Source organism: Amblyomma maculatum, unplaced genomic scaffold, assembly GCF_055883805.1.
Source record: "Amblyomma maculatum isolate TAMU_Amacu unplaced genomic scaffold, ASM5588380v1 scaffold_23, whole genome shotgun sequence".
In the NCBI taxonomy this organism is placed as follows: Eukaryota; Metazoa; Arthropoda; class Arachnida; order Ixodida; family Ixodidae; genus Amblyomma; species Amblyomma maculatum.
In genome coordinates, this window is record NW_028146748.1 from 1475531 (window position 1) to 1619709 (window position 144179).

At 46.7% G+C, this 144179-nt stretch overlaps 2 pseudogenes; both read left to right on the top strand.

Moving 5' to 3' along the window:
* Positions 1-6230: 6230 nt before the first annotated feature.
* On the top strand, positions 6231-9235 carry LOC146171072 (uncharacterized; annotated as a pseudogene).
* Positions 9236-11513: 2278 nt separating this feature from the next.
* On the top strand, positions 11514-101432 carry LOC146171073 (uncharacterized; annotated as a pseudogene).
* The last annotated feature ends 42747 nt before the right edge of the window (positions 101433-144179 follow it).

A 144179-nucleotide genomic window follows, 5' to 3' on the forward strand; every position in this document is an offset into this window, starting at 1 on the left:
AAGCAGATTGGATTCTTAGCAGCATTGTTACTTGTTACACGTGCGTTCCACCCCTGTATACATGAACTCGGCAGAATTGGGTCAAGTACGTCTGTCGAGTGAAAAATCAATTGGTGGGTTCATGTATACACAGTCGGGTCGAGTAAAATAGGCGGCGGAGCGGGTCGAGTTAACTCGCTTGCAGGGGGTAGGTTAATTCGTTTGACCAGCTTATCTAAAGGCATGTAGACGCTGTCCAGTCAGGGAGTCTAGTTATGGGGAACTCTGGGATGTGAAAAAGCCTCTGGAGCGGCGACGAGCGTCACTCGAAATGAATGCTTTTTAGCGCTCATCAACGATAAAAAATAATCGAAGCTCTCGATAGTAAAAGGCAATGGGATCAAATACGAGTAAGAACTTGCACAATAACTTCGAATCTCGATGCTACGCTCTGCTACGATACTTACTCGCTAGAAAGCGAGTTCATGAAGACATAGCCGGGTCGAGAATGATGACCTTGCTTACTCAACGCTGATTCAACCCGGTGCTGTCGAGTCCATGTACACAGGGCTATTGTACTTGTAATTTTAGGTGAACTCTCAGTTCGTGTATTGCACATTAAATTTGAGCGATATTGGTGCTTTTTTGCGCATGTGCTGTTTTGTTCTGCAAACAATACTATTTCTCCAGACACAATCTTATTCTTAATTTGAATACAAAATATTGTCCATTTTTGAAAAAAAATAATATTTGTGAGGCTGTTAAGAAATTTGATTTTGAAATATATTCACAAAATAGCAATATTTTATAGATACTGAAATATAAAATGTGTGCGAAACAGCTCTTCAGCTAAGGATTAAACTGGTTTTTCAAGGAACTTGCGATAGGGTGAAAGTGAAAAATCACTGTCATGCTAGATGTATCGTTTTTTATGATCCCATAGTCACATCAAGCATTGTATTTTAAGGTGTGCTTAAGCAATGGAAATAATATTTGGCCTCAGATATTCAGGCAGATTACTATTCTCTATACCAACAACTATAATGAATTGGTTTGAAGAAATCAGATGCCCGAGCACCACACCTGGTTCCAGGACATAAAATCACCCATGTATGCCTAACTGAATATAATCTTGCACGTGGAAGGTTGCCGAAGGTATGGCCATATGATTAGCTGTGATGAGGGAAAATGCATACCTGGTAGGCTGCTAGCTGATAAGGAAGTACGATATCATTGTACTCAGATCTAGCATAACATTTTCCTGCCTATGCAAAGTAAATTTCTAGTATGTGCTCAATTGCTCATTGCAGGCTGACTGTAATAATTTTAGCTGAACAAGCATGCACTGTATCATTACTAGAACTTCTTGCTGGGCTTGCTCGTATTTATTTATTATAAACTGGAGGCGCCGAAACAATGCACGCACACAAGAAAAGAATGGGACAGAGTTCCACTCACAACTGATTTATTGTGCAGAACAAAGTACCTATATCTCACTGCCGGCACATGCGCAAGGAACACATTCAGTTACATCACATTCAGCATCATGTAGTTTAAGATAAGCTGTGTTCAAGAAATGCTTTCTCAGAGAAAGAGGCTGTGGTATGAGGCATGGGCTTCTTGAACATATCCTAAACTACATGATGCTGAATCGGTTCCTTGCGCATATGCTGGCAGTGACATATATGTGTACTTTATTCTGCACAATAAATCAGTTGTGAATGGCGCTCTGTCCCGTTCTTCTTTTCTTGTTTGTGGGCATGTTGTTCTGGTGTCTTTAATTTATAATGAGCACTGTATAAAAACTACTCCTTGGTACATTACAAGTAAGGCAATTGTTTATAGTAGAATGCAGCAAGCAATTAAGCTGTGAAAACTAAAAAGCTGAACTTGAAATGGTACGGTTATCTTGATAATATTATATGCGTACACATCCTTGTGAATATCTGCGATGTACACATTTCCCTCAGTAAGCTGATTGAATATAGCTTGAGTGATTCTGTCAGGGCAATTATTTCTTTATTCTGGCCGCAGTAATGTATGCGTGCCTGTAACTGGTGTACTGCAGAAAAATATTCTTTAATGTGTTCTTTAATATCATCCAGTTTCGCATGCTTAGTAATCCATATTGTCTATTGCAGGAATGTTCAAGAATGTTTTAAAAATTGAAAGTTCTGGAGCCTGAACCGTCATATTTTCAGGAACTGTAATCCTAAATGAACAGTAAGCATCCACCTGAAGTTATCGGTTTGCCGGAAGCAAGTTTTTCCTTCCAAATATCTTTCTTTTGTGTCTGGATTGGATATTATTTTGCATATATGTTTATCATCCCTAAGTCATAAGATGCTACATGCCCTTGCAGGCCCAGAAACCTGTCGCAAAGTGCTCTAAAAGAAGAATGTGTGGCAATAGGCCTTCAATATATACAGTAGAACCCCTTTATAGTAAAGCCACTGAGGCCAGCGAAAATATTTACTATATCATGGTCTTTACTGTATCAGTGGTCTGTACTGACATGGTCCTGAAAGTGCTGTCTATTAGTTGAATAGGCACTTACTGAACACGTCTTGTTGCTTAATGAAAAAAAAAACCTAAATACCTTCCATCTCGCTTTTATCATCTCTTTGTGTGATTTTTTCATTATAAAACTTTTCTACATCTTGTGGAAGTACCTCTGAAGCTTGAAGACTTGATTATTAATGCAACCAAGTTCGATTTCATGTAAAAACTAAAGCCTTGCATGAAAATGGTGTTCCTTTTTGCTCTTTCCGTCTTTTAAAGGCAGTAAATGATAAATTCGCATGGCACTCAAGTGCTGTAAGGCCTTACTCGCTGCACCCCCACTTTCTGCCACCACTGCCTCATGATTTGTACTGCACATTGCAGTGAATGTTGACCCATTTCTTTCCCTTCCCTATTTCTTGCTGCCCTTTTACTCCTTTACTTTCTGAATGGAACACGCCGCCTCCTTGCTATGTTTGTAGACAGCTTTACTTTTTTCTTCTTCGCGCTGCCCGCTTTCCCTGACTGCTCCAAGGCTTTTGTAAAGTAGGCTTCTTCTGACTGCTGCTGCGGCTAGTAGTAAAGCCACCTAAACGAACACTCTGGGTTATTGTTCTGTTTTCAAATACAAAAAGTCTTGGCCTCGCGACTCTAGGTAGTGCGCGGGAGTCGTCGCCATGGCCAGAAGCACTTTAACTGATTTTTACCAAAACATCTTTACTACAAAGGGGGAAAATGTGCAGTTGCCTATGGAAGATGAACTGGGACTTCAGTTTCAGTTATATCAGAGGTTTTACTATAGCGGGGTTCTGTTTTTTGTACTCAATCGTATAGAGCACCCAGACTTCATATGTGTTTGGATAAGTGTTGAGAAGGTGAGTTTAGATCTTATGGTGATATATGCTTGTCTTCTGTGCAGATGTCATTTGTAAGACCCACGGGCCAATCTCCTCAACAGACTGTTCCTGAATGGTTGTTTCCTGCGGGGTGCCCAGCTTACTACCTGGGCCATGCGCTTCCCCCGCCCAGTCATCCTCAGCACTTGATCCATTGACCCTTCACTGCCAAATATCATGCTCAACATAGTCCACTGCCATTTTCCATCCATGGTGGACACTGCCCTGGAGTGCACCCATGCTCAGCCTCCTATTCCTGCAACACCTCTCGCACTACAAGGCTATAGTGCATCAACCCTGCTCAACATGTCCAGCCCCTTCCATCATGACCAATGCACACTGCACCCCATCACCTCTACCTGCACTACCTGGTCATGTGCTGCTTAGTGCCCTGTTTCCAATTACACCTACCAGCCTCTCCCATATTAAACCTGTACCCAATGCCTCCTGCACTGAATTTGGCCCTCTGATGTCCTTGTGGCATGTACATGTATATGAGCTCTCAATAAAATGTTTTCGGAAAATATTTTGCTTGCCTTATTTAATTACATGCTTTTTATGGCTCCTTAGGGAGATGACATGCAAGGTGGTATTGGAAAATGACTGCATAAGAGAACTACAATTATCAGAGTGACAGTTAAGCAAATGGCAGCAGTAAGGGCAAGGGTGAAATAACTGCATGGCTAAAAGTGGCTTAACAGTGGCAGTGCCAATGCCTCGTTAGCCATTGAATACTAGTGGCATGCCAATACGTGACACTAGCGGCACGGCCAGCTGATAGCCTATGTTGGCAGTGCCAAGACTGGTGCAATGTTGGCATATAAGCCGGACCAATATATAAAAATGTAGTAATTTCTCAAAAAGCCAGTGTTACGCCAATGTCGGTACCAATTTTTGTCGACGTTGGGCCGGGGTTGGTGCGATGTTGGTGTGCTGCCTGGTAGAATGCACATGAGGTTTACGAAAATTGCATTTCTTGTCAAATTTTTTTTTTACCCTCGCTTCTGCTTGCAGCAGCATAGGTGCCCTCATTCAATAATGTAGAATGCATATGAGGTTTACGAAATTTGCATTTCTTGTCAAATTTATTTTTTACCCTCGCTTCTGCGTGCAGCAGCATAGGTGCCCTTGTTCAATAATGTAGAATGCACATGAGATTTACGAAAATTGAATTTCTTGTCAAATTTCTTTTTTACCCTCGCTTCAGCTTGCAGCAGCATAGGTGCCCTCATTCAATAATGTAGAATGCACATGAGGTTTACGAAAATTGCATTTCTTGTCACATTTATTTTTTACCCTCGCTTCTGCTTGCAGCAGCACATGAGGTTTACGAAAATTGCATTTCTTGTCAAATTTATTTTTTACCCTCGCTTCAGCTTGCAGCAGCATAGGTGCCCTCATTCAATAATGTAGAATGCACATGAGGTTTACGAAAATTGCATTTCTTGTCACATTTATTTTTTACCCTCGCTTCTGCTTGCAGCAGCACATGAGGTTTACGAAAATTGCATTTCTTGTCAAATTTATTTTTTACCCTCGCTTCTGCTTGCAGCAGCACGTGAGGTTTACGAAAATTGCATTTCTTGTCACATTTATTTTTTACCCTCGCTTCTGCTTGCAGCAGCACATGAGGTTTACGAAAATTGAATTTCTTGTCAAATTTCTTTTTTACCCTCGCTTCAGCTTGCAGCAGCATAGGTGCCCTCATTCAATAATGTAGAATGCACATGTGGTTTACGAAAATTGCATTTCTTGTCACATTTATTTTTTACCCTCGCTTCTGCTTGCAGCAGCACATGAGGTTTACGAAAATTGCATTTCTTGTCAAATTTATTTTTTACCCTCGCTTCTGCGTGCAGCAGCATAGGTGCCCTTGTTCAGTAATGTAGAATGCACATGAGATTTACGAAAATTGAATTTCTTGTCAAATTTCTTTTTTACCCTCGCTTCTGCCTGCAGCAGCATAGGTGCCCTCGTTCAATAATGTAGAATGCACATGAGGTTTACGAAAATTGCATTTCTTGTCAAATTTATTTTTTACCCTTGCTTCTGCTTGCAGCAGCATAGGTGCCCTCATTCAATAATGTAGAATGCACATGAGATTTACGAAAATTGCATTTCTTGTCAAATTTATTTTTTACCCTCGCTTCTGTTGCAGCAGCACATGTGGTTTACGAAAATTGCATTTCTTGTCAAATTTATTTTTTATCCTCGCTTCTGCGTGCAGCAGCATAGCTGGCCTCGTTCAATGATGTAGAATGCACATGAGGTTTACGAAAATTGCATTTCTTGTCAAATTTATTTTTTACCGTCGCTTCAGCTTGCAGCAGCATAGGTGCCCTCATTCAATTATGTAGAATGCACATGAGGTTTACGAAAAATGCATTTCTTGTCATATTTATTTTTTACCCTCGCTTCTGCTTCCAGCAGCATAGGTGCCCTCGTTCAGTAATGTAGAATGCACATGAGGTTTACGAAAATTGCAATTCTTGTCAAATTTATTTTTTACCCTCGCTTCTACTTGCAGCAGCACATGAGGTTTACGAAAATTGCATTTCTTGTCAAATTTATTTTTTACCCTCGCTTCTGCTTGCAGCAGCATAGGTGCCCTCATTCAGTAATGTAGAATGCACATGAGGTTTACGAAAATTGCATTTCTTGTCAAATTTATTTTTTACCCTCGCTTCTGCTTGCAGCAGCATAGGTGCCCTCGTACAATAATGTTCTGTTTTACTCCTAACATTGTTTTACGGGAAACATGCATCACTGCAGATGATTGACAGCCCGAAATCAAAAGCATCAAAATGCCCGCCGCCACAACCTACTCCTAGTGATACCAGCTGTGACGTCACAATGACTGATTACTGGGAAGACCTTGGAATTCAGGAGTCTTTGCCAGATCTTGCTGTTCAAAGGGACTTCAGCTGCCAGACAGCGCAGCACGGAGGCATACCTGAAGAAAAGTTGTGTCTGTAGACCACTTTATAAAATCTGTTCAGGTGCTTGGCGACCACCGTTGTCCTCGTTCTAAGGGAGGGCGCTTTGAGTATCAAGAGGAACGAAGGATTGGCATGTGGTCAGAGTTCAAATTCCGGTGCAATGGATGTCACGAGCTCAGAAGAGTGACTACAGACTATTGCGGAGCCAATGCCGCTCACAGAGAAGACGGCTGTTGGCATAAACGATGCTGCTGTATGGGCATTCACGAGCATCGGATCTGGCCACTCGCATCTGGAGGAGGCAATATCTCTCATGGAGATTCCTGCCATGGGCAAGGGAACGTTCCTGCGTCGAGAGGAGGCACTTGGAAAGGTTTGAGCATGTTGCCAAATTCTGTTTCTATGCGAATTTTTATGTGTAGTCTGGAATGTTTCCTTGTGTGCACTTGCTTCCCGCCCTTTTTGTTCTTGCTTACTTTATACATCAGTTGCATAGCCTACATGTCAGTTCCCTGCACAGCATATATTCCTGCAGAGTGGCGGCAAAGACTTGTTTTGGGTAATAGTTGGTAGCAGCGCTGAAACGTCGCGGGCAGAGTTATATAGCCACACTCCTCGCCCATTCGTCTCGGCAATTCCTCCCCCCCCCCTCTTGTGCACACTGTCGAGCCGCTATTACCCTATTTTAAATCTCCTTATTTATAAATATACTTTCTCACCCCCAACACACACACACACACACGCACACACACACACACACACACACACACACACACACACACACACACACACACACACACACACACACACACACACACACACACACACACACACACACACACACACACACACACACACACACACACACACACACACACACACACACACACACACACACACACACACACACACACACACACACACACACACACACACACACACACACACACACACACACACACACACACACACACACACACACACACACACACACACACACACACACACACACACACACACACACACACACACACACACACACACACACACACACACACACACACATGAGAAACAGACAGGCGGGTGTAACTTTGGACCTTTTGCAAACTCTGGAAGTCAGCTTCTTTGAGCAGAAAAAATCTTCCACGGCGTCTCAACCGGTGTTGGTTTTGAGGTCAGAAATAGCGCTCAACATTGAAAACCTACAAAGCCTGAATAATGTCGCGCCACCTTACGTCACGGTGCCACAGTAAAGGGATTAGGTACAACTCTGCCAATCCACTGATTCTGTTGAATTGTGAAACGCAGCCCTACAACCCGCCACACGGCAACGGAGTACAAGGCATAGAATAGCAGAAAACAGAGCTGCACACAAGGTTTAGACGGCCATCTTGACGAAAAAGCGTTTGCTGTACAAGAAAGCTGCATTTTGAAGCTTTGCATAGGAAATGAACAGAAATGAATATAACATGAAGGAAATTATTTGAAGGAATATCAAAAAGAGATGAAGTACTATAAATTATTTCAAAAGTTGCGATTGAAATGGCCGAAGTCTAGATGGATAATGTATGTTTCAGGCTGTATACAGCATTCGTTTGAACTGAACATATGGGCCCACGTTGAGTACGCGACTCTTACTAAGGCTTTGTTCCAATGCACGAGTCCACTCAATCGGTATTAGCGCAAACAATGTACAGGGCCATGGGCGCAGATCCTGCATGCATACTTTGAATATCAGTACACCCTACATGAACAGAAGTTGTATTTATCTTGCGCATTTTATTTTTAGAACGTGTTGGCTCCTTTTTCTTTCTTTTTTTTCTGTCACTTCTTATTAGGAATTGTCGAAGCTCCTTGAAGCCTCCGAAAATCCCCGCTCATGTTATTTTCGCTATCTCATATTCTGGGTGCAACTATAGTTTTTTTTTTCTTCACGAAAGAGTGGGAAAGCGACGTTCGTGAATCCAGTTATTATTTTGACATGGTTTGACATTTTTTGCTTACGAACTCATTTGTTCGTACATGCAGCTAAGCTAAGGGGCGTTACATTTATTTACAGTTTATCGTGCATACAATAGTGAAAAGCTGAATTTTGAAGGACAATGTCGTCAGACGTTTCTTTAGGGCATACTCGTTTCTATGTGCTAAGCAAAATACATTGTTTGCACTTGCAAGTGGCGAAGCAACTTTGAATCTGTTGGGAACAGTAACAGCTTCACGTATGCTCTATTTTCTTTCAGCAATGGAAAGATGTGCTCCTGGGTCTAATGATCGAAGCTGGCAAGGAGCAAAAGCGGCTGGCCCAAGAAGCTTGTGATTTCTTTGAGGATGACTGCACCCCAAACATCCCAGTGGCAGTTGATGGTGGCTGGTCCCACATGAGCCATGGCCACCGGTATTCTGCAAATTCTGGCGTGGCCGTCATCATCGGTAAACGCACAAAAAGGCTCCTCTACTTAGGTGTGAGGAATAAGCTGTGCAGCACTTGCGAGTTCTATTCCAGGAAAAACGTAGTGGCAAAAGAGCGCACCTGCTACAGAAACTGAGATCAAAGCTCAGGAGCCATGGAGGCGGATGTCCTAGTTGAATGATTTCAGCGAAGCATGGAGATGCACGGCGTTCAATACCGCACCTTTATAGGCGACGGAGACTCATCTGTATACCACCAGATTCAATCGAAGGTTAGCTACGGCCGTTTTGTCCGAAAGCGCGAATGTGCAAACCATGTGGTGAAGTGCTACACTTCCCGTCTGTATGCTATTGCCAAGGAGAGCAAAGGTGGCCAGCCCATGCTATCGGGTCCGAGAATAAGGCGGATAAAGAACGGGGCACGCAAGGCTGTCAGTCACTATGCCGAATTGCTGCGATAATGTCCAGGTGATGTAAGAAAGCTTGTTCCAGATTTAGCCGCTGACCTGAGAAACGGTCCAAAACACGTGTTTGGGTGCCATGTTGGCTGTAGAAGTTACTTCTGTGACCGAAGCAAGGGAGAAAACTTATTCGAGACGCTCCCTGTCATGCTGAGAACAAAGATAATGACTGCTGCCAACAGCATTTCGGAGAAGGTTGACCGTCTCATCACTGACGATACAAGCAACCTTGCTGAAGCCCTCATGTCTCTTGTTGAGGAGCTTTGTGGTGGCAAGCAGGTTAACCGATGCCAGAAGGGCTCCTATGAGCATCGTTGCCAAACTGCTGGGCTAAGCTTCCAGTTGGGGCCTCAGTGGCACGGAAAAACTAGCAAAGCAATAAGTTGCAAGAGTCCCGGTGCTGTCTACAAGAAGTATGCCGGCAGGAAAGTGGCTGAAAAAGACAAAAGATTGCCGCGAAAAAGGCGACTTTTTGACAGCCAGCATAACCAGAGGGTCCGTGCCGATAGTATCTCATCACCTCACTATGGGGCAAACTTTATGAAGCCGGACCTGCCGCCTGAACAGTTTGCTGAGAGATCAGAAGCACAACTGAAAGACCTCCAGGTTGATAAGGACGGCTGTGCACGAATTGAGGCGCAAACACGTGGGCAGGCAGACAGTTCAAATTGGTTCGAGGAAAGAAGGCTTCGCCTTACTGCTTCTAATTTCCACGCTGTCTGCATAAGAAAGGAATCAACACCCTGTGATGCACTGGTCAAGATGATTCTCGATCCAAAGAGCTTCACAAATTCTGCCACGCAACACGGTAAGCAGCATGAGAGCGTTGCACTCCAGTTGTATGCAACCGAAATGAAAAGAGATGTTCAACCGTGTGGGCTCTTTGTTGACCTTGAGTATGGATTTCTGGCAGCTTCTCCTGATGGTATAGTTGGCGACGACCGAATCGTGGAGGTCAAACGCCCCTTCACTGCAAAGGATGACCAACCCCTGGAAGCGGCACGGAAGTTCGCAGACAAGAAGCAAAAAGACGGAGATCCAGTGCTGAAACGGTCACACAGGTATTTTTACCAAGTGCAAGGCCAGCTTCATGTTACCAGAAGGGATGTCTGTGACTTTGTGGTGTACACAACGAAAGGGATGCATGTGCAAGACGTACACAGAGACGACACTTTCTGGACAAAAAAAAAATGGAAGCATTTCTGATTCGTTTTTATAAGGACTGCATTCTTCCAGAAATTGTAGACTCCCGCCTCGCTCGCTCCATGGACGTGCGCCGCCCGGAATGGAACAGGAGGGCCATTGAGGCCAGGGAAAAAGCTAACAAGAGAGGAAGAAGTACGATGTCGCATGAAGGACCTAAGGCTGACGACAAGGCCTAAACATTATACGTTGGCGTGTCGGCTGCCGTGTTCATGGGAAGCCGAAACATGTAGACTCCGCGACCAAGAGGTTGACTGATTGAAGGAGCTGGCCGAGCGGAACGGAAGCAGCGGTCGGCAGCCCTGACGCTTTGCAAGAACTTGAAGCAGATCTCCAGGAGGCCGACCGGCAGATGGAGTCAGCGAAAAAGACTAAGGAAGAGGCCATGCGGGCACACGGACAGTAAACTAAAGCCCAAGCCAAGGCGTTCAGCATGGAACTGGAGACGCTGAAGACCAGGCACGAAAGGGAAATGAAGAGCTTGGAAGAGAGGTTGTTGGCCGAGGGTGAGCGCAAGGAGCGGGAGCTGCTGGAGCGATTGTTACCGGCAATCAAGGTGGCTCGTGTGATTTGAGAGGGAGCTGCGGGAATGGCTCAAGAAGCAACAGCTACGGCGTGGTATGGGCGGCCACCTCGCACAGGAGGACGGTTCCTCCACTTCAGATGGGGAGCACTTGCAGCAGCTCACCGAGATCAACACTCGGCGGGGCAGATGTGTACCTGGAGAGCGAAGCGTCCAAAAAATCGATATGCCATGGCGAAGTCTGGGATAGCAGTTTTGGTTTTTATCCTCGTGGTCATAGGGAAGGTCTCATGTGCTTACATAGACCTGGAACTCAGTGGACACACCGAGATGAAAGAACCTACTCTGGATGTTGGCAAGTCCAAGCTGGCGTCTGAGGTACATGAGTCCACGAAAACCGAAGGCATCGAGGGAGAGACCAAGGCTGGAGAGGACAGCATGTGGTGAGAGTGACCAGTTAGATCAGTCCATGAAAGTGGAGACCAAGGATGAGGGCTCGTCATCGAGCAAGGAGGGTGAATAGGAGAACGAGAGCAAGCCCAAGAAGCCGAAGGTCGAGCCGGACACGGCGTCTACGCTAACAGAGGTGGACATTGAGGCCATGGGAGTCATCGTCCAGCGGAACGTCTTCGTGCTCATTCGGTCCTACTTTGACCAGGTGGTCAACAACGCACGCGGCCCACTCATCAACTTCGATGCGCTGTGCTGTAAGCACTGCGTAAAACTGGAACCTGACTACCCTCGCGCGGCCTCCGCACACTGGAGAGAGCGGCCGTTACCGTGGGATGGTATCACGAGAAAAAATTTTGAGCTTTGAGTGGTCTCCACGGTCTTATTGGACTGCGTTTTTGTTTTGGTGATTTTCGATTTGTGTGTTGGTGTGGCCTTGTGTGTTATCTTATCGTCCATTGCCTGTGCAGTATGTGTTTTCGTGTTTGTGTGTGGTCGGACACAGTGAGTTCCCTGTCCCTCTTCCCCTCCCCCCCTCTCCGGTGGAAATATGTTACGGTATTGATGAAGACGAAGCGCGGTGCTAGCGCGGGTGGGGGGGGGGGATCGCGTGGATAGATAGAAGACAAGGATGGAGCCGGTGTTCGGGAGTGACTGTCTCCGTGGCTGCGTCTGTGTGAGTCAACGCCGTATGCGTCTATTTACCGAGTGTAATCCCTGCACCGTAACAATATACACCGTTTCAGAATAAAGCCCCTCTATGCTTCGAACTTTTTTTGTCATCTTGTCTGGTTGTTTTCATTCAGGATCACACCTCCTGGCTAAAATAGCGACACATGCTAACTACCCTTGTTCATGTCAAATAAGCAGAGAGAGTTCTGTACCACAGCATGCTGATAAGCAAGCATATGCTGTACCTTGTGATCAGCTTGATGTGATATCGCTGAGCGAAGTGTATCCAACTTCTTGTTACACTGCTTCCCATTTTTTGACATTTCTACCGCACTTGCTTTGTTCTGGGAGGTCCCCCCGACAGTCTTGTACTACGGGACCTCCTGTACAACTCTTACTGTATACATTTTTGTTGCATGTATGTATGAGATAAACTTGAAACAAATAAACTCTCAATCCAACTCTGTTATTTGCAGCGTCGAGATTAGGAGCTAAATCTGCCTTGTCAGCAGGGGACCTATTACAGCGCAGTAAACCTGTTCTGTGGACAGGCACCGACCTAATTTTCGTACCGACTTCAATAAACGCTTGTATCACTGCCTCTGTTGTTGCAGTTTATTTAAAACTTGCTGGGAAACATGTCGCCCCATTGTGTACTGAACGTGTCATCTAGCTACTTACTCAGCAAGATATAATCGTGCCGGAGGCATTGAAATTTTTTTTTCTGTACTCTCTGCCACTTCACTGTTACAGATAAAATGTTTCGACAGTCTGCCAAGTACAACTTAGCAGCACTTCAGCTATGGCATGTCTTCACTGGGACCCCGTCTTTTTCGTGCAGATCCTGCTTCTGGCCCCTGTACTGCCTTTATGCGCTGCCAGCGAATTGAATGCCGAGGAAGCCAGCTTACCACCCCAGAGTGACAGTTTCCCGGACAAGTTCTGCCAGGTGAATAGCGGATCAAGCTTCGTCAAGGAACAGCACATGCTGCAACGTCAGTGCCCCGTGCCCTCGGAGCTCTCGCTGCCCCCCAGTGTGCGCATGTCCCCAGAACGGCTTTTCGTCATCTTGTCACCAATGGCGCTCCATGCGCCGCATAAAAACTGCTCTCCGCCGGTCATCCCTTCCAGTGGGCTTGGCAGCACTTCAGCTATGGCATGTCTTCACTGGGACCCCGTCTTTTTCGTGCAGATCCTGCTTCTGGCCCCTGTACTGCCTTTATGCGCTGCCAGCGAATTGAATGCCGAGGAAGCCAGCTTACCACCCCAGAGTGACAGTTTCCCGGACAAGTTCTGCCAGGTGAATAGCGGATCAAGCTTCGTCAAGGAACAGCACATGCTGCAACGTCAGTGCCCCGTGCCCTCGGAGCTCTCGCTGCCCCCCAGTGTGCGCATGTCCCCAGAACGGCTTTTCGTCATCTTGTCACCAATGGCGCTCCATGCGCCGCATAAAAACTGCTCTCCGCCGGTCATCCCTTCCAGTGGGCTTGGCAGCACTTCAGCTATGGCATGTCTTCACTGGGACCCCGTCTTTTTCGTGCAGGTAAAAAAACATTGCACCCTATTTGCGCGGCCGACCAGCCACCGTGCCTTGCTAGTGCTGCCGAGCCCACATTGTTGTTTTGCGATTGCTTTGGACTGCGGTCGCATTCTTTTCAATGTACTATTGCAATCTGGTGATATTGAAGAAAACCCCGGTCCCAATACCCGCTCTAGTGCTACTAACGAGGCATCTCCTACACAATCATCTGTTTCTGGAGGTTGCCGCGAACTAATTGTAGCCCTCGATGAGTTAAAATCTGGTCAGTCAACTTTGTTAAATGAAATAAGATCCATAAAAGTACAACTTGCAGAGAACGATAAAAAGTTCACAGATATACAAGAAAGGTTAACAAAAATTGAAAAGGAATGTAACGCATTCCATCAATTCAAAGAAAGTGTCAACGTTGTCCAAGAGCTCTCTGCGAGCAACTCAGAGCAGATTGCCGCTTTGACAAGCCGCCTTGACGACGCCGAGGATAGGGCGCGCCGACAAAATCTGGTGTTTTTCGGGCTGACGGACGCCGTAGGCGAAACATGGGCGCAGTCCGAAAAAAAGGTCACCGAATTTTGCTCCACGCAGTTGAAAATCACTATCCAGCCACGCGATATCGAACGTGCGCACAGGCTGGGTCAGTATCAAGACGACAGCAACAGACCTGTAATCGTCAGGTTTTCCCACTTCAAAGATAAGGAGTCAGTTCTTGGGGTAGCCAAAGACTGCAAGGGATCTGGCGTTAGCATCTCCGAAGATTTCTGCCCTCGAACTCGCTCCGCCCGAAAACACCTTCTACAATTTGCAAAATCCCAAAATGCTACCTACAAACTCCGGCACGATGTCTTAAAAATTGGAGACAAAGCTTATAAGTTTTATCATAAAAGCCAGAAAGTATTAGAACGTTTACCATAGCAAACCGTATTAGCTCAACCTCAGTACTGTGGCTACATCTCTTTTCTTTTTACTAACGTCCGAAGCCTCTTGCCGAAAAGTGATGCACTAAACAGCCTTATCAGCACATCCCACGCAAACTTAATAGTGCTAACAGAAACCTGGTTGAACTCATCCAATAACGACTCCGAAGTTGAATCCTGCTTTCCAGATTTCGACATTTTTAGATGCGACCGCTTCAACCGGAGAGGCGACGGCGTCCTTATAGGTGCTCATCCTACGCTGCTGTGCACTCGTGTCCGAATAAATTCTCCGCTGGAAATTCTTTTCATTAAATGCAATGCCGCGCATCCACATTTAATCATCGGTGTTTGCTACCGCCCCCCAGACACAACCAATACTTTTGTTCCCGAGTTTCACGACGCCCTGCATGCTGTAACGTCCCAATTCCCAAACGCGCCCATCCTCATGTTTGGTGACTTCAATTTTCCGTCAATTATCTGGTCCGATCTCGCAGCTACAACCTCGAAGCAAACCATTGAAAGTCATTTCGTTCACACGTGTTTAACATTTGGATTATCACAAATGGTCAATTCACCAACTAGAAGCACCGCGAGCGTTTCTAACATACTTGATCTCATATTAACATCGCATCCCGATAATCTCTCTTCCCTCAGTTATCTTGACGCCGTTAACGACCACATAGTAATCCACGGAACATTTAACTGCATGCGCGAACGTCCGAACGCTAGAACTAAAAAAATATCATTATACGACAAAGGTGATTACATATCTATCAACACTGAGCTCGAAGAATTCTGCGACATATTCCTTTCTGAGTTTAAAGAACGTTCAGTTGATGTAAACTGGTCAATGCTTAAAACTAAAATGCAGTACCTAATCAAAAAGTACATACCTGTGAAGATTATTCGCGACCGTCCTTTATCACCCTGGTTTACATCATCTCTTAAACGATTGAAAAACAAAACAAAACGACACTTCAGAGCGGCAAAATCTACTAACACCCCATGTGCATGGCAGAAGTATCATTCTACATTAAAACTTTTTCGCTCGCTCCTAGTAAAGTCTAAACGATTATTCTTTTCATCGACACTACCTTTATTAATCCGCAACAACCCTAAACAGTTCTGGAGGATTATTAACCCAAAACGTTCAAATACACGCGTCTCCTTAACTAACGAGTCAGGCATTCCTTTATCTGATGGCGACATTGCTGAGGCCCTCAATCGTACTTTCAGTGCGGTTTTCACTCGAGAGACTAACGCAAACCTCCCTCCCTTTTCCATTTTAACTCATCCGAACATGACGGACATCACATTTACACCTCATGGCATAGCAAAAATTATCGACTCTTTGAAGCTCACATCATCGTCAGGAGTTGACGGAATCAACACAAAGGTTTTGAAGAACACCAAGCATATAACTAGCATAATCCTAACACATATTTTTCAGCAGTCTTTATCATCTGGCACAGTCCCTCAAGACTGGAAAGTGGGCAAGATCGTTCCAGTTCCTAAGAAGGGCTCAGGTAACACTTTTCGCCCCATTTCTCTCACAAGCGTATGTTCTAAAATCATGGAACACGTTATTTACTCACATGTCGTCAACTTCCTAACATCCATCAAATTTTTCCATCCCAATCAGCACGGTTTTCAGAAAGGCCTTTCTTGTGACACGCAACTTGCATTGTTTTTAAACGACATTAGTTCCAACTTAGACCTTAATATTCCTACTGATGCACTCTTCTTAGATTTCGAAAAAGCATTTGACAAGGTTCCCCACAAACGACTATTACTAAAACTGTCAAGAATTAACTTAAATGCATCTGTATTTAATTGGATCGAAGATTTCCTTACTAACCGCTCCCAGTTTGTTCTCGCTAACGATTACTCTTCCAGCCTCACCCCTGTTCTCTCCGGTGTACCCCAAGGTACCGTACTTGGTCCTCTTCTTTTCCTTATTTATATTAATGACCTACCCAACTCCATCTCTTCTAATATCCGCCTTTTTGCCGATGACTGTGTCATTTACCGTCCCATACATAACCCTAATGATAATTTGGCTCTTCAGGCCGATCTGGCAAAAGTCGAGGAATGGTGTCGAAATTGGTTAATGACCCTAAATGTTAACAAAACGGCCCTAATTACCTTCCACAGACGCCAACACTATTCTTCGTACAACTACTTACTAAACGGAACCACTATCTCCTCGGTATCCTTTTTGAAATATTTAGGTGTCACAATTTCCAGTGATCTTACATGGCATTCTCACGTTACATCCGTCACTAACGATGCTAACCGCACACTTGGCTTTCTTCGGCGTAACCTAGCTCAGGCACCCTCTTCTGTTAAACATCTAGCTTATGTAACCCTTGTAAGGCCCAAATTGGAGTACGCATGCGCATTGTGGGACCCGCATCTTCAAAACTTGATATCTACCATTGAATTAACACAAAACCGTGCAGCTAGATTTATCTTCTCTGACTATTCTCGTAATACTAGCGCCACTAATCTAAAAGCTAATGCCGGTCTCCCAAGCTTGCAAGCACGCCGTAAAATATCCAGACTCTGTTTATTTCATAAATTTTATCATGCCTTATCATCTAGCACAGCAGTCATCATGCCGATTCATCGAACATCCAGTCGCATCAGCCACACCTTTGCTGTTTATCCGCCACATGCCCGAACGACAACGCACCTCAACTCATTTTTTGTAAGGACAGCCATCGACTGGAACGATCTTCCCGCTGACATCGTCGCTCACTCTAACCCAAGCCATTTCAGAACCGCCATTGAAAACTTTTTTTGTTAAATACTGTCAAGCCTACCCCTCATGTAAAACCCCGTACTCCTGGGGTCTTTGAGGTATTGGAAATAAATAAATAAAAAAACCTGAACATGCACAAGCATGCCTCTTCAACCTTCCTACTGAAGTTCCGATATAGCGCAAGCAGTGCAGGCTCGAAAGAAAAGGAGCAAAAATGATATATTGGGTGACCGAAGATAATCACCAGCGTTTCAGTCGTTTTTTTTATTTTTTTTTCGGAATGTTGTGTTCAGGTGATGATAGTAAAGGTAACGTGCCGCAGTAGCTGCCGGGGATGTTTTCGGTGAATGGGCAAGTAGGAAACAGCCATGTGAAGCTTCTTCAATACAAAAATGTAATGTTGAATCGGGTTTTGCCACTGCGTTTCCGTCATCCCCTTCACTAAAATCGAAAAGAAAAAAAAAACGATGAGGCTCAACGCTGCTGAACCGAATGTCGAGCTTTAGCTCAGATGAGAGAAACCACTGTAATCAAGAGTTCGACGAAATGCAGTTGATCAGGTGGTGGCATAAAAAAATATACAGGGTCACTGACCAAGTCAAAGTTTCATGAAAACGTACCAACGTTTCGGAACCCCTTCAGCTTCTTTGTTCACAATGGATAAATCAGACAAAACGCATTCGTTTATATCTTCTTCAAATACTTTGACTTGATCAGTGGCCCTACATATATTTTTTTTTTATGAGAGAAAACACTGAATTGGTTTCCCGTTTGATGCTTTTATTTGCGCTTATATTTTTATTTTATACGCGCATGATGTCCAGTCCTCTTCCCAGCTAATTCCGCTTCGTGAAGGGGGATATATCGCGGATTGTCCGAAGCATTACGGCGTCTACGGTAAACCGTTGATGCATTCGGCAGGGAAGCTGGTTCGGCGTTCAATTTACTATATTGCTATACCTGCCTAGCATCACCCGCTACCGCGCTTTGCCGCTGCGGCCGGGGGCGTGGAGCATTCGGTCTAGTTTGCCCGGGCACAATGAAGACGGCGATGTTTACGATTCTTAGAAAAACGCGCCACTCGCGCAAGTGAGCAACAGAGCTAACGCTCTAAAAGCCCGTCGGCAGACAGAGCGTTTCAAAAAGAATGGGGCCCTTATCTCGAGTAAGGCAGATACCGTGTCACCCAGGCGTCCACTCACCCACCGTCTCAAAGCCCAATTTGTTGACTTTATATCTGAACCTTGTTTTGAAACAAATCGACTTCCTGTGCTCTGAAAGGTGTCCGACCATGTTCCCAAAGCTGACATAGAAGCATGCGAGAATTTCGAAGCACACAAAGAACGTGCTCCCGTTTGACCACATGAAGCAAAACCACTGTACTGCATTGGTATGGAAAAAATCACAAATTATAGCACATGCCAAATCTGACAGAACGCGATCTGATGATGCGTCTAATCGTTTGGCATTTGCAGGAAAACATTTGGTAAGCATGGGCGCTCTTGCATGGAGTAAACGTTGGACTCTGATTATTATGTTGCAAATGTGTGAACGTACAAGTAAGTGCCACATCACGAAATTATTTACTACCAACACATGAAGCCGAAAGGCGTGCTCAACACTAAAGTATACTTGTTGCATACGTGTGTGTGCCCTGTGAAATGAGTACAATAAAGTCAGGCTCCATGGCTAATAATGAACAGTAGTCCACCCAATATATTGGTTCAGAAAGCGTATGCATCATCACGGGTAGCTGCAGTAGGACAGGTCAGCGTCTTGCATAGCATGCTACTTTTCACATCAGATTTCAGTGTCGAGTGAAATGCTGCAGGAGAAAAATGTTTCTAGGAGACTGATTGTTAAAATTTTGTTCTGACTGAAAATACTGTGTTCCTTTAATTGCACACGCACGCGCGCACACACACACACACACACACACACACACACACACACACACACACACACACACACACACACACACACACACACACACACACACACACACACACACACACACACACACACACACACACACACACACACACACACACACACACACACACACACACACACACACACACACACACACACACACACACACACACACACACACACACACACACACACACACACACACACACACACACACACACACACACACACACACACACACACACACACACACACACACACACACACACACACACACACACACACACACACACACACACACACACACACACACACACACACACACACACACACACACACACACACACACACACACACACACACACACACACACACACACACACACACACACACACACACACACACACACACACACACACACACACACACACACACACACACACACACACACACACACACACACACACACACACACACACACACACACACACACACACACACACACACACACACACACACACACACACACACACACACACACACACACACACACACACACACACACACACACACACACACACACACACACACACACACACACACACACACACACACACACACACACACACACACACACACACACACACACACACACACACACACACACACACACACACACACACACACACACACACACACACACACACACACACACACACACACACACACACACACACACACACACACACACACACACACACACACACACACACACACACACACACAAACACGCCCGCGCGCGCGCGAGCGAATAAATAAAATGAGGACTCTGTGGAGCATCCAATTGGGAGTGGGGAAGTGGCCGCCATAAGCGCCTACAAAACTGTCCCCGTTAGGTCCTTTCTTCTGGCAACATTCCTTTACAACCACCTCTCCCCTTCCCCCATTTCCCACATAGTTTAGTGTGAATACGCCTCCTCAGTGCCTAAGAGAACATGAATACATGTCGGCCTCCTGCACGATACACATCCTCTTGGTGAATTTCACATCTATTTCGAAATATCGATTCATCTCAAAATGAAAAAATTAGCACTAATTCACTTATTTGCACATTGTAACTTAACAGCTCTAGTTTCCAAGATTGGGCAAGCACGAACAAAAAATAAACAAGGGCGACTGTTGACTGAAATTCAGCTAATTATAGCCACATTATCATATTTGTAATCACGTTTGATAAAGAAAATGTCTGTTGACCGCAAGAGCTGGCAGCTCCCACTCCAGTCAAGGAGTGTTCCGATCCCTACTATATCTATGGCATCAACAATAGGGAGGTTTAGAATATGGTACACCTACCGCTTAGGGGGACAGGGTAATAGCGCGGGTGACACTAGGAGCACAATTCTCTATTATAGTGCGCACGCTCCGCTATTACTCTATCCCACTAACGGATAGGGTCACCGTATTCTAAAGCTCGCTAATGATCACTCGATTGCATAGCCCAAAAGACGAGGATCAAAAGAACACAAGACAGGCGCCGAATTCAACTAAGGTTCATTGACGAAGTCTGCAGAAATAATGCCATTCGCTTTTCCTTTTCACTCGTACTAAGATTGCACTGTGCAATCATGTTGACACCCTGTTTTGTGTTCAGTCAAGCTAGCCTACTGCAGTCCAGCCCAACCCCCTCACGCTCGGCGGGTAGGAGCAATCAGGTTCGTGGCTCTACAGCAAAAACTATACTTCGTCTCACAAGATATCTGCAGCCCTGGGAAAGGCAGAGGAGCTCTTTCAATTGTGCTCATAAGTGCCTCTCGCCCGTGCGCACTCTAATAGAGAATTGTGCTCCTACTGTCACGCCGCCAATAAGAGGGGGCGAGAGGCCCTTAGGAGCACAATTGCCTATTGTACGTCTGATCCTGGTTGGACCGGCTGGGGTGCCTCTGCCTTTGACTGTGCGGCAAACATCTGGTGAGACGAAGTATAGGCAAGAGGGGGAAGGCTCTTGTCCCCTTGTCGGGGTGCGTATTGTTCGGAGTAGTGGTGCGGTGGGGGGAAGAGGGGAGTTCAATGGGGCAGTCCATGCTGCGCAGGACTGGGACAAAAGCCCTCCCCTTCTCTGCCTGGACACTGCTGTGGAGCCACCAAAACATTTGAAAGTCCGCGCAGCAACACAAGAAAAGGGTTCAGGCAGCGCAAGTCGAGAGGGCTGGGTGGCTGGGTACTCAGTTCCTCAGTCATGGATTAGGGGGGTAGCCTGGTGGCAGAATCTGAACTACTTCCAAGATGGCGACCGTGGAACCGCCACCTTAATGGCCTGCACATGAACGCTTGGAGCTCGCGGTCGCTGGTCGCGTTGTCTTGATTGTCGTAGGCCAAATTGCTTGAGCTGTCTGAAACTCAACCACATGTCTAAGCAAGCACTCGGCTCCCGTCTGAAGAGACCAGGTCAAAAGAAAATTGCCATCGTTGTCCGAGAAAAGCCCACACTCAAGACGCTCAGGACCCATGTATGCCTAGAAAACCAAACGTGCCGCTTTACATAGTCACATATATACAAGCGCACGAAAAAAAAAAAAGAACCTGAGTATGAATTTGGATACATGGTGAGGAGCCCCTAGGACCTCTTAGAAAAAGCGGCTAAGCGCGTCCGCATTCCCATTGAACTTCCCCTTTTTGTATCTTATTTCAAAATTGTACTGCTGTAAAATCAAGCTCCACCTCTGAAGGCGACTGTTCTTTGATGTCGCAGTTTGCAGCCAAGCCAGGTGACAATGGTCCGTCTCTACGGTGAATTTGGCCCCTCCAAGATAGCACTGCAATTTTTGAATGGCCCATAGAATGCAAGCGCACTCTTTACGCCTACCGGTGATTTTCACTGCGTAGTTAGTGTTAGAAAGCTTGCAACAACCTCACCAGGTCCTTCCCGCTGTAGTTCGAGCTTATTCTGCCTTGAACCTCTCAGCACCATCGCCTGGTCCCGTTACGAAACGTCCTTTGATGGGCTGACTTATCATAGTACACTTTGGAACGAGCCTGGGCTGACTTCATGCTGGCCTCAACGAGTTCCTTAGTGTTATGTAAGCGATTCAGGAGGTTCAGAATGAATTCTACTACTGTTGGTTCTTCTCCGCGCCCCTCCCAGGCTTCGCGCACCATTTGCAAAGGTGAGCGCAGTGACCTTCCGTACACCAACTCGGCTGGGCTAAATCCAGTGGATTCGTGCGGCACTGACCGCAAAGCGAAAAGTGCTGCAGGCAGGCAGGTGTCCCATTCGCGCTTGTTTTCATAGCACAGTCCCCTACGGGCGAGTTTGAGAACAGAATGCCATCTTTCTACGCTGTTGCTCTGCGGATGGTAGATCGAGCTGTGCACTCCCTTAATGCCGCATCGACAGAGAAATGATGTGGTGAGGACACTTGCGAAAACGCTACCCTGATCACTTTGGACTTCGGAAGGGAATCCAACTCGTGCAAACACTGACAGCAGCGAATACACTACACTCTCGGACGTCACCTCGCGCAGCGGAACAGCCTCTGGAAACTTTTGTGGCTGGGCATAACATAGTGAGGATATAACGGTGCCCTGACTCTGTTCCAGGAAGTGGCCCAACTACATCTATTACTAACCGGTGAAACGGCTCAGTAATGATTGGTACTAACACCATCGGAGCTTTTCACTTATCTTGCGCCTTTCCAACCCGCTGGAACGTGTCGCGTGACCGTACAAATTTTTCCGTGTCCTTAAAACATCCAGGCCAATAGTATTCTTGCAACAGCCTATGCTTTGTTTTCCTTATTCCAAGATGACATGACCACGAGCTGCCATGGGAAAGTCGCAGTATGTCTTCGCGGTTCTTTTGGGGAACGACTAATTGGTCCCGCTCTGCTCCGCGCTTATCCTTGAATAAGCGATGCAGCACTCCCTTTCTCATCTCGAAAGAAATATTCTTTGCTGTCTTAGTGGCGCGGTGGCGCTCCCGTATCTCCTGCATCTTGGGATCATTGGCTTGCTCCATAGCTAAGTCCTCTCGGGTTCCACTTAGAAGTCTCGTGAGATTACTGAGATGCCTCGCTCTCAAAGTTTTCTGACCCGCTATCTTCCGCATCGACCACTGTTTTAACTGCAGTTTCCTCCGCTGTGGATTTTTCTGGAATGAGCAGTGTAGCTACTTCTCGCGCATTTGAACGTGTTAAGGCTTGCACAACTCTGTCTCCGAAAAGGATGCCCCTCTGTCGCACCAGCATTTCCGATTTGTTGGAAACCAAATACGGATAGCACTTAGGAAGCTTTCCTGAAACGGCAGCCTCGGTTGTTAACTCGCCGAAAGGGCCCTCGATGACCACGTTCGCAATTGGCAAGCACACACTCTGTTCCTCCACTACCTGGCGGATCCATGCACACAGTCCTGTATAGTCGGAAGGCGACACATACGCCGGATGGACAACATCCATCGTTGCGGCCGAATCTCGCAGTACCTTGCAAGGCTTCCCGTTGACTACTAGGTCATGCAGGTAGGGTTCTGAAAGCTGCATATTTTCATCGCAGTCACTGACATACGAGAAAGCAATCTTTTCTTTCCGGCAGTTGACGGCAATGTGACCCTGCTCATTACACCTAAAGCATGTGAGCGGCTTCCTAGCCTCAAGCTTATTCTTTGTGTTCTGCGCGTTGGTCACTTCCCCACTTTTCTCACTGCCGTCCTTTCTAGGGAGTTTGCCTAAAGAAGCCTTCCTTTCTTCGTTTCCAACTCTAGCAAAGTGCCTTACCTGACGGTTATTCACACTCAACTTGGGATGTGGGGCCTATCCACTGCTGGGTTGCTGAATTGTCGGCGCGAAGCATACTCCTCAATGAGTTCGGCCGCTTCAGTTGCCGACTTAATGTCGCCTCTGTCCTGTAACCAATTTCTTTCTTTTTCTGGGAGGCAGTTATGAAACTGCTCTAAAAGAATTCGCTCGACTATAGCGTCCATATCACTGTAGGAATCTGTGCTCTTTAGCCACTCGCCCGAATTTACTCTTAAATTGTACAGGAATTCAGGGTAACTCTCGTCCCTGGACTTAGTAGCCTTCCGAAAACGTTGTCTGAACGCCTGGGCGCTAAGCATATACTTTCTCAGAAGGCAAGCCTTGACCTTCTCGTAGTTGTCCGCGTCCTCCTTGCTTAGCCGCGCGACAACCTCCGCTGCCTCGCAGGGCAGAACCTTCAATAATCTCTGAGACCAAGTGTCGCGCTGGAAGGACAGTTTTTCGCAGGTTCGCTCAAAGTTAGCCAGATACAGACCGATATCCCCTGATATCAAATATGGCTGCATGTACTTTGACATCTTGAAATCTGCCTCCTTGTTGAGAAGAGGTACCGCTAGCTGGGGACAATTGCCCGACCTCTTGCTCAACTCTACTTCTAATTTCCGGAACTCAATTTTTTGCTCCAGCCTTTTTGCTTCTCTCTCAATTTCACGCTGACGCCTATTTTCCTCTTTTTCCCGCTCTTTCTGCTGTCTGAGCTGCTCCTCCTTTTTTTGTCCGATGAGGTTCCATGCTTCACTGAGCTCCTCATCATCGGTTCACAAATCTGTGATTGCCTTTAAAATCAAGGGTTTTCGTGCCAAACCACTTGTATCAATTCCCAATTCCTCACACAATAGCAACAGTTCCGGTTTCTGCAGCTTTTGTAGGTCCATGATCGCTCCGAGTGTCGGCTACTTCCAAAACAACTGTGCAAACTACCAAACCTAAAGGCGTTTCAACACTCTTTACCAGTTGTAAAATCTAACCCTGTTCTAGAGCCTGGTCCACATCAGAAGAAATGCCAAGCACTCACCCACACATGCGATCGATCTTCCGAGCTGTTCTCTTGTTGGCCGATTGTTGCTCTTGCTTGTTGCTTGAGATGCCACCTCCGATCACCAGATGCGGCTTGTAGCTTCAGATGCCACCTCCGATCATCAGATGTTGTGGCTTGTAGATTCAGATCCACCTCCAAACACCACATGTTGTGGCTTGTAGATTCAGATCCCAACGCTGGTCACCAGTTGTCGTGACGCTGGGACTAAGTCGACCCGGCCTTCACTTGGTAGCGTGCAGAGACTCCGGGCGGATGAAGGATTGAACCTTCGAAGTTGGTAAAATGTATACAAGTAGGTTTAATGGCACTTTAAGAAACCTTATTTACATGAAAAAAATGGTATATCAGCAAAATGGCAAGCGTTAAGAGTTCATAGCGAGAAGCGTCTGGATGAGCCGTTTACCCAGGGCTCAGAGCGTCTTTTCGTGCTCTGCAACGTCCTTAAAAACCCCTATGTCCAGCCCCTCTCTGAAGATGCTGACCAACCAGTTCCAGGGCACACCCCTCAGATATCGGCATCCAATCGAACACATCACTGCTCTGATGGTCTGATTCACTGACTGGTCCGGTATTGTTTCGTCGGGTGTGGTCACTTGTTGGCGGGTACTGCTTGGGAACGGCGAGGAGGTACATTTCTATTCTTCTGCAAAGATCCGATATGGTGGTACCTACAAGTGGATTTCCTTCTCAGAAACCCAAGTGTATGTGCGCGCCACGAATACTGCTCCCAGCATTGTCCCTTTCCCGCAATTGCAACTCTTTCCTGCATTCCCGGGAAATCCTCTAATGGCCGTATTCGTCACGCTCCTTTCTTCTGTAAGTCAGCGGACGTGTCATTCCGATCGTCTCCTTTGGACAAAAGGCATTCCTCACTTGACAATAGCGCTTCTCGACGGGAACGGTGAACAGTTGAACAAAAACACTTCGGGCTTTTTCCCACAGGGCGACATTTATTTGTATTTTTCTTGACGTTCCCTTGACAGGGCCAATTTGGCAGTTGCAGGGTCTCGACAGAGCAAAGCAGGCTCACAAAAAAAGATTCATGGAAACAGGCTCACTTAGCAGGAGCTGTTGGCGGGCTAGTTGGTGAATGTCTACTGTAGTCATGGTGAAATTGCGCAACAAACACGACACAAAAGTAAGAGGGACACGTAGCACGGGACGAGCGCAATTGCGCTCGTCCCGTGCTACGTGTCCCTCTTACTTTTGTGTCGTGTTTGTTGCGCAATTTCACCATGACTACAGTAGGCTCACTTAGTTAGAGCCCTTGCACCAACAGCACATATAAATACCACGCCCACGGGCGAACAATAGTGCGCGCAAGCGCGGACCATGCACGCTCACAACACGCGTCTAAAGCTAATATTATCACAATCTTTTAATTTTACACTTACCGGCAGGGTTGGAAGAAACAGCGTTGGTACCGTCAGTCTTGTTGGGATCCCCAAATCGCGAACCACATATCCGGGTAAAGCAAACGTAGATAAACGATGTCTTCACTGATGCTGGCTATCCGATGAGGTGTAGCCACTGTTTCCGGAGATTGGCGTTTTGAACCACTTGATGCAGAATGTTTTTCCTACCCTCACTAGCAATACCTTCGCAGCCAGGGACTGCACGCTGTAACAAAATCCCGCTCATGTCCCGTCAACAACAATTCAGCGCTTCGATAACTGCCTTCGCGAACTCAAGAGCGACCAGTCTAGCCCAGAACTGTTCTGCACCCGTCGCGCACACTACGTAACACAAAATCGAAGGTGAGGTCAACGCCAGGGATGTATAGCGTGGCAACAAAACTTGCGAGTTGTGCCGGAGGGCGATGACGATGAAGCAGACGACAAGAGGCCCCCGGCGGCGCGTCGGCAAGCAAGCGCGACAAAACGGAAGTTGCGGCGTTAAGCAAAAAAAAAGTAAAAGCGCAGATGCGTCAGTTGTGACGTGTCAGTGGGCGAAGCCTTGGAGAAGGGCCAGCCTTTGCACGCGCTAAAAAGTTGAAACGAGGAGGAAAGCCGCGAAGGCGCAGATATTCAAAATTTGATTGCAAATAATTCTGCTTCCAAATGCCGCATTTAAACATTTTTGCGGGAAGGTTATCTTACATCGACATTCTTTCACATACTAGGCATAGGGAAACTATTTCTATGGCTATTTAGGGCCCCTTTAAGCCCGTATTCACAAACGTGCCTCGAGTCGACGCTCCACCTCCACTCCGTGGGGTGGAGAAAAGCTTCTCCACTACAGGGTCGAATCGAATTCATGAACTCTCCTAGGCGGCGTTTCCTTCGGCAAGGTCTCTTCGAGAATACCTCTTCGACTCTAAGCAGCGTAAGAGGTGCATGGAGATAATAATAACAATATTAATAATACTTTATTTTTCCTTTACTACAAGGAAAGGAAAGGAGCAGCCGCTAAAAAAGCTGCTTCGAAGAGTAGCTTGACGGGGAGGCTGCCCCTGCATATGACGGAATTTCACAGCAGAGAAAGTCACGCCCACACAGTGAATAAACAATCAATGGAGAAATAATTAGACTACAAAAAAGCACTAGGTAAATCAGGAAAAATACATGAAAATAAAACAGAAACGGCCGCAAGACAGAACACCTAACTTAAAAATATGTATTTATAGAAACATTTCGCGGATTAATTTAATGAAAGGAAGAGAGTAGTCTTGACCACTATTAGCAAATTGTTGATTTAATATAGTAGGAAGCCTGAAGCGAAGCATCTGCCTGCCATAGTTTGTCCGGCACGCTGTAACGTGCCAATGCTCCGGGTTACGGGTGTCGTATGTGTTTATGTAGAGATTAAGGCGAAAATTTTGCTTGGAAACTGCATGCTGCAGTGTTTAACGTTCATTTTTTATGTCGAGTCTTCAACACAACCTTTGTAAGCAACCTCAACCTTTAGAGTATAGTAAAACGTGTTTTGCGGGCTGCATGAAAAGCGCGGCTGAGGAAAATGACCGAAAACGGTTTTGCCTCTGGCAACAGTCAACACAGGTGACGCAGTGTTCACGTAGAACATGTAAGCTTTGAGAAAGGATCTGATTCTTGGGTTCATTATATTCAAATTTGTCGTGAAATCACCGTTACGCACGTCCTTTACCTTTAGAGCACTTAGGAACAGGCAGTGAAAACATGCATGTTGCTTCACAGTGCACTGTAGCGCATAACTTTAAATTGGGCTAGATGGTGCATTGAAACGTGACTAAAGAAAAAGCGCACAGGAAATCACACAGCGCGTGTCCTGTGTCTCCTTCTCTTGTGTGTGTTTCCTGCACGCTTTTTCTTTTTCTTTAGTCAACAGTAGCGCATGCACACTCAATTCGACTCTCCCAAAAGCAAATGCCACCTATGGGTTCGAAACAAATTCGGAGCCATAATTGAAAACCTGCTTGAAAAGCCCTTTGCTGACTGCAAATATCCCTCTGTAGGATTAGCAAACGAATGCTCGACTGCGATGGGCAAGCCGCTGATGCGTGGGGTTGTCACGAAATCAAAGCACATTTTTATTAAGCCGGCGCGGTGGCGCATGGGAATTTCCACCAAATTCGAGAAAAGCCTCCTTCCCCGCGCGAGAGAGCGCCTAGATTTGTACGCGTTGCCGTCACCATCTTTCTCATCACCCGGCGATGACGGTGACTCATCAGTCTGGAATATGCCAGAGATCTCCAGAAATTTCTACGGCGCGCGGCTCGACGGGAGGAAAAGGGAGCGCTCTAACCAGCGAAGCTAAGTGTGTGTGCGCGCTAGCTTTGGCGCGTCTTAACAGACAGACGCGGCGCGCCCTATTTATGGAGGCCGCGCCGCTTGTGGAGTCAGTCAGTAAGTCAGTGGTTGCGGCCAGTTCGCAAGTGCGACAACTGGACTCCCGGGGATCACCCGCTGCTGGCAAGCCCACAGGCCTGCGAGGGAGCGGCGCTCGTCGTGCATGGCAGCCACATCGTGACTCTCGAGGCGTCGGACTGCAACAGTGCCCGGTGAACAATTTGGTGTTTGTTTATGTGACTCTCTCGTGTATTGCTCTGTTTTGTAAGCCTCTTTTTTATTGAATACCTCTGCAGTTGCATTCTTAGCGTTCGTATTCTGTGAACCTCTCGTCTGTACATTTCAAGTGTTCTTGTGTATTGTTGTGTATCGTCTCTTGCTGTGTATAAAGGTTGTTTTGTTTGTTACTTCCGACTCTGACCCTTACTCCGGCTTGAACCGGCGACAGCTGGGCACCAAACGGCCACCCCCTTCTGTCACTACAAGGTAGTTAATTCCGGCTGAGCTTGCCAGCAGGTTGAGGGCATCTCCTTTGCGACCGGGACAGCTACCCCCCATCACTCTGAGGGTGTCTGGGAGTGTGCGCACCGTTAAGGGCGCATTGTTAATAATACCTTCTAATTATTAACGGGTGACAATTGTTCTGGCGTCCGCGACAGGACGTTTGGTGCACTCAAGCTCAGAGGACGGAGAACGAGTTGCAAGTTTGACCTGTTGGAACTGTGTAGCAGCAGAGCGATAGCGAGAGGTAGTGCCGCGCAGAAGCGGTCAGGCGAGGTTTGGTAAGCAGACTTTAGGCTGCACCCAAAACGGTTCGCGTTTCAGGTATGAATCTGAAAGAGCTGATTGAGGCGGGCACCCAGCTGGGGTTGGCCGGCGCCGAAATGCGCAAATGAGTTAGCCAGAGAGAGAAAGAGGAAAGAAAGAGAGAAAAGGGAGAAAGAGAGGGAGCAGAAAAAGAACGAGAGAGGGCTCGAAAGGAAGCCGACGAAGAGAGAGAGCAGAAAAAGAACGAGAGAGGGCTCGAAAGGAAGCCGAGGAAGAAAGAGAGAGAGCAGAAAAAGAACAAGAGAGGGCTTGGAGAAAAGCCGAGGAAGAAAGAGAGAAGGCTCGAAAGGAGCGAGAAAGGAATTACTATTAAACTTCAGCTCCAAAGTTCAGGGAAAAAACAACGGTTTAGCTGATGTGCATAGTCCCAGTGAAGGATATGGCAGCTTGCGGATAGACGCAAGTAAATTGATCCCGAAATACCTCAAGATAAGAGACGATCTCGACGCGTTCCTCTTGCGCTTCGGAAGGATCGCCATAAATGAAAATTGGACTGACAGCGAATGTGCTACCATCTTGAGCACTTGCCTTAGTGGCGAAGCATTAAGCGTATTTAGAAGACTTCCTCCTGAGGATGTAGGCAGCTATAACAAGGCGAAAGCTGCATTACTTGAAAGTTTAGATTCACGATGGATGGGTTTCGTGAGAAGTTCAGGACTGGAAAACCCATAGTCGGTGAAACGGCAACACAGTATGCTGCGCGATTGAGTCATTATTTTGACCGCTGGACTGAACTCTCAAAACTTAAACTAGAGTATTGCGCACTTCGCGAACTGCTAATTAAGGAACAATTCCTGGGCAGCTGTCACCCCGGTCTGTCGATTCATTCATTTAAAAGATAGAAAAGCGCGTGTTACAGTTTCGGTTCGTGTTTGTTCGTGGCGCCACCCTGTGCCGTCGCGATAGAACTTGCGAGGCAGCAAGGCAATAAAAAGGACACGGCTCGGGCTCGTAGTTCGTCGCGCAGTGGAGCGCGGTGCATCATTGTCCGTTTCTTGGAGCCTAGCCGTTGACGGCGACCATCAAGCCGGTCCGCCTCTCGGCATTGCTCAGTCCATCAACTCGTAACAAGTGGCGACGAGGAAAAAAATTAAAGTTCAAGTTCGTCTTTCATCCGCCCCTTCTGTGCACGGGAGTCCTTCGTTGTTCTTACGAGTCAACGCGCAAGAATTCCGTCATGCCAATGTTCGGCACCCTCGAAGCGTTCGATGGAGGAGGGGGAGACGCGTGGCCTTGCTACGTTGATCGCCTTCAAGCTTTTTTTACCGCGAATGACATCGCAGAAGAGAAAAAAAAAGTCAGTCTTCTTTAGTTGCTGTGGACAGAAAACCTATGCTTTCTTGCGGGATCTCGTGAAGCCCGCCCAACCGCAAGACAAAACCTTGCAAGAAGATCTTTCTGTTCTTGGTGATCATTACTGTTCCAAGCCATCTGCTGTCGTGCAGTGTTTGAGGTTCAATACGCGTGCTCGCGCGGAGGGCGAGTCAGTCAGTAACTTTGTGGGGTCACTGAAAACCCTCTCCGAACATTTGTAACTTCGGAGCTGAGCTTAGCAACATATTGAAGGACTGCATCGTCTGCGGCATTAACGACACAGCCTTGCAGACGAGGCTGCTCGAGAAAGCAGACCTTACGTATGAAGACGCTGAAAAAACTGCACTTGCCATAGAATCTGCGAAGATGCCGGCGAGATAACGAGCTCAAGCCGAAGTGCGCTGCCCACTTATCAAGTTGCGGCATCAAAGGAGCGTCTCACATGCTACCGCTGCGAGGACGAACACCTCGCGTCCGTGTGCAAGCACATCAGTAGTTCGTGCAATTACTGCAGGAAGAAGGGACACATTGCTCGAGTGTGCAACTCGAAGAAAAAGCACGCTTCATCACGGAAAGGAAAATTCACAAAGCCACATGCGTCCGCGCCTGGAACGCATCTAGTCAACACTGTTGACAACGACGTTTCTGCCGACGTGTTTGACATGTGGCCAGTCGACTCCTTCGCGCCGTCACCACCCTTCACTGTGACAGTCAGCGTTTGCGGTAAGCCGCTCTGTATGGAGCTGGACACCGGTGCGAGCGTTTCTGTCATGGGAAAAAATCGTCTTCAGAAGCTGCTACCGTCACTACCTGTCATGCCGTCTGATGTACTCCTGCGAAGCTACTCGGGTGAGCTCACACAAGTTCAAGGTAGAGCGGATGTCACAGTGCAGTTTCGTGACAGAAAATCAGTACTACTTTTATTCCTGACTGGGGAACATTCACCTACACTACTGGGACGGAACTGGATTCGAGAACTGGGCATTGACATTGCTCGCGTGGAAGCAGACGTTCATGCTGTTTCTGGTGTTGAGGACCTTCTTCAAGCGTTTCCTGAGGTGTTTGAACAGAGCCTGGGAACTTTCAAAGGTCCACAAGCCACAATCCATGTTCCACAAGATGCTGTACCCAAGTTTTTCTAGCCACGCCCACTGCCCTTTGCCCTGAAGGACGGGGTGTCACAAGAGCTTCAGCGCCTACTGAGGGAAGGCATCCTGGAGCCAGTCACTTCTTCAGCTTGGGCTGCACCAATTGTTCCAGTGGCCAAGAAGGACGTACGCGTCAGGATTTGCGGAGATTTAAAGATTATTTATTTATTCAAGTTACTCACAGGCCCCTTCAACATGGGAGCATTGTGTATGTGGGGCAGTACATAGATGAAGTTATAAACAGAGCAAAAACAACGATTTGAGAGAAGCGTTATATAACAGTTAGCAAGAAGTACTGAGCAGAATACACTTAAAATTTTTCCCCGCTTTTTGTCCCTCCCTTTAAGATAAAAACACAAGTTATACATTGTATACATTATACAATATCCATACAATCATATTATCCATATTATATAATATCCAATATACATTGGATATTATATACAATATTATACAATTGAACTAGAGAACATGAAATGAAATGGGATGTCATAGGGCTTAGTGAGGTTAGGAGGCCGAATGAGGCATATACTGTACTGAAGGATGGGCATGTACTGTGTTATCGAGGTTTACCAGAGAGGCGACAACTAGGAGTAGGTTTCCTTGTCAATAAGTATATAGCGGGTAATATAGATGAATTCTATAGTATTAATGAGAGGGTTGCAGGCATCGTAATTAGGCTTAATAAGCGGTATAAACTGAAGGTTGTACAGGCCTATGCACCTATATGTAGTTATGATGACCAGGCAGTTGAAAGCTTCTATGAAGATGTAGAATCGGCAATGCGAAAAGTAAAGACGCAGTATACTGTACTAATGGGCGACTTCAGTGCCAAGGTAGGGAAAAAACAGGCAGGCGACAAGGCAGTAGGTGACTATGGCATTGGCTCTAGGAATAGTAGGGGGAGTTACTAGTTGAGTTTGCAGAGCGCAATAACTTACGAATCATAAATACCTTCTTCAGCAAACGGAAGAACCGGAAATGGACATGGAAAAGTCCTAACGGAGAGACTAAAAATGAAATCGACTTCATAATGTGTTCAGCCCCCGCCATTGTGCAGGATGTAGAGGTAATCGGGAAAGTAGTTCGATGTAGTGACCACAGGATGGTGAGGTCCCGAATTAGCCTAAATCTGAAGAAGGAACGCAATAGATTAGTAAGAAAGAAACCCATCAACGAATTAGCGGTGAGGGGGAGGGCAGAAGAGTTCAGGATCTCGCTACAGAATAGGTATTCAGCTCTAACTGAGGATGGCGACATTACCCTAGAGGCAAGGAACAATAATTTCAGAGATATCATTACTGAGTGCGCGGTAGAAGTAGGCGGTAGGATAGTTAGAGAGGATACCGGTAAGCTGTCTAAGGAGACGAAAGATTTGATTAAGAAACGGCAGAGTATGAAAGCTTCCAATCCAACAGACCAGATCGAATTGGCCGAGATATCAAAGCTAATCAATCAGCGCAAGGTGGCCGATATAAGGAAGTATAACATGGAGAAAATTGAGCATGCTGTAAAGAACGGGGGAAGCCTTAAAACGGTAAAGAAGAAATTGGGCATAGGCAAAAACCAGATGTATGCGATAAGGGACAAGGCGGGCAACGTCATCACTAATATGGACAATATATTCAAAGTAGCCGAGGAGTTCTATACAGATCTCTACAGTAGCCAAAGTAGTCAGGACCGTAATGAGATTGGCGGTAGGGAAAAACAGTCAGACGTTCCACCAGTGACGAAGGACGAGGTCAAGAAAGCACTAGAAACTATGAAAAGGGGGAAATCAACTGGAGAGGATCAGATAACTACAGATTTGCTAAAGGACGGGGGGGATATCGTGCTAGAAAAACTGGCCACCCTGTATACTCAGTGCCTGGTGTCATCGACGGTACCGGAAGCATGGAAGAATGCAAACATTATCCTCATTCACAAGAAAGGGGACTCTAAAGACCTTAAAAATTACAGACCAATCAGCTTACTGGCTGTTACGTATAAGGTATTTACTAAGGTAATCGCTAATAGAATCAGGACAACCTTAGACTGCAATCAAGCAAAGGATCAAGCAGGGTTTCGGAAACGGTACTCTACTATCGATCATATCCATACCATCAATCAGGTGATAGAAAAATGCTTGGAATATAACCAGCCCTTATACATAGCATTCATTGATTACGAAAAAGCATTTGACTCAGTTGAAACCTTGGCGGTGATGCAGGCATTGCGAAATCAGGGGGTAGACGAGCCGTACGTGAAAGTGCTGGAAGATATATACAGTGACTGCACAGCAACCATAGTTCTGCATAAAGAAAGCAACAAAATTCCTATAAAGAAAGGTGTTATAGGCAAGGAGACACAATCTCCCCAGTACTATTCACAGCTTGTTTAGAGGAAGTATTCAGAGACTTGGAATGGGAGCAGTTAGGGATAAGGGTAGATGGAGAATACCTCAGTAATCTGCGATTTGCTGATGACATTGCCTTGCTAAGCAACTCGGGGGATGAACTGCAAATAATGATTGATGACCTAGACAGAAAAAGTAGAAAGGTAGGCTTGAAAATCAATATGCAGAAGACTAAGGTAATGTTCAACAGCCTCGGGAAGGAACAGCAGTTTACATTAGGTAGCGAAATACTGGAAGTAGTAGGCGAATATGTCTACTTAGGATAGGTAGTAACCGCAGATCCGGACCATGAAAAGGAAATAACAAGAAGAATAAGATTGGGATGGAGCGCATATGGCAAGCACTCGCAGATTATGACTAGCAGCTTACCGGTATCGCTCAAGAGGAAAGTATACAACAGTTGCCTCTTGCCTGTACTCACCTATGGGGCTGAAACGTGGAGGCTAACCAAGATAATTCTACTTAAGTTGAGGACAACCCAGAGGGCTATGGAACGAAAAATGGTAGGGGTAACATTAAGAGATAGAAAGCGTGGAGAGTGGGTCAGAGAAATAACTCAAGTTAACGACATTCTAGTGGAAATTAAGAAGAAATGGACATGGGCAGGACATGTAGTGCGAAGAGAGGATAACCGATGGTCGCTGAGGGTAACAAACTGGATTTCAAGGGAAGGAAAGCGTAGCTGGGGGCGGCAGAAAGTTAGGTGGGCGGATGAGATTAAGTTCGCAGGGGTCAAGTGGATGCAGCTAGCACAGAACCGGGTTAATTGGAGAAATATGGGAGAGGCCTTCGCCCTGCAGTGGGTATAATCAGGCTGATGATGATACAATATAGAATAACTATACAACGTTCAAAATGTGGCAATAGGGAAAGCAACACAATCCGGCACTGCGTTTAAAAGAGCATAATTTTGTTCATATTAGACAGTAGTAAAAGTGATTTTCCGTAAGAGCACATAAAAGCATGACATTAGGTGAGGATCGTGGTTATCATATCTCAAAACGTGGCAGGATTTCTGGTGTTAGTAACATCGTCAGGAAGGCTGTTGCAATGATTTATGGCACGCGGAAGGGCAGACATGTTAAACGTTTTAGTACGACCAAAAATACGCGCAAAGCTGCTATGATTGTGGCGACTGCGTGATGTACGAGATGGCCGTGATAAAGGTAGTGCGTGGCTGTGAGGACTGAAAACCATTTTATGAAATAAGCAAAGAAGTGCTACTGTACTACATGATTCTAAAGACGCAAGTGATAGCGATAACTTGATGTTAGTGACGCTGGAATGACGGTTATAATCACGAGCGATGAAGCGGGCAGCACGGTTCTGTATAGATTCAAGACTGTGTGTTAGATGCTTTTGGTGAGGTGACCAAATGGGTGAAGCAAATTCAAGCTGTGGGCGGACAAACGTCTGCTAAGCTAGTTTTCGAGAGTCAGATGGCGCATCATGAAGATTACGTTTTAAGTATCCGAGGCTTCGTGAAGCCTTAGCTGTTATTTTATTAATGTGTGTCGATCAAGAAAGGTTGGGAGTTCGGTAAATACCGAGATATTTGTATGAAGGCACTGCAGTGATTTGGTTGCTGTTGAGGGAGTAGGTGAAAAAGGAATTTGATAGTTTGCGGCTGAAAGTCAGTAATTTACACTTGTCAGCGTTAACCGTCATTTGCCACATAGAGCACCAGTTTGTTATATGGTCGAGATCTGTCTGTAGAACAAGATGATCGGCTGGATTAGAAATTTTACGGTAGATAATACAGTCATCAGCAAATAAACGGATGTTAGAGGTAATGTCGGTTGGCAGATCGTTAATATATATTAGAAATAACAATGGGCCCAGAACACTGCCCTGGGGAACACCGGACGATACCTCAAAAAAAGAGGATTAGCAGTTATTTATACAGGTAAATTGTTTGCGAAATGAGAGAAAATTTCTAATCCGTGATAGTGTTAATGAGTCAATGTTTAAAGCGGAGAGTCTGGAAATTAAACGACAATGTGCTACCCGATCAAATGCCTTAGAAAAATCGATGAAAATGCAATCAGTCTGTTGGTCATCGTTCATGTTAGAATGCACTTCGTGGGTAAATTCCATGAGTTGTGTATCGCACGACAGTCCTTTTCTAAAACCGTGCTGTTGGGTGAAAAAATGCTGTTATGTTCAAGATACTGCGCAACGTTTGAAACAATGATGTGCTCTAGAAGCTTACATGCAATACTTGTTAAAGATATGGGCCGGTAGTTACTAATATTATTTCTGTCACCAGATTTGAACACGAGGATGATTTTGCCAATTTTCCAATCAAACGGAAGTTCGCCTGTAGATAGGGACTGCTGAAAAATGTGATACAGGATTAAGCTACTAGAGGTTAAAGTGAGTTTTAGAATTTTGTCGTTAATTCCGTCTGCACCAGAGCTAGTGGACGCTTTAATACTATTGATTAAAGACGTGATGCCTTCAACAGTTAATTCAATCGGGGTCATATATCTATAGTCGACTTCGGCGATGGCGGGAATGTTAGAATGGCCTTCTTGGGTAAACACTGAAGTGAAGTAATTATTAAATATGGCCGCACTTTCTTCGTCAGTAATGAAATTTCCTTCCTTATCCTGCAGAGCGATTTGGGCCTGCGTGGTGGCTGGGGCTATTGTACTCCAGAATTTTTTCGGGTTGTTGTGCATAAGGGATTGAAGGTCATGGGAATAAAATTTGTGTTTCGCTTTACGGACGGCATGGCAGTATTGTTTTTCGCAGTGTTTCTGTTGAAGTTTCAGCGAGGGGGATCACGATTTTTTTATGGCTTTGAATAAGCGCTTCTTTTTATTCTTAAGTGAGCGGAGTGACCTATGATACAAAGGCTTAGAAATGTTGACCCGAAATGAGATTTGTGGTATGTGAGCACGCATTAATGACAACAACTTTTCTTTAAACAAGGTTCCATTTTCATTGACAGTACGGGAAGAGAAAGTAAAAAGGTACGTGGAAGAAAATTCCTGCAGACCAAGAATAATGCCATTGCAATCAGCTTTTTTATAGTTGAAGATGAGTTTTGATTTGAGATGCCGCGCATGTGATGGTATGCTAACTGTAAAATTAAGAATCTGATGATCACTGAATCCCTCACTAGTAGAAATGGTGCTTGAGTTCTCGGGGCATGACATCAGAACTAGGTAGAGAATATTAGTTCCGCGTGTGGGTTGGTTTAATAACTGAGTTAGGGAAAAATCAAAAATTAAACCGATGAATTCTTTAGAGCAGCGAGAGCTAGAGGTGAGGTTAGACCGGTCAATATCCGGGTAATTAAAGTCACCCAATAGAAATATATTTGCTTTAGGAAATTTGGTTCGCATGCCACTGAGGCTATCGCGCAACTGAGAAATGAAGACATCGGAGGTCTGTGGCGGTCTGTAGCATACACCTATTATTGAATGAACAAGTGTTGATTTGATGTAAATCCAAATAATCTCAAGAGGACTGGGTAAATTGACAAGTTGGGATGCTATACGCTTCTTCATGGCTATTAGAACACCTCTTCCCCCTTTTTTTTCTCTATCTTTGCGGTAGACTACGTAGTCGTTAGTATCGGGCAGTACTTCAGTGTCAGAAATATCAGGTTTAAGCCAAGTTTCAGTTAATGCTACAATGTCACACTCACTGTTCTCCAGATACGAAGTTAGTTCGACAAGTTTGGTAGCAGACTACGAATATTAGTGCATGATAAATGTAATTGTAATGGCGAGTGTTTACGACGTGAAGAGTTATCGATTGTACCAGCCACCTTTTCCCGTGCGAGCTATCTTTTAGATCGTACGACATTCCCAGATACTGTATCGAATACGTAGGTGTTGTCACCAACGTGCAGTTTGTCGACGTTAAGTTTATACGAGGCGTTCTGTGACTTCGCAAAATCAAGTAGGTGTTACCTAGCTATCCTTGTCTTTAACGAAAAATCTTCTCGTACAGCATAATCTGTATTCTTGAATTTGGGCCCATTTTCCAGAATGTGCTGCTTGTCTTTGAACAGGGTAAATTTTACGATAATGGATCTGCATTTACCTTCTTGATGCTTCTCCAGGTGATGTGCGCGCTCTATTTGAGACAGCTCCACTGTCACACCGAGGGTTTCCGAGCATAAGTTTATTACTTTAGTCCCCGCGGATGGCCAGGTTTCGTCAGAGGTGTCCGGTAGGCCAAAGAAAAGTATATTAGAACGGCGTAGCCGGTCTTCTGCGTCATCGCAGTGCGATTCTATAGACTAACTTGTCCGAGATTCCGAGAACAGCCTCCGGCATCTCAACTGGTGAAGCACTGGTGTTTTTTTGTGTAGCACAGTCAACTTCTAACACCCGACTTCGAGCTGCCAACTGTCTCAGTTCAACGTCAACGGACGCCTGTCAATTTTTTAGAGCGCGAAGATCATTGCGAAGATCATGCTGCCCTGTTTCAATTCTCTGCACGGTTTCTAAGACAGTTGCCAGAACGTTCAGGGCTAAGTCCAGGATTCGTCTCAACATCCCCTGACAGGAGCAATAGCATCCTACAAAGCAGGATTTTTACAAGCCCCTCACAGTTCATGAAGGCAGCACACCACTCACTGGGGCACAACACCACAATAAAAAAGCGATTGTCGCTTTTTAGGCGGCAGTAAGAGCAGTCAAGGTAACTGACCTGAAACAATAACATCGGTGAGCTCATCATTGCAGACGCGGCGCTGTGCCCCAGCGGGGGGCGGTGAAGTGGCGGTAGATATAGCTTGCTTCCCTTAGCGATAGCGTCGATACGCGTAGTCCGTCCTGGTTGCCAGCGGAGGCGGTGGCAGCTGTCCAGAATTGGCATCCGCTTCCAATTTTCGCGTCGGTCAGTCCAGGTAGACTTCAGCCGGGATGTCGCAGACGGAGCTTCTAGTGAAACGCTCAGCAAAAGGGACACCTGAAACAAAAACATTGGTGAGTTGATCATTGCAGACGTGGCGCTGTGTACCGTTAATCCAGGGGCTACGGTGGAAAAGTATCCAATTCCAAGAATTGAGGACCTGGGGCCATGCTGTCACGAGGTGAGATGTTCACGAAGCTGGATTTCAGGGCGCCTACCAGCAAATAGTACTTGACAAAGAGTTTAGAAAGTATGTCACAATCTCCACACACATGGGATTATTCCAGTATACACGTCTTCCGTTTGGCATGTCATCGGCACCAGCCTTGTTCCAAAGGGAGATGGAGAACCTTTTGCGAGGGCTGCCACATTGTGCAGTATATTTCGATGACATCCTTGTCACTGGCTCGAATGACAGGGAGCATCTTCGCAACCTCAGTGCGGTCCTATCTAGACTCCGTGATGTTGGACTTAAGCTGAAGTTCGACAAGTGTCATTATTTTGTCCGACAAGTTGAAAACCTCGGGCACATGATAAGCAAAGAAGGCCTGTCTCCAAGTGTGAGCAAGGTATCTGCCATCCTTCATGCGCCTGCACCCCGGGACGTCAAGGAGCTTCAAAGTTTTTTGGGACTTGTGAACTTCTGCAGGCGGTTTCTACCAAGCCTTTCCGGACGCCTCCGCCCTTTGCATTTGCTTCTCATGAACGAGAAGAAATGGGTGTGGGGAAAAGAGAAAGAAAATGCATTCAATGTAGTGAAGCAGTTAATAATTTTGGAATAACAGCGAGAAGGACGAGGACGAGGAGCATTCCAAAATGTATTACCAACTAGCCGGCACCTCAACGCAGTTAATAATATCCGCCCCAGTCCTAGTACATTTCGACCCAGGGAAGCCACTGTGTCTCAGCTCCGATTTCTCTCCGTATGGGATCGGCGCAGTTTTGGCACACCGAGAATCTGATGGTCGAGAACTGCCCATTGCTTTTGCCTCCAGATGTTTGTCTCGTGCAGAGCAAAACTACAGCCAACTTGACAAAGAGGCATTAGCCGTTGCATTTGGTGTTGAATAGTTCCACCAGTACTTGTGGGGCACTCCTTTCACTGCTTATACGGATCACAAGCCACTACTAGGATTACTGAATGATGACAAACCCATTCCAGTGCAAGCATCACCACGACTAGTCAGATGGGCATTGAAACTTTCTGCATACAAGTACAAGCTTGTGTACAAGCATAGTCTGGAGTTAGGTCATGCGGATTCTGTCAGTAGGTTGCCGTTGCCTGCAAACAATGTGGATCTACCTGCACCTGCTGAAATGTTCATGCTTGAACAAGCATACCCAGGACTGTTATCACTTGCCATTGTGGCACAAGCTACGAAATATGATCCATTCCTGAGCCATGTAGTTCTTGCTGTCCTGCGAGGGGAACAACTTCCAGCAGGACCAGAAGGAAATCCATTCACAGCAAGTAGCAGCGAGCTGAGCCTCCACGAAGGTTGCTTGCTGTGGGGTTCCCGAGGTGTTATCCCAAAATCTTAGCAAGCCCAAGTCCTAATGATACTTCATGCGGGGCATCCTGGCATTGAGAAAAGCAAGACAATTGCCAGAAGCCACATCTGGTGGCCGGGAATTGATGGAGACATCGCTAAGAGTGTAAAGAGCTATGAAACCTGCCAAGCTTACCTGCGTGCACCGCAACGCATTCAGCACACGCCATGGCCGTTTCCACAGAGGCCCTGCTCAATGCTTCACGTTGACTTTGGGGGCCCATTCTTGGGTCATACATTCCTGGTCATTGTTGACGCCTATTCAAAGTGGGTCGAAGTTTTCCCAGTGGCGTCAGCGTCAGCGGATGCTGTTGTCAGTGCTCTGCGAACAGCATTTGCGCAGCATGGGCTGCCGGATCTCATCGTGTCCGACAATGGGCCTGCCTTTGCAAGTGAACAGTACTTGGAATTGTTGACACGGAATGGAATACGTCGAATGCTTGTCCCTCCCTACCATCCAGCTTCGAATGGTGCGGTAGAGCGCGTCGTACAGACGGTCAAGAACAAGATCAAGAAGAGTGGATCCGGATCTTTCCAAACCCAGATTTCGCGGTTCTTATTTCATTATAGAACCACACCACATGAAGTCGCAGACAGAGCACCGTGTGAATTTCTCATGGGAAGGATGAAGGAAAGAAGCCAACAGTCGGCGAGGCCAAGGAAAGCATTGGGGATTGCTTTTTATGTTTTTGTGTTCCCTTTTTAAATTTTCACCTGGACAATGACAGAAATTGGTAATGTAATCTGCTTAGCGAAAGACAATTAAACACAAAGTAGAAGAAAAAACAACGTGCCGATGGTGGGGACCAAACCCACGACCTCCGAATATCGCGTCCGGTGCTCTTCCATCTGAGCAACATAGGCCGCCGTCCCCCCTGCCACTTTTTTTTGGTATTAATGTTGTCTGTATACGAACCTTGAGAGTGTTCACCAGCGCCACCCTCAACCACAGCGGCGGACGTGGAACGTCCTGTGTTACCACCAGCGTCACGTTAAACGTGATCAAGAGCGAGGGCGAAAGCTGTGCTAGAACCCTCTATACGCTACATATAGCTTCAAGACTGCCAGAACCGAGACCTCCGAAAGCTACAAGCAGATAAATGAAGGGGAAATGAGGGTGCACGCTATAACACATGAAGGAAAGAAGCCAACAGTCGGCGAGGCCAAGGAAAGCATTGGGGATCTGAGCTCAGATGGAAGAGCACCGGATGCGATATTCGGAGGTCGTGGGTTCGGTCCCCACCATCGGCACGTTGTTTTTTTCTTCTACTTTGTGTTTAATTGTCTTTCCTCTAAGCCGATTAAATTACCAATTTCTGTCATTGTCCACGTGAAAATTTAAAAAGGGAACAAAAAACATAAAATGCAATCCCCAATGCTTTCCTTGGCCTCGCCGACTGTTGGCTTATTTCCGTCATGTGTTATAGCGAGCACCCTCATTTCCCCTTCATTCATGGGAAGGATGTTAGAGATACCTTTGGATGTTCTTCGCCCAAATCTACACACTTCAGTGCCGCTGAGACAGTTGAAGCAGAAACTACAGGCCGATAAAAGGTGCCGTTCTTCTCCATTGCCGATTGTGGGAGACAACGTTCTCGCAAGGAACTTTCGTCAGAGGCCACTGTGGGTACCCGCACGTGTCACGAGCACCACAGGTCAGTCATCAGCTACAGTCTGTCTCAGTAACGGTACTCTCTGGCATAGGCATGGGGACCACCTACGTTCTCAGGTCGAAGAAATCGCTGAGCCAACCACTGGACTGTGGAGGCCTGGACCTACTGGAACACAGAACGTTTCCAGCCACCCATCAACTAAGCGTGACACCAGCTTGACTGTTTCTGTGGACTCTGACCCACCGTGAGTAATACTAATGGCACAGAAAAGACAGCTGTGAACGTGACTGCTGGTACAGAAGAGACTGTTATGAACTCTCCCAAGTCAGCGTGCAGCACGCCTCAGTTGCGAAGAAGCACGAGAAGCCGCAAGCCAGTGAAGCGCTACTGTCGATAATGCTCTTCTTGAACAAACTAATGGGGGAGGACTGTTACAGTTTCGGTTCGTGTTTGTTCGTGGCACCACCCTGTGCCGGCGCGATAGAACTTGCGAGGCAGAAAGGCAATAAAAAGGACACGGCTCGGGCAGTCTTAGTTCGTTGCGTAGTGGAGCGCGGTGCATCATTGTCCGTTTCTTGGAGCCTAGCCGTTGGCGGCGGCCGCCGAGCAGGTCCACCTGTCGGCATTGCTCGTTCCACCAACTCGTAATAGCGCATACATTGGGCGAAATGATGGATCTCGCAGACCAATATTTGGAAGCACGTGGAGGCGAAAATTTGAACAAGAATGCAAATTCTGAAACCCCTCGAAAGCCCGAATTCCGGCAGACACAACCTAGCGTATAGACACCCCGAGGGGCTATCACTGTGGACAACTAGGCCATTATGCACCTAACTGCCGCAAACTCGCAACCAACAATCCATCCACGTGTTGGAAATGCGGACAGAAAGGCCACAAAGCGATGTCGTGTCCCGATGCTGACAGGGCAGCTCCGCAGGCTGCATGCGCGAGGGCTCTGTCAGAGTCGGAATGTCGCCTGGAGGAAGAAGATGCCGATGGCTTTGTTGAGCTGAAAAACGGCAAGAATGTCCGTGTGGTGCACGGCCTAGAGGAGCAGGAAGCAGAGAAGGTTGTTAATCAGAAGAAGGACAAGAAAATCCGGGTGGTGAACGCCGTAGTACATGCGCAACCTGGATCTGCGATGAATCGGACGGCGGTTTCGAGGGGAGGAATATCAGTTTCTGTGCTACGAGATACAGGTAGCAGCGCCGTAATCGTTAAACGAAGTTTGATTCAGTAGCATAATCTGAATGGTGAGACATGCCCTGTGAGGCTAATTGACGGCTCAATTCAATTGCTACCTGAGGCAAAATTTGAAGTGTAAACGCAATATTATTCTCGAAAACTGACAGTCTTTTGCGTGGAACGCCCTATATATGAATTGGTGTTGGGCATTATCAAGGGCGCAACATTTCCCGAGGATCCTGATCGACGTTCCGGGCCTGTACGCTGCAGTGAATCTAGAAACAAAGGGAAAGACCAGAAAAGCAAGACCATGTGAAGCCGGAGGAAAAGCCCCGAGAAAAGAATAAACAAAAGGAAGCACCTCAGGAGGAAACTGAAAAGAAAGAGACGACACAGAAAATAAAGACAGGAATGCCTAGGCCGTCGTTGATGCAAGTAGCCCTAGTGTTTCTCCTGCTTATGGGGGCATTACTTGAAATATTTCACCTTCAGCTGAAGGAATACCGGTGCCTAGTGATTCTTTTTGTTGGTCTGTGCGCGTTGGCCCAGGTTCCCATGTATCCGTCGGCATTACTGGTTGTAGGGGCATTTATCGGCACACATTGGTTGTGTGATTTGCAAGGTCACTATCAGTCATGCCTTAAGCAATTTACAGTAGCCCGATCTAGGAGCATAGAAGCAGCACGAATGCGAGAGCCTAGAGCGAAGGCAGAATCCCTGGCGCACAGAAGCGTTTCACGCACTGATCGCAAGTTGGAATAAAGCCCGGGAAACATTATTTAGGTTTGAACTGGAACCTTCAAATGAGGGACTCTGAAAACCTTGTAATTTATGTGTATTGTACGCTGTCTTACGGCGCGGGTAGAGTGAATCAAAGTACTGTGATCTGTACTTGAAACCTTTCATGGTTTAATTTGTGCGACTCTTGTAAGAGTGTCTCGCAGTGTTGTCGAGTAGCGGCCTATGTTGAATGCATCTGGAAGTAAATTGTCATGTTTATGGCTGGCATGTCACTGTAGTATGCGGGGGAAGCGCATTTGAGTTCTTGACGCTTATGTTGAACATCAATGTATGTGCGTGATGCGGACATTTGCCCGTGAAGTTTGTGAGCGCATGCACGTGCGCGCGATGTTCGTGGGTGTTGTGAATATTGTAGAACAATATTCTTTAAGGGAGGGGCAGTGTCACGAAATCGGCGTACATATTTATCAAGCCGGCGTGGCACGAGGCCCGCGCGGCGCCGCATGGGAATTTCCACCAAATTCGAGAAAAGCCTCCTTCCCCGCGCGAGAGAGCGAGTAGCTTTGTACGCATTGCCGTCGCCCTCTTTTTCATCACCCAGCGATGACGGTGACTCATCAGTATGGAATATGCCAGAGATCTCCAGAAATGTCTACGAGTACTAGCCAATAACGGCGCGTGGCTCGACGGTAGGAAAAGGGAGCGCTCTATAACCAGCGAAGCTAAGTGTGTGTGCGCGCTAGCTTTGGCGCCTCTTAACAGACAGACGCGGCGCGCCCTATTTACGGAGGCCGCGCCGCTTGTGGAGTCAGTCAGTGAGTCATTGGCGGCGGCCTGTTCGCAAGTGCGACAACTAGCCTCCCGGGGATCACCCGCTGCTGGCAAGCCCACGGACCTGGGAGCGAGCGGCGCTCGTCTTGCATGGCGGCCACATCGTGACTCTCGAGGCGTCGGACTGCAACAGTGCCCGGTGAACTATTTGGTGTTTGTTTATGTTACTCTCTCGTGTATTACTCTGTTTTGTAAGCCTCTTTGTTATTGAATACCTCTGCAGTTGCATTCTTAGCGTTTGTATTCTGTGAACCTCTCGTCTGTACATTTCAAGCGTTCTTGTGTATTGTTGTGTATCGTCTCTTGCTGTGTATAAAGATTGTTTTGTTTGTTACTTCTGACTCCGACCCTTACTGCGGCTTGAACCGGCGACAGCTGAGCACCAAACGGCCACCCCTGTCTGTCACTACAAGGTAGTTGAATTCCGGCTGAGCTTGCCACGCAGGTTGAGGGCATCTCCTTTGCGACCGGAACAGCTACCCCCTATCACTCTGAGGGTGTCTGGGAGTGTGAGCACTGTTAAGGGCGCATTGTTAATAATACCATCTAAATATGAACGGGTGACAGGGATGCAGCACAGATTCCCGCACAGCTTCACCACACCTCCAAATCCCCCAATTTACTGCATGCAACGCACTGTTCCCTTGCAAGTTCGCCGCCGTCTGGGTAAGCCATCGTGTTGGGCTAGCCACGAAACAAATTCAGTTACCAGTGACAACTTCAAATGTGCCCATGCCTCAAAAGTGTAATGCGATGATCAATTACAGTACTGGTACCGGCAGCTGATCAGAGTTATTAAAGCTTATGCTACGCCGCACTTTCAGATGACAAAGATGGCCGACAAGAAAAAAAAAACAGATTTGCCGCTCCAAGCGGCCTGGAGTAGAAGTTTCAGTGAAGGTATGCTCGTGAATATGGCAGTTAGACTTGCCGCCATATTCACGACCGCGCCTTCAGTCGAACTTCTGCTTCAAGCGGCCCTGAGGCCCATTTTTCGTTTCAGAAAACAACCTACAGTCGAAACACTCTCCCACAGTGGCAGAGAGAACTCGAGTTTTCTCAAGAACCTCTAGTCCACAACGACGCTGCCTTGGTCGCTCCTCGACCGCCACTCCATTTGTAAACACTGATGACATCACATCGTCTGCTCGCTGTGTGGACTTTGTTCTACCGGTATACCAAACGTTTCACAAAAGTGGGTACGACGAGGATGCACCAAACCTTTCCCTAAAGCATAGGCTGAAAGTGACACTGACCCGGGACATCTGGCACGTCATCGTTTTACAGGTGTGGCCTTGGCCTCCAGTTGCACGCGCCGCTCACGTGCCGAGCTTTCATGACTGTGATCAGCCGCTGGTACCAGTAGTGTAATTGATTATCGCATTACGCTTCTGTGGTGTGGATACATTTCAAGTCGTTGCCGATGAAGTGAACAACTTTTCGGAGCCTACTGAGTGCAGAGTTGAGGCGCGAATTTTGAAGGTTAATGGTGAGCTCGCTTGCAGGCGGACTCCAACGGCGGTGGAGGCGCACTCCTTCCATAGCTCGCCCTTTCTGATGAACGGCGGCGAACTTGTTGTGGGGGAACAGAAGTCGCATGCAGTAAGCTGGGGGGCACCGAAGGCGCGGTGGGGTAGTGCGGACATCTGTCCTCCACCCCACGCATCAAGACTTGCCCGTCACCTGAGGGTACGTAGTGCGTATTTGCACGCATGACACTGTCGAGGGAGTGCGTTGGTGTGCTTGTCCTATGGAAGGATATTCGCAGGCAGCGAAGGCATGACTCTTCAAACACATTTTCACTTAGGGCTCCGAATTGAATGCGCTGAAACGCAGTGTGAAGCAGCATGCATGTTTTCACCGTTCGCCCTCGAGCCCTTTGAAGTCAAGAGCCATGTCCGTAGAAATTTGCGTTTTTACTTTCTTTTTTCAGTGTATTTGGTGTCTGTCAAAGCCTGGCAATCAAGAAAAAAGAGGCAAAGCGGCAGAGGCTGATATTAGTCTCACACCAAACAAATAAACCGAATTATTCACATCATTTCTCAAAGCCTATGTAATTTTCTGCGCAAACTCTACGTCACCAGCAGCGACTGTTACCAGGCTCAAAAGCATTTATGGCCGTTTTTCACAACCACCCTTTTCATCCAGCCCGCAAAACAAGTTCCACTATGCTGTTAAAGTCGAAGTTGCTTGCGAACGCTGCTTAAAAGACTCAACATGAAAAACTAAGCCTGCTACTTTAGCACACAGTTTTCGGGCCAAAAGTACGCCTTAATCTCATCCCCATACGCCATTTGCGCTGCTTCGAGTGGAGAACGCATTCTCGAGGAGAACTTATCGGAAGAAACGCCGAGTGGGATTCATGAATCAAACACTGGCCCTGGAGTGGAGCAGCGGCGGTTTTCTCCGCTCCACGCACTGGTGGTGGAGCGCCGAGTCGAGGCACGTTTGGGATTATGCGCGCTAGTAGGCATTCATGTGAGAACACCGTTGAGAACTTACAGTACAAGAATCAAACTGAACTTGGTGGTCTATATTGCTGAGACTTTCAGTTTGCACATCCCATTCCTATTATACCTGCAATGCAGTTGCAGGCTTTCATGGCACCGGATGGATGGATGGAATAAGGAGCGTCCACTTTGAAACGGGGTGGTAGCAGTAGCTATCATGCTCATTTTTCTCCCTATATCGTAATCATTGTTTTAGATTGGTTAACTATACAATCATTTTTTTAAATAAATATTTGTTTCTACATTACTAACATTACGTCACTTCTCTGCTTTTAAGCCACCAATCTTCCAGTCGTTTTTTAGTAGCTTCAACAGCCGGTTTATTTACCCGCCCACTGTTATCTCTAAACCCCCGGAGCTTCAGGAACAGTGACTGCGCCTGCATCGACATCCGGATGGATATCATTACATTCGAGTATAATATGGTCAATTGTTTATCTGGAGTTACCCTATACAGCACATGCGTCATCTTCATTGTTAAATTTCTTTTTGAAACTGCGTGTTCTAAGGCACTCTGATCTAGCTTCGAAAAATAGGGCACTGCATCTTGAGTTATCAAACAAAGCTTCCTTCCTGATCTACATTTTTCACGTTCGGTATAATTCCACACTCTGTTTCTTTTCAATCGAATTTATCCAATTTTTACCTTCTGTGTTTTTCACCTGTTGCTTAATGCTCTTTATTTCTCCGTCCTTGTTACTAGCATACTTACTAGTTAGTTTCCTAGTTCTTTTCCTCCATTGTGAGTCAACGCTTTTTAGGTACAGGTATTTAAACACTTTAGCTGCCCATCTGTTACTGTCCAATTTCTTCAGGCGTTCCTCATTACTATTTTACTCTGAGCTTTCCCTACTTCGAAAGATACCCAGCCCATATCTCCCTGTACCGCCTCATTTGTAGTTTTGCTGTGGGCACCTAGTTCTAATCGTTCTACGGCTCTCTGATTTATTTCTAATGTCGACTGTACCTCTGATTTTAAGCACAAAAACGCATTTACGAAAGCAAGTCCGGGCACCATAATTCCTTTCCAAATACCCCTCAAAACCTCATACCTGTTGTATCCCACAATGCCCTATGCTTCATTATCCCGGCATGTCTTCGCCATTTGGCATTAAGTGATTGCTCATGCTTTCCAATGTATGCCAATCCTTCGTTTACCCCATACACCGAGATATGTATATTCTGCTACTCCGCCTCTAGATGCATCGTGTATGTCAGCCATCCAGCATTCGAGGGACTGCTTTATTTTACTTTGGACGAGAGCCTGTACAACAAGTTTCTTTTGGCGATATGATTCCGATTTTTGGTCGATTTCCTCCTCTCGGTTTTCCCTTGAAGCAGCCCGTCGTTGTTCAATAGCTTCCCTGATTTCCTTATTCCAGCAGCTCCATGGCTTCCTCTTTCCATTCCAGCGGTTTGCTACTTTAAACTCCTGAATTTTCCTCCTTATGAGTAGTTCCACCTGTTCATAATCCCAGTCTTCCATGGGGCTCTTCTCCATTGCTTCCTCTATGGCTGCTGCTATCTGCGCTATTTGATCGTCGTTTAAATTTGCGTTGACATTTTGTCTAAGCTCCATTTCTCTTCTCATAAAGGGCCCCATCTGCAGTCTAATACATTTATGATCACTTCCCAGACTACACTCCCCTTCTTCGTCTGTTTCCAATTTTGTGACCTTGCTATAAATCCCCTTCGACATTAGACAGTAGTCAATGGTCGTCTGCCTGTTGCGGAATTCGCACATGATTTGGCCTTCGCATTTTGTTTCTCTATTTACTATAACTAGATCGTGTCGCTCACAAAAATCTAGCATTAGCTTGCCGTTACAATCCGTGTATCCATCGACATCGTCGATGGGACTGTTAATGTCCCCCAACAGAATAATATGCGCCCCGTCTCCAAACTGGCTTATATCATCACTGTGACATTCAACAAGATCCTTGTTTTCTTGCCTGCATTGGTGTCTTGTTCCTAATAAACTACCCCTAGCCATGCCCTCATCCCGGCAAATGTTCCCGATACCAAGATGTGTTCATTAAAAGATGATTTTATTCTTTGCCAATTTGTGCCCTGGTGTATCAACCTTTTTTTTTCCGTTCTCGTTCTGTTGCACCCTTCCCAGTCGTAGCCTTCTATAAACGGCGGATGTTCTAGATCCCTGAGATGAGCCTCACAAAGAGCGTACACACCTATTTTGTCATCCTTCAACTGCTGTTCTATCTCTAGCCATTTCGCTCTTTTTCTACCTCCTTGCATGTTTATGTAGGTGATCCTAGTTTTAAAAACTCTTCTTTGTACTTTTCATTTCTCGACCTCCTCCATGCCATTATTTGGGGCACGGAGCCCTCGCGGACCCCCTAAAAAAGCTACAGCCCTGCCTGCCAGGCGCCAGCCGATCTCTGCTCCCACCCTTCTGTTAAAATGAATGCCGTCTCGCTGAAAAGCCCACCAAGACCTGCCTTATGTACCTCCCTGTTTACCTCAACCACTTCGAAACGCTTCTCCAGGCTTAAGGCGGGGGTCCCACTCCGGCAGCGCGAATGTGCCATTTTAGGCAATGTTCGCGTGAGCATTCTGCGCGTTGTTCTTTTCCGAACATCACAATGTAGGCATCATTCGAAAGCTTAATATACGTCTGTCAAATGATGTGCGCTGCTTTAGTGTGCCAACGTTATCAACTGCATGAGAGGTGGTATTGTAGTTGACAAATTCGCTAGCGTCGTTGATATACCCTACTTCGGATTAATTTGCTGAAGAAACTGCTGCACTTAGAACAGTTTCCTTTGGCCTACACACAGAATGGGTATTTATATTAGGGAAAATGATGCGTAATTAGTTTTAATTTAATCAGTATTTGATTGGTAGCCTTCTGAACATGGTAAAGTTTGGCTATTTTGGGCATGAATATCTCCGCTTTATCAACGTGCACAGCAGTAAAATGTTTACCACTTTGGGCGCACATTATGATAGTTGAGTGTACGAAGTTTCATCGAGATTTATTTGCTAGTTCATTTTTAATTACCTTTCCAATTTGAAGATTTCCGTAATACTGCCTCACATCGCATATCTTGACCAGAAAAACTGCTCATTCTACAGCCTAGGAATCATTCATGGCGAAACTAGAATAGTAGTTATTTCTGAAAATGAGCGCAAATTGCGCTTTATACAATTAGCACGATTATACTGAGCCGTCAAATATAATCAATTTTTCCTACACGACATTCAATCGAGAAGGCCGTCATACTCAACAACGTGAGTCTTGTTTGAGTTAGCTTTTTTTATATTGTATTACTGTAAAATAAAGTTAAAAGAAGAAGCACAAACCATGGTGATAATTAGTATTTGCACCTGTACTCAGTCATTAAAGGTTTTTACTGCTAGCGCCATCTAGGTAAAAGCAGCAAAAGTGTGAGTTCATTCAATTGCCAGGAGAGGCACGCGTGACTACACTCCTTCAAAGTATTGAAGCTAGTCAAGAAACCTAGAAGTCAGCTTCTCTGCAGTGCAAAACCCCCATCACCATGGCGGCCAAACCTGTTTTGGGGGCAGAAATCAGGTGCAGTGCAGGAGACGTCTATTGTGGCAATAATGGCCACGTCCATTTCCTGCACCCCTCTTCTTGTCGCAATTATGGGATTAAGAACCCCTCGGTTTGTGAGTGCCATTCATAACACCTCCCCTGCCCCTACCTCCTCCACGCTCTCAATAGTGAAGGAATTCTGCTCAACACGTTTGCGCATGACATCAGGCTGGACATAGAAGTATTCTGCGCTGCACTCAACTTCTGCCCTCAAAACAGGTTTGGATGCCATGGTGAAGGGGTTTTGCTCTGCTGACTTGTAATCAAGAGTTCGACGAAACATCGTCTGGTCAGGTGGTGACATAAAGAAAATTATAGGGTCACTGACCAAGTCAAAGTTTAATAAAAACGAAATGACGTTTCGGAAGCCCTACGGCTTCCTTGTTCACAATGGGGAAACCAGATATAAAGCATGCGTTTATAGCTTCTTTAAAATGCATCGTAATGATCTAGCATAATCAGGCTATAATAAGATGCATAATCAGATGGTAGATTGCCCTGCGTCCGATTGAGCGTGCCATGAGTGGTCTCAATCATCAAAGACTCTAGATACAATCGTCTTGCAGCGATCCGTTCTCTGGCAAGCACACGTGCCCAGTCCCAACTGATGGCGTGTCCAGTTTCTTGCACATGTTCGGCCAGAGCGTTAGTAGCACTGTGTCCTTTCGCCACATCATTTTTGTGCTGCTATATCCGTTTGCACCAGTTTCCTGTTTCTCCGATATTCCTGTTTCCTGTTCCTGTTTCCTGTTTCTCCGCGGCTAGTATCGCATATTGGTATTTATTGGCATGCGACAAGTATTCATCGGCACACGTGGCATTGGCACTGCCACTGTTAAGCCACCTTTAGCCATTAAGTTATTTCACCCTTGCCCTTACTGCTGCCATTTGCTTAACTGTCACTCTGACAATTGTGGTTTTCTTATGCAGTCATTTCCCAATACCACCTTGCATGTCATCTCCCTAAGGAACCATAAAAACAGTGCAAATAAATGAGGCAAGCAAAATATTTTCCGAAAATATTTTATTGAGAGCTCATATACATGTACATGAAACAAGGACATCAGAGGGCCAAAATACAGTGCACGAGGCATTGGGTACAGGGTTAATATGGGAGAGGCTAGTAGGTGTAATTGGAAACAGGGCACTAAGCAGCACATGGCCAGGTAGTGCAGGTAGAGGTGCTGGGGTGCAGTGTGCATTGGTCATGATGGAAGGGGCTGGACATGTTGAGCAGGGTTGATGCACTATAGCCTTGTAGTGCGAGAGGTGTTGCAGGAATAGGAGGCTGAGCATGGGTGCACTCCAGGGCAGTGTCCACCATGGATGGAAAATGGCAGTGGACTGTGTTGAGCATGATAGTTGGCAGTGAAGGGTGAATGGATCTAGTGATGAGGTTGAGGGGGTGGGGGAAGCGCATGGGCCAGGGAGTAAGCTGGGCACCACGCAGGAAACAACCATTCAGGAACAGTTTGTTTCGGAGATTGGCCCGTGGGTCTTACAAATGACATCTGCACAGAAGAGAAGCATATATCACCATAAGATGTAAACTCAGCTTCTCAACACTTATCCAAACACATATTTGAAGTCTGGGTGCTCTATACGTTTGAGTACAAAATACAGAACCCCGCTATAGTAAAACCTCTGATATAGTAAAGTGAAACTTAAGTCCCAGTCCATCTTCCATAGGCAACTGTATATTTTCCCCCTTTATAGTAAAGATGTTTTTGGTAAAAATCGGTTAAAGTGCTTTTGGCCATGACGGCGACTCCCGCGCACTACCTAAAGTCGCGAGGCCAAGACTTTTTGTATTTGAAAACAGAACAATAACCCCGAGTGTTCGTTTAGGTGGCTTTACTACTAGCCGCAGCAGCAGTCAGGAGAAGTGGATTATAAAGACGGCGCGAAAGGGACGAGGACAAGGAAGGAACACCAAAATAACAGGACAGGCGCCAACTTTCAACTGATGTTTATTCGCGCAAACCCTTTCATTTTTATGAAGCACCAAAACCATATCACAAAGGCCTATCACATAGTCATCCACGTGGAGCACTCAGATCACCGGCGGTATTGGTCACAGACAAGAAAAAACATCACAGTATAATCAGCCAGTAAACAAAAAATAGCAATTCAGCACAGTAAAGCACGCCATCCAAGAATATATAAAAACAACCTGTTCGAAAGAGTCCTAAGATTATCGGAGTGCAAAAACACACAAAATAAACATATCAACCACAAATTGAAATCAACCACACAAAGCAGATACGCTCGTGCCCAAGACAAACACGGCACGTGTGTTTGTAATCTTCCCTTCGACCGCAATAACAAATACAGGTGACAAAGAATATCAGAAAGACCAACAGAATCGCCGAAAAAAGATGCACAAGAAGGCTTGAACAGGTGACAAGCCTTCTTGTGCATCTTTTTTCGGCGATTCTGTTGGTCTTTCTGATATTCTTTGTCACCTGTATTTGTTATTGCGGTCGAAGGGAAGATTACAAACACACGTGCCGTGTTTGTGTTGGGCACGAGCGTATCTGCTTTGTGTGGTTGATTTCAATTTGTGGTTGATATGTTTATTTTGTGTGTTTTTGCACTCCGATAATCTTAGGACTCTTTCGAACAGGTTGTTTTTATATATTCTTGGATGGCGTGCTTTACTGTGCTGAATTGCTATTTTTTGTTTACTGGCTGATTATACTGTGATGTTTTTTCTTGTCTGTGACCAATACCGCCGGTGATCTGAGTGCTCCACGTGGATGACTGTGTGATAGGCCTTTGTGATACGGTTTTGGTGCTCCATAAAAATGAAAGGGTTTGCGCGAATAAACATCAGTTGAAAGTTGGCGCCTGTCCTGTTATTTTGGTGTTCCTTCCTTGTCCTCGTCCCTTTCGCGCCGTCTTCATAATCCACTTCAACCATGAACCAACTAGCCCAAAGCAAAGTACTTCTTGAGTCAGGAGAAGCCTACTTTACAGAAGCCTTGGAGCCGTGAGGGAAAGCGCGCAGCGCGAAGAAGAAAAAAGTAAAGCTGTCTACAAACATAGCAAGGAGGCGGCGTGTTCCATTTAGAAAGTAAAGGAGTAAAAGGGCAGCAAGAAATAGGGAAGGGAAAGAAATGGGTCAACATTCACTGCAATGTGCAGTACAAATCATGAGGCAGTGGTGGCAGAAAGTGGAGGTGCAGCGAGTAAGGTCTTACAGCACTTGAGTGCCATGGGAATTTATCATTTATTGCCTTTTAAAAGACAGAAAGAGCAAAAAGAGACGCCATGTTCATGCAAGGCTTTAGTTTTCACATGAAATCGAACTTGGTTGCATTCGTAATCACGTCTTCATGCTTCAGAGGTACTTCCACAAGATGTAGAGAAATTTTATAATGAAAAAAATCAAAGAGATCATAAAAGCGAGATGGAAGGTATTTAGATTTTTTTTTCATTAAGCAACAAGACGTGTTCAGTAAGTGCCTATTTAACTACTAGACAGCACTTTCAGGACTCTGTCATCACAGACCACTGATACAGTAAAGACCATGATATAGTAAATATTTTCGCTGGCCTCAGTGGCTTTACTATAAAGGGGTTCTACTGTATATATTGAAGGCCTATTGCCACACATTCTTCTTTTAGAGCACTTTGCGACAGGTTTCTGACCTGCAAGGGCATGCAGCATCTTATGACGTAGGGATAATAAACATATATGCAAATTAACATCAATTCCAGATACAAAAGAAAGATATTTGGAAGAAAAAACCTGCTTCCGTCAAACCGATAACTTCAGGTGGATGCTTAGTGTTCATATAGAATTACAGTTCCTGAAAATATGACGGTTCAGGCTGCAGAACTTTCAATTTTTAAAAAATTCTTAAACATTCCTGCAATAGACAATATGGATTACTAAGCATGCAAAACTGGATATTAAAGAACACAATAAAGAATATATTTCTGGAGTACACCAGTTACAGACACGCATACATTACTGCGGCCAGAATAAAGAAATAATTGCCCTAACAGAATCAAGCAAGCTATTTTCAATCAGCTAACAGAGAGAAATATGTACATCGCAGATATTCTCAAGGCTGTGTACGCATATAATATTCTCAAGATAATCGTATTATTTCAAGTTCCAGCTTTTTAGTTTTCACAGCTTTATTGCTTGCTGCATTCTACTATAAACAATTGCCTTACTTGTAATGTACCAAGGAATAGTTTTCATACAGTGCTCATTATAAATTAAAGACACCAGAACAACATGCACACAAACAAGAAAAGAAGAACGGGACAGAGCGCCATTCACAACTGATTTATTGTGCAGAATAAAGTACATATATATCTCACTGCCGGCATATGCGCGAAGAACCCATTCAGGATCATGTAGTTTAAGATGAGATATGTTCAAGAAGCCCATGCCTCATACCACAGCCTTTTTCTCTGAGAAAGCATTTCTTGAACATAGCTTATCTTAAACTGCATGATGCTGAATGTGATGTAGCTGAATGTGTTCCTTGCGCATGTGCCGGCAGTGAGATATATATGTACTTTGTTCTGCACAATAAATCAGTTGTGAGTGGAACTCTGTCCCGTTTATTTCTTTTCTTGTGTGCGTGCATTGTTTTGGGGCCTTCAGTTTATAATAAATAAACACGAACAAGCCCAACAAGAAGTTCTAGTAATCATACAGTGCATGCTTGTTCAGCTAAAATTATTACAGTCAGCCTGCAATGAGCAATTGAGCAAGTGCTAGAAATTTACTTTGCATAGGCAGGAAAATATTATGCTACATCTGAGTACAATGATATCGTACTTCCTTATCAGCTAGCAGCCTACCAGGTATGCATTTTCCCTTATCACAGCTAATCATTGGCCATACCATCGGCAACATTCCACGTGCAAGATTATATTCAGTTAGGCATACATGGGTGATTTTATGTCCAGGTACCAGATGTGGTGCTCGGGCATCTGATTGCTTCAAAGCAATTCATAGTAGTTGTTGGTATAGAAAATAGTAATCTGCCTGAATATCTGAAACCAAATATTATTTTCATTGCTCAAGCACACCTTAAAATACAATGCTTGATGTGACTACGGGATCATAAAAAAACGATACATCTAGAATGACAGTGATTTTTCACTTTCACCCTATCACAAGTTTCTTAAAAAACCAGTTTAATCCTGAGCTGAAAAGTTGTTTCGCACACATTTTATATTTCAGTATCTATAAAATGTTGATATTTTGTGAATATATTTCAAAATCAAAATTTCTTAACAGCCTCACAAATTATTTTTTTTTCAAAAATGGACAATATTTTGTACTCAAATTAAAAATAAGATTGTGCCTGGAGAAATAGTATTGTTTGCAGAATAAAACAGCATGTACGCATAAAAGCACCAATATCGCTCAAATTTAATGTGCAATACACGAACTGAGAGTTTACCTGAAATTACAAGTACAATAGCCCTGTGTACATGGACTCGACAGCACCGGGTTGAATCAGCGTTGAGTAAGCAAGGTCATCATTCTCGACACGGCTGATGTCTACATGAACTCGCTTTCTAGTGAGTAAGTATCGTAGCAGAGCGTAGCATCGAGATTCGAAGTTATTGTGCATGTTCTTACTCGTGTTTGATCCCATTGCCTTTTACTATCGAGAGCTTCGATTATTTTTATCGTTTATGAGCGCTAAAAAGCATTCATTTCGAGTGATGCTCGTCGCCGCTCCAGAGGCTTTTCCATATCCCAGAGTTCCCCATAACTAGACTCCTTGACTGGACAGCGTCTACATGCCTTTAGATAAGCGGGTCAAGGGAATTAACCTACCCCCTGAAATCGAGTTAACGCGACCCGCTCGGCCGCCTATTTTACTCGACCCGACTGTGTATAGATGAACCCCACAACTGATTTTTCACTCGACAGACGTACTCGACCCAATTCTGCCGAGTGCATGTATACAGGGGTGGAACGCACGTGTAACAAGTAACAATGCTGCTAAGAATCCAATCTGCTTTCTTCTGGCTCATCCAGTTTTCTAAAAAAATATCTTGTCTGACAAAGGAGGATATTTGGAGTTAAGCAGCTAAGCAACACAAGATCCATATGCTTGCTCTAACGCATGACTCCTCAGTGCACTTACAGTTGCAATTTGCTTGGTCATGTGGCAGTTCACTAAACCGTCTGACTAGACATGACAATAAAACAAAAATCGCGGGATCATTTCTACTTTTATTAAGACATGCAAAAGCTTTTTTGTTGTTGACATAGCATTCAGAGACTGCGGGAGTCTGGCAGTTTTATACGTCTTATTTCGTTTGGCAGTTGCAAGGGGATGTAGAAAAAGAAATATGAGTAAGGAATATAAGGGTTGACAACATCCCGAAATGAAACTAATGGACCAATGATGCACACTGCGTATCTTGAATGGCGTCACTGGAAACATCAAACACAGAAAATCGTCCTTGAGTATGACATATTTGAAGCCCAGGAGGTGAGTTGGTTGTGGGCAGGTATTTGGAATAGGGCAGTCCTCCTGAGAGGTAGGCGGCATGATCACTGCCACCCATTATGGGGAAAGCCCTGGCAAGCATGCAGGCAAAGGTGCACATATATAAGAGCAATAAATGCACAAGGAATGCACGCCTGAATGAGCAGCTGCACTAATAATTTCCTTTTGTCTTGCAGCCCACCCCTCGTGCACTGTAAGCAATTCTGCTCTGTTTTTCGAACACAGAAGCATATGCAAAAACAAACAAAATGTTCTCTAAAATTTACAAAATTTGAACCAGTATTGCATGATGATCTTCTTTCTGCAAATGTCTTGCTCTAGGGTTACAGGATAAATACATTGCAGCTGCGAATAAAGCGAGTTGGGAGCTAATGGGGAATCTCAATGGCTTGGAGAGAGAATTATTCTTAGTTGTCACTTTGAGCAAAGTAAATAGCCTGGTTTAGATCAAAGTAATATTACATCTGCATGGCTGAAGCCAGTGTAGGCAACCAGAAATGTACAAGCTGTCAGTAACTGCATGCCTGTATGAACAAATACATACAGTGCAGGTAGCTGTAATGAAGGGAGAGTGGAAGGCAAATAACCTGAGCAATACTGAATGGCTCTCTTCTCTGCAACCTCAATACAGGCTTCCTGCGAATTCTTGTAATGCAAGCATAATCAAGTATGCTAAATATTCCATCAGTTAAAGCACCTGCACTCTCGTGTTACGCAAATGACAACTACTTCTTCAGTTCAACAAGCTATGTCTGTTATTGTGCTATTACACCACAGGTTCACTCAATCATGCCTCAAATTGAAATAGTGACATACTGTTGAAATAAAGCAATGAAATATAGCACCAGCTATTAAAGCACTGCCAGGGACACGAAGGATATTATTTTCTGCATACTGGTGGGAAAAACTTCTGAACAAGTAAGTCTTGAGCTAAAAAGCCAGAAAAAGTCATATAGCATGTAATCATATAGCAAAAAGCCGGCAGAGCATTTAAAGCCATTCTATAATGCAAAACAAGGGCAATGTGTCATACTTACCGAGGCAATGTTTCCTTACACACAGCATGTTTCATGACAAGGCACCCACAGTTGTTGACAGGTTATGCAGCACCAAAATGTTGACGATGTTGTCTGCCTCGCATTCAGGCAGCACCCTTTTGATGGCAGATGATTGCTTGTGAAAAAGCAGTGCGATGATACAAGTGGAGCAGCTGGACTGTGGGCGTTATAGAGCAAAGAGCCCTAAATGCAAGGAAAGAAAGTCTCCATTAAATCGATGCCTCTAAATCATAATAACAGAATACCATGGCTCTTCTCTGCTTAGTTAATCTATAATTTCAATTGAAAGCTGTCTCAAAAATGGATAAATTGCAACCCTATGTTACACATGGTATAACATAGATGTGCCAGGTTGGTGGGGCGATCAGTTAGCATAATGACCGGAAAATGCATACTGATGTTTCATGCAGTATTGATGCTGGAGCAAAGTGTCATGGTGCGAAGAACAAAATTAAAAGCATGCATGGGCGCCAACCCGACGTGACTAGAGGTGTGCACGTGCATAAATTTTGAGCCCGGCCCGGGCCTCATGCTACAAACCCGAACCCGGCCTGGAACTGAAATTGCCTGAGCCCACCCAATGCTCCCACTTAAGGCTCCGGCTCTGCTGGACATGCTATAACAGACCAGTTGCAAAACCTACAAGTCGGCTTCCCTGTGAGGCAGGAATTCGTGCACAGTGGCGACAGAACCTGATTTAGGGATAATAGTTAGGTGCAGTACATGCATCTACCACAGTCCACGCTGCTTGGGATGCAGTTCCTCACGCACAGGCCATTGTCAGAGAAAGGTTTTCGAGCATTCTTAACACTGGAATAAAGGGGGGAGCACTGTCACCCTAAGGGTGAAGAAAGAAAATTTAGAAAAGGGACACTAACCGGACAGGGTAATAGTGGGGCGACAATCGCGCACGCGAATAATACTGTGACGAATGGGCAAGAGGTGCGGGAATTACTGTACCCGTCAGGAGATGTGATAGCACTGTACCCAACTATTACCCCAACGTCTATGCCGCCATTGTGCAGGAATGTATGCGGCACCGGGAAGCTGACGTGTAGGTTTTGCAACTGATATATTGCAGCTGAAGCAACGATACAGAAAGAAAAAAAATAGGCGACAATTCTTGGCGATGCATCGCGCGACGACGACGCCAACGCCTCTCGCTGCCGCTGGTGCACATCGCACAGAGCGAAGGACCTCAGCGACACTGACGCGTTTTCAGCCTTGCTTTGTTAGCGCCGCCTCCTCGTTTGGTAAATGAGTACAGTTACGCTTTATCTAGTTTCTTGCACTAAACAGCAACATTGATGAAATTTCTTGAAAAGCGTCGAGCCCCCCCTCCCCCCCTCAAGAGAAACAAAAAAACAATCGTCCCGGCGCAGCGGCGTGCTACTATACTGCGATGCAGACATGATTGAAAGCAGTGGCGTTTTTCTGCAACTTTCGAAAATTAGCAATATCTAGCCACGCTAGCCTTTTTTGTTTTGCAGTGCTACCCTACCGAGCTTTTACTAAACTGTCTCGATGCGCTCATATATGCACGGATCAGACGAAATGAGCGTCTGCAGGATTTTCGCTCATACCGGACTAGGGAAACAAACTTTGCATGTAAAAAAAAAAAAAAGAAACAACGAAGGTGAGTACCCCAAAGCCATTTGCGATTGGCTGCTTCACGAGCTGGTTCCAGCATCATGAGCGATTTTCTAAAAAACCCAGAACCTGGGTGACAGCGCCGAGCGGCAATGCTTTAGCGGTCCTCAACGCACTGCGCATCGTGCTGCCGCGCGGCTCATGCGGCTAGCGTTTTATCGCTCCAGACACAAGTAAATACGCTTTTGCCCGGAATCCGCCGACTCCGCCCGAGGTCACCCGAGGGAACCCGAGCGGCCGAGCATGCGACGGCTATACGCCGTTGCAGCCAGTGTAACGCCGTGAATATCCGAAGTTGGCTTTTAGGGCTACGATGCCACGCAGTTGTTTACTTTAGGAAATCAGTACTCTGCAAAACAGTAACGGTTTAACTTGAAATAAGCTGCAAAATGATCGGCATCAAGTCGCGCACACTTGAGAACCACTTTTGAAAAGCTAACAACGTAAGAAATATGCTAAAAGAAGACAAATCTCCCTGGCAAATGGCTTACGCAGCCTGCAGCAACAATGAAATGGAAGACAACGCTTGTAATTTAAAAAATGCTCAATCTAAGAGGCTAATATTTTTGCTCCAGATATACACAAACGCTTTATGAAATCTGAATGAAAAACTTTGAAAACTTACATGGAATATTTCTTGAAGAAGAAGCATTTTCCTGTGCGGTGCCACCGAACGTCGAGCCGAGCGAACGAGTGGCCGTTGGATGGACGAAAGAACGGAGCGCCCTCTTTGAAACAAAATACAACTGTCGCCGTCATGTCAGCTAAACGATTGTCGCGTCATCCTTCGAGCTTATTAGTAATCGCTTTTTCAGCAGCATAGATGCGCTGCTGCTGCTGCTCATCTATGTAGGGCTCTGTGCTAGCGCTTCGCTGCTGGCACAGAGCCCTACATAGATGAGCAGGGAAGGAATAAGAAGTACGGAGGATGTCAAAGTATGCAAAGGAATAAGACATGGCTGTCCTCTATCACCGGTGCTGTTCATGCTTTATTTGATAAACCTGGAACGGAGGATACCAGACAGTAACCTAGGTTTTAACCTGTCATATAGATTAAGTGGAAAGGCGGTCGAGCAGCGCCTCCCCGGTTTGATGTATGCAGACGATATTGTGCTGCTAGCTGAGAGTCTGGAAGAATTGCAAACTCTAGTTAAGTATTGCGGAGACGAAGGGGACGCTCTAGGCTTCAGTTTCAGCGCAGTTAAGTCGGGGCTGATGATTTTCAACGGATCAACTGATCAGGGACTAATAATACAAGGCCATGAAATACCTAGTAGCTGAATATAAATATCTGGGGGCATGGGTAAACGAAGGATTGGCATACATTGGAAAGCATGAGCAATCACTTAAGGCCAAAGGGAGAAGGAATGCCGGGATAATGAAGCATAAGGCATTGTGGGGATACAATAGGTATGAGGTTTTGAGGGGTATTTGGAAAGGAATTGTGGTGCGCGGACTTACTTTCGGAAATGCGGTTTTATGCCTAAAATCAGAGGTACAGTCGACATTAGAAATAAATCAGAGATCCGTTGGACGATTAGCACTAGGTGCCCACGGCAAAACTACAAATGAGGCGGTACAGGGAGATATGGGCTGGGCATCTTTCGAAGTACGGGAAGCTCAGAGTAAAATATTATATGAGGAACGCGTGAGCAAATTGGACAGTAACAGATGGGCAGCTAAAGTATTTAAATACCTGTACTTAAAAAGCGTGGATTCACAATGGAGAAAAAGAACTAGGAAACTAACAAGTAAGTATGCTAGTCACAAGGACGGAGAAATAAAGAGCATTAAGCAACAGGTGAAAAACACAGAAGGTGAAAATTGGATAAATTCGATGGAAAAGAAACGGAGTGTGGAATTATACCGTAAGTGGAAAATGCAGATCAGGAAGGAAGATTTCTTTGATAACTCAAGAGGCAGTGCCCTACTTTTTGAAGCTAGATCAGGGTGCCTTACAACACGCAGCTACAAAAAGAAATTTAACAATGGAGATGACGCATGTGCTATATGTGGAAGCTGCAGTGAAACAATTGACCATATTATACTCGAATGTAAAGGTATCCGTCCGGAAGTTGACGCAGACGCAATCACTGTTCCTGAAGCTCTGGGGTTTAGAGATACCAGTGGCCGGGTGAATAAACCGGCGGTGGAAACTAGCAAAAAACGACTGGAAGATTGGTGGCTTAAAAGCAGAGAAGTGACATAATGTTAGTAATGTAGGAACAAAAATTTAATAAATAGAATGACGGTTTAGTTAACCATTCTAAATCAATAATTAAGATATATGGAGAAAAATGAGCATGATAGCTACTGCTAGCACCCCGTTTCAAAGGGGACGCTCCTATATTCCATTCATCCATCCATCCAGCGCGTAGTCGCCCTGGAGAGGCGCCTAGCTGTTTTGTTTATAACACCCAAACTTGTTCAAGTTGTATTTTGTGAATGCTGTGTTCTACTACGAATAGTTTGCTCACTTTTAGCATACCAACGAAAATGCTTTCATACAATAGTGCTCAATCGAGTGGAAAATTTTAGTCACCCTGAAATGAGGATTTGAAGCAAGTTTGTTGAAAATTATTGAGCTAAGCATCTCAGTACCACGACTTGCCACCTCTTTATAAGGTAGTTGCATACGATGCTTACATGTTTTCTCATATATCCGCATCGTCAGCATCATTCTATCTCATAGATTAGTCGTTTGTTGGCCCGATTCATTAGGCGCTTGTTTCTTTCTCACAGTTTAGTTTCTTGCGTATATTTTATTGGCCAAGAAAATGCGGTGAAAGCACATTTCCCTATGCAACCTGGTATGAGAGCCCGGAAATGTTTGAAAGAAGTCTCCAGTCTGTTAGCGTTCGTGTTTTTATTACTGCGCAATTCCTTCCCCTGGGCGGCGGCCGTCCGCCCCTTGGACCCTGAGTGGTGCCTCGACCCGTCCACCGCTTTGGCGCACCTGCGTGGATTTCAACGCGCGCATGCAACCTCGGACCTTGCTCGCATCGCATGCGGTGAGAGAGTGCGATCCGGGGAACGACAGGAGTGCGAAGTGCGCGAGGACGGGATTGAGCGGTGCGTCAGCACGGAGGGCAGGCTCTGGAAAACTGTGCGAACTAGCGTGTGCGAAACAAAGATGTGTCATTAATCCAGTTGTTAATACACCCATTGTACCTTTTCGTATTTTATTTGTGTTTCCAGTCTTTTCTTGCACATTTTTTTTCGTTCTAATGCGAAGAAGTCAGTTTAAATGTGGGTATCTTCTCTCCATACACAATATTTGTAAAAAAAAAAAAAAAAAAAACTACCTTCCCCGCGCACGTCTGTAACTGTTCCACCACGGAGGTAGTTAGAGAATAATAAGCTTTGATACCAAATTAAGCTTAATTGTAAAACAACGACTGCTTTATTTAGTTTTTGAACTCTACAGTTATTCCTCCATTCCTCCTTGCCATTTGTAGCGCAAGCATTGTAATGCAGTGAACGACGACGGATTGCCGAAATTGGGGGTGTGAAGAAAAGCGGAGAAACGTTACAGACTTCTTTTTTTCGCACTTGTGCAAAAAAAATAATCCAGAAATTCAAAAATTATGCTATCAATGCACTTGCATGGCGTCCAATCAAATGTTGTTCTGCTGAGCTGCCGTTCTTGTATACTGGCTGCTACACGAAGCTATTTTGATTTCCTATGAAATTCAGTGTGACAAAGCCCCACGCGGATATATTTCGCGTTTCAAGTTCTTGTGAAATGTAGAAGCCGGCCCGTCGCCGTGCCGAGGGCGACTTAGCTGGCTCTGCGATTTTTGCCACTGCAGTGATTTGAATATTCGCGGCTTGTTTAGCAAATAACTGGCGTACTCGTTTGCCGAATGAGTGTTTCAAGAATAATCATAGAGCATTTACCAGTACCGTATGTGTGCAATATTCCATCAGTGATTAATGCGCCATGGTCATTGCAGTAGTACTTTTGATTATACACGTATGGAATGATCTACTCTTGCAAAGCCTAAGACGTAAGTTACGCTAGCTCTACGTATGTCAAATAGGTATATGAAAGAAATAGAGCCTTAACGTATAGCGGCTGACGCATTGCGTCGTAAATTCCCGCCCGGGCGGCGGCCGTGTGCACCTTGAACCACACGTGGAGCGTCAGGGCCTGCGTCGTGGATTGCATCGCGCAGCGTGTAACCCGACAACCCCAATTGCAGAGCGCATCCACTCGGGCAAGTCGGCGCCGCTGTTGCTGGCGCCGTTCCTCCATTGGATTGGTAAAACGTTTATTCGGGGCCTGCAGTAGAACGCGCGCTCCGGACGGGGCCTACGTTGTCCTCTGGGCACCGGCCGCGCGGCCTGGGTCCCCGCTCGCCGTGGCCGGCTCGCCGGTTCCCTGCCGGGCCAGCGCCTTGATGACCTGCTGGACGGCCCCGAGTTGCTCTTCTTGTTTGTCGCTCCCTGCGGCTGCTTCCAGTCGCGGCGGGATCCTCCCAGACTTAGCTTCTTCCTGGTACTGGGTACAATTCCGCAGCATGTGTGCGAAGCCGGCAGTCTCCGTTCGGCAGACTCTGCTGGAATTGAACGGCGGTGCAACACGGAAACGGACACAGACAAGAAGGGGACACCACATGCGCACACTACCGACTATTTATTAAACGGAAAGGTGGCAAATATATACGTCCATCTCAAGCATCACACTCATCGCCACAGTCCGCTCCAAACCCAACACGTGAACGCCGAGCAGCACCAACAGGAAATCAGACAAGATATTTCTAACCTCAGTAGATAAACTATCAAAAACGGGATAAAAAAAAAAGGAAACAAAAAAAAAAACATTTTTGTCTTTTTTCTGGCACAACGTGCCAGTCGGCGGTGGCACGTTGTGCAGACAACTAACTGCTTCCCATGCTATTTATTTGTGCTTCATAGGGCTTCTATAACCGTACCAGGAAATTGTGCCAGAAGACACGCGCGGAAGAGCACCGTATCTACAACGCCTACGAGAGCCGCCAGCCACGAGGGCCGTAGTGACGTCACGTGCTGCCAGGCTACATATGCATCCCCTCTTCGGATCTGCCGTCCAGTCGGCGGTGGCACGTTGCGCAGACAACTGCTTCCCATGCTATTTATTTGTGCTTCATAGGTGAGTGCACCAGCATTGTATTTACCTATACTCGACCAAATTTTCCACTGCCTGCCACTGCCGACTGGTTGCCGTGTGATTTTTGTTGACGATGTCGACTGCCACTGCTGAAGTCATGAAAGCCATTGAAGATTTCAAACGCGAAATGCGTGTCGAAATACGCTCAATGAATCAGAGCATAACATTTTGTTCTGACGCTGCTGATGATTTCAAAAATGCTCTATCTGAACTGAAAACTCTGACTGCAGAGGTGAAGAGGACAAAGGAGGAATGTGCTGCCTTAAGGCAGGAAAATAAGGACCTAACTGAGCGGTTAACTAAAGCTGAAGGGAGAATTGTTGAACTGGAGCAATACAGCCGGTTGAATAATGTGGAGATAAAGGGCTTGCCACTCACCGCTAAAGACAGAGCGGCTGAAATAGCCTTGCAAATCGCACAAACCACCAGCATTCCTCTCGACCTTACAGACATTGACATCGCGCACAGCGTTAAAACCAGAAACAACAAAGACATTAATCTCGTTGTAAGATTCATGACCCGTACGAAAAGGAACTATTTTCTTGAGAGCAAAGAAAGCAACCCTGTCAACCACTGATATTGGTTTCACTGGCCCTGCTCAACGAATTTACGTCAATGAACATTTGACACCAGACAACAAACGCCTTCTTGGTGCCACTATTGCAAGGAAAGGGGAAGTGTCTTGGAAGTTCGTGTGGACAAAAAACGTAGCATACTCGCGCGAAAAACAGAGACTTCTGATATCGTTCGGATTAACAGTCATGACGATTTGCTAAAAATGACGTAAGGCGACGTCATTACTCATCACACTGATGTTGTTCTTGCTTTCTTGCCTCTGGAAAATGTATCGAGCACTGCACCTCTTTTCACACCTTCACAATTTAATAATCATGTTAGCCTAGATGAAAATAACCAACTCATGTTAATACATTTCAATATGCAATCTGCCATGAACAAAGCTGACCAATTGACACAATTTTTGGCAGGCTTAAGGATATCTTTTGATATCATCTGTTTAACCGAAACATGGTATCGTCATGACACCGATGTTCTGCGAATACCGAGGTATAACTCTTTTTATGTTAACCGTGCTACAAGACGTGGGGGAGGCGTTGCGCTGCTAGCGAAAAACACGTACGCCTGTGAACTGTTATCTGATCACTGCTTCTGTAACGGTGATATCGAAATGCTCACTGTGAGGTCCGCCCGCCAAACGTTTTCTGTTCTTTACCGGCCCCCCCAGGGAAACTTAGCCACGTTTTTTGACCGTTTTGAGCGCGAATTATACTTTTTTAACACAGAAACCTTTATTTCCTGTATAGCGGGAGACTTCAACATAGATATTAACAGAGTAAGTCCTGCACAGCAAAAGCTTTCTGCGCTTCTCGGAGCGACTGGATTCCACAACGCTATCAGTAGTCCCACACGCATCACTGCTACCTGTTCTTCGGCGCTAGACCTTATAGTAACAAACAGTCCCAGTACACTCTTTTCGGGCCGGATCGCAATAGATATCAGTGATCATTTACCTGTTTTCTTGCGCCTAGACAAACAAATCCGTACGAAGGCAAACGCACAGGCTCGACGGCAACTTATTTCTCAAGGAAGGCTTGAGCAATTTAGGAGACGCATTGTTTTAGTGAACTGGGATCCCGTATACCGAGAAAATACAGCCGAGGGCGCTTACCGCAAATTTCTGCAAATTTTTCTCTTATTGTACAATGACTGCTTCCCTGTGGTTGACATAACGCCATGCAAAAATGCTCGTAAGCCGTGGATGAACCGTCGCCTCACGCGACTCGTGAAAAAGAAACACAAGATGTTTGCACAGTTCATTAAAACGAGAGACGCGGACGTACTAGCGAGATTTAAATCATTGCGCAATCAGCTGAATAAAGAAATTAGGATAGCTAGAGCCGCTTACTATAACAACTTGTTTGATATCCAGCCTTCTAGAAATCCCAAAGAAAAATGGAGGCGCTTAAACTTAGCTTTAAATAGAAACACACACAGCAGGAACATAACGAGCTTAATAATCGATGGTAAAGAGACCTCAGGTTCATGCCTTGCAACTGCATTTAATAAATTCTTTTCCGAAGTAGGTTATAGCCAATTCAATGCCGGAATCGCGAATTTCTTGAGTGACAAGATAGAGGCATCTCTCTTCTTAAGACCAACGGACGAAAGTGAAGTTTTTGCAATATGCCGAAAATTAAAAGACACCTGCAGTCTTGATGCACATAATATACAGAGCCGACCAGTTAAGTACATTCTTGACATAATTACGCCATGCCTAACCTATATATACAACACCGCACTTATTACAGCTCATTTCCCTACTGACATGCAGCTAGCCAGGGTAGCCGTGATATATAAAAAAGGCGATGCGAACAAGTTGGGAAACTATAGGCCAGTGTCTGTACTTCCGTACTTTTCTAAGGGTTTAGAACAACTAATTCGCATCCGTTTGCAACATTTTCTGCAGAAACATTCCGTAATAACCGACTGTCAGTATGGCTTTACACAAAATAGGTCCACGGAGCATGCTCTACTCGTCCAAAAAGAATACATTTTAAATAATTTTGAGTCACAGCTTCTAACTCTCGGTGTTTTCGTTGATTTCAGTAAAGCCTTCGATTGCCTAAATCACGATATTCTTTTTGCAAAACTAGAGAACTATGGCATACGCGGACATGCTCTCAGCCTAATCAAATCTTATCTGAATTCACGGTCTCAGTATGTGGTGATTAATCATTCCTCTTCACAGATTCTAGGAATTTCGAATGGCGTCCCTCAAGGCAGCATTTTAGGGCCACTCCTGTTTTATTTGCTGTCGAGCCGGCCACACTTCCCGTTATTGCCGCAGTCGCACCTTCCCCACACCTCGTTCCTATTACAACGCTGACCATCGGTACTACTACGGACCTCGACGCTTCCCTTCCCAAAATGAACAGCTCCGCCCCGCATATGATGGACCTGGTCACACAGATGAACCTCACACTGAAGCCGTCTCAAGTGTCCGTCACTCCAGCCGATCTCCATCTCCACGGTCTCTTCGATCTCGTTCACCGCTACATCGTCGCAACTCCTCCCCATCATACGCCGGCGCCCACTCGGCAAGCTCTACCGGTAATGCAGCGCCCGGGAGTGACGCTGCATTACCGACCCGGACTGTCAACACGGAACTGACCCTCGCACCCCGACGTAACCTCATTGACATTTTTGTGGACGGAGTCTCAATTTCTGCCCTTATTGACACTGGCGCCCACATTTCCGTCCTCAGTTTCTCGCTCCGTCAACGCCTCAACAAAGTCCTCACACCCGCTTCCTCATCTACCGTTCGCGTTGCTGATGGCAATACAGCTACTGTGATCGGTATGTGTACTGCGAGAATTACCATTGCCGACCGCCATATCCCTGTCCTATTTACAGTCCTCACCAGTTGCCCTCACGACGTTATATTAGGACTCGACTTTTTAACTGCACATTCCGCGCTCATTGACTGTTCTTCTGGACCTGCCACTCTGTCCTGACAAACAGGCCTCTGATACTTCAACGCTCCATCTCCGCTCCTCTACATTTACTTGTCTGCCACCAGAAGCTGCAGTGTATGTGCTCATGTCGCCTTTCCCCTCCGTTCCTGATGGCGACTATGTTGTTTGCCCCATAACCGACGTGACACTGCAGCGTAGAATCGCTCTCCCTCATAACATCGTGCACGTAGAAAATAACAACGCTTATATTCCAGTCTTGAACTTCGGCCTTTTTGTGCACGTTCTTCCTGAGGGCATTACTCTCGCCGAACTGACCCCACTGTCTGACGTCACAGTTGCTGCTCTTTTGCCTGACCCTACTGCTAAAGTGTCGACACGACCTGCACGTCCCCATCTCTGGAGGCCCGCATATCAGGAATGGTTGCATCTAATTTGCGCCCTGACCGTGCTACAGCACTTACGAGTCTTCTGAATTCGTACAGCGATATTTTCGATTTTGGTGACCGCCCCTTAGGACACACGTCCCTCGTTACACATCGTATCGACACCGGAGACGCCCGCCCAATTCACAGAAGACCTTATCGAGTCGCCATTTCTGAACGACGCATCATACAAGATGAAGTGGACAATATGTTAGCAAAAAACATTATAGAGCCTTCTAGCAGTCCCTGGGCGTCGCCTGTCGTGCTTGTTAAAAAGAAGGACAATACCTGGAGATTCTGCGTTGATTATCGACACCTCAACAAAATTACAAAGAAAGACGTTTACCCGCTCCCCAGGATAGATGATGCCCTCGACTGCTTACACGGTGCCAGCTATTTCTCTTCCATTGATCTTCGGTCCGGTTATTGGCAGATCGCAGCCGACGAACGGGACCGAGAGAAGACCGCCTTCGTCACTCCCGATGGCCTGTATCAATTCAAGGTGATGCCTTTCGGCTTGTGTAATGCGCCCGCAACATTCGAGCGCATGATGGACTCTCTCCTGCGCGGCTTGAAATGGACGACGTGCTTGTGTTATCTCGATGATGTCATTGCATTTTCTTCTACATTCGAGAGCCATCTCCATCGCCTTGATGCCATTCTTGGCGTCTTCCGAAGAGCTGGCCTTCAGCTGAACTTGAAGAAATGTAGCTTCGGCCGACGTGAGCTCAAGCTGCTCGGTCACGTGGTCGACACCCATGGCGTTCAACCCGATCCAGACAAAATACGGGCTGTAAGTGCATTTCCTACACCCCGTTGTACCAGTGACGTGCGTAGTTTTCTTGGGCTTTGCTCCTATTTTCGGCGGTTTGTACCTAACTTTGCGGAGACTCGTTTTCCCCACTCACCAATCTTTTGAAGAACGACGCTCAATTTTGCTGGGACCAAGAACAATCCCAAGCCTTTTCTGCGCTCATTACAGCCCTCACCAACCCGCCCATCCTGGCACACTTCAATCCTTCGGCACCAACGGAGGTACGCACCGACGCCAGTGGTCACGGTATTGGTGCCATACTCGCCCAGCAGCAGATGGGTCGCACTCGCGTCATTGCTTATGCCAGTCGCCTCCTTTCTGCGGCTGAACGAAATTACTCGATTACAGATCGTGAGTGCTTAGCCCTCGTGTGGGCCATTACAAAGTTTCGCCCTTACTTGTTTGGCCGCCCGTTCTCCGTCATCACCGACCACCATGCCTTATGCTGGCTTTCTACGCTGAAGGACCCTACTGGTCGCCTAGGTCGTTGGGCCCTCCGCCTTCAGGAATACACTTTTTCTGTCGTCCACAAGTCTGGCCGGCTGCACGCTGACGCCGATTGCCTGTCCCGCAACCCGGTAGATCCCCCACCTGCGAGCGAGTGTGACGATGACACATATGTGTTGGCCATCTCTGACCTTTCAAACATTCGCCATGAGCAGCGCTTAGATCCGCAGCTTTGCAGCATAATCAATCGCCTCAGCACTGAACACCTTGATGCTACCCTTGCTCTGTTTGTGCTCAACAACGGCACCTTATACCGACGGAATATGCGACCAGATGGCGCCGAGCTTCTGCTCGTAGTCCCCGAACACCTGCGTATCACCGTTCTTCAACAGCTGCACGATGCACCCACAGCGGGTCATCTTGATGTATCTCGTACGCACGATAGCGTCCGCCGCTGCTTATTTTGGCCAGGTCTCTATCGCTCTGTTCGTCGTTACGTTGCTTCTTGTGACCGGTGTCAGCGACGGAAGAAGCCCTCGGCTATGCCTGCTGGATCCCTGCAGCCGATCGACATCCCAGTAGACCGTTTTCACGAGTTGGCCTTGACCTCCTCGGGCCTTTCCCACTTTCTGCGTCGGGGAATAAATGGATTGCAGTGGCCACGGAATATACTACGCGCTGCGCTGTCACCCGAGCGATACCCACCAGCTGTGCAACTGATGTGGCTGCGTTTCTTCTCCACGACGCCATCCTGCTCCCTGGTACCCCACGCCAGCTGCTGACTGACCGTGGCCGTTGCTTTCTTGCTTGAGTAGTCGATGAAATTCTTCGGTACTGCTCCATTAAGCACTATTTTACCACCGCTTACCATCCACAAACGAACGGCCTCACCGAACGCCTCAACCGCACGCTCACGGACATGCTGTCTATGTCTCGGATGATCACCGTGACTGGGACATTAATTTGCCATTTGTAACGTTCGCGTACAATTCCTCTCGTCACGACACAATGGGCTACTCACCGTTTTATCTTCTATACGGCCGCGACCCTCCCCTTCCTTTTGACAGCGTATTGCCTCCCACCGCTAACGCCAGTTGCTACGTTCGTGACGCCATCTCCCGAGCTGACGCAGGCCGTGTTACTGCTCACGGACGACTGGCCTCCTCCCAAAATTCTCAAAAACGGCGGCATGATTCTCGCCACCGGGATGTTCACTACTCTCCGGGCTCTCTCATCTTGTTCTGGACTCCCGCTCGTAAAGCTGAGCTGTGTGAGAAGCTCTTGCCACGCTGCGCAGGACCCTACCGTGTTTTACGGCCAGTCACTCCTGTGACATAAGAAGTCGCCCCTGTACATCCGCCGCGACAGTCCTATATGCCACGCACCGAGATTGGTCATGTCGCCAGAATGAAGCCGTACTACCCCTTCAGCAGTTCGTCCTAGTGCGCACCGGGACTGTGCTTTTCGTGGGGGGTAATGTGACATATATGCCCTGCATCGCGGGACGTAGAAGACAGCGATCAGAAGCAGTGACACAGAAGACGGCAAAATGGCAGCAACGTTTAGTGCTAGAAGAAGGTTAACGCTGCTGTGATTCTGTGCTTTGTGTGCTGCGTTCTGGACTAACGTTCGTGCACTAACCTCGCCAAGTATCAATATCTTCCAGCACTTTCACGTACGGCTAGTCTACCCCCTGATTTCGCAATGCCTGCATCACCGCCGATGTTTCAATTGAGTCAAATGCTTTTTAGTAATCAATGAATGCTATGTATAAGGGCTGGTTATATTCCGAGCATTTTTATATCACCTGATTGATGGTATGGATATGATCGATAGTAGAGTACCGTTTCCGAAAACCTGCTTGATCATTTGCTTGATTGCAGTCTAAGGTTGTCCTGATTCTATTAGCGATTACCTTAGTAAATACCTTATACGAAACAGACAGTAAGCTGATTGGTCTGTAATGTTTAAGGTCCTTAGACTCCGCTCTCTTATGAAGGAGGACAATGTTTGCATTCTTCCATGGTTCTGGTACCATCGATGACACCAGGCACTGCGTATACAGGGTGGACAGTTTATCAAGCACGGTATTCCCCCAGTATTTTAGCAAATCTGTAGGTATCTGATCCTCTCCAGCTGATCTCCCCCTTTTCATACTTTCTAATGCCTTCTTGACCTCGTCCTTCGTCACTGGTGGAACGTCTGACTGTTTTTCCCTGCCGCCAATCTCGTTACGGTCCTGACTACTTTGGCTACTGTAGGGATCTGTATAGAACTCCTCGGCTACTTTGACTATCTTATCCATATTCGTAATGACGTTGCCCGCCTTGTTCCTTATCGCATACATCTGGTTTTCGCCTATCCCAATTTCTTCTTCACCGCTTTAAGGCTTCCCCCGCTCTTTACAGCATGCTCAATTTTCTCCATGTTATACTTCCTTATATCGGCCACCTTACGCTTATTGATTAGCTTTGATATCTCGGCCAATTCGATCTGGTCTGTTCGATTGGAAGCTTTCATACTCTGGCGTTTCTTAACCAAATATTTCGTCTCCTTAGACAGCTTACCGGTATCCTCTCTAACTATCCTACCGCCTACTTCTACCGCGCACTCAGTAACGATATCTCTGAAATTATTGTTCCTTGCCTCTAGGGTAATGTCGCCATCCTCAGTTAGAGCTGAATACCTATTCTGTAGCGAGATCCTGAACTCTTCTGCCCTCCCGCTCACCGCTAATTTGTTGATTGGTTTCTTTCTTACTAATCTTTTGCGTTCCTTCTTCAGATATAGGCTAATTCGAGACCTCACCATCCTGTGGTCACTGCATCGCACTTTCCCGATTACCTCTACATCTTGCATAAGGGCGGGGGTTCAACACATTATGAAGTCGATTTCATTTTTAGTCTCTGCGTTAGGACTTTTCCATGTCCATTTCCGGTTCTTCCGTTTGCTGAAGAAGGTATTCATGATTCGTAAGTTATTGCGCTCTGCAACTCAACTAGTAACTCCCCCCTGCTATTCCTAAAACCAATGCCATAGTCGCCTACTGTCTTGTCTCCTGCCTGTTTTTTTCCTAGCTTGGCATTAAAGTCGCCCATTAGTACAGTATACTGCGTCTTTACTTTTCGCATTGCCGATTCTACATCTTCATAGAAGCTTTCAACTGCCTGGTCATTATAATTACATGTAGGTGCATAGGCCTGTACAACCTTCAGTTTATACCATTTATGAAGCCTAATTACGATGACTGCCACCCTCTCAATAATACTATATAATTCATCTATATTACCCGCTATGTACTTATTGACAAGGAAACCTACTCCTAGTTGTCGCCTCTCTGGTAAGCCTCGATAACACAGTACATGCCCATCCTTCAGTACAGTATATGCCTCATTCGGCCTTCTAACCTCACTAAACCCTATGACGTCCCTTTTCATACCTTCTAGTTCCTCTAACAGCACTGCTAAACTAGCTTCACTAGCTAGGGTTCTAGCATTAAACGTTGCCAGGGTCAGTTTCCAATGGCGGCCTGTCCAGCGGAGCCAGAAGCTCTTAGCACCCCCTGCAGCGTGACCGGTCTGACCGCCGCCGTGGTCAGTTGCTCCGCAGCCGCTGGTGACTGAGGGCTGAGGTTTTATGGAGCTTATCATGAGAGGTTGTGGCCAATTACTGCACCAGGGTGGCCAACTCCTGTTCTGGTGAGGGAGTGCGTTGCCGGAGGTGTTCACCGGCATTAGGTCGCACCCCAAACCTGTTTATACAATTCCATCGACATGCGGATTGTTTTTTTCTCTTTTTTTAAATCCGGTGGAGAATTGGAGAATTGCGCGGCACCGTAATTTGAAACCCGGTCCTCTTGCATGCGAGGCGGATGTTCTACCGCTACGCCACCGCTGCACGCACTCACTCTCCCCGAAACTACACCCAGCCAACACACACAGCGCGCGCCTCCCTTGCCACAGCAGTCGAGGGAGGGAGGGGGAAGGAGGCTGCCTCGTGATGTGCAGAGCAGAGGCCACTCCTCACCCTCGCAGACGCGTCGTAGCCTGGAGGGGAAGGAGCAATGATATGTGCCTTCCCACACCCCTCTTACCTCAATCGAGGTGTCCGCCCGGGGGGGCAAGTGCGCGTCGGTTCTACCCTTTGGTGCCGTTGGTCTGGCCTCGCGGCACTTCCCTGCCGCTGGACACTAGAGGTCTGTTCGATTCAGCTGCACTCTTAGCACCAGTTCCGTAAAGTGCTGCGGCGGTGCCGCAAGAGTGCAGCACCAATTCCAGCAGTTCAGGTGCAGCATCGGCACCAGCAACTTACAAACGAATGGTAGAGTGCAGGCCGGGCCGTCTGCTAGCCTTGGCGTCGCCAACAAGCTGCGGCCGGCTGTGTGCAACATCACGTCAGCCGACGCTAACGTTCCGGTTAACTTGATGAATTTTCAAATAGCACATGACAACGAAGTTTTGACATTATACAGCCGCGATGCTTTTGGCCCTTGCTTTGTAATAAACGGCACTTGTCAACGAGAACACGATCGAGTTCGCCAAGGTATCGGCTACGCATACTCAAGAAGTAGACACACGCATGTGGTGTGATGCATGCTGATTGTATATTTCAATCATGACCATGTGCGCTTCGATCACCGGCTGGCGCAAAAGGTGCATATATATATGTGCATTTGCACGAGACAATATGCGATGTGATATACTTGAAAATCTTCATGTTTGAGATGATTAGCGCCGTTGATAGAGTGGCATATACACAGGCGATAGAATTCATTCATTCATGAATATGCGATGCATATATGTACAAAAGCCGACTGCATGTGGTCAGCTATCTGTGAATTATATAACCACTCACATCAACCGGCGCCAACATGCCGAATAAGATCAATTTTCAAACAGCACATATCGCAAGCGTTGACACGAACCAGCCTCGATCGATGTATGTGTGTGCGCGCATCATGCGGCAGCTGGCACGAAGCGCAAACAAACTTCGATCACGATTGAAGTCAGCATGAACCGTATATAACGCATGCACGCGTGCTTACTTGGTAGACGTGGTTTGAAGTACGCGTCGTCGTTTCTTTGGCAAACACAGGCACCGTTCTCGTTGACGAGTTGAATAATTGGTCGCTTCACTGTTTATCACAACACGCAAGCCATCGTTGTGCAAGCTGTCGTCTGCTTTCATGCGGCAGCTGCAGCTGCACTCTTTAGGCACTGACCGCTGAGGAGGTGCACAGTTTTGCTGAACTTTTCGTGAGCTCGACCTGCACGACGTCTGCACTTTTTGAAACGAACGGCGTGGTGCAGAGGGCGCCATCTTGCATCGCTGAAACGAATGGTGAAGTGCAGCACCACGTGAACCAGTTCGCGTAGTGCCGGTGAAACGAACGGACCTTAGGTTGTGCCCCGGAAAGGCAGCCTCTGCATCGGGGATCGCAGTCGCTGCTGCCGGGGTGAAGGCGCGAAGTTCGAAAGCTGGAATCGTAGTACGCCGCCCGCTTCAGGCAGCATCGGCGCCCTGGAATTGTCAACCAGGGCAGGGGGCAGGGCTCGTTCATCTTCTCCAGCCAGGGTTGAACAGGAGTACTCGAGTGCGGGTAAGCCCAGACGGTGGCGGGAGAGGTCATAGTGCACTGGTAGCTCCTCGCCCTCCCGTTCGTGAGTTATTCTAGCTCGAAGGCGAGCTGCTCCATGAACGAGCTCGAATTCGAGCTTTTCCGGGGACCACTCTATGCCTGCACAGCCAGTGCGCTGGTAGACTAAACATCACCTTCGCCGCTCCCCGCTGCCTGAATGCAGACAGCGTGGCCCATGCGCCCGGAGTGCCGGTGTCATAAATAAGGCCAGTCGGTGGGCTAGGTCCCCTGAACGTGCTCAGCACACGCCTCGCGTACAGGAACACTGCCGGCTTGTGTATCGACACGCGCCGGATAAACACGAGACATCTCGTGCCCTTGCGGTTGACATTAGGTGACTGCGCCTACCTTCCGCACTGTAGCATCGCGGGAAGAACTGCCTTCCCTTGTATGTGCTCGTGCACGAACTCGCGCGTTTGGCGTTCCTACATGAACAGCTCGGATGCGAACCATGCAAGGAAGGACCGCGTTTATGGGTGTTATGTATAGCGATGCCGGTAGAGATTGCTCTCAGCTTTGCCCGCCTCGGCGCTCTCCAAAACGAGAGGCGTTTCGGCTTCCACAGCATCTCTCTGGAAATACTGCTTCAGTTCTCCCACATGAATGGTTTCGCTTATTCGGCCCGAGTGCGGGTCTTTCAGTCGGTAAATCAGGCGCGACTGTTTTTCTGCGATCACAGAAGGCCCGACCTATCGGGGCGCAAGGCCGGCCGCGAATTCTGCGGATACATCGCTGAGAACATGATTTCGCCTCAGAACCGTGTCTCCTAACTGGAACTCAAGGTCCCTGTGGGCTTGGTCGTAGCTCACCTTTTGGTTTGCCCTGGCCTTCTCACGGCTCCGTAATGGCACTGGCCAAACGATCTCGTAATCGCCGTGCGTAGTCGTCGACATTGGCCTCGACTTTGCGAACATCGTCCGACCTATGGGTCAGGACCGTGTCTGGTGGTGTGTTCAGCTGCCTGCCAAACATGCGAAAAGCCGCCGTGAAGCCGGTCGAGCGATTTGCACTCGTGCGCAGTGCGAAGGATATCGCCCAAGTGCTCATTCCAATTATTATGCGACCGCGCATATGCGCCCAGGAGCGGCTAGATGTCGCGATTGCGGCGCTTGCTCACGTTGGACTGGGGATGATAGCACGTGATTTTTTTTTCTGCCGTACACCCAATGCCGCGCACGTATCACGAAACACCTCGGACGTGAAATAGGTGGCGTTCTATTAGCGATTACCTTAGTAAATACCTTATACGTAACAGACAGTAAGCTGATTGGTCTGTAATTTCTAAGGTCCTTAGAGTCCCCTTTCTTGTGAATGAGGATAATGTTTGCATTCTTCCATGGTTCCGGTACCGTCGATGACACCAGGCACTGCGTATACCGGGTGGCCGGTTTTTCTAGCACGATATCCCCCCCGTCCTTCAGCAAATCTGTAGTTAACTGATCCTCTCCAGCTGATTTCCCCCTTTTCATAGTTTCTAGTGCTTTCTTGACCTCGTCCTTCGTCACTGGTGGAAAGTCTGACTGTTTTTCCCTACCGCCAATCTCATTACGGTCCTGACTAATTTGGCTACTGTAGAGATCTGTATAGAACTCCTCGGCTACTTTGACTATCTTGTCCATATTAGTGATGACGTTGCCCGCCTTGTCCCTTATCGCATACATCTGGTTTTTGCCTATGCCCAATTTCTTCTTTACCGCTTTAAGGCTTCCCCCGTTCTTTACAGCATGCTAAATTTTCTCCATGTTATACTTCCTTATATCGGCCACCTTGCGCTTATTGATTAGCTTTGATATCTCGGCCAATTCGATCTGGTCTGTTGGATTGGAAGCATTCATATTCTGGCATTTCTTAATCAAGTCTTTCGTCTCCTTAGACAGCTTACCGGTATCCTCTCTAACTATCCTACCGCCTACTTCTACCGCGCACACAGTAATGATGTCTCTGAAATTATAGTTCCTTGCCTCTAGGGTAATGTCGCCATCCTCAATTAGAGCTGAATACCTATTCTGTAGCGAGATCCTGAACTCTTCTGCCCTCCCCCTCACCGCTAATTCGTTGATGGGTTTCTTTCTTACTAATCTGTTGCGTTCTTTCTTCAGATTTACGTTAATTCGGGACCTCACCATCCTGTGGTCACTGCATCGCACTTTCCCGATTACCTCTACATCCTGCACAATGGCGGATGTTAACACATTATGAAGTCGATTTCATTTTTAGTCTGTCCGTTAGGACTTTTCCATGTCCATTTCCGGTTCTTCCGTTTGCTGAAGAAGGTATTCATGATTCGTAAGTTATTGCGCTCTGCAAACTCAACTAGTAACTCCCCCCTGCTATTCCTAGAACCAATGCCATAGTCGCCTACTGCCTTGTCTCCTGCCCGTTTTTTTCCTACCTTGGCATTGAAGTCGCCCATTAGTACAGTATACTGCGTCTTTACTTTTCGCATTGCCGATTCTACATCTTCATAGAAGCTTTCAACTGCCTGGTCATCATAACTACATGTGGGTGCATAGGCCTGTACAACCTTCAGTTTATACCGCTTATTAAGCCTAATTACGATGCCTGCAACCCTCTCATTAATACTATAGAATTCATCTATATTACCCGCTATATACTTATTGACAAGGAAACCTACTCCTAGTTGTCGCCTTTCTGGTAAACCTCGATAACACAGTGCATGCCCCCTTCAGCACAGTATATGTCTCATTCGGCCTCCTAACCTCACTAAGCCCTATGACATCCTATTTCATGCCCTCTAGTTCCTCTAACAGCACTGCTAAACTAGCTTCACTAGCTAGGGTTCTAGCATTAAACGTTGCCAGGGTCAGTTTCCAATGGCGGCCTGTCCAGCGGAGCCAGGCTTTCTTAGCACCCCCTGCTGCGTCACAGGTCTGACCGCCGCCGTGGTCAGTTGTTCCGCAGCCGCTGGTGACTGAGGGCCGGAGTTTTATGGAGCTTATCATTTAAAGAGGAATTTTATAAATTACCTGCGTTCTGCATTGTATAAAATTCCTCTTTCTTGTGAAAAATACTACATAGGGCAGACTGGCCGTTGTTTGAATATCCGGCTCTTCGAGCATAGAAATTATTTAACCCCTACATCACAAGACAATTTTGCCCAAACATTGCACGAAGTGTAACTGCCGCCCCATTTTCAATAAAACTGTCGTTCTCGGCACATCGCGCAATCAACGTACACGAGAAATTATAGAGGCATATCATATGAAAGGAGGGGATAAGTGTGTTAGCGAAGCTTCCATTAACTTAACAAAAGTAGAGATTACATACCTTGAATCAGTGGTCAAGTAGTTTTTTCACGTGTTGTTTGTGTATCTTTGCAGACTTGCCTTTTTCCACATTTTTGTCCAGTTTTTGTCAATTTCACTCCTTTATTACATGTATTTGATAATTTTTGTACCCTATATATTCTGTTAGCTTTTCTAATAAAAATCAGTTGTGAGTAAGGGCTCGTGTGTGTTTCCTTCTTTTTTTTCTCCTTGTCTTCTTTGCGCTACGTTTCCTAAAATGCGAATGCACCAACTCGCCCAATTTAGCATTCTTGAATGCAAGCCACTGCAGCTGGGGATACACAAATAATTGCTCGAAAGGCTCACGTCTATGGGCATTTATCCAAACAGAAGGTCTCACCCTGGTCAACGATGCACAACATCCCACCAGTATAGGGAATATTGTTCAGAAGAACACATCCCCGGATCTCACCTTCACGCCGAACATCACAGAGTGCTTCCGGCTAAAACACTTATAACTCCCTAGGGAGCGACCATTACATAATACAGACCTGCCTCTCCTTGTCTAGCTTCTATCACTGCCCGAGTTCAACAACTCACAATCACAGACTGGGACCGCATTCGTGCTATTCGTGTTTCGGCCCGAGAGCGCATATATAACCTACAAGACTGGCTGGCTGGCATCAAAGGTGACGTTCCCTCGGCCACAAAAGAGATGCCTAACGTCCAAAATGCTGAGGTTACCGATAATCGGCTTCTCCACATGTGGGAAACACATTCTAGCCTCCAGAAAAGATGGCTGAAGTGCAAACGAAACCGGTCCTTAAGGCTTCGAATTTCTGCCCTTTTACGGGAGATGGAGAGTTATGCAAGGCAGCTCACACAACAACAATGGAACCAGGTGTGCGATCGCCTCGCGGGAAACCTTGGCCTAAAGGATACATGGTGTTTCTTACGATGTGTGCTAGAGCCAGAACAGACTAGAAATATACAACACAAAAACATCGCCCGCCTTATTCATGGCCTTGACATGGATAACGACGAAGTAGTCACCACCCATAAGGACCCCTACCTTAACACAGCACCAAAAACGCCCCTCCCACCATATGTAGGTACCCACAACCCGGATCTAGACGCTAAGATCGAGCAATGGGAAATAAGGGCAGCCATGCTGCAACTCCGCACAATCTCTGCGCCGGGTGCGGATAAAGTAACGAACAAAACTCTCAGAAACTGTTCAACATCACTCTCATTCCTATGGCTAAACAACTTTCACAAATACCGCATCTCTCCCACTCTCTCTATGCTGACGATATCACCCTGTGCATCACCACAGGTAATCTCGGAGACATAGAAGAGACCCTACAAGCAGGGGCTCACACGGTGGTGAAGTATGCGGCCACGATGGGCCTTGCATGCTCCACCGCCAAGTCAGAGCTCCTGGTCATGCACCCTGGCCCCAAGCGACAAGACCAACCACGGTTGACCGTATCCCTGAACGGACAGCCGATAAGCGAAGTGCATCGGCACCGTGTGCTTGGTATGTTCTTACAGGACAATGGCCTTACCACGGAAACCATATCTAACGTCACGACAGCCACGCAGCAAACAATTAGACTGATCAAACGCATAGCCAACAAACACCGCGGTATGCGAGAGCACGACTTACGACGCTTAGTACAGGCGTTTATTATTAGCCGATTGGCATACTCTCTACCCTACCTGTTTCTTACGAAAAGAGAAACAGAGAAAGTAGACTCGCTAATCCGCCAGCTTACAAGACCGCCCTAGGACTACCCAGGAGCACGCCCGCACTGCGTCTCTTAAACATGGGAGTGCATAACACCCTCAGCAAACTGGCGGAGGCGCACCGAATCGCGCAGATTAATCGACTCTCCATCACACCCACTGGCAGACACATTCTCTCCTCTCTCCAAATGAGGCCGATTGGAACTCCTCCCGAGAATACTCATCGCATACCGGCATCGATTATGGAGAATCTCAATTTCCACCCTTTGCCGAAAAACATGCGCCCGATCCACCACGAAGCTCGAAGAGAAGCCATATATAAGGCACTGCACAGAGCGCATGTAGGGGACACGGACGCGGCTTACGTAGATGCGGCTGAATACCGCAACTAACAGGCGTATGCAATTCCTGTTCTCTCAAGCTGCTTTGACCAAATCACCTCTAGCTCAGTCAGAGCTCGCACATCCGAGGAAGCGGAGGAGGCGGCTGTGGGACTAGCAGTTGCAACCTCCACTGCCACACTTCTCTTTACTGACTCGAAAACTGCTTTTCAAACTTTTGCCCGGGGACGGCTACACACAGTGGCCCACCGCATTCTGACCTCTAGCTCACAACCGCCCCGACCCATACAATTAATGTGGGTCCCTGCCCATTCGGGTAACCCCGGTAACGAGGCGGCCGACGCTGCTGCTCGAGCACACGTCAACCGAGCAGCGGGTACCGTGGACCCAGGCAGTGCCAGGGACAGACTACTCACATACAACGAGATTACGCTCCACTACCGTGCCCAAAGAATGTGCTATCCTCTACCTCATAACTCACTTATGCCCTCTTTACACGGGCAGAGTTAACCACGGTTAGCGTAACTGCGGTTACGCGAAACCGTGGTTAGCCCAATTACACGGCAGACCAAACCACAGTTACACCCCTAACCGTGGTTATCGCAAACCTAGTTTGGCGACCTCGTCTGTTGACGGAGGCTGCTCGTCGGCACTCGAGTGCGCGAAGCGTACGAGCGTGTCTGCTTCAGGAGTGTACTCGTTTGGCCGTATTGAATAGCCAGTGTCTACTGTGCCGCCCGGCGCCTTCGGTTACGGCCTGCAGCCAAGCGTCTGCGCGCTGAAGCCCCGTCCTGTGTTTGCAGTATCGTTTGTGATTCTTGGTGCTGAGCGCGGAACGTCAAAAAATGCGCGGTCTTAGCTTTATAACGAAAGTGCACAAGTTCGCAACGCTTGCAGTGTGGGATGCTGCGAGCAGGCTGAGGTACATTACACTTACCGCGGCGGTGAAGCGAGCGAGCGCGGCGAACTACGGCGGGGTGCGTAACATAGTCGTCGATAGGCCTAAATTATTTCTCTTCGAAGCCGCGGCGATCGGCGCTTTGGAAGTGATCAACGCTGTCGAAATGTTGTACTCATCAAACATCCTTATTGTAAATCCTATTCTGCCGCCGTAAAATAACGATATGATAAACTTTGGCGATACATTAATCCCAGAGCTAGTATAAGCAGAACGGTGAGTCGCAATGTACCGGCGGCAACTGTCTTGAACAGAAACTTGATAGTATCGCGGTTATCTGTCTTGCCAGCAATTTGCCGCTGTTCAGTGATCAGGAGTGATTCGATTCCGATATTCGGCTCAGTATTCCAGATGCCTATAAATTTAGCACGCATTGTTTCTGACGTCGGCGCTAGCCAACCGCCGTATCGTTCGCGTACGGTCTGCGGGAGGAGGGGACAACGCGGCGGCGTTTGCCATGGTCGATGAGGTGCTGCCATCGTGCGGGGCTTCACCGCGTTGTTGACGCCTTTATGGGCAATGGCGGCCGTAACCGAGAGCGGCGGCGAGCTGTGTAAGCACAGCTAACCGCAATTGCCGGTTAACAGTGGTTAAGTTCGGTAACCTCGGTTAAGCGTAACCGTGGTTAAGCCGGCCGTGTAAATAGGGTATTACTAAATTAGAACAGGTCACATGGAGACAACTCCAGGCTCGCAAGTTACTCTCACCAGCACTACTCGCCCTATTCCACCCAACTCAATATCAACCCGAATGCTCCCTCTGCGGGGCCCCGAGGGCTACATTCGAGCACGTCATGTTTATCTGTAGAGAATTTCAACCTCCGGCCTAATGGCGCCTAACGGACCACGGGGGATGGGAGATCGCGGTCTCCAGCTCAGAACCGGCTAGCCAAAAAAGGCTGGTCGACTGGGTGAGATGGATGGATGGATGGAATATAGGAGCGTCCCCATTGAAACGGGGTGGTAGCAGTAGCTATCGTGCTCAATTTTCTACCTATATCTAATTGTCGATTTAGGTTGGTTAACTAAACCATCATTCTATTTATTAAATTTTTGTTTCTACATTACTAACATTATGTCACTTCTCTGCTTTTAAGCCACCAATCTTCCAGCAGTTTTTTGCTAGTTTCCACCGCTGGTTTATTCACCCGGCCACTGGCATCTCTAAACCCTGCAGAGCTTCAGGAACAGCGATTGCGCCTGCATCAACTTCCGGATGGATACCATTACATTCGAGTATAATATGGTCAATTGTTTCACTGGAGTTACCACATACAGCACATAAGTCATCTCCGTTGTTAAATTTCTTGTTGAAGCTGAGTGTTCTAAGGCACCCTGATCTAGCTTCAAAAGTAGGGCACTGCCTCTTGATTTATCAAAGAAATCTTTCTTCCTGATCTGCATTTTCCACTTTCGGTATAATTCCACACTTTGTTTCTTTTCCATCGAATTAATCCAATTTTTAGCTTCTGTGTTTTGCGCCTGTGCTTAATGTTCTTTATTTCTCCGTCCTTGTGACTAGCATACTTAGTCAGTTTCCTTGTTCTTTTCCTCCATTGTGAGTCAACGCTTTTTAAGTACAAGTATTTAAATGCTTTAGCTGCTCATCTGTTACTGTGCAATTTCCTCAGGTGTTCCTCATATAATATTTTACTCTGAGCTTCCCGTACTTCAAAGATGTCCAGCCCATATCTCTCTGTACCGCCTCATTTGTAGTTTTGCCGTGGGCACCTAGTGCTAATCGTCCAACGGAGCTCAGATTTGTTTCTAATGTTGACTGTACTTCAGTAGAGTTAGTTGTTGGGCTAGTTGGTATTCTAGATTTAAGGACATAATTGTCAGCGCAAAGGCACGCGGCCAAAGGAAAGAAGAAGAAGGAAGACTATAGGGACGAACACAGCGCTGCTACACACGCTGGTACCTCTGATTTAGGCACAAAACCGCATTTCCGAAAGTAAGTCCGGGCACCATAATTCCTTTCCAAATACCCCTCAAAACCTCATACCTATCGTATCCCCACAATGCCTTATGTTTCATTATCCCGGCATTCCTTCGCCCTTTTGCCTTACGTGATTACTCATGCTTTCCAATGTATGCCAATCCTTCGTTTACCCATACCCCCAGATATTTATATTCTGCTACTCTAGGTATTTCATGGCCTTGTATTTTAAGACCCTGATCAGTTGAGCCGTTGAAAATCATCAGATCCCACCTAACTGCGCTAAAACTGAAGCCTAGAGCGTCCCCTTCGTCTCCGCAATACTTAACTAGAGTTTGTAAATGAAGGGGAAATGAGGGTGCTCGGTATAATACATGAAGGAAAGGAGCCAACAGTCGGCGAGGCCAAGGAAAGCAGTGGGGATTATGCTTTATGTCTTTTTTTTTCAATTTTTACTTGGTTAATCACAGAAATGAGTAATGTAATCTGCTTAGGGGAAAGATAATTAAACACAAAGTAGAAGAAAAAACAACGTGCCGATGGTGGGGACCGAACCCACGACCTCCGAATATCGCGTCCGGTGCTCTTCCAACTGAGCTACATCGGCCGCTGTCCGCCCTGCTACTTTCTCTGGTATTAATGTTGTCTGTATACGAACCTTGAGAGTGTTCACCAGCGCCACCCTCAACCATAGCGGTGGACGTGGAACGTCCTGTGTTACCGCCAGCGTCACGTAGAACGTGATCAAGAGCGAGGGCGAAAGCTGTGCTAGAACCCTCTTACGCTACCTATGGCTTCAAGACTGCCAGAACCGAGACCCCCGTAAGCTACAAGCAGATAAATGAAGGGGAATGAGGGTGCTCGTTATAATACATGAAGGAAAGGAGCCAACAGTCGGCGAGGCCAAGGAAAGCAGTGGGGATTATGCTTTATGTCTTTTTTTTTTCAATTTTTACTTGGTTAATCACAGAAATGAGTAATGTAATCTGCTTAGGGGAAAGATAATTAAACACAAAGTAGAAGAAAAAACAACGTGCCGATGGTGGGGACCGAACCCACGACCTCCGAATATCGCGTCCGGTGCTCTTCCAACTGAGCTACATCGGCCGCTGTCCCCCCTGCTACTTTCTCGGGTATTAATGTTGTCTGTATACGAACCTTGAGACTGTTCACCAGCGCCACCCTCAACCATAGCGGCGGACGTGGAACGTCCTGTGTTACCGCCAGCGTCACGTAGAACGTGATCAAGAGCGAGGGCGAAAGCTGTGCTAGAACCCTCTTACGCTACCTATGGCTTCAAGACTGCCAGAACCGAGACCCCCGTAAGCTACAAGCAGATAAATGAAGGGGAAATGAGGGTGCTCGTTATAATACATGAAGGAAAGGAGCCAACAGTCGTCGAGGCCAAGTAAAGCATTGGGGATTATGTTTTGTCTTTTTTTCTAATTTTTACTTGGATAATCACAGAAATGAGTAATGTAATCTGCTTAGGGGAAAGATAATTAAACACAAAGTAGAAGAAAAAACAACGTGCCGATGGTGGGGACCGAACCCACGACCTCCGAATATCGCGTCCGGTGCTCTTCCAACTGAGCTACATCGGCCGCTGTCCCCCCTGCTACTTTCTCGGGTATTAATGTTGTCTGTATACGAACCTTGAGAGTGTTCACCAGCGCCACCCGCAACCATAGCGGCGGACGTGGAACGTCCTGCGTTACCGCCAGCGTCACGTAGAACGTGACGCTGGCGGTAACACTCTCAAGGTTCGTATACAGACAACCTTAATACCCGAGAACGTAGCAGGGGGGACAGCGGCCGATGTAGCTCAGTTGGAAGAGCACCGGACGCGATATTCGGAGGTCGTGGGTTCGGTCTCCACCATCGGCACGTTGTTTTTTCTTCTACTTTGTGTTTAATTATCTTTCCCCTAAGCAGATTACATTACTCATTTCTGTGATTATCCAAGTAAAAATTAAAAAAAAAACAGACATAAAACATGATCCCCAATGCTTTCCTTGGCCTCGACGTCTGTTGGCTCCTTTCCTTCATTAACTAGAGTTTGCAATTCTTCCAGACTCTCAGCTAGCAGCACCATATCGTCTGCATACATCAAACCGGGGAGGCGCTGCTCTACCGCCTTTACACCTAATCTATATGACAGGTTACAACCTAGGTTACTGTCTTGTATCCTCCGTTCCAGGTTTATCATATAAAGCAAGAACAGCAGCGGTGATGGAGGACAGCCTTGTCTTTATTCTTTGCATACTTTGACATCTTCCGTACTTCTTATCCCTTCCCACCTAATTTCTACTTTGTTATCCCGGTATATTTCCTGTAGGAAGTCTATTATCTCATAACCGATACCTTCTTCTTTGAATAAGTTCCACAGTAGTTCCTATACTTACGTTCTCGTACGCCCCGTTTACGTCCAGGAAGGCCAAATACAACGGTCTATTTTCCACTCTAGATACTTCGATGCATTGGGTAAGCACGAACAGGCTATCATCTAAGCGCCTACCATTTCTAAAGCCGTTCTGAAGTTCTCCGAGTATCTTGTTACTTTCTACCCATGTTTGCACCTTGAATTTCACCGCCTGCATGGCCAACCTGTATATAACATACGTTATGGTAATGGGCCTGTAGGATTTTATGTGCATCCTTTCTCCTTTCCCTTTATAAATCAAATTCATTTTACTCTGCCGCCAGCTGTCCGGAATTTGCTTATTCGTTATGACTGTTTCCAGAGCTTTTAACAACGTTTAACAAAGCTTTTAACAAAGGTCGCCGCGAGGCAGCACCTGCCGGCCACCTGCCGAGATCAAGCGTAGGTCCAGACCTAGTGCTTCACCTTGTCGACTCATAAATAAAGTTTGTACCCCCTCCACCTCCTCCCTACGCAGAGGGGGAGACCGCTGCCCTTCCGTCTCCTCCTCGTCTTCGCCTGCCGGTTGGGTGTCAGTGACCGGCGCCCGTGACAGCGCGTCCGCGACTGCATTGGCAGCCCCTTTTCGGTAGCGCTCTTCAAACTCGAAGCGTTGTAGTGTCAGGGCCCACCGCGCAAGCCGACCGCTGGGCTCGCGCAGGCGTTTCAGACATATTAAGGCCATGTGGTCGGTCTCAACCGTGAACCTTGTTCCTTCTACGTACATTTCGAAACGTCGTAGGGCGTATATTGATACGTGGTAGAAGGCTAGTTCCACAACAGGGGAACCCACAACAGGTGATGAGAGACTGGGTGTTCAGGCAAGTACCAAACGTTTTCTTCAACGTCGTCGTCTATCACAGAGTAGTCCATCGTCGTCTTCTTTAGTGGCATGTAGGTAACATTATCCCGGCACGAAAAGCACTGTCCCGGTACGTACTACGTCGAGGAAGTACAGCTGGAGTGGTACGGCTCCATGCGAGCGACATGAACAATTTCTGTACGGGGCATATCGAACTGTCGGTGTGGGTGCACAGGGGTGACCTCGTATGTCACGGAAGTGACTGGCCGTAAAACACGGTAGGGGCCTGTGTAGCGTGGCAATTAGAGCTTCTCACAGAGCCCAATTCGACGAGCGGGAGTTCAGAGCAAGACATGAGAGTCCGGAGAGTAGTGGACGTCCCTATGACGAGAATCATGGCGGTGTTTTCGAGAGTTTTGGCGGGAAGCCAGTCGGCGGCGAGCAATAACACGGGCGGCGTCAGCTCGGGATATGGCATCATGAACATAGGAACTTGCATTCGCGGTTGGAGGCAGTACGCTGTCAAACGAAAGACAGGGGTCACGGCCGAACAGAAGATAGAAGGGCGAGTAGCCCATTGTATCGTGGAGGAATTATTCGCAGAGGTCATAAACGGTAAGGTAATATTCCAGTCACGGTAATCAGCCGATACATACATTGACAGTATATCCGTGAGCGTGCGATTGAGGCGTTCTGTGAGGCCGTTCGTTTGTGGATGGTAAGCGGTGGTGAAGCAGTGCTTAATGGAGCAGTATCGGAGAATTTATTCGACTACTCGAGCAAGAAAGCAGCGACCACGGTCAGTGAGCAGCTGGCGTGGAGCACCGTGAAGCAGGATGACGTCGTGGAGGAGAAACGCTGCCACGTCAGTTGCACAGCTGGTGGGTATCGCTCGTGTAATGGCGCAGAGCGTAGTATAGTCCGTCGCCACCGCAATCAATTTATTGCATGAAGAAGACAGAGGAAAAGGCCCGAGGAGATCAAGGCCAACTCGGGAAAATGGGTCTATTGGGATGTCGATAGGCTGTAGGGATCCCGCAGGCGCAACCGAGGGCTTCTTTCGTCACTGACACCTGTCACAAGAAGCCACGTAACGACGAACAGAGCGGTAGAGGCCCGGCCAAAAGAAGCACCGGCGGGCGCTGTCGTACGTACGAGATACGCCAAGATGACCCGCAGTGGGCGCGTCGTGCAACTGCTGAAGAACGGTTGCACGCAGGTGGTCGGGGACTACGAGCAGGAGCTCAACGCCATCTGGTCGCATGTTGCGCCTATATAAAGTGCCGTTGTGGAGCACATACAAAGCCACGTATGGCCAAGCATTCCTTTTCCGTCGTTGAGTGCGTTCTGTCGGCGAGAGCGCGCGGGTCGCAAACGACACTGGTCGTAGCTGATCCCCATCCATCTGGAGGAGTACAGCGCCCACTCCGATATCACAGGCATCGGTCTGGATAACGAATGGCTTGCTTAGCTCAGGCAGCTTCAGAGCTGCTCTCTCAGCAATGGCGTGCGAGAGCTGGCGAAAGCTCCTTTCCTGCTCATCTCCCCATTCCCAACGGGAAGACTTTCTTAGCAATTGTGCCAAGGGCGCTTGCAGTCACACACAGTTTGGAATGAACTGTCGATAGTATCCCACCATAGCGAGATATTGGCGAACAGCGCTGATATCTCTAGGCGCAGGAAACTCCAGGATCGCCCGAAGTTTCTCTGGATCAGGAGACACCTGCCCCACGTTGGGCGACAAATGTGGGATTCTCTACGGGGTTGCGGCTCCGCTCTCAGAGCTAACAACGCTCCTCTAGCTCAGGCCACAGTGGTGGCCCCAAGAACAACACGAACACCGAGGACAAGTGGGTTAATCGGTTTAATGGCTTCCTCAGCCGCGCACGATCAAGCAACGCTGTTCACCTGAGCAAGTCCGTCTCTCTTCCCGGGCGCGTCCGTTGAGCTGGCCCGTCCGGTCCACACTGTCGAGCTCGTTGCACGCACCACACACGCACTCACTCTCCCCGAAACCACACCCAGCCAACACACGTACACAGCGCGCGCCTCCCTTGCCACAGCAATCGAGGGAGAGAGGGGGAAGGAGGCTGCCTCGTGATGTGGAGAGGAGAAGCCACGCGTCACCCTCGCCGCCGCGTAGTAGCCTGGAGGGGAAGGAGCGGTGATATGTGCCTTCCCACAACTTGCTGATATTTCTGATGTCCTATTAATCCAGAATGACTTTAGTAATATTAGCGAATGGTGCAGTAAATGGTACATGCAAATAAACATTATCAAATGCAAATCAATGAGGGTATCTCGAATTAATGTAACAAGTCTTATGTATATGCTTAATAACGTCCCATTAGAATCTGTAATGTCATACCGTTACCTTGGTGTAATCGTTACTAGGGATCTAACCTGGAAATCGCGTGTCAACTCCATCATCGCTAAGCCAATCGTACTACCGGATACATTCATCGTAATTTTTCCCTTCCACCGTCGTCATTAAAATTATTAATGTATACAACATACATTCGTCCACAACTTGAATACGCCTCATCTCTTTGGGACCCCGGTCGAGCAACACTTATACACTCCGTTGAGGCAGTACAAAAACGCTCAGCCCGGTTCATCTTAAATAACTATCAAAGGACATCCAGCGTTACTAATATGAAAGCATGCTTACATCTCCCGCTGTTATCGACCCGAAGAAAACTATCCCGCCTCTCACTTTTTCATAAAATATGCTACCATAACTCAACATTGCACTCCTTATGGGTTCAACCACCATGATACATTTCATTTCGCCGCAAACACAGTCAAAAGGTAAACATTCCACACTCAAACACAGTTGCCTATTCAAACTCGTTTTCTTCCCCGCACCTGTAATGATTGCACTAACCTGTCTGCATCCCTAACAAGTATAATTTAAATGCGCGCTACAAACTTTCTTTCTTGCCTAGTATTAAAACGTATTGTATGGTTATTTGCTTATCTTCATTGTATACTGTTTTGCTAGTTATCTTTTTATATTTTGTTATTTTTTTACACCTATGCCATCTTCCTAAATTACCCATGCACCTTGTTGTTCTTTTTTATGTGCTTTGTTTTTCAGACATTTGTACGCTTATTGTATTAACTTTCTGTTTCATATACATCCTGTATGCGCCCCTCCCCTCTGTAACGTACATCTGTACCCTCAGGGTATTTTAATAACAATAATAATAACTCGTGCTGCAGAAGCGCCTTGACGCAGCGAGGAACGGTGGTGGGGAACTGTGCGTGGCATTCCTGGACTTCAGCAATGCCTTTGGATCCGTCGCGCACAACGCCCTCATCGACGCGCTACGTGGAAATCAAACTAGCGCACTTCAAAACAAAGACACAGGGAGAGAACGACAACACAGCGCTGACTTCAACTGGTTTTTATTAGAGAGTGACACAATATATATATGTACGAAAAGTGGGCGTGAAAGAATTGATAACTGCTGAGTTTGCACGTGGCGTAAAACACCGAACGCAAAGTTAAAAGGCGCACGATAACAATATAGGTCAAAGCAAGGCAGAACGGCAGGGCTATAAAAAATAAAGAAGCGAAAAACGGGGAGGCATGTAGGTAAAAACAGTAAAGTAGGCACGATCCGAAGATACATAAACTAAAATCGAAAAAAGGCCAAAAGGGGCATTAAGAGCGATAAAAAACACAAAAGGGGCATTAAGAGCGATAAAAGAGTCAAAAGGACAATTAAGAGCATTACAAGACAAAAAAGGGCATTAAAAACAGAATACCTAAAACAACCAAGGCCAGGCCGCTAGAGGCTGAGGAGTGTACCCGGAATCTAAGCATTAAAACTACTGTGCGTCTGATTCAGATATTCTAACTCGCGTTTAGTCAGGGCTATTGAGGGTGTGCTAACACAATTTTGACCTAGCTTTAGAATGTGAGCGGCTTCTATGATTTCGCGTGTGAACTGATGTGCATTTCTCGCAATGACAGTGCAATTATGAAGGGATGGCTCACAGGGCTGAGAGGGACACTTTAGGCAGTGAACACCTAGGTTTCTTTTCGTAGTATTGTAAACACTGTTTGAGTGTTCCATTAGTCGTTCGTTTAGGCAACGCCCCGTTTGCCCCACGTAGGCCTTGCCCCACGTGGCAAGGCCTACGTGGGGCACCTTTCGTTCCCTGCCAAGTTGGTGTCGTCTATATAAGATTGCCCTGAGCTGTGGCAAGGCCTACGTGGGGCAAACCGGGCGTTGCCTAAACGAACGACTAATGGAACACTCAAACAGTGTTTACAATACTACGAAAAGAAACCTAGGTGTTCACTGCCTAAAGTGTCCCTCTCAGCCCTGTGAGCCATCCCTTCATAATTGCACTGTCATTGCGAGAAATGCACATCAGTTCACACGCGAAATCATAGAAGCCGCTCACATTCTAAAGCTAGGTCAAAATTGTGTTAGCACATCCTCAATAGCCCTGACTAAACGCGAGTTAGAATATCTGAATCAGACGCACAGTAGTTTTAATGTTTAGATTCCGGGTACACTCCTCAGCCTCTAGCGGCCTGGCCTTGGTTGTTTTAGGTATTCTGTTTTTAATGCCCCTTTTTGTCTTGTAATGCTCTTAATTGTCCTTTTGACTCTTTTATCGCTCTTAATGCACCTTTTGTGTTTTTTATCGCTCTTATAGCCCCTATTGGTTTTTATCGCTCTTAATGCCCCTTTTGGCCTTTTTTCAATTTTAGTTTATGTATCTTCGGATCGTGCCTTCTTTACTGTTTTTACCTACATGCCTCCCCGTTTTTCGCTTCTTTATTTTTTATAGCCCTGCCGTTCTGCCTTGCTTTGACCTATATTGTTATCGTGCGCCTTTTAACTTTGCGTTCGGTGTTTTACGCCACGTGCAAACTCAGCAGTTATCAATTCTTTCACGCCCACTTTTCGTATATATATATATATATATATTGTGTCACTCTCTAATAAAAACCAGTTGAAGTCAGCGCTGTGTTGTCGTTCTCTCCCTGTGTCTTTGTTTTGAAGCGCGCTAGTTTGATTTCCAAGATGAATTACCAACTAGCCCGTTCTTCCACCCTTCCACGCTACGTGGAGCCGGCGCCGGTCTCGACTTCTCTTCCGTCGTCGCTTACCTCTACAGAGACAACACCACCACAATCATGGGACAGGAATGATCAACACGGCCTATCGACATCTCAGCAGGGATTCGACAGGGATGCCCACTGAGCGGGCTCTTGTTTAACCTTGTAATTGACCCAGTTTTGCATACTGTGCAGGGAGGCGAGAGGCAACACACATTCTGGCCTACGCCGATGACCTCACCCCACTGGCGAATGACCCGGAGAAGCTTCAAGCTCGCATTAATGTTGTTGAATCCCTTTCTTCTAGGCTTGGACTACGGCTTAACCCGGAGAAGTGCCGCACTCTCCATCTCAGCGGCAAGACACCAGTCGGAACAAGAATGGCCCCCTTTTTCAATGCAGGTGCGGAGATCCCAATGATCCAGGACTTTGAAAACCAGACGTTCCTGGGCCGCACGGTAGGGTTCAACGTGTTCCCGGACAGAGTTACTGTGGACGAGGCCATCGACACCGGCCGACACCTGCTTAGCTCAGTGATCGCCCCTTGGCAGATGCGACACTATCAAAACATTTGTATATCCAGCGCTCAATTTCTCCACGCGGTACAGTGTGTCGGGCAAGTTAGAGTCGGCGCGCCTTGACGACGCGCTGCGGCCACTAATCAAAAAGTCTCTTTATCTTCCAGGAACCGCGGTCAACGAGTACCAGTACAGCAGCGCAACATCGGGCTCGGGCGGCATCCCCATCGCAGCCGAGCTCAGCGACATCTACCGCATCGACCATACATTTAAGCTCCTCTCGTCTCCTGACCTAGAGGTACGAGATCTAGCGCTGTACGCCGTCACCGCCATCACGACGAAGCGACTACGGCGACCAGCTACCGATGAGGACATCACTGCCTACCTGACCTGGGAGACGGAGGGAGACTTCCGAGCTAGGGCAATGCAGCTTCCGTCTGTATGGACGGAGTCTCTCAAGGCTTCCCGGCACCTGGCGTCACGTGGGAGATGCAAGAGGAAGGCCCCATCATCACTCGCGCCGACGTGTCTGGCTCGCAGAAGCAGCGCACGAATGTGGCGAGGAAACTTCGGAGCATCGCTATGCGAGCACGAGATCACAATCTCAAAGAAAAGCCTAACCAGGGGAAAGTGATGGAGTGCGTAGCGGCCGACCGTAGGCGTTCTCACTTCATGAGGACGGGGCGCTTCACTCGCTTCTGCGATTGGCGCTTCGTGCACCGTGCGAGGTTGAATTTGCTGCCCCTCAATGGAGCCAGGCCGTGGGATGTCGCTGCTGACCAGCGTTGTCGGAGATGTGGGCAAGATAAGGAATGCCGAAAGTTGGGCAAGTTGATTAACGTTCATGATGGAAAATAGCGCGAAAAAGTACACGAAGGACGGAAGGAAGACACGGACAAGCGCTAACTCGCAACTGCAGGGTTTATTGCTGAAGCACGCGATAAATACAGGTCACTTGAAAAATAATAACAGACAAAACAAGAGGAGAAGAGGGAGAGAAGCAGCCTCCTAAACGGTAAGCTAGGTTACATAGGCAGTAACACAAAGTAACACGTGCCACTCATTGCTGGGGAGGAAAGAAAGAAAAGGGAAGATACACCTGGAAATAAACTTATTATTTATTGTATTGTATTTTAAGTAGATAAGTAAAGTCAATGTAAAGTAGAGGCTAAGAAATCAAATTCGCAATCTACCAAGTTATCTGACGGCTCGCTGACACACAAATTTTGACATTTTTTAATATGGTAAGCCTCGATAATTTCACGAACCAGCTTGTCACGATGTCTAAAAAGAACGGTGGCCATAGAAAAAAGCGGTGTGCACTTTTGTTTCCCCTTATGGTCCTCTTTAATGTTACAAGCGCGGCAATGCTCCGGAAGATTCCCAGACTGTTCTTTTGAGGAGTTGCGGTATTCCCCTAGCCTAACGTTGAGACACCGCCCCGTTTGTCCTATGTAAACGCCTCCGCAAGACAAGCTTATACACCACGCCGATCCCATACGGTACAAACAGCGAGTGGTGCTTAACGGAGCAACCACGCCTCTTTTTCTTGTCGCCGCCAGTTTCCTGCCGATTTCGAATATGTGAGCCCAAACTGTTAAATTTTTTCGGTCCAGAAAAAACCACGGAACGCCATAGCGGCTTCCCACCTTCTTTAGTCCGTGTGCCATCCTATGAACATACGGTACGACGCCAACCTTTTGACGCTCCCGTGTAACAAGTTTCCACTTATGGCCCGCTTTAATACAATGCACCAGTTTTCCACAAGTCATCTTAATAACATGCATGGGATAGCCAGATTCCTTCAGCCTGTTTACCTGTGCAAAGATGCTCTTTTGTAAGGAATGAATACAGGATTTAGTGATGGCTGCTTTGAAACAGGACATCGCGATACCAATCTTAATAATTTTGGAATGTCCAGAGGCAAAATTAAGAAGTGCTTTGGCAGATCGGGGGCTTTAAGCCCAACAAACGTGATCCCGGCATACGGACAAGGATAAATCGAGGAATCGTAGTGCCAAATCTTTAGGCTGCTCAACGGTGAACTTCAAGCCTGAGCTGCAATCTACAAAAACCTTCAAAATGTCAGGAATGCTATGATTTAGATCAGACTGAACAGCAAACACTAGATAGTCATCCACATACCTGCAAATATTATAAACCAATCCAACTGAATTACGAAGAATGTTCCTGTGCACCTGCGCGAGAAAAATATTGCTTAGTACGGGGGCAACGCACGAACCAATACAAACACCAGTGCGTTGAATGTAGCAGCTTCCTTCCCAACCGATAACTGTAGAAGATAGATAAAAGGACAGAATTTCCATGAATGAGTCTACAGACACACCGCAACTGTTCACAAAGGCAAGTTCATCGTTATCATTCACGATACAACCCTTAACACTTTTCATTTTCATGAGTGGGCATGGGATGGCAGCGGTGACAATGGTCGCTCAAAACCATTTCTGTTTATTCGTCCAGGCTACAGTCATCGCCACGCGCCTTCCTGTCTTCGCCTTGGTACCGTTGCCTATCTGCGTCGAAGCATCTACACAACAACTCCAGACTGACGTGTGCCTGGCGCAGGACGGTCCCCAGTCCCACGAACCTGGCCATTCGGCTCGGCCCCATCTACGGTACAGCGCGACGTGGGAATTCATTGGGACAGCCACATCAACATCGCCAACCTTTCCATCGGGCTATAAATTCACGCCCCGAACCTTTGCTCCCTTCAGTGGGCATGGGATGGCAGCGGTGACAATGGTCGCTCAAAACCATTTCTGTTTATTCGTCCAGGCTACAGTCATCGCCACGTGCCTTCCTGTCTTCGCCTTGGTACCGTTGCCTATCTGCGTTGAAGCATCTACACAACAACTCCAGACTGACATGTGCCTGGCGCAGGACGGTCCCCAGTCCCACGAACCTGGCCATTCGGCTCGGCCCCATCTACGGTACAGCGCGACGTGGGAATTCATTGGGACAGCCACATCAACATCGCCAACCTTTCCATCGGGCTATAAATTCACGCCCCGAACCTTTGCTCCCTTTAGTGGGCATGGGATGGCAGCGGTGACAATGGTCGCTCAAAACCATTTCTGTTTATTCGTCCAGGTCAGTGAAATTCCACCCCTTTTGTCTAAGCGTTCTGACAACATTTTCTTGCTGCTATTCCCATGCCCAAGTATTTTGGTTTCTATTGCCGCCGAGTGTGTTCATGTTACAAAAATGCTTCTTCTAAGCGGTGACGTGGAGCTGAATCCCGGCCCTAACAATGACTGCAGCAAGAACCACAGTGAAGTGTTAACTGCTATTCAGAATCTAACCGTGCATCTTGACGAGCGACATGACAAACTGATAACTTGTATCGATGAAATAAAAGAAGATCAAAAACAGTTGGATAGCAAAGTATGTGCCCTAACTGAAAGACTTGCTACGCTAGAAGAAAAGGTGCAGTCATTTGAAAGTACGTGCGATGAAACGCATTTGGAAAATTTGATTACAACTGCAACTAGGAACGAAAGTGTCTCTATTCAATCACGGCTAGATGAATACGAAGACCAGTCCCGCAGGGACAACCTAGTGTTTTATGGGATTTCCGATTGTATATCTGAGACTTGGGCTGCCTCTGAAGAAAAAGTTCGAGAAATAATTGCTAAGTTGTTTGATTTGCATTTAGCCGACGACGCTATTTCTCGTGCACATAGATTAGGTGCATTCGTCCAGGACAGGCACCGGCCTGTCGTAGTTCGTTTTTTATCGTTTAAAATTAAAGACGCTATCTTGTCACAAAGGTCGAAACTGCGAGATACCGGCATTTCAATCAGCGAAGACTTCTGCAGAGCCACCCGTAAAAAGCTGATTGATTTTGCCAAATCTTCCGGGAAGAAATATCAGTTAAAATACAATAGAGTGGTTATAAACGGCAAGAACTATGTAGGAGGGTTGAAATCTGGGTCAGTTGGTACATAGTCAAAGAATAAAAACCAGCCAAGGGATGAGGACGAAGAAAGACGATGTACACACGAAAGCAGCTTTCGTGTGTACATCGTCTTTCTTCGTCCTCGTCCCTTGGCTGGTTTTTATTCTTTAAGAGCTATGTGTACTGTCCTGTCACTGACCGCGTTTCTGAGGCAGCGCCAAGCCGCGAGCACTCTCCAGATCTGTCCCGACCGTCATCTTCTAATACAGATGTCACGCCTCCCCCTTCATAGCCACAAGCGAGATTGCATCTACGCTCTTCACTGCAAGAACTTTCCTTTCTGCTTTGCAACATTCGAAGCGTCATAAACAAACGAGAAGCTTGGTCAGCTTTTATAGACACATGCTCATCTGAAATTGTTATTTTAACTGAAACGTGGCTCTCCGCGAACATTGACAACTGCGAAATCTTAGACTGCCAAAAGAAGTACAACATCTATCGATGCGACCGGGACAGTCGGCCTGGTGGCGGCGTTTTGGTTGCAGTCTCCGATACACTTGTTTCTTTTCACGTTCAGTTGGTTTCTACACTTGAAATTGTTTGCGTCAGTATACGTTTCAATCACATGGATTTCCTTTTATGTGCCTGCTATCGTTCACCCAGTTCGCCCATCGGCTTCTCTATCGACTTTCATGATGCTTTGAATATCTTGCATCAGAAGTTTCCTCGGTCCCCTATTTTTGTCCTAGGTGACTTCAATTTTCCAAACATCAACTGGTCCCTATCCTATCCTGAACCTACCGTTAATTCTTCAGAGTGTACTTCTTTCATTAACGCATGTTCTGACTTTAATCTAACTCAGCTTGTTAAAAGTCCAACTCGCGTTACTCAGTCTAGTGCAACTATTTTGGATCTAGTGCTAAGCACACACCCAGACTTTGTTCATTCCCTTTCCGTTTTACCAGGTCTGAGTGATCACTCAGTCGTTGTTTTTAATGTGTCTACCACCTCACCTCGTAAGCAAAGCAGGTTGAAACTAATTAGGGATTACGCAAGAGCAGACTACTCATCAATTAATATCAAGCTTCAATTTTTCGTAAATGAATTCCTTGAGATGTTCTCCAAGCGATCGGTTAATGACAACTGGCTCATTTTTAAAACCAAAATTGCTGAACTGACTAACAAATATGTGCCCCTGCGTAGGATACGAAAGCTCGCCTTGGTTTACGCCGACGCTGAAACGGCTGTTGAACAAAAAGAAGCGCATTTTTAGGCGTGCAAGGCTTACATTAGTCAGGAAAGATGGGCCGCTTATCACCGTGTGGCTGATGAATACACAAATGCATTATCTGTCGCCAAACACGCTTTCTTCAATAAAACACTTCCATCCTTGTTAAACAACAGCCCCCGCAGGTTTTGGAACATTATTAATGGGAACGAAAAAAAACCCATAGACCTTACATCTGATGATGATCTACCTATTCCGAGAATTCATTGTTGTACTGTCTTAAACTCCATTTTTTTCGTTGTCATTTTGTACCATTGTGCCATGTTCATTTCCTACTTTACCTGCTTGCAGTTTTTCAGTGATGGACCCGATTGTAGTTGACTGGGCTGGCATTAACAAATTACTCGAGAATATAAAGTTTTCTTCTCCCGGTGAAGTTGGAATAAACCCGAAATTTTTAAGAAATACTTCCATATACTCTTCAGTGATACTAACAAATATTTTTTCACAGTCTTTGGAATCATGTGTTCTCCCTGATGACTGGAAGGTGGGGAAGGTGGTTCCTTTGCACAAATCAGGTAACTCTCATTGTCCACAAAATTACAGGCCCATATCCTTAACTAGTGTACAATGCAAAATTTTTGAGCACATCATTTATTGTCACATTGTAACCTTCCTCGAGTCCAATTCATTTTTCAGTAACTATCAGCATGGCTTCAGAAAAAACTATTCCTGTGAAACACAACTGCTCTGCTTTACTAATGACTTATTTTCTGCTATTGATCGTTCATCCACTATAGACTGCATATTCATTGACTTCGCTAAAGCTTTCGACACCGTATGCCACAGATTACTAATGCTCAAGCTAAGTGCACTGAACTTCGATCCTAAAGTTCTTAAGTGGATAGAATGCTTTCTTTCTAACCGCACGCAGTTCGTAACAGCTAATGATTGCAATTCACCCGCATGCCCTGTAACTTCTGGCGTACCACAAGGATCTGTCTTAGGACCTCTGCTGTTTTTAATATATATTAATGACTTACCTGACAACATATCTTCTTCAATAAGACTGTTTGCTGACGATTGTGTTATTTATCGCGAAATCCTTAACCCTGCCGATCATCTTGACCTTCAATTTGTCCTAGATACTATTTCTTCTTGGTGCGACACTTGGTTAATGAAACTAAACCATACTAAATGCAAGGCAATGCGAGTTTCACGTAATCTTACTAACTACTTTCCCTGCGATTACAAGCTTAATGGTGCCCATCTAACCAAAGTTGCATCTTATAAATATCTCGGCGTGCACATTACTGATGACCTTTCATGGAAAACTCACATCGACTACGTAACAAAAAATGCCAGTCGCACACTAGGTTACTTACGCCGGAATTTTTCTTTTGCTCCTACTAATATAAAGTTGATGCTTTATAAAACCCTGGTCCGACCGAAACTCGAGTATGCGTCATCAATCTGGGATCCGCATATCAATACACTCATTAACAATGTTGAAGCCATCCAAAATCGTTCTGCACGTTTCATACTATCAAACTATCAGCGTACTGCCAGTGTCTCCATAATGAAGTCAAGCCTTAATATACCTGATCTGTATCTTCGCCGAAAAATATCACGCCTCTGCTTATTTCATAAGATTTTTCATTTCAATTCCACTCTTAGATCCTCTCTGTTTCAGTCACCATCATATATTTCACCCCGCACCGACCACAAGTTCAAGGTTGCCATACCCAACTGCCGGACGAATCTACATTTTAAATCTTTCATACCAAAGACTTGTTCTGACTGGAACCACCTTCCCGCCTCCCTCGCTGCCATTATTGACACCAGTCTCTTCAAAACAACCATTTCTAATACCATTTAATGTACCATTGTTTATATTGTATAATGTATTCAGTTCCCTGTTCTTGTTTTTGTTCAAATTGTGTTTATTAACCCACTCCTCTCTGTAATGCCTTGGCCTTGAGAGTAAATAAATAAATAAATAAATAAACTCATCATAAGGCATAGAATAATACCAATCTTCGACATCAACTCTAAAAACACCACACTGCCCTGGGTTCTTGGTCCTCAAAAGGTCAACCAGCGCTTCCAAATTTCGGATTACGAATGGATCCAGCACTTTCAACGATGTCAGATGCTTCTGCAGGTAAAGGGCGACCTCATGTTGCCAAGTGTGACGCTCAGATAAGGAATCCCTACAGCATGTTCTCTGCCACTGCATGCGCCAGAGCGTCGCCTACACCAGCCGACACAACCGGATCGTCGACCGGCTGAAGACAGCCGCCGATAAGCGATTCACCATTACCCACGAGAACCGGCCCGTGGGTGACGCGAACCTCCGCCCAGATCTTGTTCTGGCGTGCGGGAAACGGTGATTGTCATTGATGTCACATGTACCTTTGACAATCGCAAAACTGCTTTCGATGCTGCACCGGAGAGTAAGGTCGCCAAGTACGAACCCGTTTGCCAATACCTGCTCCGGAAATTCCAGCGGGTCAGCATCGAGGCAGTCGTTGTTGGGGCCCTGGGCTCCTGGGACCCCAACAATGACAAAGTGATGAGGCGCCTCTGTAGCAAACGCTACATGCGTCTTTTCAAGAAGCCGGCGGTGAGCGACACCATCGCAGCTTCTCGTGAAGTCTATGCTAAACACGCAGCTGCAAATTGAAGGGCTCGCACTTCGCTGGACTTCAGCAGCTCAGGTTGGAAAGACTTCATACACGCACAAGAACACACTCACCCCACAGCAGGAATAAAACTTTACACATGAGATTTCCCCTAAAAAGGAATGAACAACAACAGTAGGTGTCTGCAATAAAACTGTTAGGAAATGTACAAAACATTTCTGAAAAACACTCTGCAGAAACAAGGTATCTGCATTGGATCTGTCATAACGCCGGTGTTAAGCAACCTGTGTCTAGCTAAACTTGACAATGCTGGCAATAGACGGCTGGAAGGAACAAAAATCTTTATGGTCTTCTGGTTTGTTGATGATTTTCTCGTGCTCTTTGAATGCAGTCATGATAAGTTTAATCTGAAAGTAGAAGCAGCGTTAAATTTGTTTTCACAATGCCTGACACCCTTAGTTTGAACCCATGAGCGGCCCGAAAAATAGGTGTTACAATTCCTTGAACTCATTCTCGAATTTTAAGGTAGATCACATTTGTTGGTCGTACAAACCCAGGGGCAATAAGCCCATCCTTCCGTTTGACTTAGCCCACTCTAAGGTTGTAAAAAGAAATATTGTTCAAGCTGTTTTCAAAAATGCTCTCACAAAATCTTGCATTCACTGCACTGAAAAAAGTTTTTTTAGGGCAAACAGCCAGATTGGAAGAAGCACGCTACCCTCCTAAGCTTTTGGCCTCTGTTGCTGAAAGTATGCTGAAAAGTCAAAAATACCTTTAGCTGAAAGACAACAAATGCGCAGAAAGAATTAGGTTGTTCTGCTATACAATCATCAAATTTCCCACGACCTGTGAAAAATTGGAAACAACTTGCTGTAGAAGCAGTTTTCAGTGCCCCAGAGCGTTTAGCACGTCTCTGCAATCGCGTAAATAAACCTAAAAAGTAAGGAACATTTGCACCACTCGCCACCAGCAGCCCTTTGTTCAGTGCTCCAAGTCGGTTAATTATTCCATTCCTCTGTCTTGTGGGAAAAAGTACATTGGTCAGACGGGTCGTCGCTTAAACGAGAGACTGAAAAAACAAAAATACACTGTAATCGTTCAAAAGTCGCGCAATCTAGGCATTCAGTGTAGGGATTGTGAACATGAGGAATTAAGATGCCTAGCAGAATTCGAAGAAACCTCAGTGATAGGGAGACACGTTGATAAGTTAACACGTGAGATTATGGAAGCTGCCAGCATTCAAAGGATGAATGATCAGTGCGTAAGAATGCCTTCAATTTTACTGTCAGAAAAAGAAGTAGCCTTTCTCTCAAGATTTTATAGATTTTAACAGAGTTCGAAAAATTTCACCTCTTTTTGGTTGTGTTTTTTAGTCGTTTATCATTGTTGATCCTTTTTGGCCGTATTTTGTGTTGAGATTTTATCCTGTTATTGTCATGCTCAGAGTCCTGTCAATATTTTTATTTCTAGCATTCAAACATTTTCACCTCTTTTCATTGCGGTTAGTGCCATGTTAACATTCCTGTTTGTACAAACATTGTTGTGGTTTTTGCTTTAAATTGTCATCTCTTTTTTGTTGATTTTTGGCGCTTTTTAGACATTTAGCAGCATGCGTTGCTGTATAGTTCTGGGCATGCGTCAGTTTAAAAACCTTTTAATCATGTTCATTTTCTTTTTCTTCGCTTTGGCTGTTTGGTTATTGGCACTGGAGATAACTTTCATGCAGCAGAAAGTATTTATCAAAGCTTATCCCTCATAACTTTTTTTTTTTTGTCTTTGGCCATTTTCTTCTTCAAGAAGGGCTTTTCAGCAGTGTTTTGCTCCCTGCCTTGGTCACGTATTCTGATAGGCACCGCTTAAATACGGGTCACCTTCTTTCGAAAATAAAAGTTGTCAGTTCTTGTCTACCTTCGTTCTCTTGTGTTGCGTCCTGTTCTGCGCTGTGTTCCCAGTATGGATTGTGTTCCCGGGCCGCCCTGCTGCACCTGGACCCCCTGCGGCTCATGGACCTCCTGGACACCCTGCTGCTCTTAAAACCCCTGCTGTCCCTGCATTCTCGTTCGCTGTCAAAGCTTGGTGAGAGCTCTCTTCCTTGTTTCGTTAGCGTTTTTTTTCTCTTCCCTGTTTGTGTTTAAATACTTTACCATCTCCGCCCGAAGATTGCCCGCTATGCCGCTGTGTCCTGGAAGCCATTGCAAGACGATGTCATGTCCTACATTTTTTTTGCACCGTGATAAATTTGTCGTATTTCCACAACGAGTTGTAGATGGATTCCACGGCGAAGAGCCGCTTTTAAGGCTTGCAGGGCTGCTTTTGAATCTGTGAAAATAGACCACCGCTGGGGGCTCTGCTGACTGATATGCCTAATTGCGACACGAAGAGCGGTTAGCTCTGCAGCTGAGGAAGATGTCTGGTGAATTGTCCTAACTTTTATTTCTGTATTAATTGAGGGTATGACCATGGAGCCTGAAGAACTCACGGCATTCACTGAACCATCGGTGTAGACGTTCATACGATTTGCATGGTGCTCATGGAAGTATTCTAGAGTGATTTGTTTCAGTTCAGTCGGCGATAGCTCGACCTTCTTCCTGATGCCGGGTATTGAAAGAAGCACATGTGGTTTATGCAGGCTCCATAGTGGAGAGGACGGTTTAGATATGGGTGTAAACTGGGACGGCAAAATAGCGCGCAGTGTACATGATAAGGTCTGCTCTGCACCAATGTCTTTCACCCTGTTGTGTACAACAGCCACGAACGGCTGGTTCTTAACTCACCTTACAATATATAGTACCATACCTTATATTTGACATTAACCGTCCGGTATATGGCTCTAGTGTCAGGCGAATTTAAGCACCTGCTCTCATTTTCCTTGCCTAAAGCTTCATGGTAGCCGGGCAAAAGCTGTTGTGCACCGCTAGATCTAGCAGAAGGCATCAAATTATCAGATCACTCTTGTGTCAGCCATCTGCTTTTCCTTAGTTGAAGCATAAAAAATGCTGCGCCATCTGGTTACACTGATGCTCGGCTCAAGTTGTTCCATAAAATGGCCCTTGCCATAAAAGCTATACTGCCCATAGAAAGGACTTGCGTAGTTATTCACTTGCACTGCTGGTGAATTCATATTCCAGTGGACTACTTGTTATTTTCACGTTAAAACCTGTATTCACCTTTAGACATCATCATTATCAGCCTGACTATACCCACTGCAGGGTGAAGGCCTCTCCAAAATTTCTGCAATTAACCCGGTTCTGTGCTAGCTACATCCATTTGACCCTGCGAACTTCTTAACTTCATCAGCCCAGCTAACTTTCTGCCGCCCTCTGCTGCGCTTTCCTTCCCTTAGAATCCAGTTTGTTACCCTAAGCGACCATAGGTTATCCTCTCTTCACACAAATTGTCCTACCCATTCTCATTTCTTCTTGATTTCCATTATAATGTCAGTAACTTGAGCTGTTTCTCTGAACCACTCTGCATGCTTCCTATCTCTTGATGTTTCCCCTACCATTTTTCATTCCATAGCCCTCTGCGTCGCCCTCAACTTAAGTAGAACCCCCTTGGATACCCTCAGCATTTTAGCCCCATAGGTGAGTACAGGTAAGGTGCAACGTTTATATACTTTCCTCTTGAGCGATACCGGTAAGCTGCTAGTCATAATCTGCGAGTGCTTGCCAAATGCGCTCCATCCCAATCTTATTGTTATTTCCTTTTCATGGTCCAAATCTGCGGTTACTACCTGTCCTAAGTAGACATATTCGCCTACTAACTCCAGTGCTTCGCTACCTAACGTAAACTGCTGTTCCTTCCCGAGGCTGTTGAACATTACCTTAGTCTTCTGCATATTGATTTTCAAGCTTACTTTTCTACTTTTACTGCTTAGGTAATCAATCTTTATTTGCAGTTCATCCCCCGAGTAACCTAGGAAGGCAATGCCATCAGCAAATCGCAGACTACTGAGGTATTCTTCATCTACCCTTATCCCTAACTGCTCCCATTTCAAGTCTCTGAATACTTCCTCTAAGCAAGCTGTGAATAGTACTGGGGAGATAGTGTCTCCTTGCCTAACACCTTACTTTATGGGAATTTTGTTACTCTCTTTGTGCAGAATTATGGTCGCTCTGCAGCCACTATATATATATATATATATATATATATATTGTAATAGGGCGTTTATTGACGCTCAGATGGAGAGCTGTGAGGAGAGGACCTTGCAACGGCGAGCCCAGCGTACTTCTTATTTGTCTTCGTCGCACAACGCACTGGTGCATGTCGATGGCTGAAGTGCTGACTATCACAGTACATTTCCCCCCGGGTAAAAAAAGGAGCCATCCTGGCGACTTATGGCGCGGAAAGCACAGCGGGGTCATAGAATGCTTCAATCGGTTGACGTGAACCCTTTCACGACCACGGCGACGCAAGTCCGCAGAGGGCGTGACGGGCTCAACTACGTAGTTGACTGCAGATGTTTGCTGGAGGACCCTATATAGCCCGTGGTAGCGAGCAGGAAACTTCTTTGAAAGGCCAGGGGTTGTGGAGGGCACCCAGAGCCACACCAGAGAGTTCGGGAGATATGACGAAGCTTTGCCGGTATCACGGAGGTATTTTTGTTGCCACTGATTTTCTGTTGTGAGAGAGCGGGTGAGCTGACGGCATTCTTCTGCGTACGTGACGGCATCGGATAGCGGGGAAGATTCGGAAATGTCAGGGCGGTAGGGAAAAAGTGTGTCCATAGTACAGGGTGGCTCGCGCCCGTAGAGGAGAAAGAATGGAGAGAATCCAGTAGTGGCCTGTGTCGCGGTGTTATATGCGTAAGTAACAAACGGTAGAACTTGGTCCCAATTGGAATGGTCGGTGTTCACGTACATAGCCAGCATGTCACCGAGAGTGCGGTTGAAACGTTCTGTCAGTCCATTCGTCTGAGGGTGGTACGAGGTAGCGGTGCGGTGTATGATGCGGCATTCTTTCAGGAGAGCCTCAAGAGCGTCTGATAAGAAAACGCGTCCGTGGTCACTGAGCAGTTCGCGAGGGGCACCATTGCGAAGAACCAGGTTTTTCAGAGTAAAGGCAGCCACGTCACGTGCGGAAGCAGAGGGCAATGATGATGTCTCAGTGTAGCGGGTCAGATGATCCACTGCCACGATAATCCAGCGGCTGCCAGCTGAAGTTGTAGGAAGGGGACCGTATAGATCTATGCCGACACGATCAAACGGACGGGCAGGACAGGGCAACGGCTGCAACGAAGCAGGAGACTTGAGAGGAGTTTTTCGGCGTTGGCAAGACTGGCAAGAGCGGACAAAATGGCGGACAAAGCGGTACATTCCACGCCAGAAGAAGCGTAGGCGCAAGCGCGTGTAGGTTTTCAACACTCCGCCGTGGGCGCACTGGGGATCAGTGTGGAAAGCAGCACAAATTTCGGCGCGGAGATGATGGGGGATGACTAAAAGCCACTTCCTTCCGTCGTGAAGATATTTGCGGCGATAGAGCAGCCCGTCACGAATTGAAAAATGGTGAGCTTGGCGGGCAAGCGCCCTAGACAAACGACCTGGAGAGTGGCTTGAAAGAAAGTCCAGAATTGTAGATATCCACGGGTCGCGCCGCTGTTCCGTGGCCATGTCGATAGTGTTAAGCGAAGACAAATCATAGGCGCAGATCTCATCAGACAACAAAGAGGGAGGCAGCGGTGAGTGCGAAAGAGCGTCCGCATCAGTATGCTTGAGGCCTGAGCGATATATGACATGAATGTCATACTCTTGGAGGCGAAGAGCCCACCGAGCAAGGCGGCCGGACGGGTCCTTGAGGGACGCCAGCCAGCACATAGCGTGATGAGCAGTGACCACATAAAATGGTCGGCCATAGACATACGGACGGAATTTGCCGATGGCCCAAATAATGGCCAAGCATTCTCTTTCCGTAACAGAATAATTGGACTCTGCCTTGGTCAAGGTGCGGCTTGCGTACGCCACCACATAGTCTCGGATACAAGGTTGGCGTTGGGTGAGAACGGCGCCTATCCCAATACCGCTAGCGTCAGTGTGAATCTCAGTTGGCGCATTCGGGTCGAAATGGTGGAGGATGGGAGGCGAAACCAAAAAACGGCGTAAAGTGTTGAAGGCGTCATCACAAGCAGGTGTCCATGGGGAGAGGTCGGAGCTGCCGGAGAGGAGCTGGATGAGAGGAGCAATAATAGAGGCGAAATTTAATATGAAGCGGCGAAAGTAGGAGCACAGGCCGATGAAACTTCGTAGCTGCTTCAGTGATTTTGGGCGTGGGAATTCGGCAACTGCACGAAATTTGGTGGGATCGGGAAGAATGCCATCCTTAGAAAAGACATGACCTAGAACAGTTAGTCGGCGAGCAGCAAAGCGGCACTTCTTCAGATTCAGTTGGAGGCCGGCGGTAGCGAGACAAGTGAGAACGTCCTTCAGTCGGAGCAGGTGGGATTGAAAATCGGTAGAAAAGACTACGATATCATCGAGATAGCAAGGACAGGTTCGCCACTTGAATCCATGAAGCACAGTGTCCATGAGGCGTTCAAATGTGGCCGGGGCGTTGCAAAGCCCAAAGGGCATGACGTTGAATTCATATAATCCATCTGGTGTGATGAAGGCAGTTTTAGAGCGGTCAGCGTTATCCATTGGCACCTGCCAGTAGCCAGATCGTAAATCCAACGAGGAGAAAAACTCGGCGCCCTGCAAGCAGTCCAGTGCGTCATCGATGCGTGGCAGAGGATAGACGTCCTTGCGCGTGATCTTGTTGAGCCGGCGGTAGCCGACACAAAACCGGAAGGAGCCATCTTTCTTAGGTACCAACGCAACTGGAGACGCCCAGGGACTGTGGGATGGCCGAATAACACCACGACGGAGCATGTCGTCCACGTCATCCGCAATTACTTGGCGCTCCGAAGCCGACACGCGATAGGGGCGCTGGCGCAAAGGTGCGGTTTTACCGGTGTCGATTTTGTGCTCTACGACAGACGTGCGGCCCAAGTCAGTTTGAGGAAGGTCGAATGAAGAAGCGAAGTTCTGCAAGAGGGCGACAAGTTGATCACGTTGCGCAAGTGAAAGATCAGCATCAATAGCATGTTGGAAAACGTCGGAGGGCGTCGAAGCGGTCGCAACATCGCAAGAGCACAGGCTAACGTCGAAGGAGGGGGTTGAGTCAGCAAGAGTGGTGATATGACTGGGATCAAGCTCTTCAAGACGTCCAATGCATTCGCCACGGAGCAGGACTGCTGGGCAAGAAAATGGGTTCGAGGCGTAAAGTGCACTCTCGCAGTCTTGAATTTCGAGAACTGCGAACGGAAAAAGGAGGCAGGGATGACGGGAGGCGGCTTCGGAAGGTGTAAAAATCGCAGTCAAAGGAGTTACACACTCACAAGACAGTGGTACGAGGGCAGCAGAAAATGGAGGAATGTCGGTGTCATGGGCGACGAGAAGAATTGCAGTGCGGGGAGGGGTATCACAAAAGGGGGCATCACAGAGGGGGGCGAAGGCAATTTGCGCACCAGCACAGTCAATAACGGCCTGATGAGTCAATAGATAATCGTATCCGAGGATGATATCATGCGAGCAGTTCGGCAGAACAATAAACTCGATGGGGTACAAGACGTCTTGAATGAGCACACGGGCTGTGCAAGATGCGGAGGGCTGAATGTGCTGTGATGAGGCGGTGCGGAGCGAAAAGTAAGAAATCGGAGTGGTCACTTTGCGAATTCGACGGCAGAGCGCTTCACTGATGACGGAGACGGCTGCACCGGTATCGACGAGAGCGAGAACTGTGGCGCGTTCTACAGAAACTTTGATAACATTAGCGGGACGACACGGAGGACTTGAGGAATTCAAAACAAGCGCAGTTCTTGCCCCCGGAACTGCGACTGTTAGTTTCCCTCAACGGTGCTGGTAGGACGTCGCAGCATTGGAGAAAGCGATCGGCGCCGAGGAGAATGTGATCGACGAGTGGCGTAGGTTTGGCGATCTTTTGAGACAAATTGAGAACCGGGCGGAATCATTTGCGAGCGTGACTCGGTATCGTACGGGTAAAGTCGAATGTCAGGCCGTGAAGGTTGGAGGCGCTGGCGACAAAGGCGTGCAACATGGCCCGGCCGACCGCAGGCATAGCAAATCGGAAGTTTGTCTGTAGTACGCCAAGGTTTCATAGGATGTGGGCGGAACCTTGAGGGTGGGGCTTGGAACGAAGGCTCAGCATGCGGCGGTGAACAGTAGGCAGGGAACCTGCACATAGGAGCCAGACGTGGGCGAAGGTGGTGGCCTAGCCGTTACTTGGGCATACGTGAGAGGTGCCGTCACAGGCGGCAGCACGGGGTTGGACGGCAAGACATCAGCGACTTGTTCTTGCACGACACGGCGTATCAGTTCAGTTCAGGCGTTCAGTCGTGTCCGACTCTTCGTGACCCTATGGACCATGTCATGCCACGCTTTCCGGTCTCTCACTATCTTCTTAACATCACATAGCTTCATCTGCAATGCCTCGAGAATGCCATCTAACCATCGCGTTCGCTGCCTACCCCTTCTCCGGCGACCCTCAACCTTTCCCAACATCAAATCTTTCTCCAGCGACTCCTCTCTTCTCATCAGATGACCAAAGTAGCTGAGCTTTAACTTTAGAATTTGACCCTCGAATGAGCAGTCAGGGTTTATGGTCGACAATATCGACTGATTTGATCTTCTGGCAGTCCAAGGAACTCTTAAGAGTCTTCGCCAGCACCACAATTCAAACGCGTCATTTCTTCGGCGGTCAGCCTTTTTCACAGTCCAACTCTCGCATCCATACATCACAACTGGAAAGACCATAGCACGGGTTATACGGATCTTGGTTGGCAGACTAATGTCTCTGCTCTTTACTAGGCGGTCAAGGCTAACCATTGCTCTCTTTCCCAGAAGCAGGCGTCTCCTAATTTCATGGCTGCAGTCTCCTTCCGAGGTAATCTTGGCGCCCAAGAACAGAAAATCTGTCACAGCTTCCACTTCTTGTCCATTGATGCTCCAGGACTTGATAGGGCAAGACGTCATGATCTTCGTCTTTTTAATGTTCAGTTTAAGCCCAAACTTCTCACTCTCTTCTTGTACGCGCATCAGAAGTCTCTTGAGTTCCACTTCACTTTCTGCCATTAAAGTGGTATCATCCGCATATCTAAGGTTGTTGATACGTTTTCCAGCAATCTTCACTCCAGCTGAAGACTCGTCCAGATAGGCCTTCCTCATGATGCACTCTGCATATAGGTTAAATAGGCTGGGCGACAGTATGCAGCCTTGCCTCACCCCTTTCTCAATCGGAAACCAATCAGTAAGACCATGCCCAGTTCTGACTGTGGCCTCTTGCCCTTCATAAAGGTTCCTGAGGAGACAGATGAGGTGAATTGGAACTCCCATCTCTTGGAGAGCTTGCCACAATCTGCTGTGATCTACGCAGTCAAACGCTTTCGCATAATCAATAAAGCAGAAGTAAATGGGTTTCTGGAACTCTCTTGCTTTTTCCATGATCCAGCGAAGGTTGGCAATTTGGTCTCTAGTTCCTCTGCCCTTGCGAAACCCAGCTTGCACGTCCGGAAGCTCGCGATCCACATACTGCTGCAGCCTACCTTGCAGGATTTTTAACATCACCTTGCTAGCATGCGAAATAAGCGCGATCGTGCGGTAGTTGGAACAATCTTTGGCACTGCCTTTCTTTGGAATGGGGATGTAAACTGACCTCCTCCAATCATGTGGCCACTGCAGGGTTGTCCAAATCTTTTGACATAATGTATGCAGTGTGTTAACAGCGTCGTGGTTGAGGTTTTGAAGCAACTCAGCTGGAATACCATCAATTCCGCTAGCTTTGTTCTTAGCAAGGCTGGCTAAGGCCCATTCAACTTCACTCTTCAGGATGCCCGGCTCGGGATCAGCAATCACAACCGTCCTATGTTGGGTTTGCACATCCGGGTCCTTCTTGTACAGTTCTTCTGTGTATTCCTGCCACCTCTTCTTTATCTCTGAGGCTTCAGTGAGGTCCTTGCCTCGTTTGTCCTTAATGACGCCCAGCTTAGCACAGAAGCTTCCTTTGATATCTTTGATTGTCTTATACAGAGCGCTTGTGTTCCTTAATTGGCTGTTGTCCTCAACTGCTTGGCACTGTATGTTCAGGAAGGCATTCTTATCTCTCCTTGCTACTTTCTGAAAATCCGCATTGAGAACCTTGTATCTTTCTCTGTCCCCCATACCTTTTGCCATCCTCCTTTCCTCAGCTATTTGCAAAGCCTCTTCAGATAACCAGTTTGCTTTTTTGCATTTCTTTTGCTTTGGAACTACCTTAGTAGCAACTTCTTGTATTATATCACGAACATCAGTTCACATCTCTTCGGGCTCTTTGTCTTCTAGATCTAATTCTTGAAATCGATTCCTCACTTCCACAGCATATTCTAATGGAATCTGATCCAGATCATACCTGAAAGGCCTTCTAGTTTTCTGCGTTTTCCTCAATCGAAGCTTAATTTTGGCAACAAGAAGCTGATGATCGGTGCCACAATCGGCCCCAGGCCTTGTTTTTACTGCTTGTATAGCGCTTCTCCATCTCTGCCGGCAAATAATATAATCGATCTGATTCCTGTACAGACCGTCCGGTGAAATCCATGTGTACAAGCGCCTCTTGTGCTGTTGAAAATGAGTATTCGCTATGGTCAGGTTGTTTTCTTGACAGAACTCTACTAGCCTCTGCCCAGCTTCATTTGGCTCACCAAGACCGAACTTGCCTGTAATTCCGGATATTTCTTCACTCCCGACCTTAGCATTCCAGTCTCCTATGAGAAAAACGATGTCTGATGATGGGGTGCGGTCTAAAAGGCATTGTAGGTCCGCATAAAATCTCTCAACGTCGGCTTCTTCAGCAGCAGTGGTCGGTGCATAGACTTGGATAATTGTTATGTTGAAAGGGTGACCTTGGATCCGAAGTGAAATCATTCGGTCGTTTTTGGGGTTGTACCCTAGCACTGCTTTGCCCATTCTTCTGTTTACTATGAGAGCGACCCCATTCCTTCTCTTGGATTCGTGCCCACAATAAAAGACAATGGTCGCCGGAGTTAAATTCTCCCATTCCGGTCCACTTGAGCTCGCTGATACCCAAGATATCAATGTTCAATCTGTCCATTTCTCGCTTGACGATATCCAGTTTACCTTGCGTCATAGATCTTACATTCCATGTTGCTATGTGATATATCTCCTTGCAACATCGGACTTTCCGGTCGCTTCCCGACACATCCACAACTGAGCGTCCTTTTGGCTTTAGCCCAGCCGCTTCATTCGTCCTGGAGCTACTAGGAATCGCCCTTTGTTCATCCCCAGTAACATGTGAGACGCCTTCCAACCTGGGGGGCTCATCTTCTGGCGCCATATCGATAATGGTATTGTGACTGGCCATAGGGTTTTCTTGGCAGGAAATACTGGAGTGGGTTGCCATTACCTTCTCCAGTGAATCACATTTTGTCAGAACTCTCTGCCGTGACCTGTCTATCTTGGGTGGCCCTACACAGCAGAGCTCACGACTTCATCGAGTTTCGCAAGCCCCTCCGCCCCGACAAGGCAATGATCCATGAAGGGGGACACGGCGTATAGTAGGGGCCAAAGATGGAGCCAGTTCAGGAACGAGGCGGCCCGAGTCTTGAAAATGGGAAAGGAGTGAGAGTTGACGTGTGACCTCTTCACGAATAAAGTTTTTGATCTGTTGATTCAGCGGGCTCCCTTCAGAAGTTGGCGAACCACCCAGGGCTAATGCGGATACGCCTTCGTCGCACACACTGGAGCGGCGCCTAGAAGCGCGCAGCTTGCGGAGCTCGTCGTAGTTCTGGCAAAGCTTCACGATTTCACTAACGCTGGTGGGATCTTTCGCTACCAGCATCTGGAAGGCGTCCTCAGTAATGTTCTCGAGTATGTAGCGGATTTTGTTAGCTTCCGGCATGGCCGGGTCGACTCGTTTGCAGAGATCAATTATGTCTTCTATGTAGCTGGTAAAGATCTCATCAGCGCGCTGAACACGATCGTGTAAACGTTGTTCGGCACGAAACTTACGCACTGCCGTGCGGCCGAACACTTCCGCGAAATTCCTTTTAAATTACGACCAAGATGACAGGTCAGCCTCATGGTTGCGAAACCAGAGGTTCACCACGTCCGTCAGATAGAATATGACGTTACTGAGCTTGTATGAGTCATCCCACTTGTTGTAGCTGCTTACTCTTTCATACGATGACAGCCAGTCGTCGACATCTTGATCGGCCGTGCCACTGAAGAGGCAAGGGTCACGCTAGCGCACGACGCCAGAACACATGATCGTGGGTGGAACGGCCGGCAGCATCGAAGTGGACTCGTCTTTACATGGCGGTCGTAGAGGGCAGTGTACGGCTTCGCAGTTTCAGTTTGAATGGGATCGTTTCCGGCACTTCCGCCAATTGTAATAGGACGTTGATTGACACTGAGATGGAGAGCTCTGAGGAGAGGACCTTGCAACGGCGAGCCCAGCGTACTTCTTCTTTGTCTTCGTCGCACAACGCATTGGTGCATGTCAATGGCGGAAGTGCTGACTATCACAGTACAATATATATATATATATATATATATATATATATATATATATATATATATATATATATATATATATATATATATATATATATATATATATATATATATATATATATATATCAAAGCAATTTCACGTACGGCTCGTCTCCTCCCTGATTTTGCAATGCCTGCATAACAGTCAAGGTTTCTACTGAGTCACATGCTTTTTCGTAATCAATGAATGCTATGTATAAGGGCTGGTTATATTCCGAACATTTTTCTATCACCTGGTTGATGGTATGGATATGATCAATAGTAGAGTACCGTTTCCGAAAAGCTGCTTGATCTTTTGCTTGATTGCAGTCTAAGGTTGTCCTGCTTCTATTAGCGATTACCTTAGTAAATACCTTATACGTAACAGACAGTAAGCTGATTGGTCTGTAATTTTTAAGGTCCTTAGAGTCCCCTCTCGTATGAATGAGGATAATATTTGCATTCTTCTATGGTTCCGGTACCGTAGATGACATCAGACACTGCCTATTGTCACGTGGTGGTGACAAGTTCGATGACACAAATGAAGAGTCGGTGATTGCACTGAAGAAACTCTTTATTGGGCTGACTTGCGCCCGCAAAAGAACTAAGCAACTCGGCGGCGGCGATAGCAACAAACGTGCTCGTCGATCGTCGAACAAAGAATACGCTCGCACTCGTCAACGCTCAATTTAAAGGCTGCTCAGAACAATCTGGATAACGTCGCAATTGCTACCAGCACAAGCTGGAACATTGTAGAAAGACAAACGAGTGGCCGGAATCTTCGGGACAGATCTCGCTGCATCTTGCGCTACTGGGCATGGTGGCACCGCAGTGAACATGTCGAGTAATCCATTCATCTTCTTGCTCCAGGCGCTTGGTCTGCTCATTTCTTGCGATCGTTTCGTGGACGGCACCCGGACAATCAACCGTACCGCATCAGCACCGCTTGCTCCGCATTGTACCGAGTGCTGCAAAGCCCCGCTGAACGAGCTGGGTCCCGGCGCATTTCTTGGACGGCTGGACCAGCTGGTCTACGCCCCCTCGGAGGCACAGCGGCTTCCACAGCGCCGTCGTCATCACGGGCCTATAAAGGGCGCGATGCGATCGACAGCGGCATTGGGCACCGCAGTGAACATGTCGAGTAATCCATTCATCTTCTTGCTCCAGGTGAGAAACGGTTTGGCAAATGTTAGAGAGGTAGCGGCATTTTTCTTGTGGTGCTGCCTTGCCCAGGCGAAGTGTATACAATTATTTGTGATAGCATTGTCTCTTTAAGGTACTTGCTGCTGCTTGCTGGGGATGTGGAAAGTAACCCCGGACCTAACATGCAGGAAGTCCTGACTGAAATCCGCAAATTGGCTGGTGAGATAGCTGAAATAAAAAACGACAACAAGGCTATAAACGAATCTCTGGAAGGCATTCATGCGAAACTGGACACGTTGGCTCATCTCGAAGGCACAATCGCAGGTGTTGAGGAGAAAATGGAGACATTTGAAAACATCATTAGTAGGCTAGCTCTTCAGGTTGATGACCTTGAGAACAGAAGTATAAGATCAAACTTAATTTTTTACGGAATTACGGAAGAAGAGGACGAGAAAACAGATGACCTGAATTCAACAATCACAGAAATAATTAACGGTACCCTTGGTGTCACAATCTCGGGAATCGAGAGAATGCACCGCCTAGGCACCAAAGCTAAAGGCAAAACCCGACCAGTTATCCTGAAGTTGCAAAGCTTCAGAGACAAGGCAAACATAATGAAGAATTGTTACAAACTAAAGAATTCCGGTGTTTCGGTTGGCGAAGATTTTTCTTTACGTGTACGTGGCATTCGAAAAAAACTTTGGGATAGCAGCAAAGACAACCGAGATAGGGGTGAAAAAGTATCGCTTATGTACGACAAGATTAAAATCAATGAGCAGGTTTCTGTCTGGGACGACGATAAAGAAGCCACAGTACCCGTGGCAAAAAACCAGCCATTCAAAGGGGGGAAAAAGCCGATCAAGCACGTAATGCCATCCACCTTAATCATAGTGAACATAAACGCCAGAAGTGTCGTCAACAAAACTACAGAACTTGAAGCATTCATTCTCGAACACTCTCCTGATATTGTCGCAATCACAGAAACATGGCTTTCTCCTGATATTTTAAGTAGTGATGTCTTCCCTCCTGGTTACACTGTCATGCGCAAAGATATGTGTTCTCGCGGCGGTGGTGTGGCAATCTTGATCAGGGAATACATTTACGTCACACCCATGCCAGAAATCATAGGCGCTGAAGCACTTTGGTGCAAAATCATAGTAGACACATCCGTCTTTTTTTTAGGCACTATGTATCGGCCCCCTAATGCTACCCTAGATATCTTACACGTGCTAGCAAATTATATGGAAAGTCATTTCACCCACAATACTAAGATAATCCTTACGGGAGATTTTAACCTGGCTGGCATAACGTGGGACACGCTTGATAAAAAAAATGCCGATACAGCTCATACAGATGCACTGCTTGATGTAAGCTTTAACTTCGGCCTTAGACAGCTTATCCAGGAACCTACACGTGTTACCGCAGTAAGCAGAAATGTACTCGACTTGATTTTTGTGAGTGATAGCATTGCAAATGACAGAGTTTCATGGGAAGTTGTGGATGGCGTATCAGACCATAGAGCAGCTAAATGCTTCTTGCTGCTGGGCGTGCCATCACCTACGATAAAAATGAGTGCACGAATTTTCGACTGGACAAACGCCGACGACGTTAGTGAACTGGATTGTCTAGATGAATCGTATTCCACCTTTAGTTCTCTCGCCATGAATAGTTCAGCCTCAGAAGACACATTATGGTCAGCGCTTGAAAGAATTATTCAGCACTGCTTATCAGCATATATTCCCACAAAGGTCAAGCCGGTGCATAAGAAAAACCCTTGGATAACAAGAAAAATTATACAATTAAAGCGCCAGACTGCAAGACATAGGAAACTGAGGAATAAACTGCCGCTACCCGTATACACTGATAAATTACGCGAAAAGTCTCATGCACTAAAGGCAGCTATAAAAAAGGCTAAAGATGAGTACATGAACGTCACCCTAAGTAATTTTATCAAAGTATCTCTTTCCAAGTTTTGGCGGTACCTCAATTCGAATTCACGTCAGGACACTAATCCACCACCCGCCGAGGCTATCGCGAAGGCTACAGACTTCAATGATTACTTTATATCAGTATTTACGCACGACAATGGGAAAAAACCTGACCTAGAATATCCTCCGAGTAACACAGCAAAAATAGATGCTTTGATCATAAATGAATCGGGCATTCTTTCCCTCTTACTTGAAATAGACCATAAAAAATCCGGTGGTCCCGACAACATACCAAATGCATTTCTTAAGCGTTACGCGGAATGGATGTCAAAGTTCTTGCTGATTATTTTTGAAAAATCACTGCAAACAGGCTAAATCCCGGAGAAATGGAAAATTGCCAAGGTCATTTCTATACATAAATCGGGCAACATTACCAACGCATCCAATTATCGACCAATCTCGCTTACTTGTACAACATGCAAAATCCTTGAACATTTAATTCTTAAACATATCCTATCATTTCTAGAAAAAAAAACATAATTGTGCCTAACCAGCATGGCTTTAGAAAAGGTTTGTCTACGACTACTCAATTAATAGAGACAATTCACGACCTAGCGTTTACAATAGACAAATGTGGACAAACAGACATGATATTCGTTAACTTTTCGAAAGCGTTCGATCGGGTCTCCCACCCTAAGCTCCTCCAAAACTTTTCCATTATCTCGGTGACAATAATATTACCAAATGGCTGAAAGGCTACCTTACAGGCCGGCGCCAATATGTACACTTCAAAGGGCACTCTTCAGATTGCGGCGATGTGATGTCTGGAGTGCCACAAGGCTCCGTTCTGGCCCCTGTCCTCTTTCTTCTTTTTATCAACGACCTGCATAATAGTACTAACATAACAGTAAGAATGTTTGCAGACGACTGCATCATTTACAAAGAAATAACCTGCCATGCAGACCAAGCAATTCTAAATAGTGCCCTTGAAAGCATAGCACTATGGTGTGAAACGTGGCAGATGACGATTAATGTAGAAAAAACGGTTTGCATGACAGTAACAAATAAGAGAGCGGCAATAAATCTCCCTTATATCTACAAGGACAGATGTTAAGGAAAGTAGAAGAATATAAATATTTAGGAGTAATAATTTCCTCGGATCTTAAATGGAACAAGCAGGTAGCCTATATTACTAATAAAGCACTGGCAGCTCTCTACTCGATTAAACGATCGCTTAAATCCGCATCAGTCGACACTAAGCTTTTAGCATACACTTCACTTGTTCGCTCCATAATGGACTATGGTATAATATGTTGGCTCCCCTTCCGCAAACGATACATAGAAAGATTAGAGGGCGTACAACGAAAAGCGGTCAGATTTATTTTTAACAAATATCGCCGTCACGACTCCCCTACACAGCTCTTAAGACATGCCGACCTCCCCACTATACATAACCGAGCCAGACTACTGCGCCTCAAGTTTCTTTTCCTTCTGCTTAATGGCGGCATGAAAATCGATTCGAGTAAGTACTTAATAAAGTCAAACACGCGCACTACCAGAACAAAACACCAACAGCACTTAACCGAGTACAGATTTCACAACGATATATTCAGGTACTCTTTCTTCCCACAAGCAATCGGTGAGTGGAATAGTCTGCCTTGCGATGCTGTCAACTGCGCATCACTCAAAGATTTCATCGCCAACATATCACGCTTTATTTTGCAATAACGACTACGATGCTGGTGCGCTAACTCTTGCACTCTTTTTTCCTTGCTGACGATGACATCCCGACTTTCTTATCTGACTCTCGCTTATTATATTTTTTTTAACCATGTTGCTCGTTTACCGTGCAGAAGTCCCCAAATATGCTACTTTTTGTTTTACCTTTGCTTTACCTTTTGTTTTACCTTTTGTATAATGCATATTGCCTTGTTGGACTACGATTGTGTTGGCACTTACTTGACCTGTGCTATTCTAGTGCATGTGATGTCCCACTCCTGCGACGGCCTCAAATGTGAGGCCAGCAGTATGTTCAAATAAATAAATAAATAAACATCGAAACTGATAAAGGTGCGTCTCGTGACATCGAGCATTAACAAACAAAGAATGCAGAACTGATACGCGATCCAGAATCCGAGTGATAAGGCCGCATGCCGGCGGCTGTTCGAAACAACAAATATAGCTTTGAAGGTTTCGCGGCCTTACTTCCCCCTTAATAAAACATCGCCTCGATATTCTAAAACAAAGGAACTTGAACATAAACACTACAAAGTTTAAACACCACAGATTCCTTAACACTCGTAATATGGCTTCAGCCGTACAACATGTACAATTTCCGGGCGTGCGCGTCGCCGTTGTGATGCTGACGTTTCGTCGGGAATGACTTCATAGTCTAGTGGTCCGACGCTACGAATGATTTTGTACGGCCCAAAGCATCGACGCAACAACTTTTCTTATAGTCCGCGACGGCGAATTGGTGTCCAAACCCACACTTGGTCTCCTGGGTTGTACTCTGCGTGGCGCCGTCGTAGGTTGTATCGTCGGCTGTCGGTGCGCTGTTGGTCTTTAATACGCAGCCCTGCGAGTCGTCGGGCTTCCTCTGCACGCTGCCGGTAGGCGGCGACGTCAAGGTTGTCCTCTTTGGTTACGTGCGGCAGCATTGCGTCGAGCGTGTTCGTGGGCTCCCTGCCGTACACAAGCTTGAACGGGGGCGCTCTGGTCGTCTCCTGGACTGCCGTGTTATACGCGAAGATCACGTACGGCAAGCTGGCGTCCCAGTTCTTGTGTTCAGCGTCGACGTACATAACGATCATGTCCGCGATCGTTTTGTTCAGGTGCTCCGTAAGGCCATTGGTCTGGGGATGGTACGCAGTTGTTCGTCGATGGCTTGTATGACTGTATTCCAGGATGGTTTTGCGTCACTCTGCCGTAAACGCCGTTCCCGGGTCCGTGATGAGCACTTCTGGGGCGCCGTGTCACAAGAGAATTTGTTCCACAAAAAATTTGGCGACTTCGGCCGCGGTACCATTGGGTAGTGCTTTTGCTTCGACGTAGCGTGTAAAAGGATCCAAGGTCACCCTTTCAACATAAAAGTTATCCAAGTCTATGTACCGACCACTGCTGCTGAAGAAGCTGACGTTGAGCGATTTTATGCGGACCTACAATGCCTTTTAGAACGCACCCCATCATCAGACGTCGTTTTTCTCATAGGAGACTGGAATGCTAAGGTCGGGAGTGAAGAAATATCCGGAATTACAGGCAAGTTCGGTCTTGGTGAGCCAAATGAAGCTGGGCAGAGGCTAGTAGAGTTCTGTCAAGAAAACAACCTGACCATAGCGAATACTCATTTTCAACAGCACAAGAGGCGCCTGTACACATGGATTTCCCCGGACGGTCTGTACAGGAATCAGATCGATTATATTATTTGCCGGCAGAGATGGAGAAGCGCTATACAAGCAGTAAAAACAAGGCCTGGGGCCGATTGTGGCACCGATCATCAGCTTCTTGTTGCCAAAATTAAGCTTCAATTGAGGAAAACGCAGAAAACTAGAAGGCCTTTCAGGTATGACCTGGATCAGATTCCATTAGAATATGCTCTGGAAGTGAGGAATCGATTTCAAGAATTAGATCTAGAAGACAAAGAGCCCGAAGAGATGTGGACTGATGTTCGTGATATAATACAAGAAGTTTCTACTAAGGTAGTTCCAAAGCAAAAGAAATGCAAAAAAGCAAACTGGTTATCTGAATAGGCTTTGCAAATAGCTGAGGAAAGGAGGATGGCCAAAGGTATGGGGGAAAGAGAAAGATACAAGGTTCTCAATGCGGATTTTCAGAAAATAGCAAGGACAGATAAGAATGCCTTCCTGAACATACAGTGTCAAGCAGTTGAAGACAACAGCCAATTAAGGAACATAAGAGCTCTGTATAAGACAATCAAAGATATCAAAGGAAGCTTCTGTGCTAAGCTGGGCGGGATAAAGGACAAACGAGGCAACGACCTCACTGAAGCCTCAGAGATAAAGAAGAGGTGGCAGGAATACACAGAAGAACTGTACAAGAAGGACCCGGATGTGCAAACCCAACATAGGACGGTTGTGATTACTGATCTCGAGCCGGGCATCCTGAAGAGTGAAGTTGAATGGGCCTTAGCCAGCCTTGCTAAGAACAAAGCTAGCGGAATTGATGGTATTCCAGCTGAGTTGCTTCAAAACCTCAACCGCTACGCTGTTAACACACTGCATACATTATGTCAAAAGATTTGGACAACCCTGCAGTGGCCACAGGATTGGAGGAGGTCAGTTTACATCCCCATTCCAAAGAAAGGCAGTGCCAAAGATTGTTCCAACTACCGCACGATCGCGCTTATTTCGCATGCTAGCAAGGTGATGTTAAAAATCCTGCAAGGTAGGCTGCAGCAGTATGTGGATCGGGAGCTTCCGGACGTGCAAGCTGGGTTTCGCAAGGGCAGAGGAACTAGAGACCAAATTGCCAACCTTCGCTGGATCATGGAAAAAGCAAGAGAGTTCCAGAAACCCATTTACTTCTGCTTTATTGATTATGCGAAAGCGTTTGACTGCGTAGATCACAGCAGATTGTGGCAAGCTCTCCAAGAGATGGGAGTTCCAATTCACCTCATCTGTCTCCTCAGGAACCTTTATGAAGGGCAAGAGGCCACAGTCAGAACTGGGCATGGTATTACTGATTGGTTTCCGATTGAGAAAGGGGTGAGGCAAGGCTGCATACTGTCGCCCTGCTTATTTAACCTATATGCAGAGTGTATCATGAGAAAGGCCGGTCTGGACGAGTCTTCAGCTGGAGTGAAGATTGCTGGAAAACGTATCAACAACCTTAGATATGCTGATGATACCACTTTAATGGCAGAAAGTGAAGTGGAACTCAAGAGGCTTCTGATGCGCGTACAAGAAGAGAGTGAGAAGTTTGGGCTTAAACTGAACATTAAAAAGACGAAGATCATGACGTCTTGCCCTATCAAGTCCTGGAGCATCAATGGACAAGAAGTGGAAGCTGTGACAGATTTTCTGTTCTTGGGCGCCAAGATTACCTCGGAAGGAGACTGCAGCCATGAAATTAGGAGACGCCTGCTTCTGGGAAAGAGAGCAATGGTTAGCCTTGACCGCCTAGTAAAGAGCAGAGACATTAGTCTGCCAACCAAGATCCGTATAACCCGTGCTATGGTCTTTCCAGTTGTGATGTATGGATGCGAGAGTTGGACTGTGAAAAAGGCTGACCGCCGAAGAAATGACGCGTTTGAATTGTGGTGCTGGCGAAGACTCTTAAGAGTTCCTTGGACTGCCAGAAGATCAAATCAGTCGATATTGTCGACCATAAACCCTGACTGCTCATTCGAGGGTCAAATTCTAAAGTTAAAGCTCAGCTACTTTGGTCATCTGATGAGAAGAGAGGAGTCGCTGGAGAAAGATTTGATGTTGGGAAAGATTGAGGGTCGCCGGAGAAGGGGTAGGCAGCGAACGCGATGGTTAGATGGCATTCTCGAGGCATTGCAGATGAAGCTATGTGATATTAAGAAGATAGTGAGAGACCGGAAAGCGTGGCGTGACATGGTCCATAGGGTCACGAAGAGTCTGACACGACTGAACGCCTGAACTGAACTGAACGTGTAAAAAAAACTGATTTATTTATAGGAAGGGAAAAGCGTGGTAACTATCTCACTTGTTTTCTGTGGACACCGCTGCCGCGCCGTAAGGGAAGGGAGGAAGGTGGGAGTGAAAGTGGAAAGAGAGAAAGAGGAGCCGTAGTGGAGGGCTACGGAGTAATTTCGACCACCTGGGCATCTTTAACGTGCGCTGACATCGCAAAGCACACGACGCCTCTTCGTTTCGCCTCCATCGAAACGCAGCCGCCGAGTACGGGTTCGAACCCGGGTACTCCGGCGCAGTAGTCGGGCGTCTTACCATTGCACCAACCCCCTTTTTTTTATTGCCTATTTCGAGTTCACATATTAAAAAAAGATTCACAATAATGGTAAAACTCGCAACAACCAGACTTCGGCTGTCACGAAATGTTTAAAATTTCTTGAGGACAGCCAGTTCATCGAGCACACCGGCGGGGCTCGACGTAATGCGTAAAGTAGTCATTACGATGATCCACTTGTTACCCATAGACGAGAGATGGAAAGGGGCCGAGGAGATCCATCCCAATTTGCTGAAAAGGCAGGATTGGGGGCGGAATCGGGTTTAGTAGTCCTGCTGGTCTGATCGGCGGCGTCTTGCGTCGTTGGCACTCACAACACGTCTTCACGTAGTGGGCAACATCGGCAGGCAGTCGCGGCCAGTAGTACTTCTCCTGGATTCGACGCAACGTGCGCGAAAATCCGAGATGGCCTGCTGTGGGCTCATCGTGCAATGCCTGCAGAATTTCCTGCCGGAGGTTTTTAGGCCCTACAAGAAGCTGTGCAGTCTTGATGGGTGCGAAGTTCTTCACGAGCAGGCCATTGCTTAAAACGAACGATGATAAATGTCACCTGAACACACCAGGGGGGGAAGCAGTCTTTCCTTCTGAGTAATCGCCTAGCGCTTTCAGCTCATGGTCTGATCGCTGTTGTTCTGCGAAACTGCTGGCGCTTACCGGTCCCAAAAAGGCGTCGTCGTCATCGTCTTTCGGGGGAGCGTCGACGGGAGCGCGGGATTAGCAGTATGCGTCGGAATGCTTCCGGCCCGACTTATAGATTACAGTCAAATCAAATTCTTGAAGTCGTAGGCTCCATCTGGCAAGGCGGCCGGAGGGGGCTTTCAAATTAGCCAGCCAGCAGAGCGCGTGATGATCGCTTATTACCTTGAATGGTCGGCCGTATAGGTATGGACGAAACTTAGAAGTAGCCCAGATGACCGTACGGCACTCCTTCTCGGTCGTCGAGTAATTGACTTCGGCTTTTGTGAGGGACCTGCTAGCGTAGGCGATTACTTTCTCCTGTCCGGCACTCTTCTGGACGAGAACGGCTCCTAGGCCCACACTGCTCGCGTCGTTGGGAATTTCGGTCTCGGCGTTTTCATCAAAGTGGCCAAGTGCAGGAGGGCACTGCAGGCGGCAATTAAGATCCCATTTAAAATGTACGAAAGCCTTTGTAAGCGGCGTCAACGTTTCGGCGATGCGCGAAAAGTTTCTGACAAATCGTCGATAATAAGCGCACAACCCAAGGAATCGCCGCACAGCTTTCTTGTCGACAGGCGGTGGGAATTGTGCGATTGCAGCTGTTTTCTCCAGGTCTGGGCGAATACCATCCTTACTGACGATATAGGAACCGCAGTTCTTCGCAGGCGAAGTGGCACTTCTCTGCTTTTAGCGTTAGTCCCGATGACTTGATGGCTTCCAGCACTGTCTGCAGTCGTTTTAGGTGGTCCTCAAAGTTTGACAAGACAACAACGTCATCCAAATACACCAAACAAATTTGCCACTTCAAGCCTGCCAGGACTGTGTCCATTGCTCGTTGAAGCGTGGCTGGTGCGGAGCAGAGGCCAAATTGCATCGCCTTGAACTCAAAAAGGCCGTCTGGTGACTAATGCTTCTTCTCGCGATATTGTTCGTCGACATCAACTTGCCAATATCCGCTCTTCAGGTCCATCGATGAGAAGCACCATGCATTGCAGAGCCGGCCGAGACTGTAGTCAATGTGGGGAAGCGAGTAGACATCCTTCTTAGTTATGCTATTCAAGCGTCGGTAATTAACGCAGAAGCGAAGTGTACCGTCTTTCTTCACCAAAACAACTGGTACCGCCCAGGGGCTGTTCGATAGCTGGATTACGTCATCACGCAGCATATCCTCACCTTGATCGCGAATGGCCTGGCGTCCTCGCGGCGATACAGGATAAGGGCTTTGGCGCAGAGGTCAGGCGTGTTCGTCCGTTGTAATGCGGTGCTTGGCCAGTGATTTTTGTCGTACATTTGATGATGACGAGAAGCACTCCCTGTAGCTTCGAAGACTGCAAATCTGCTCTATCCTGCTGTGGGTCAATGCCGGGTTGATGTCAGATGTGGGCTGATGGAATTGGTCTGGTGCGTCTTCCGGTGGTGGATCGTGTAGGGCGAACACGTCTTCGAGGTCCGCTAATTCGTCGAGAAAAGCGATCGTCGTGCCCTTGTTGAGATGCCGGTATTCTTCGGTGAAGTTTGTTGCCAGCACTAGACCTTGTCCTCTCCGGAATTTCGCGATGCCTCTTGCGATGCCGACACCTCGTTCCAAGAGCAATTGGATATTTTCTTCGAACATGCCTTCAAAGGTTTCGATGCCCGCACTACCTACGCTGACTGCGACGCTTGATCGGGGCGGCACGGTAAATTCTCCGTCGAGGACGTTTAGAGCGACGTGTTGCGTCGACGTCGTCGTAGCAGGTATGGCTTTGTCTGCAGAGAGCTTGATGAGCTTGGATCGGAGGTCGATAATAGCCTTATGTTCATTTAGGACGTCCATGCCTAAAATCACGTCTCGGGAGCACTGCTGCAAGACCACTAAGCTGGTGGGGTAAGTAAGCCCATTTACGGTTCATTCATTATTACAGCGCAAAGACGGATGGGACAAGAGGAGGACACAACAGCGCTGACTGTCAACTAAATTTTATTCGAGACCAGTAGGTTTTTATACCGCCTGGCGATCAGGAACGGAAAAAAAGCAGCAAAACATGCTAGAATATCAACAGGAATGTGCAAGGGTACAAGGATCTCTGAAGGTGTAGACGTTTTAGCAAAGTACAGACAGGCAGCAGGAAGCTCCCCTTGTTCAAAACAGTTAATTGGCTGAAAAATAACTCGCTGTCTCTTCTTCCTGCAGACAAAGATGGAGGTTTTGTTGTTTTAACTAGAGATGTGTACATGTCGAAAGCAATGGACAGCGTCCTTGCAGTGTTTGACATGCGCGATGATGTAAAAATGTCGAAAATTAAGAGTCAAGCAAAAAAGCTAACTAACAAGTTGAATTTAAACAAGTTGTCGAGTATGATTGAGAACTGTCACAAGAGCAACCTTGAACTTTTCTTCTCTGCAAAGACCCATAAACCCAACTGGCCGTTTCGTGCAATAGTTTCAGAAGTAGGGACATGGAAGAAGCAGGTCGCAAAATACTTGCAACAGAAACTCAGCGTTTTAACTATCAATGACCCTTTTAGAATAAAAAATTCTGACGAAGTAATCACCTTCATAAAAGGATGGGATCACGATAAAAAACTGCAGGGATTTTCACTCGACGTTAAAGACTTGTATTACACAATTCCCCAGCGGAGATACTGTCAGCTGTGAATAACCACATTGAAAAGCATGGTGTCATAGCTTTCCAAAACGAGTGCGGAATTGCTGCAGATGCCTTCCTAAAATTGTTATCACTTTATCTTAGTTCGACTTTTGTAGAATGGAATGGGGATATGTACATTCAGAAAGGCGGAATATGTATTGGTTCATGCCTAGCCCCGATTCTGAGCGATATGTTTTTGGCCTTGCGTGACAAAACACTGCAAGGTCGTTTGGAAGGGTTTGGTGTGTGCCGCATTTTTAGATTTGTTGACGATTACTTTGTGTTTGTACAGTACAACAACCTCAGCTTTGAGCAGCAGTTCCTAAAGATTCATTCAGTGTTCACAGAGTGTCTTGAACCATTGGTTATAACACAGGAAGCCCCACTTAATGACACTATCAGGTTCTTAGATCTCGCCCTTCATTTCACTCCGTCCCATGTGTGTTGGTCGTACGAGCCTCGAGCTAAAAAACCCATCCTGCCATACGCATCAGCTCATTCTAAACTTGTAAAAAGGGCCATTATTCATTCTGTTTTTTTTTTTTTTTTTTTTTTTTTTTTAAGTCGATATTTATTGCCTCAGGGCATCAGTAGGTTATGAGATGAAGGATGAATAAATGATTAAATGAATGGAAAAAGGTTGGCTGATTTTATGAAGTCCAGAAGTGAGCGATGATGAGGTCCCTGCGTCCAAGTGACGTATGAGGCAGGATTGGTCGCTGAAAGGCCAGCTATTCTCAGGTGCCGGATTCGTGTTGGCTTGAGTGCTGGGCAGTCCCACAGCAAGTGGTGGATGTCGGCCTCGACATCTTCGTTGTTACAGATCGGGCATCCTGGGCGAGGATATAAGTGTTGGAAGTATGACCACGTCCTAGTTACAGCTGGTGTAAGGGCAACACCGACCCGGATCCTCCTAAGCGCAACCTCCTCTGCACGGGTGAGACCGCGGGGAAGGGATATCGCACACGGAGGGATAAGTGCACGTGTGCGGCGCCGGAGGTGCTCCTTTCTTGACAAAAGGAGGGTAGCGTCGTCGACTTCGAGAAGCTGTGGGATTGATGCGTCTTGGTTCACGAGGCGGGTTGCAAAATCAGCTTGACTTTGGGAAGGCAGCAGATCCCGTGGGACCCACTCAATGCGTATTGACTGTGGGATGCGCGCCGCAAGCTGGTGGATGTCCTGGCAAATTTTAGGGCAGCGGCTGACACGTCGGAGCAGACGTACTGCTTGAAGTGCGTCAGTGCGGATTACAATGTGGGCTGTAGGGAGCATGGTTATAGAAGTCACGGAGCAGAGTGCCTCTTGAACTGCCACAAGCTCAACGCAGAAAGATGTAAGTGGTTCCGAAAGCTGAAACGTAGTTGTCTGATTCAGGCTAGGCCTCCGTGGACAGTGGATTGCCGTTTTGGCTTCACAGCCTTGCAGGCTTCCATCTACGTACACTACTACGGAATCCTGAGGCAGATTAGCATCTTGCTCTTCAAATCTCTGGCGTAGCAACGATGCAGAGTTGGCAGACGTCGGTCTGCGGATGTCAGTTGGCTTGTTGTCTCCTAACTGTATAAATTTCCAGGGAGGGAGAACTGGCGTAGGTGGCTGAAGAATAATGTGTGACGTTGCATACGCCCTCAGTGCTTGCGTGGAATGTGACAAAGTGGCCTTGAGTCTGCGAGCATCTCGGCGCTGCTGCACCAATTCATCGATGGTGTTGAGCTGCGCATTCTCCTGTAACGCTACGACCGGTGTGATTCGTGGAAGGCATGTTATGGTCCTCATAGCTTCTCGATTTAAGGCTTCAAGGCGATCCCATTGTGCCCTTGTAAGATGCTGGAACTGGGCCTGATAAACAATACGGGGCTGCAGAACCGTTTTAAAGAAGTGTTGCAAGCATAGTATGGGACAAAGCTTTGCGAAACAAGTTGATCGCCTTACAATGGCTGGCTATCCGTCCGATGTGCTAGTGTCGGTGGCAGAAAAGCAGCTGAAAAGCCTGAGACCTCGCCTCACTAGTGAACCGGTTAGGCAAAGGGAAAGAAGGAAGGTTGTTGTTTTGCCTTACCTCCCTCAGGTGTCGCACAACCTCCGAAAAAAAAAATGGAAATCGGGCGGGGTAGTATTTTCAGCGCCGGAAAACTTTCCAGGATGTGCAAAAAAGTTAATTGCACGACTATTGAGCCGCGCAGGTGCAAAGTTAAACATGGGGATCATTTTGTCCCGTGTCAAGAAGGTGTGGTGTATTCTCTGCCCATGTCCTGTGGGAAAAAGTACATCGGGCAGACTGGCCGCTGTCTCAACAAAAGGCTAAAAGAGCACAGTGATAATGTCGCACGTGTTGCTACCTCAGACCACGTAGCCAAACATTGCAGGGACTGCTGCGCAGAAGATGATAGTGACTATCAATGTGAACCTATGTACAGGCAATGCAGTGTCATAGGGAAACACCGAGACGCATTAACTAGAGAGATTATAGAAGCTTGTATGATTATAAGATTGCAGGACGATTGCATAAGCGCACCATCAGTGGCATTGTCCCAGAAAGAGGTCAGATATCTAGAATGTGAAATCTGATACGTGTCGGCCAATCTTCATTCTTGTACCCTTGCACATTCCTGTTGATATTCTAGCATGTTTTCCTGCCTTTTTTTCCGTTCCTGATCGCCAGACGGTATAAAAACCTACCGGTCTCGAATAAAATTTAGTTGACAGTCAGCGCTGTTGTGTCCTCCTCTTGTCCCGTCCGTCTTTGCGCTCTAATAATGAATGTATGTAACCAACTCGCCCAAAATGTTGTATTATGGCATTTACGGTTATTCTTGCAGTGCATCGTCCCGATGGAGCAATGAGGTTCGCACCTGCGGTGCGAGTCAATCGGCCATCCCAAGCGGTGGTAACTCCTAAGCTGAGAGGCTGATGGTCTACCGATGACTGAATAGTCAGTTCCGGTCTAAGGCAGTGACTGCGACCGTCGACATCAACTTTAAGGTCGCTTATTCGCGTCCTCGCATTGCACGTGGGCCTTCGTGTCCGATCTCTGCACCGTCGTTTCTTCAGATCATGGCCGTGGCATACCGTTGTTATTTCGCTGGGCGGCGGTGTCGGCTTGCACTCTGGTCGCGTTGTCGCCGATGTCGTCGTGTGGATCGGCAATGAAATGGCTGCGTCGCCGTTAGCGGTCTTCATCTTTTCGCCGTTGAGCAACCTCACCTCCAAAATTTGCTGCCTTTAGTTTCCCCTACGGGGGCTAGGAGACCGTCCTTGCAAATAACCGCGGCCAGGCGGCGAAAATCGGGCATTGTACGGCGATAGGGAGTGTGACAGACGCATTGGCGACGAATCCTCTCCTCTGCGCAGGAAGTCGTTGATTTCCTGTGGTCGCTCGCCAGGACGGGGTCATGGGGCGTCGACAGCGAAACCACGGAGGCCGATCTGCCTGTACGGGCAGTGATGGAGGATGTGTCCTGCCTTACCACAATGGAAGCAGAGCGGTCGGTTGTTAGATGTCCTCCAGGCGTTGCATTTCCTGGGGCTTGGAGATCGTTGGTAGACTTGGCGGGCGGGGGCCAAGGGTCGGCTTTCGGCGGCAGGATGGTAGCGACGAGGGCTTAGGAGGTCGCGTCGGGGTGCACGACGTAATGCAGCAACATAGTTCTTCGCTGCTGATTCATGGACTGGAGCCGTCGGAGTTGTCGCTTGAGGAATTGCCAGTGCCTGCTGGACTTCTTGACGTACGACGTCCGCGAGCGTCACCACCTGGGGTTGTTGTGATGATGGCAGTAATCGGTGAAGCTCCTCTTGCACGATCTCCCGGATGAGGTCCCGAAGTTTTTCTCCGCTTGCAGATGCGCTGGGGTAGTAGCTTGAGTAGTCTGGTTGAAGTGGTCGCTCGTAGTGGCGCATCAGGGTGTCCAACGTCTTCTCGATGGTAGACGCTTCCGTTTCACAGTCCGCCACGGTTTTTTGGCGGATTTTGACAAGACCTGCCAAAAGCGATTTTTTAACGCTTCGCATTAAAATTTGACTCTCTCACCTTCGGTCATGTTAAGGTCTGCGCAGCAAAAAAGGCGCTTCATCTCCTCAACGTACGCCAGGACAGGCTCGTTAGGGAGTTGGAGTCTTGACTGAAGAGGGACCGGGCTCTTTCCTTTCGGACGACGCTTGAAAAGGCAGTCAAGAACGCTTCCTTGAAAATCTCCTAATCCTACATAGCTGCCTCATGATTTTCGAACCAAACTCGGGCATGTCCTTGAAGAACAAAGTAGACTTGCCTGAGTTTCGCGGCGCCGTTCAAGCCGTTGAATTTTGCCACACGGTCGAAAAGGTCTGTCCAGCCTTCCGCATCTTCAATGGGCAATCCTTGGAAGATGGGGGGCTCCCTGGGCTGCACGAAGACGACTGGTGCTGTTGACTGGGCCATTTTCAAAGTTGATGCCTTCCGGAATCGAACAGGGTCAGGTAGCAGACCGTGTTCTGGTTGTTAAGAAACTTAAGAAGAATTAAGAAAATCGGCGGGGGCGATAGCACCAAACGTGCTCGTTGATCGTCGAACAAAAAATGCGCGTCGCACTCGTCAACGCTCAATTTAAAGGCTGCTCAGAATAATCTAGATAAAGTCCCAATTGCTACCAGCACAAACAGGAACATCGTAGAAAGACGCACGAGTGGCCGGAATCTTCAACACAGATCTCTGTGCATCTTGCGCTACAACGACACTGATAAAGGTGCGTCTCATGACATCGCGCATTAACAAACAAAGAATACAGAACTGATACGCAATCCAGAATCTGAGTGCTAAGGCCGCATGCCGGCGGCTGTTAAAAACAACAAATACAGTTTTAAAGGTTCGCGGCAGTATAAATAGCGGCCAGTTTTTCTAGCACAATATCCCCCCCCCCCCCCCCCCCCCCCCGTCCTTCAACAAATCTGTAGTTATCTGATCCTCTCCAGCTGATTTCCCCCTTTTCGTAGTTTCTAATGCTTTTGACCTCGTCCTTCTTCACTGGTGAAACGTCTGGCTGTTTTTCCCTACCGCCAATCTCATTACGGTCCTGACTACTTTGGGTACTGTAGAGATCTCCATAGAACTCCTCGGCTACTTTGACTATCTTGTCGATATTCGTGAGGCGCCTTGTCCCTTATCGCATAAATCTGGTTTTAGCCTATGCCCAATTTATTCTTTACCGCTTTAAGCCTTCCCCGTTCTTTACAGCATGCTCAATTTTCTCCATGTTATACTTCCTTATATCGGCCACCTTGCGCTTATTGATTAACTTTGATATCTCGGCCAATTCGATTTGGTCTGCTGATTGGAAGCTTTCATACTCTGGCGTTTCTTAATGAAATATTTCGTCTCCTTAGACAGCTTGCCGGTATCCTCTCTAACTACCCTACCGCCTACTTCTACCGCGCACTCAGTAATGATATCTGAAATTATTGTTCATTGCTTCTAGGGTAATGCCGCCATCCTCGGTTAGAGCTGAATATATATTCTGTAGCGAGATGCTGAACTCTTCTGCCCTCCCGCTCACCGCTAATTCGTTGATGGGTTTCTTTCTTACTACTCTGTTGCATTCCTTCTTCAGATTTAGGCTAATTCGGGACCTCACCATCCTGTGGTCACTGCATCGCCCTTTCCCGATTACCTCTACATTGTATAACGATCGCCATTGTACAACGATAACGTTTTGAAAATAACGATGTTAAAATAACCATCCTCTTCTTGATTCTGTTACGTACCCCACACCCGCCTCACATAATTTATTTAATTTTTATTTACTTATTAGTGCCTCAAAGGTCCACGAGAGGCATTACATGAGGGATGGGCTTACATCAAGTTATATTTTCAATGAATGATTTGAAGTGCGCGTCGGAGCACCTGAGGTATTTGAATAAATAAATAAATGTTGCATAATGGCGGGGGTTGAACACAGTAAATTTCATTATTGGTCTTCCTTTTAGGACTTTTCTATGTCCATTTCCGGTTCTTCCGTTTGCTGTAGAAGGTATTCATGATTCTTAACTTATTAGGCTCTGCAAGCTCAACTAGTAACTCCCCCCTGCTATTCCTAGAACCAATGCCATAGTCACCTACTGCCTGGTCTCCTGCCTGTTTTTCCCTAGCTCGGCATTGAAGTCGCCCATTAGTACAGTATACTGCTTCTTTACTTTTCGCACTGCCGATTCGACATCTTCGTTCAAGCTTGCAACTGCCTGTTCGTCATAACTACATGTAGGTACGTAGGCCTGCACAACCTTCAGTTTATACGCCTTATTAAACCTAATTACGATGCCTGCCACCATCTCATTTAATACCATAGATTTCATCTATATTACGGGCTATATACTTATTGACAAGGAAGCCTACTCCTAGATCTCGCCTCCCCGGTAAATCTCGATAACACAGCACATGCCCATCCTTCAGTACAGTGTATGCCTAATTCGGCCTCCTAACCTCACTAAGCCCTATGACATCCCGTTTCATACCCTCTAGTTCCTCAAATACCACTGCTAAACTAGCTTCACTAGCTAGGGTTCTAGCGTTAAACATTGCTATGGTCAGTTTACAATGGCGGCCTGTCCAGCGGAGCCAGGAATTCTTAGCAGCCCCTGCTGCGTCACAGGTCTGACCGCCGCCGTGGTCAGTTGTTCCGCAGCCGCTGGTGACTGAGGGTCGGGGTTTTATGAAACCAATCATGAGTGGTTGCGGCCATTTACTGCACGAGGGTGGCCAACTTCGTTTCTGGTGAGGGAGTGCGTTGCCGGAGGTGTTCACCCGCATCAGGTCGCACGCAGCACCGACATTTGAACCCCGCTCCTCTTGCATGCGAGGCGGATTTTCTACCGCTACGCCACCGCTGCACATTCACCTTTAGAACTCCGAATTGTGCCTCCACATACATACTGCCAATACGACAAGACAGCAGTATTTGTGAACTAAGTAGGCTGTATAACACAGATGCAGCACCAATGTTAACAACTGCATACCTGCCAACCTTCTGACATGAAAAATTTCAAGATTGTTTTTTACTTGCACAAGAGGGAGGAGGAGAGGAGCACTTTCACAGAGTGAGTCCGAAAATAAGCATACAGCGACAGAAAGCAGGCAATGAAAGTCCTAGAGCCATCTGCAATTAGTCGCCAAGTACGCCTCCACAGCCAAGGCAAATTAATCGCTGTGGCCCCCATTATCCCTCAGCGCTATCCGTTTGCCATCCTTTAATGAAAAATCATTAATAGCCGTCTGTGACTTTATTTAATCACAGACCGAAGCCGAAACTTCTATATTTACTGTGGCGGCATGTGCACAGCCGCTGCCTACAAGAAAAGACCACCACACCACTATTGGTCGCAATCGGCACAGCGGTTTCTTTATGCTGATGCGATCGATTTCGGGGTCCAAGTCTTCTGCGTAGCGTGATCAGCGGACAGGACATCGGACGGGGAGCAGCAGGTACGGTAGGCAAAGTTGAGTTGGCAAAGAACAAGTGAACAAGTCTTATATACACTATTTACACGTCAAAACAGGAAGAGGAACTCCGACGAGAAGAGCTGAGCGTAGCTGAGCTCCTTAGCTACCGAGCAACTTCTTAGCTACCGTGGATACAGTTGCGCGCCTTAATAAAGGATGTACCGTCCGCGCACAAAAAAGCGCCTGTTATGTTTTGATAATGCACACTCCAAGGTTGTGAAGCGTGGCATCGTGTTTTCCTGTCTTCACGGTGCCACAACAAAATCCTGTACCCACCGCATGGCTACTAGCATGAATGAGCAATTCAAGCGTCTACAAGACGCAGGTTTCCCCCCTGACGTTATTGTAGCAGTGTGTGAAAGCCTTCTGCAAAACCTAAAAGCCTCAAACAGTCAACGTAGTAAGCAGGGAAACGAAGGAAGCAAGAGTAAGATGCCAGTCCAGGTGATTCCATACTTCCACAGGTTTTCACATAACTTCAAAAAACTGGCAGCACGTTATAACGTCAAAATTATTTTCTCTACACCATGCAAACTATCGAAAATATGCACTAGAAAGATTAAAAAGCAAGTAGCATGCACGAAGAAGCATCAAACTAAGTTCACGGAATGCAAGGAAAATGTTGTGTACAGGATTCCAATCAGTTGCGGGCTCCAGTACATCGGACAAACTGGAAGATGTTTCAATGAGAGGGCGAGAGAACACAGACTATGCGTACGCAACAAATCGGGTACTAACCTCGCCGAACATTGTAAAGCTTGTAAAACTGATCCAACTAACGCATGTTATCCGCTCATATATAGCACAGGTTTCTTAAGATCAGCCAAAGAAAAAACTGAGCGCGAAGTCATGGAGGCATACTTCATTAGGAAGGCCGGTCAGGATTGCGTCAGCGTACCTTCTATCAACCTTCTTGAAAGCGAATTTGAATTCCTTGATGGCCACATGTAGGTGTTATAACCCTTTTTGCTTTATTACCACAAGCAACCGGTTGCTGACTGATATGAAACGAGTTATCGTCTGTGGAATTTCTTTTATTACTTCCCGGTTTCTGGTGTGTTTACTCCCTTGATTTTCTCATTCTTCATACTTGTTCTTCCACTCGCCCATCTTGATTATTCTTGCTTAGCACTTCAATGTGTTAGCGGGGAGCCTTCTACACTCCTGAGTCTGTTTTTAGTTTTGACTCTGCTTTTGCTTCCCACGTATCGTCTGTTCTAGCTTATGACTCCGCTTTTGCTTCGCACGTTTCATATGTCTTTAGTTTTTGACTCTGCTTTTGCTTCGTACGTTTCATATGTCTCTAGTTTTTTACTCTGCTTTTGCTTCGCACGTGTCATCTGTTTTTAGTAGTGACTCTGATTTTGCTTCGCACGTTTTATCTCTTTTTAGTTCTGACTCTGCTTTTGCCTCGCACGTTTTTTCTGGTTTTGACCTATGACTGCTTTTACTTCTCTTGTTTTGGGCCCTTTTAGGCTCGCTCGTTGCTGTGGTTGGGTGGCACCGTCCCTTGGCCACGATGTTGTTCGCACCCCATCTGTTGTATTAAGTCCACAATGAGTCTTATATAATCTGTTGATAATGCTTTCCGGCCCCCCTTGTTTCTTTTTTGGTTCTCCGGGTCAAGATTGTCGGCCGCCCTTTGTCAAACTGTATTTGGTCGTAGTATAAGGCCCCTTGATTGTCACGTGAGTTTTGACATAAATTGTGCTGCGGTTTTCCTCGAAAATAAAGTTGTCAGTTAGCGCCTGTCCTGTCTACATGTCTTTTTTTGCGCTATGTCTTGAAGAAACTGCTACCAACTAGCTCAAAGCAAACATGTGTTGCTTAATAAAGGGTCTGCAATCCCCTAGGTTGAGTTCAATTGGGCCAGTTCAATCAGAGGCATCACTGGAACCTCCTTACAGCTTTTCAGAGGAGTGGCAATGTAGATGTTGTGTCTGGTTATCGCTGCAATTTCGGCCGCCGCAGAAAACAAGCCTTGGGCTGAGGTGTCACATGTTCTCGGGAATGTCAAAGCTCTTGACCGCTACTGGGGCTAACATCTCCCATTCCGGGAATCGGTTTCGTTCTGTGCCCTCCGTCAAGAAGGTTGGTTGACATTCTTGTCAAGCAGATATGAACGCCTCACAAGAGTCCTATGGGAGAATAAAGGCATGATGACCCTGCAGGGTAAATGCCTGTCGTCGTCGCCGTCCTTGATGGTCGCTCCTCCAACCCCTTTGATTCTGCCTCGATCTGCTGGAGGCGCACCACGTGACTTTCGGCTGTGATATCAGTCGAAACAGCTTGTCCGCCGCCAAGAAGACGCCACGAACAAGTCGCAGCTGATTGGTTCACCACGAATGGGCGTCAGAGTTGCAGTCTGGCTCGTAGTCAAACCCCGACGACCTGCATAGCTTACAATAGTCCTCAGTGGAGCATTAGCGATCAGGCCTGAGCCTAGCCCGCACCTCCGCAAAGGCAGTACACGGCCAAACAAAGAACACCGCCAGGCGTTTACGTTGAGCAACAAGAGGGGAATTTCGGGTGTGACTTAGCCCTTACTGATAGCACAAATCTGGAAACCTGCTCAACCGGAACTGGCCGACTTCTTTTTTCAGCAAGAGATGCTATTCTGAATTTTAAGAGAAGACTGCTTCTCATTAGAGCAATGAGGCACATCTCAACATAGACACAAAGAAAGAAAATAACTTTTTTTTTTCAAGCACTGTGATCATTTCACGCAAGGTTATAAAGGGAAGCTGCTGTAGTCAATGCAAGGTCTCAGGTCCTTGCCCGGTTCCTGCACTAGCATAAGCAGAGAAGTGTATTCCTCTCTGAAGGAACGATCATCCCCAGCTCCAGCATCTGGCTTATTTCAGAAGCTAAAAATCTCTTCTGCTGCGGAGAGACTCTATGGGCACCGTGCAGAAGTAACTCATGGCGCGGCGTGACGCGTGCGCCCCTCGCAGCGGGAAGAACAGTTTCGTAGTGACCCGTGCGCCGGTCGTGCAACGAAGATGCGTAGGATCTGCTGTGTGCGGGGCGCATTAGCCGTTCTATTGATTGGCGGCATTCTATGGTCACAAATGAATTGCTAGGTTGCAGTCCCTGGGTTGCTGCTGTTGCACACATTTTCACTAGCCTGATAAAATATTTTTCACGTCCCCGAATAAGCTTTATGAAGCGAAGCTAAGTTTGGATCGCTGCCGTCCAACGAGCAGTGAGCTCGAAATCATGCCAGTTTGCCGCGTCCAGAGTTTCCGCGACCCATTTTTCCCAAAAGAGGAGACACTACCTGCACCTGCACTAGCATCCTTTCTCAACCCGCAAAAAAAATGTTTAAAGAAATTGGGCAACTCATAGGCGTCAGCGTTAACTGCATAGTGCCAATTAGCATGCCCTATAAATGGAATGCACGTCTACTGGAACCGCCGTGCACGCGCCCAGTGGGCCGCGCTCGTGGGTGCAGTTGTTCATTGCACAATTTTTGTTTAAGCTGTCCTGTGGTCTATATTTCTGTCTACGATAGCTTGCATAAGCACCAGTACAATGCAGAGTAATCAACGGCAATCTCGCACGGTCAATGCCAACCCTGAAAAACATGCACATTCCGTCATTCATTGCAAAATCCGATTCTAACAACTAATGGTTCAATAGAGAACTTAAAAGGCTTCTTATTAGGAAAAAACGACTGTATCGAACAGCTAACTTGCATAACCATCCCGAAGAATGGGAACGGTATCATCAGTGCGCAAAAGTATATAAAGAAAAATTGACCTCCGCCAAGAAAAAGTTTTTTTCTCCGATTTACATTCAATCCTCTTAACAAACCCCAATAAATACCGGCGCATTCTCTCCCCTAAGACACGATCCAATAGAATTGAGCTTCTAGACGTTAACCGTGAACCAATAGACGGTGATAAGAGCGTGGCAATCATAAATGAATATTTCTGTTCAGTGTTCTCTCCAGCAGCTGGCAGTCCAAACCCTTTTCCAGCTATCTCAACAGTCGCCATGCCCCAAATTACAGTGATTCCGGCAGGCATCGCTAATCTAATCAGTTCACTCAAGACTTCTTCATCGGCTGGTTGCGACCAGATCAACAGTAAACTACTAAAAAATACCTGTGTAGTACCGTGCCAGATAGCGAATCTAATATTTGCCCACTCATTAGAATCCAGAGACGTCCCTGACGACTGGAAAATAGCAGAAATTGTCCCGATCTTCAAAAAAGGTGACCGCACAAATCCTTCGGACTACCGCCCTATTTCTTTAACCAGCATCCCTTCCAAATTACTCGAACATGTTATATCATCCACTTATAATGAGCCACCTCGATTACATAAACTTCTTTTATCCCCATCAACACGGTTTTCGAAAACACTTCTCCGAAACTCAACTGGCAGAATTTACTCATGACATCATTCTCTTTATGGACTAAAACTTTCAAATTGACGCCTTTTTTCAAATTTCTTCAAGGTTTTTGACCGTGTCCCGCACTGACACTTGCTCGCAAAACTTTCCTCTCTGGGTATCCCTGATAATATAATAACCTGGATCAATCAGTTTCTTCTTGGACGCAGACAATTCACATCAAGCAATGGCTACCGCTCATTCCTTTCTGATGTTACATCAGGTGTTCCCCAGGGCTTATCTCCGCTACTCTTCCTCATTTACATGAATGATCTCCCAGCTAATATAGATACTAAACTGAGAATATTTGCGGACGACTGTGTAATCTACAGTCCCATTCGTCATCTCACCGATAGCCACCTGATAAAAAGGACATTGATGCAATGGCCACATAGTGTGACACTTGGCTCATGCCTTTGAACCTGGACAAATGCCAACTCTTGTCGTTCTCCCGCAAACGAACAGTTATCCAGCATTCATACACCATCAACGCTACCCCGGTTGCCGAAACATCATCCTACAAATACCTTGGATTACATCTTTCATCTTCGTTATCTTGGGTCAGTCGCGTCCAAACAAAATGCTCTGATGCCTCATGCGTTCTAGGTTATTTACGGCGAAACCTCAAATCAGCATCCCCGGAAATGAAAAAAACTGGCTTATCAAACTTTTATTCCGTCCCAAACTAAAATTTGCATCATCAATCTGGCACCCATCCGCCGATCCACCCATCCCATGGCACCCAAGCCTTCGTTACCGCCGAACTCGAAGCCATCCAAAATCGTGCAACCAGCTTCATCACTTCTGAATACTCCAAAGAAATCAGCATCAATGCACTTAAACGCTCTATCTCCCTGCCCACTCTAAAGTCGCACCGCATCATCTCGCGTCTCTGCCTACTGCACAGCTTCTTTTACCATCCTGCTTCCAGAAACCCTTTGCTGCAACCACCTCTCAGAACGTCCAATCGCCTAAGCCACTGTTGTAACTGATTCACTTCGTTAAGGCTGTTGTAGTTTTAAGTAACTTCGTTTATTTACACCAAACAATTAATGAACCAAATACAACTTCTTAAGAGGGAACAAGAGCTTGGAAAGAGGCATGCTCCTCGATGGGGCTCCCTGTTTGTTCTGCCCGCATTCCTTTCCCTCTGGTCGGAGGGAGTCCGCGGTCCTCTTGTCCCGGCGTGGCCCCTCTCCCATGGCATCCCGCAGAGGGCGGCCCGGGGAAGAGCTGTGGCCAGCCTTGAATTACTGAAAGGTGCCTGTTTAGTGTCAGGCGAACGCTTTTACACAAAGGGAGAGTACACAATTCGCGGGTGCAAAAAAGGAGAAAAACGCAAGTTTCAACCCTGCCCCGCCGAATGAGCTCGCTCATTCTACGTTTTCGAACAGCTCAAATGGGTACAGTAGCTGATGGGTACAGTAGCTGAACGGGGCGTCTTATCGTTTTCCCCTGCGACATCCTGACTTCACAAGAGCGAAATTTTCCGTCGCGCCCAGTATTTATGGCAGCGATGATCCCGCTCTTCCAGAGCAGTCGCGGCCGGTTCTCTCGGACAAAAACAACCTCTCCTACTCGAGGATTCGCGGAATTGATCCGCTTAGAGGCGTACGCAGAGCGCAGCTGCCCCAAGTATTCTCTCTACCATGCCTGCCAAAACAAGTTCAACATCTGGCCTCTTTTCTTCCAGAGCGCACGCAGCGAAGCCGCGGACGTCTCAATGGCTCGTGTTTCGGGCGACGTCAGAGCAGTTAAGCGTCTCCCGGTTAAGAAGCTAGCCGGTGTCAGTGGGGCGCCGTCCTTAGGGTCCTCGGAAGTGTACGTGAGGGGTCTGGAATATATCACTGCCTCTACTTCAGCCAAAACGGTTGACAGCTCAATAGCGTCTACCCACGAAACACAAAACGTCTTAATGACATCTTGACACAGCTGCAAACGTCCACCAATGTCTTGTGCTAGATGAATACGTTGTAAAAACGTCTCCGGGAAGAAGCTTATTAAGAAACGTTTAAACGAAGTCTCCAACAAGAAGTGAGTTCAGAAACGTTTAAGGGACATTTCGAACAAGATGCATACTCATAAATATATATATTTCAGTATAATGACAGTCAGAACGAGGTGTAGAAAATCCCTTTGCATGTTCATGTACATACCTCAACACCGGCATTGGAGAGCTATTTAACGAGCAGAATGAACGCGATCACGACAAGCATTTAATAAGTAACCTTCAAAATTGCTGTCATTGTTTTGAACATGCAGGTACATACGTATACTTGTGCGCTTAATCATGTGCGAAGGGGTGATATACCGAGCACGATCGACATCCGTTCGACTGTACAATGCATGCTTGCTATGCTCCCTTCTTCCGATGCCTCTTTCATCTCACAGTTGTTCAAAGTGGGGTGGAATTTAAGCTACGCGAACGCAAGGCAACGACTACTGAAAGTAATGCTCCCACGCGCTCGCGATCCAACAATTAAACCCAATATCAGTCACTTCGTGCTCGCAATTCCGCTCCACAGTAAACGATTAACGAGATGCTTTTAACTCACTCTAACGACGCGTTTTCGAAGTTCAGTCTTCAACCAAGCTTGTATATTGCATCAATGTAAAGTTCGTATGCCTCTATTCTGCATAAACGCCAAAAGTTGAAACGATAAATGCCTAGCAGCATCATAAACAAAGCAGCACCTTGGCAGCCATATTGGCAGCATACTGTGCCTTGACTTGGCTGCATATGGCTGCCTAAGTCGAGTATCTTTTTCTAAATCATCCTCACACGCAGTTTCAAAATAAAACGCATCTTTACAATTGTGTTATTAAAAACCAACTATTCGAAAGTTTTATTGAAGTTCCATTTATTAACAATTGTTTTTTAGCAATTTTGTCACTTGCCAGTTTACCGGTTACCCGCATAGCGGTGTTGCTATCGCGTTGTTGGAGATTATAGAGTTATGAGATAATAGAGTTCCTACAGGAAATATACCGGGATAACAAAGTAGAAATTACGTGGGAAGGGATAAGAAGTACGGAGGATGTCAAAGTATACAAAGGATTAAGACAAGGCTGTCCTCTATCACCGGTGCTCTTCATGCTTTATATGATAAACCTGGAACGGAGGATACAAGACAGTAACCTAGGTTTTAACCTGTCATACAGATTAGGTGGAAAGGCGGTAGAGCAGCGCCTCCCCGGTTTGATGTATGCAGATGATATTGTGCTGCTAGCTGAGAGTCTGGAAGAATTGCAAACTCTAGTTAAGTATTGCGGAGACGAAGGGGACGCTCTAGGCTTCAGTTTCAGCGCAGTTAAGTCGGGTCTGATTATTTTCAACGGCTCAACTGATCAGGGTCTTAAAATTCAAGGTCTTGAAATACCTAGAGTAGCAGAATATAAATATTTGGGGGTATGGATAAACGAAGGTTTGGCATACATTGGGAAGCATGAGCAATCACTTAAGGCCAAGGGGCGAAGGAATGCCGGGATAATGAAGCATAAGGCATTGTGGGGATACAATAGGTATGAGGTATTGAGGGGTATTTGGAAAGGAAATATGGTGCCCGGACTTACTTTCGGAAATGCGGTTTTGTGCCTAAAATCAGAGGTACAGTCGACATTAGAAACAAATAAGAGATCCGTTGGACATGATAGAAAAACAGCGCAAAAGACGTGCACGGAGGAGAAGAACGGACAGGACAAGCGCTTGTCCTGCACGTCTTTTGCGCTGTTTTTCTATCATGTCACCATACCAACTCACCCAGATGTCTCTTCTTTTACAGTATATCCGTTGGACGATTAGCACTATGTGCCCACGGCAAAACTACAAATGAGGCGGTACAAGAGCAATCTCAGCAAGAAGTAAAATACTCTCAGATGCACATCAACGGCCTACTGGTAGAACAGTGCTTTGGTCCACAGTTTCATGTTGCAACTCTGCCACACTTCACTTGAGGACATCACTGGGCAACAACCTTTGCATTTGACTGATTCAACTGTGGTCATGATCGTAGACTTTGCTCATGATGATCATGGGCACAAAGTGATAATTGAAAAGAAGCTGGAGGTTCTTGGTGATTTGTACACAACTCCCTGTGCATCATCCAAATTGGGAATTTTCATTGTCAGAGAAACTGACCGGCCTCTTCAGTCATGGAAGGTCACTGACATCAAAACAAAGTGTGTCCTGATACCTTTTGGGGAGTCTAAGTCTGACTATGCCATTTTTCCACTTATTCATTCAATCAGCACTTGAATGGATCCTACAAGCACTGAATGGGCAGTTTTTTACTTTGAGTGTAATTGTGCATGAAGCTGCTGTACTCTTTCAGATCTTGATATGTGCCTGTTAAGTAGGTGCATTTAATTTGATATTTGCCTTGTGTGCATGCGACAGGCTGTATGTCTCCTGTATCAAAAACCTTTGTGAATGTTCACCTGTTGGCATGGTGTGAATTATCTGCTGCTGCTTTGTAGAATGCTTGCCATCCTGTTACCTTGTATTGCTACATGTGGCAAATTATTTGTACTGTGGTCTGCCCACTGCATTGAGATATTTTTGTGTGTGTGTGTGCGTATGTGCCTTTAAATGGCACTAGTGGGACCCTTCTCAATGCAGTGTATGTGCACATGTGGAATGGTTAGGTGTGAAATGTACATAAATTAACCGAAGTGCTGTTCTGGTATGTGTACGCAGTTCATTTCAGTGATTATTATGTAAGTCTTTTATCTGTACATTTGTGATGTTGGCACACATCTAAGATATGTGCCTATGTGTTGTACATATTCTGTGGCATCTTTTTGTGTGTTCATTTATGGTGGCTGGTATACCAGACTGAAGTCGGTTGTATCTCATTTAATTTTGTTTTTGCTCAGCTTGCAAGGATATAAGGGTATCTGTGACATTTTACTTGTGACTTTTCCTCCTGTTCCTAGTGCAGTGACAGCACACAGACATATCCATGTGCTATGTGATGTTAGTGCATGTTCTGCGTCAGAATTTTTAATTTCATCTCTGGGTGTGAAAAGTGCCCTTTCTTCAGGAAGCTAACTTGATTAGCAGTAATTTTGTTTGATGTATCTATCTCTTAATAGGATATGTATGCTATAGTGCATTTTGTGTAAGGAAACAGTGTTGCTGTGGTGGCATCCAACTGGCTTGTAGAAAATGGCACAAAATTCCTTTGGCACACAACAAAAAATACTGCACTTTTACAAAAGCTCGTGAAGACACGACTGGAACTTGACGTCAACTCTTCTGAAGTGTATGATGTCAAGGTGATCAGGAAAACAGGTATGACACAGACAGCATTGACAACTAATCTTCGTAAATTGTGACCTTCTATTGTTCTTGAATATGTGAAGCTATAGCAGATGTAATGTGCCATTGGGACTATATAATTAGGACTTTCATCCTCCTCATGGTTTTGCAGAATATTCCTGTTCTTAAGACTGATATGCTATAGTTTGATACAACTAAAGAAAATAAAGTGGCAGGTGCCACTCAAAGAAGGCCGTTCAGCAATGATGTCTACTGGTTTTTAAAATTTCTATGGTTAATCCTTTGATTGTCTTGTACTGAGCTTTTGTTTTCCTCAATTGGCTGTTGTCCTCAACTGCTTGGCACTGTGTATTACTGCACTCCAATGCACTCCAAGGCAGACAAAGGTCCGCCTCCTTCCCTTTCACTCCTAGCCTTTGCTGTGGAGCCATAAAAGCTGTCTATGAATATAACGCCTCTAAGTGGAGCCTTGCTTAATGATTTTAGGGGCAAAGACCCAGTGTTTTCTTGAGTTATATCTGACTATAGCAGTTGCACAATTTGTTAGTAAATGTATGCCATAAATTGAATTGTTGCAATCCTTTATACTTCTACAAACAGTATAAAAATATAAAATTACATTAATGAGGAAAGCAGCATTGACATTGCCAAGCTTTGACATTGCCAAGCTTTGCCTTTATTATTTATAAGTGTCACTCTCTATTTCAGCATCGTATGATGAAGCAAGGCGAAAACTGCC